General features: G+C 46.1%; 4 protein-coding genes and 2 long non-coding RNA genes across 15 annotated transcripts; 1 reads left to right on the forward strand and 5 right to left on the reverse strand.

Annotated features, from left to right (window-relative positions):
* Nucleotides 1-7,896: 7,896 nt before the first annotated feature.
* LOC128785699 (uncharacterized) lies at nucleotides 7,897-22,829 on the reverse strand. 2 transcript variants are annotated; one of them, XR_008429995.1, is made up of 3 exons: nucleotides 22,742-22,829; nucleotides 13,778-13,891; nucleotides 7,897-8,623 (listed from the first exon to the last, which is right to left on the reverse strand). It is a non-coding gene; the product is annotated as an uncharacterized LOC128785699 (long non-coding RNA). The 2 variants fall into 2 exon arrangements; XR_008429994.1 differs by lacking the exon at nucleotides 22,742-22,829 and having other exon boundaries at nucleotides 13,778-13,957.
* Nucleotides 22,830-24,679: 1,850 nt separating this feature from the next.
* Nucleotides 24,680-26,672, forward strand: LOC128786193 (uncharacterized). The gene is made up of 4 exons (XR_008430202.1): nucleotides 24,680-24,732; nucleotides 25,327-25,423; nucleotides 25,645-25,739; nucleotides 26,334-26,672. It is a non-coding gene; the product is annotated as an uncharacterized LOC128786193 (long non-coding RNA).
* A 12,831-nt stretch (nucleotides 26,673-39,503) lies between these two features.
* On the reverse strand, nucleotides 39,504-43,838 carry HLX (H2.0 like homeobox). 2 transcript variants are annotated; one of them, XM_053938380.1, is made up of 4 exons: nucleotides 43,024-43,838; nucleotides 42,252-42,431; nucleotides 41,595-41,779; nucleotides 39,504-40,794 (listed from the first exon to the last, which is right to left on the reverse strand). In XM_053938380.1, the coding sequence occupies exons 1-4, from the start codon at nucleotides 43,589-43,591 to the stop codon at nucleotides 40,453-40,455; spliced, it is 1,275 nt and encodes a 424-aa protein (XP_053794355.1). In that variant the 5' UTR covers nucleotides 43,592-43,838; the 3' UTR covers nucleotides 39,504-40,452. The 2 variants fall into 2 exon arrangements, with proteins under 2 accessions (XP_053794355.1, XP_053794356.1); XM_053938381.1 differs by lacking the exon at nucleotides 42,252-42,431.
* Nucleotides 43,839-80,772: 36,934 nt separating this feature from the next.
* On the reverse strand, nucleotides 80,773-90,097 carry MTARC2 (mitochondrial amidoxime reducing component 2). Its single transcript, XM_053937878.1, has 7 exons — nucleotides 89,835-90,097; nucleotides 89,511-89,684; nucleotides 86,294-86,456; nucleotides 84,763-84,903; nucleotides 84,035-84,096; nucleotides 83,875-83,946; nucleotides 80,773-83,338 (listed from the first exon to the last, which is right to left on the reverse strand). Exons 1-7 carry the CDS (start codon nucleotides 90,080-90,082, stop codon nucleotides 83,209-83,211), a joined length of 990 nt encoding a protein of 329 aa, XP_053793853.1. The 5' UTR covers nucleotides 90,083-90,097; the 3' UTR covers nucleotides 80,773-83,208.
* Nucleotides 90,098-95,289: 5,192 nt separating this feature from the next.
* Nucleotides 95,290-99,367, reverse strand: LOC128785583 (uncharacterized). 8 transcript variants are annotated; one of them, XR_008429936.1, is made up of 6 exons: nucleotides 98,072-99,367; nucleotides 97,922-97,942; nucleotides 96,941-97,833; nucleotides 96,688-96,844; nucleotides 96,055-96,225; nucleotides 95,290-95,901 (listed from the first exon to the last, which is right to left on the reverse strand). XR_008429936.1 is itself a non-coding variant. In XM_053938307.1 (4 exons), exons 2-4 carry the CDS (start codon nucleotides 96,799-96,801, stop codon nucleotides 95,298-95,300), a joined length of 762 nt encoding a protein of 253 aa, XP_053794282.1. In that variant the 5' UTR covers nucleotides 96,802-96,844; nucleotides 98,072-99,363; the 3' UTR covers nucleotides 95,290-95,297. The 8 variants fall into 8 exon arrangements, 1 of the variants encoding a protein (XP_053794282.1); XR_008429934.1 differs by having other exon boundaries at nucleotides 96,941-97,652; nucleotides 97,739-97,942; XR_008429937.1 differs by having other exon boundaries at nucleotides 96,941-97,652; nucleotides 97,874-97,942; nucleotides 98,072-99,366.
* An 81-nt stretch (nucleotides 99,368-99,448) lies between these two features.
* C3H1orf115 (chromosome 3 C1orf115 homolog) lies at nucleotides 99,449-104,108 on the reverse strand. The gene is made up of 2 exons (XM_053938370.1): nucleotides 103,347-104,108; nucleotides 99,449-100,962 (listed from the first exon to the last, which is right to left on the reverse strand). Exons 1-2 carry the CDS (start codon nucleotides 103,989-103,991, stop codon nucleotides 100,843-100,845), a joined length of 765 nt encoding a protein of 254 aa, XP_053794345.1. The 5' UTR covers nucleotides 103,992-104,108; the 3' UTR covers nucleotides 99,449-100,842.
* Nucleotides 104,109-106,222: the final 2,114 nt, after the last annotated feature.

Here is a 106,222-nt window from a genome sequence, read left to right on the forward strand (position 1 = left end):
ATTAGAAAAAGGGAAGGGACCTTTGTCTGCAGTAAATTGTATAAAAAATCAGGACATTCAGTTCCCAAGGAGCTGCGCACAATGAAGAGGAATCAGGCTACTGTGGCCTGTGCAGGTCATAAAACACTAATCACGGGTGATTCAGGGCATACCTCTGGTTTCACCGCCTGGCAGAGGCACACATCACCCCCAAACACAGATCCCCTGTGGTCAGGCTGATCCCCAGGACCTGGGTGCAGGTAGATCACACAGCTGTGGCAGTGGTCTGTGTGTGCACCCAGACTAAGGCACCACAGACACCCTTGGAGGCAGTGTGGGAGCAGGCAGGGACCCAGACATGCCAAACTTCTGTGCTGATCCCTGTGTTTTACCTGCAGAGATCTCTGTAAGGTTACTGTGAGCTCCCCAAAATCTCCAAAGCACCTGTGTCCATTAGAGGGGATAAGACCTCTCCAGTCGTCTTCTAGCAGTGTGCCTTTAGAGACTGCTCACCTCCCAGTCCCTTCAGAGAGGGTTGAGAAAAACAGGCCCTTTTTGTCAAGCTCACGAAGAAAACAGCTGTCCAACAATGCAAGAAACCCCATGTCTGGTGCAGGGTTGATCTGGAAAAGGAAAACTTTCCATTTGAAGCACACTCCAACAGGTGCATTCCTCAAAACAATACCACTGTGCCCTCACCAGGAGCTCTGGGGTTAGAACAGTGGAGTGGAGGAATTAAGCTGCTAACACCTTGTCCTGCAAGGATTCTCATTTATGGCTTGATTAGCCCCATTAACTAGGAGAAAGCACCTCTGTGTGATGAACACGTCCGCTGGTATCTCCCTACTTCTCTAAAGATCCCACATACAGCTCACCACCAGCCACTTCCCCTCAGCTATGCACGCTGAATGCAGGCAGGGAAGTTGCAAAAGCCCTTGCTCACTCTTCCATGTAATCATGTGCACTGTTCTTAGAAAGTAGAGAGTGGTGTGCTCTAAAACTCTGCAGCACGCAAAGAGGTGCCAGCGGCCCCCGTGTCCCCTCATCGCGCCATGGAGGGCAGTCAGGGCACGCCACATGAGGAACTGGGAGCAGAGCAAGGACCCAGTGCAGGTGTCAGGCTGCAGAGGGGTCACCCTCCCCCTGCCTTGGTCCCAGAAATATGAAACAAACATTAGCTGGGCTGAGATGTTTGTGGCTGATGGGTGTAGCTGGAAAATAGCTGAAAGGCCAGTTTGCCCAGAGAGAGAAGCAAAATCTGCTCTTTCAGCTCGCTGGCAAAACTAAAAAACAAGAGAGAAGCACAAGGGGGTACTTGAAGTGAACCTGAAATAGCTATTGGTTTGGGATTGGGCATTTTTTCACAAAACTGAAAGTTTGGAGGAAAAATACTTGAGTTTCAGGATGTATTTTAGTTCCTTCATGAGCTTTTAATGTCATTCTCAAGCAGTTTCAATAAAACTGAAGTAAATCTGAAACAAACATTGGCTTTGAATAATCCTATTGAAGGGCTGTCTTTAAAATGTCAGCATTAAATGTTAAAATGTTTTCAGATTTGTTTTAACTACAGCAATTCATTTCCCTCTACGGCAATTTTGTATTTATCCTAAATACATGCTCACCAGTGGGAAAAAAAAATGTGGCTGGAAATTGTTACCCTGCATTATAGTACAAATTTTCACATTAAAAAAATCTTACCAAAAATAAATGTCATCCAGCAAATAATTGATGTGATTGGATGCTGCCTATAAGGATAGACAGGAGACAGAAAGTACCATGACATCCCTGAGTTCAACAGTTGGCAAGAGTGAATGGAAATCTCCTCCTAAACTGGGAGAAAGGATGTTTTGGATTTGCTTTGGCCTGCAATTCAATGAGTAAGATAAGGAGCCCCCCTGACAACACAAAACCAGGTCAGTCAGCTGATCCAATTAAAAAATAGCAATTGTTGGTCAAGAGGTTTCAACATTTTTGATAGAATTTTCCAGTAACCATTTCCCTAATCAACAGCAAATAAGGAGGAGTAAGGGAATGAATTTTGCCTTTTTCTGAGTGTTTTGAATGTTTGACTTTGTAACTCTAAGAGCTGCCTCTGAGTACATTTGTTTACATGAAACAAGTACCTTCATGCACAGTGAAAGAGTCATTAATCAAACAGTTTGTTTCCAATTTGGTTTTTTGCTGTAGAGCTGAGATGCCCCTTGTCATCCAGTGCAGGCTCAGGGCACCACCTTTGTCCCCAGTGGCAGGGTACCTCCTCTGGGCTGGAGGAAGCAGCCAGCAATGCCAGCAATGGCCCAAACATCAAATCACCCTCCGGCCACTTCATCTGCCGGCCTGCAAGGAGCTTTGGCCACAGGGACAATGTCCGTGAGCGAGCCCAAAGAGCAGGGACAGAGCAGGACGGAGCAGCGCTGCCTCTCTGCTGATCAGTCTGAGCTCTGGCGCACCCACCACCCCCTCAGCCCCTGCTGACCCTCCATGTCCCCCCTCACCAGCCCTGGCTGCTCCCGGCCTCCCGCAGAGGCCTCCCACCGTGCTGGGTGTCCGCTGCGGCCCCGGGAGAGACGGGCTGGGAGCAGCCGCCGGTCTCGCTGAAGATAAATGGGGCTGCGCAGATCAGCAGCGTCCATCACGTACCACTCGATGAGCTGTGACCAGCTCTGGAGGAGTTGTGCTGCTTCATTTGTTGGACTGCTCGGGCTTGGAGGCCACAGAGGAGGTAGCAGGAGCAAGGCAGAGCATACCTAGCAAATCTATGGAGATAGCAGCTGCCAATTAACCCTGAGTGTTTATTTGGAAGGAGAGCCATGCAGAGAAAGGGGTTTAGCCCCTGTGATCTTGCACATTCGGTTTCCTGCCTCATCCCAGCAAAGCAACTTTTTAGACACATTTCTAGAACAGCTGTCACCTTTCCTCATTTCCATTTAAATCCTGCCCCTCGCCCTTTTGGCAAGCAGCAGCTCTGACTGGTTTTCCCTCTCAGAGGTTGCCATACACTCAGCAATGGAGATTGCCAGCCTGATCCTGCAGCACAGCAGCCTGGGCAGCACAGCAGTCCTGAAACACTTTCTGAAGCAGCTCTTGGTAGCAGCAGTTAACCACAAACTATCTCAAACATCCCCAGACCAGAGCAGCACACTGTGGGGATACACTGAGAATTAGACCCAAGAGGAATTCCAGTGCACAGATACGCAGAACAGAGCAAATCTATCCCATCGCATCTGGCATGTGGACAGCACAGGCGAGCTTATCTCTTGCATTTTATAATGAGAAAGTGGTGGGCCAGATCTCCAAAGGTATTTAGGTGCTTCGACATTTAACCTCCCACAAGGAAATTAAGTGTGTAATTATGCTTGGAGGTCTGGCCCTAGAGCTCTGCTATCCCACATTGTTTATTTCTGCATCATTTATTGCTGCCCGTGGAGGCAGTACATATCATCCTCTCTGCATTTGGCCGTCTAGGTAACATGAGTTAGTGCTGTGAGACTGATCCTGGTGTCTCCACCCACCTTCAGCTCAAAGCTGTCTGCATGGCCTTGTTCAATTCTTGTTCATCGAGCCCCTTGGCACTGCTTTATTGCATTTTGGGTGTGCACACAGAGGTGTGAGCATGGGAGGGAAGGACAAGGGCCACAGGACTGAAGATGGCAGCTCAGCAATAGGCTGGATGTCACTACAGTAGAAAGTGTTGGGCTTCAGCATGAGCCACACCCATGAACAGGAGATGCCATAGAAGTCTGAGACTTCATGTTCACATTCCTGCTTTGCAAGGTATCTCCAGTAAAGCTGATGGCAAAAGGTGAACAGCAATGGCTGTGCACAAGTGGGACAGTCACTCCAGAGCCTTCATGTCCAGGAAAGAGGCGGGAGACAGAAGATCTCCCCAAGCAGCTGGGAAAAGCATGCAGTCATGAGGAGATGCCAGAAGGCATTTCCTACCCTTGGTTGCTTTCATTGAAGAACCACATATGGACTTTACCCAAAGTCCTTCCTGCACCCCAGAAACCATGTGCCCAGGGAAGTACAAGCATCACTTCTGTGCCTTCAACAGCACTGTCCTTTCCCAGTTACAGCCTGCGAGCACTCCTGCATTGTTTAACCATTACTGGCACACCTGTCTGGTGATCTGGTGGTCCCTTGACTTGCACAAGCCCATTGCCACCACTCTTTACGGCTGTCATGCAACACCTGTGCTGTGCCACCTGACATGGCCTTGGTGGGTGGTGAATCTCCCAGACTGAACCATGGCTATCACAGGAGAGGGGTTGTCTCCCAAGGCATGATGATCCCCTTTCTGATTTTTTCATTTCAGAGCCCCAGACAGGCAAAAAAGACTGCCCTCTTGCACGGGCCAGCACTGCACAGGAATTGGCTTCAAATTGTTTCCAAATTCTTCACAAGTACTTAGAAATTAACAAAGTCTGGCAGCAAACTTTGACTGACACTGCCCTGTGTGGTGTGTGGGCATTGGTGGTTTCAGAGAGATGGTGGGACTAAGGGACAGGCTTTGCTGTGAACAGGGTTTAAGTATTTCCTACAGCAGAGCTTGTAGCTGGGGCCTGTTTCTGATCACATCACTGGTCCATACAGTTGGATGCTTTCCTGCATCCAGCAGTGGCCAAGAAGTGTTCATGTCCACAAAAAAAAAAAAATTAAAAAGAACATTAGAGAATAAATTTAGTCCTTGTGAAACAGAGGTCAGTAGAGTTACACCAGGGAGGAATTTGGACCAAGATACCCGACTTTGATACAACCTTTTAAATTGTAAAAATATTTTCAGTGGACAGGGAACTGTAAGAGGTTTATAAATGCAAAAGAGAAGAAAAAAAAATTGTGCTGCTCCCCCGCAGTCTCCTAAAAATAGCAAATTACACACCTAATAAATGTATCAGCAGCCCATGAAATTGACAGCCTGAAATTGAAGAACAGACCCGTTTTGTTTGGAGAAATAGTCTTTAAGAGTGTGGAGGTGAATTAGAAAAATAGCAACTGACATTAAGGGTGCAAGATTAATTCGCCTGAGCTTTAATTGAGACAGCCTGAATGAGCCAGAAAAAGAGAAAAAAGGGAGAGGATCCCAGCTCTGTCTGGCTCCATAGAAACTCCACCTACCATTTCTTTTCAGCTGGAGCTCAAGTTACAGCATTACATCACCCCAAAAACGTCCCTTTGGCTGATAATTCCCTGGGAGCTGGGCATGGATGCTGGGCTCAGGGTTACGGATGCAGCCGGTGGGTGCAAATTCACCCATCCGGGTTCATCAGTGTGGGGACAGGCCAAGGGCCACCCTTGGACAACCTTCCAAACCCCTCCCTCTCTGAAGGACAGGGAACATTAGGGCCATCATCTCTTGGGGCAATATCCCCACTGTCCCATTCCTGGCTGCAACTTTTCCTTGTGGCCAGAGTAGATGGATCTGGCTGGTGCTGGCAGGGCAGAGGAGAAGATGTTATTTATATTTCAGAAGAGAACTGCGTGTTCGACAAACCCTGAAATCCCCAGGCCTGTAAAAGCATTAAGCGGGCCATCCTGACCATGAGCCTCGCTCGGGTTTCCTGGCTTAAACAAGAAAGTCCTTCTCCTAAGCAAGGAATAAGCTCTTGCACAGACAATATTTCAAAAGCCTCGCTGCTACTGAGTAAATAAATGTGCGTAGCAGATACAATAAACATTTTCTTCTGTTCTGAAATCAGATCTGCAGATCCCAAATCCCCCTGTGCTGTGCAGACTGTAATTACAGGATATGTTAAATTTTCTTTATAGCCAGTCCTGATGGTTGTTAAGTGACCGCACCGCCCAGTACAGCACCCCTCTCTGGTCTGCTACCATTTGTAATGAAAACCAGATGTTTGTTTAAAGTTAATAATCAATACAGCACTCATCCTGAGTCAAGTAGGGCTAAACATTTGCTTAGAGAAGCCATGTCAGAGCCGTGATAAGCAGGGGCTCGGAGCAGCATGCTGCTTCGGACCCTGCTGGGGCGTGAGATAAACCATTCAAATTCCAGAGAGCGAGCGCCGGGGCCAAGGGGTTGAGCTGAGCCTCCATGAGCAACTGAAGCAACTCAAATAAATGCAGGCCCAGCTTCATCCAGAGCAGCCCAGATCCCCGACAGGCACCGGAGCCCTGCTCTCAGCCCACTCTTGGCGAGACCAGAGTCTTGCTTCGCACTGGCTTCTCTCCTGTATATGAACTGAAGAAGAACATGTGCAAGGGGAAGAGCAGGATGCAGTCGAAAGCCACAGCACTGATAGGTGGTGAGTGCTTCCAAATTCCTGCGAAGGCAGTGGGAGCTGGCAGAGGAGAACCTAGCCAATATCTTACCGCAGCTGACTGTGGTCAAGGCTGGAGTTTGCTGATCTTTTTAAATCCCAGGTTAGACAGTAAATTGTGTAATTGACTGCTGGGTTGGGCACTGGGATGGAGGAACTGTTAGGGCAAACTTTTCACGTGGCCTGCACGCCTTCTCACAGATGGCAATATTTGAGCCTTCATCTCAGTAAATAGATGATGAGGAGGAGCGTTGGGAATCTGGTGAGAACTCCACTTGGAAGGAACTCCAACTGATTTGCTTTGCCCAGATCTTTCCTGACTCGGTCAGGGCTCTTTCCTCATCAAATGAGCTCTACACCCAGCCCAAGAGCTGAGACAATGTACTCAGCTGCCTGCCTGCACCCTTCCCTTTCCCACCTCACCTCCCAGCCTGAGAACAGAGAGGCAAGGGGCCACCTTGTAAGCTAACCTGGAATACCCACTACACCTTACTTTTGAATGGCTCTACCATGGTGAACACCAAGTCAATTACAGAGAATCCTGATCCTAGCATCTTGCCTGATAGCAGAAAAAGAAAATTCTCTTGATTGAGCCTCTTCCCTTCTGACAGTATTTAGCAGCAGAAACTGAATGCTTGTCCACAGGCTAACCCAATGATGGAAGTCACTGTTCAAAAATTCTGGTGTAACAGAGACTGAAGTTTGAATTTCTAGGCCTTCCCTAGGAAAACTAGCAAATCAAATGACAAGAAGAAATGATGAGGAAATGTGTATGACTATGGAATCATAGAAATTTTGGTTAGAAGGGACCTCTAGAGGTCATCTAGTCCGACTTCCCACTTGAAGCAGGATTATCATCAGCAGTGCTTTACTGGGGCTCTATTTCAGAGTATATGATCTGTGTGTTTCTTTAACCTCATTTTCTCTCTTCTTTTTTCCCCTCTCCAACATTTGTATGGAACATCCTTTTCAAAAGCTTTAGTTGCATGTAATATCTTCCTCTTTACTCAACTCACACGATTAGACCAAACATTTTCCATGCAAATATTTGCGTAAAGTGGCCAATCCCTAAACTCTTTAAAGCTTTTCTGCCCTACATAAAAGGCTTTTTCTGCCCTAAGCAGGGCATCTGCTGAACTGAGGTGCCATGCCCACTGGCTCTGGCAATACAGTCATGCATCAGAGCTGAAACTAGAGGAAAGACAAGAGGATCACAATTCATAAAGTGCAGGTCAACCTACTCCAGCTTCACTTTTCACTGTGTTTTTAGGGAAAGGGAGACACACAACAACAGAAACACTCACATGCCAGTTCTTCTTCTGTGCTGTGCTGAGTTGTTAACTTCCCTGCTTCCTCAGTACAGAAATCCCCATGTTAAAGTACTCATTTAGAGTTACCCAGAAAAGCTGAAGATAGATTTGGATCCTGTTGAAAGCCGCTGTTTTGTAACAAGCCAGAACCAACCCTTTTGGCTTCAAATAAAACCACCCTCCATTCCACTTAAAACAGGTTCAGTAAATGACCTGTGACCAAAAACAAAACCAAGTACTAAAAGCTGGATAAAACTGCCTACCTCACCTCCAAATTAAATGAATCTGACCTGCATACCATGCACAACAAAGCATTCCTAGAGCTCCACAACTCATGAACGTATCAAAAAAAGGCATTTATTAAAAAACAGTCCATTTGAAACCACTCTAATGGTGAGTTTTTCCTGAAGAGGATTCGTCTTCGTTCCCAGGTCATGCCATGCCCATGGAACTACAGCATCTTCCTCATATACCGTGTTGTCTCTCCACAGTGCAGTCAGACTCCAGCATGAAAAACACCTCACCCCATAGCTCTGGGGAGTGCTAAAAGGAAAGCAACTCCCCCAGAAGCAATGGGTCTGCCTCCTCAGGACTGGTCTGTGAGGCAGAAACTCCCCGCAGCAAGCTCCTGGAGTTGACTCTGGGATCCCTCATTGGGGTGGCGCTGGTCCAGAGAGGGCAGAGCTGTCCCTCGGCTGCCCTTCCCCGTGAGCCGAGTCAGGTGGCCCAGCTGCTGCGCTGCCCCCGCTCTCAACACATGTTGTCTACAGATGCCTAAAAGAAAGCTGGGCTGTGCTATGCCTAATTCCCAGGCCTTGCCTCAAGCAGCCAAGGCAGCCACACCACAACACTTTCAAAATAGCAGTCTGGTGTCAGCCTTTGTGCTGAAAAAACACCTTTGCCTGGGACAAAAAGCCTCCAGGGTTCCACCAGCCTCCACCTTTGGGTGTTCCTGGTTCAGCACGGTGCTCCCATCATACTCAGGAAAAGACACAGGATTTGGCTGGCCACTGGTGCAACTGGATCCAGCAGTGTCTTCTCATCTAAAATCTTCTTTTCCTGGAAAAGATACTGCCTTTTTAAAAAGTTTTTTTTCCTTCCCCTGGCTTTGTAAGTAATCATGTTCTTCACTCTCTGCTATCTTGGCACCTTCCAAGCAAAATCCAACACTGAGGAACAGATCTCTTTTTTTCAAATAACAAATGGAAATACATTTTTTGCTGCAGCCTTCCAATCCACACAGGCGACACTGTCAAAATGCTCTGAACTTTTTTTGGAAGCAGCAGATGACTACAGCTGGTTAGCACAATTATAGCCGTTGTGTAATGCTTGGATCCTCTGTCGTTTCATTCATTCTATTCATCAAACTCTGCATCAGGCTGTGGGGGAAGATCTGCCTGATGGTAAATTTACATTTTTTCCTATGTTGCTGTTATTTCTCATAGTTAAAGGGACACTGGCAAGTGACACATCACTTTTTAAATGTCATTTCAGAAGTTGTTTATCCTGTAATCTACAATATCCTCTTAGAAGCCAGAAGAACAGAGAACTTGAGAAAGTTGGCATTTCCTCACTCTTGTATATTGATTTTTTTTTTTTTTTTTTTTTTACTGTGGGCTGGAAGAAGCTCAGACACATTCTACTTACAGTGGTTCACAGTGGACTTAAGGACAGAGGCCACCAATTTTCACAGCGCTCCCAGAGGTACGTAAGTATTATCTGAAAACTATCCCACTTTCACAGACAGGAGGGAAAGAGTCCTGGCAGAAATGGGGTGGGAGCTGTGCCAAGTTTTGTATAGCAGCACCTCTGACCCAACCAGGGAGCTTGGAGAATAAAGAACCTTCCCTAAAAAAAAAAGCTTCCAAAATGACTGTCCACCCTGGACAATGAGCAAGCCCTCCTTGTCCTGCCATCACAGTCACAGCCACCATGGCCCTGCAGAGGAGCAACCAGGATGGCCCCTGTCCCTGCAGGGTGTCCAAGTCCCACCAACAATGGGAAAAAGGAGTACAAAGCTGACCTCTCTCCCTCATTTTATCCATTATTATAGCAGGCCAAGGTGCTGAATTTTAGTACTTGCATACATAAATTTTTTTAATAGTTTGCAATATGATCCACATTATATCAATATGGGATCAAAATAACAAAATGGGTACTGATGTTGATATAGATTTTTTATTCGATAAAACCTCCATTGTGTTTGAGCTTTCATGTTTATTCTTCAAGCTAGAAAACCAAACTCTGTTGAAAACTTTTTGTTTACCATTCTCAAAATGAAGGGTTCAGGGAAATTTTGCGGACTTTTTTGTCTCTCAAGACTTTTACAGGAAAACTGGAGAACTATATGAAAAAAGTGGATTTCTAAAAGGATTTTTATACTTATATAACAAATGAAGTAGAAAAAAAAATAATAATGGGAAGGCATTGAAGGAAGAAAAAGGGAAGGAATATAGTTTTCAGATGCTGTTCCCTACGTTTCTTCCTCTTTTTGGTCTTCCTATATTAAAAATAAACAAGTAACCAAAAATAAAATAGAAACGTTTGAGCTTTTGTAGCTCCCCTCTGCATGATTTTCATTTATTGTTCCTTTTCTTCCCCTCCATTGTTCAATTCGTAGGACCATATACTTAAATTCATTTGGTCAATTAAATTAGTGAGAACAGCAGAGTTTCATTAGGCTGGGTCAGAACATGAGTGTCAGGGCTCCCACACATCCTGGGAAGGGACAGAAGGACAGTGTCACCCAGCAGCAGCCTCTAAGGGACCCACTAGCCCCAGATGCCCCTGCAGACCCAAGATTCATCTTGTGCCATGTGAAGCAGCCATACCAAGCAGTGACAAGCTGTCGCCAGCAGTGTCCCTGGGTTCCACTGCAATAAAGATTATTTATGCACCATGGCTGCTAAGTGCTACTAAACACAAAAACAAATGACACTATAGTCTCAGACCACTAAATTTGTCTCTCCGCTGTACATAGCCTTTGCTTTCCCTTTGGCTGCCTTCTCACTAGCTGTAAATTGCATAATTCATTCTCCCCGTTGTTTTATAGTTTTGTGGTGAAATTCAGATTTATCATCATTAAATATTGTTATCACTGTTTACACAATGACGCAAACTGTCTGAAATGTGTCTCAGACTCAACACTGACATCTAACCTCAGGAGAAGATGGGACTCTCCAGATCAACACAGACCCAGCCTACAAGCCAAGTAATTGGGATGAAATTGGAGAAAGCTATTGTAATCCAGGACATTGGGAGTGAGGGTCATTACATGTTTAATTCTGCTTCCCCAAAGTGCAATGCACAGCTTGTCAAGAAACAAGCCACTTACGGCTTTTAATATTAGTTAGCAAGGATTATTTTTTTTCCCTTGAAACACATATAAACTGAAGATATTGTACAATAAGATGGGACTGTGTCCAACAGGGGGGCAAAAGACTCATTTCTCCTCTGCTTTCTATCTTTTTCTCAAACTCTGGTAGAATTCCAAACTAGAAACCTTTCCATTTTGCATGGTTATTTCATGGCCTGGGTGCTGGGGATCTGCTCTCTGTGCTCCAGGACCTGCCATCCCCCAGATTCAAAACCTAAGAAAGCCACTGGTGTGGGGCCACATGCTGGTAACCCCCAGGCCAAAGACCACAACACGCTGGGGTGATGGGACACTGGTTTGCAGGGTGAGAGGAACACACTGCTCCCTCTGACATTCACTGCATGTCTTGCTGGACTGGGGTGACCTGCAGGACACTGCATTTAGCCCCACTTAAGTCACAGCACAGATTAGCAGGTCACCAGGAAAGCTGTGAAGTGCTGGGCCGTCAATCTCTCAGGACTGGCCCTGCCTTGGCTGGTTCATAATAATGTCATCATGAAAGATTAAGATGTTGCAGCTCGGCGAAAAGCAGCGATAGTGCAATAAATCCCTCTGCTGGGGCATTTCCTCTGGCTGGTTGTCTGTGCTGCCATTTCAGGCTGCTCTGAAATTAATTTCAACATTCTTGTAGGCACTTATCTCACCAAAGTGAGATTTCCTGGGAATCATCAGGGAAGGAACGAAGACAGAAGAAATACAGCTAAACCCCGGCACTTAAGACCTGAGCCCTCTCTTGTTAATGCTCTTCGTGTAAATCAGGAGGAATTCCACTTTCATCGAGGGAATTATGCCAGTGATATACTGTTAGTGAGAAGAGACTCAGGTGTGAGTCCTTTTAGTTGGGCTTCCTCTATTCATTTTTACAAAAGGAGCTCCTGATTCTGTAGATGGCTGTGCTCAGCTTTTGGGTATCAGAAATCTCGGGGGTAGAGACATGGGATAAGAAGCACAATTGCTGCATCCTTAGATTTTATCCTGTATACTAAAGTTTCAGAATCCAACATTAGTCAATTCAGAGGGAAATTACAGTCAGAGTCACAGGCAAGTACTAGCTCAAAAATGCTTTAAAAACACGTTCTTTGATGCAATTAACTGCAGATTGGATCTCCTTTCTGTTGAGGGAAGTTATTTTTTTCCTCACTTTCCAACAAGTAAAGTTGAGGCCTGAAGTCTAATGCAGCTTAAAAAAAAATGATGGTTTGCTGTATCTAGCAAAAAAAAATTGATGAGGTCTGAATTTGGGGGAAGGAATAGTGCAGGGCAACAGATACAGAACAAAATGCCATGGTGGAGACAGCCATCCCACAGGGCAACAAATAGGGAACAAAATGCCATGGCAGAGGAAGCCATCCCACAGTGAATACAACCAGCTGGGTGTCTGGATGCTTTGTAAAATTTTATTGTGAAATGCACAGATGATGAGCACAGCTGCAAAACATCAGGAGTGTTTATCATGATCTCCCAGAGTGTTCTGGGTGTGTTCCCCTTTGACACTATTTATGTAGGCTTAACCTAAGCCGATTTCAATGGAGACATCAAAATTGTTTCAAGGTGCATCCTATTATACACAGGATAAGCTTGTGGCTCAAGGTTTCTCTCCCCTGTCTTATGTGGTGTTTATCAGCATGCAAAGGACAACTGAATGAAGAAGTAGCTGATAGCATCTGACTAACTGGCTGCTGTTGCTGAAGCAAATAAAAGATGTTTCTGGCACTCACACAAGCATTAAAAAGGGGATTAAGCAGATTTTTGGGATGGAATTCAGGCTGAAAAAAAAGGCTGTAATCCATCCTTCTAAGCCTAAACATTACAACAATCTTAAAGCAAAGGGCCTGACTCTTCCCAGCATTATTTGTTTTACCTGAATTTGCGTCCTTCCCAGTGACATGCTGGTGTGCTGTGAGAATAGCACAGCCAAGAATCAGATTCCTCCCCATGATGTGCTTCACCTGCTTTTGTTCCCAAAGGTTTATCATGACCACCTGCATCCCATAACATACAATAATCCTCTAATTTTTTCAGACAGTTCACAGGCATAAATGTTGTCACAACTGGGGCATAAACCCGTTATACTATAGAGGAGGAGACAATGTAGAAGCCTGTTCCAAATTTCCTCAGATATCTTGCTTAAAAAAAAAAAATTGTGTGGTTTATACTTCCTGATTTTGACAAGCAGTGAAAGCATCAAAACACTCCAAAGGAAGCTGATTTTGTAAGTTCCAGGTCATGGCAGGGAGAGATAGGTAGCAAGAATATTGGGCGAGAATAGGTACAGACAGCTACCTACCCAAAGAGCGGTTTCACAGCAACACTTCAAGAAGTAACTTAGGAAATGTTGTTGTTAGAAAATGAAATTACACAATTATTAACTTTGTTATACTTCAGTAAAATCTCTGGAAGGAAAATAAAAGTAATTATACCACAATATTAATCTTATCAGCAATCCCTCCTCTCCCACACTAAGACCTCGTGACAGATTTACTTAGTCTTCATTAAGCATTTTCAAACAGTTCATTGCTAACAGTGTCTGCTATAACTGTGAAATCCCTGTAGCACTCTCACAGCAGCAGTGCCAGATTTTAAGAGTGAGGGAGTACTGGGACAGACACTGTTTGTAATCTCCAACCCAGGTCTCAAAGCTCTTCAGATTGAGCTGTTTACATTGTATTCAGGCAGATTTTTTTCCCCTCTGAGATTCACAAATTTCTTAACAGAAGTCACAACACCTGGGTTATTTTTTTAGGAGCTAAAGTACAGAGTACAAAAAAAGATTTACTAAAATCTCTTTGTTAGAAAGCTGGGGTTAGAAACTGAAACTTCTAAACGCAGTCTCCTACCTATTCAGCAGAGAAAACAACTTCCTGGACCTATAAAATGAAGCTTCTATCTCATTCTTCCAGGGTTGCCCAGAGAAGGAATTTCAGCTCTTCTGGTCCTGAGAATCGTCTTTTCTGCAGGAAAAAAACATATTCCCTTCAAACCATCTCAGCTCAGGAAGTTGCCATAGGTACGACAGCGTTGGGTTACAGGCCAGCCCTTTGTGAGGCAGGTGCTTTGTGCAAATTCCATTGATGACAATGGACTTCAGGTGAGAGAAATCTTTGCCTCTCCTTGCTGTCAGCTTGCAGTGCTGATCACAGACCAGTAAAGAGCTAAAGGCATTCCCTGGGTTTGTGTCAAAACCTCTTAATAACCAGGCTGTAAAAGTTGCAGTGGAGGAGGCTTGTTTTTTGTAACCTCACTACTAATATTTTATCTTTCTGTCTTTGCAAAGTTGTTTTTACAAAGCCAGGTATTGGCTGGATTCCAGCAGGACTTATCACAAATCAAATTTTGCATTTATTTGTGCTTTTGTTGTTGGAAAGGAGGAGGTTTTATTAATAGCAGTGCTAATGTTCATATCTGGAATTCACTTCTGGATAGAGAAACTCCTGTGCCAGCGTTCAGCCAGGAGTGAACTTTATGGTCATGTTATCAACTCTGAAAACAGGAGATTAAGCAACAGCCACTGAAGTGGTAACAGATTTTTAACTCTATCAGAATCAGCTGCCCACCCCTCTGTATTGTTTCCCTGTTGTATCAATCTCTCATACTTGAAGGTTTCCCCAATGAAAGAGAACCACCGTGTAGCATTATTTGTAAAACAGCTCTGTCATGAAACCTGATAGTGCATGAACCCAACCTGATAATTTATGAACTCACAGCTAAGCAAGAAACAGTTCCCCTGCAGCCCAGAGAAAATATACTGTAACATGTTAAATCTCCTTTTTAAATGTAAAATCATATTGCCATTCAGGTTTGTGGCTTTTTAAAATGTGGTTGTGCTCAGAGAAGTGACTAGAAAAACAGCACACTTTTAATCAATGGATCTGCTGTCTTCTGCAGGAAATTTGAATCAGATATGTTTCATTTACAGACAAAAATAATACCTTGTTTTTGTATTTTCTACTGTGCTGGCAGCATAGAAACTATACAGCCCTGGGAAAAGTAGCCAACTCTCCTCTGGTTCATGCACCATCACCAGCACAGACAATTAATTTTAACCACTGAGTTTTGATTGCCTGTGCAAAGAGATTATGTTGATTTTCATATCTAGGGCTGGATTTACCAAGCTACTGGCTAGAAATACTGGGCCACTTTTTCCAGCAGTAGTCAGGTCCCTCAACTGCAGCTGGAAATGTGACCCTTCATTTTCTCCTTGCTTGCCCATTTTGAGCAGGGACCTCTTCTCAGTGGTGACCACACCACACAACACACAGATTTGGAACTGGCACGTGTCTCTGCACAGGAGGAGGAATAACACCCCTGGACCAGCAGTGTACCCACCCTGGCCTCACTGCCACTAGCTGTGTGAGAAAATGTCATGCCTGGGATCTCAGGTACCCAACAGGGTATGAACCCCTGGCTCACCTCAGCTGCAAAATGAAATATGTCCTCGTGCACCACCAAGACATCTCGCTGGTAGATCATGTAGGTGGCAAATACTGAGTTAAAATATGTCTCCAGCCACCAGCAACTTGCACCTGGCTCACCTCAGCTGCAAAATGAAATATGTCCTCGTGCACCACCAAGACATCTCGCTGGTAGATCATGTAGGTGGCAAATACTGAGTTAAAATATGTCTCCAGCCACCAGCAACTTCACAAAGTGACCACTAGTCCAATTCATTCTGTGTGGACATGGAATCAGTACTAAGCAGAGCTGGGTAACCCTCTCAACCCATGCCATCCCTCCTGCTGACACAGCCTTGCCATCACACCTCGGCTGTGATACATCTGTCACACATCCAGCTATTCTCAGAAGGATTTAGCCAACAGGTGGGCTGAACTGCCAGTGTGTTTCATCTGGTCCTGGCTCATTTTTTTTTACAGTTCCAAAGCAACTCAAAATGAAATTATCCTTTCAAAGCAGTTTCCAGATTAAAAGATCTTCTAGCTGCAAATGAAAGCCACACTGTCACCCAACAAGCCAGCTGTTTGTTTGCAGCACTGGAAATAAGCGTGCTGGAAGACAACAAGAAAGCTTTCAAGTCAGTCTATTGTTGACTGCAAGAGATGATGAAGCTCCAATTGCATCACATTTTCCAGCTAAACCAAAGCAGGAAGCTCCCATCCTGATGGCCTCAGTTACAGGAAGAGCAGTTCTGCATAAAAAATTCACATTTGCCACAAGCAAATACTCTCTACTCATGGTATTTTGCATGGAGAACATGAGTTCTCCATGAGTTGGCTCTGCAAAGCTGAACATTAGCTTTCACCCTTCCAGTGAGGCTGAAGAATGGTGTCAGTGCTTGCCAAACACCTTTGCCAACCAGAAGAGTTTCTTCAATTACTGTGTAAGGTAAATATCTGTGTGGATTCACTCTCATGGACTGTGATTGATCACTAAATTAAGATCCTTTACAAAACATTAAACCTGTAACTGAATTTTCCCTTTCTGATTTCATGCAGAGTTTGACATTAAACACAACTCTCTTAGGTAGCTAACTCCACTTGTCCCTGATATTTCATTATGACAAATAGGGTGTATTTCCATCACTTATCATAAGAGCAACACTGCAGCCAAGCAAGTGTTAGCTTATTTATTGTCAGCCAGGGGATAGATGGTCTTAAGTGCCTCCTTAATCAAAGGGACAATTCTTCAACAAAGTCTCGTCTCACAGATGAAGTGTACATCTTCAGTCTTTGTCCATCACTCTATCAAATTTTGTCAATCAATCACATTGATTGTGGTCATGTGCAAAATGAGTTTGTTCTGGCTGATCCAAATACAGCAACAAAACAATATCAATCTTTAGTTTTCTCTCTTGAGAGCATTGTTGGTGTGATTTTCCTCCATTGATCTGATAGGCCCAGAAGTGACCAGGTGGTCCATCCTCCCTCTTACTGCACGGCCCTTCCTCATGGATCTGCTCTGTTTGCAGGGAGAAGGTGGGCTCAGTGGGGCAATCACACATGAGAAACCTGGACCAGACTAGACTGACAGAGCTGGGTCTGTGAGCTGGGTTCTCCCCCACCTCTCCTCCATCCGCACCCTGCTATCCTGGAACTGGCTTTGAAACAGCAATGGAATTGCATCTTCACACTACAGAATTTTGACCAAACTCAAGGGATACACTTCTCTAGTAAAGGGCTTTCCCAATATTTCCTGCAATAAGGAGCCCACAGGCAGCCCTGGCTGGCCAGGGGAGCTGCATTAGCAGCGCTGCCACCAGCACCCCGATAAGGCCCGACCTGGTGTTGTTTGTACTTCTTAGTCACCTTTATTTGTTTAAGAGGCCAGACAAGGCCAACATTTGTGATGCCTTGTTTATTCTGTGGCTTTCACTGGAGCATATTAAACTCATCATTACTTCATATAAGCCCAAGATAGGCATTTTTTTGCTGGCAAGTGTTGACAGTAAGTAACAGACACACTGCCACAAGGTAACATGTTTATATACTGGTGCGAATGCCTGCTGGATTTTATTCCTGTAAAACTATCACAGATAAAGAAGCTACTATCAGATAAGTGACTATAATAAATGGCCACAATTAGTGCTCTGCTGATGAGACTACTCGGTGGTCTCTCTCTGCTCTGTTTTAGACAAACCCCAGGCCCAGCTTGCTTAGTATAAATGGAGACAAGAACCATGTAAAATAACATCAGCCTCTTTTGATTTCTGGGGGTGTTTTCCAAAAATACCACTGCTAACTGAATTGAAATCTCCTTGTATTTATCTTCAGAGAACATAAAAATGGGAAAATCAAGTCAGAAATAAAATGAAGATGTTCATTTATGTACACAAACAGACATGTACACTGTCTCCTTGCATGTTTCCCTTTCTTTTAGGACTTTGGGTTGCACTGTGGGATTTGGTCCCAGCTGGCATTAGTGCTCATAGCCTTTCTGTTTGATGCCACTGGAAATAACTTTAAGAGTCAGGGGGTTGGAGAGGCACCAACCTGAATCTGCTTGCACCCCACCGGACCCTGCTGCTGCCACACCCAAGTGTGGAGTGAGAGATGCCCAGGACATTTCCATTCTCCAGCAACATGTCCTCTCAGGACATGGGAGGGACCAGGGTCTTCCCTGCTCTCCTCATGCTCCTGGGAGCTCGCTGAACCAGCACAGGCACTGCAGGGGAGGCAGTGCCACCACAGTGCAAATCTGGATGCAGCCATCTCCACCCCTGGGGACAGATGCTGTCTGCTCTCAGACTTGTTTCAAGCCTTGGTAGCAGTCCAGAGGGCCTGATACACCTGAAGAGGTCTGCTTGTGGTCTGTGTATATTTGTGTTCATGCAGCACTTAGTGCCTCTCTAAGTCAGTGGATCAAGTCCCACCATGAGACATTTCTCCAGATGCAATCCTTTCCATTGAACAGCCAAAGTCCTCCACAAAACACCCACTATCACATACAAGATACCAATCCTCTTCTCACCTTTGCCAACAAGAGAATGCAAGAATTGCAATAAAAGAAGCAGTGCCACCCCAGAGCTGCACAGAGCCAAGCCCCAGCCAGAACCAAGGTCCACATCTTTCCTGTACCTCACTGGTAAAAAACACTCACTCCTGAGCCATTCTCAAGGGCTGTAGTAGTGATAAGGAGCTGTTGTATCAGCTTCAGTCCAACCCTAATTCTCTTCCCTCGCCTGTAGATTAAGCTCATGCTGCTTCATGAAGTCTTCTTACAGTCACAGTTCTAAAGACACCTCCGTGGTCATCTCATTGCAGCCAGTTCTCAAAAATTAGAGCCTATAAGTTAGGAACTTTTGATACTTAAAATGCATTTATACTCCTGCACAGTCTCATCATGTATTTACAATTGACTGCTTCTCCATATAGACAGGTATGTGTTTATGTACGTACATGTCCAAACTCCAACACACACATGGATATCTGCATGAATGTGCTGAAAGAGATTTCCCACATACTTTTGCTGTCATTAAAATAATGCTGATAATAGAAAAGCTCAAAGGGATTGCTTGTGAAACACAGACTGTCATCCTCTTGAGTTATTTTTCATCTGTAACTACACATTTTGTTCATGTAGTATCAAAATGGCACCATCCAGCACAGCCTCCTGAGGATGTCTCTGGATCTATCTTCAACCCCCTCCTGAAATGTGGTGACTTCTTCAAAACCAAATAGTGGGAAAGGCTCTTCCATGAAATCATGCTCCTACTGAGTCTTATACTTCTACTGGATTTAATATTTCTTAGTAAGAGATCTTGCATTGAATGGTAGAGGAACCCACAGGCACTGCATCCCAGGAATTAAGTGCTTGTGCACAGTAGGATTTATGGTAGTTCTTTGTATTCCTGTTGCCAGAATATCTCATCAACTCACAAACATTATGCAGGCATCAGTGTGTTTACCTTTTCATGAGCTTAAAGCTGATTTATTTGACCTCTGAAAAGCAGGATAATAGTCCTTGTGGAAAACTCCATGAAGTCCAGATTAAAGGAAGACTGTCGAGTAGTTTAAGCCCCAAATTTGAACTACCTTTGACTATCATAATTTGACTACAGTGTTCACTTAATTCTCTTGAAACCAGTACATGGTTTGTGCCCATCTTTCCAATTTATATATGTGTGTTCCTGTAGATTTTTGCATGCATAAAGCCCTGAGAATTCCCAGTGAAGTGACTCAGGTGAGACAGCACATTACAATAAGTTGCTACAGAGTAAACACTGCTCTAAGACACCACAAAAAACCCACGTGGGGCTTTGTACCTCAAAGGCAATGATTCCTAGTAAATTGGTATTACAATGGTAATAATTTCCTTAGAGAATGCACGGTCTTAGGGCAGAGGAAATAATTTCTCTCCGTGATTTGTCTTTATAGGTTGTTTTGCATTTGTGAGTGGGCTGTGGGCATGAGACAGAAATCTCCTCTGCATTAGCTGTTTATGTTAATTTACAATCTTCACATCAAAAACAAAACAAATGGGGAAAATCAACTGGAAAAATTAATTAATTTTCCCCCATCCTGGCCCAGGCCTGGATTGCATGCCAATAGACATGGAAAGTTAACAGGCCCATTTATTTCCCAGTATCAATTTCACCCGTGACAAATGAGCCACAGTTACTGACATGCGACCCTAAATCTACTTATCTGCAGCACCAAATCTCATTCAAAGTACCCAGAGGTATTTACCAGCCTCCAGGTGCTTAAATAGATCATCTCCAACCACCAATTCCATTGAATGCACTTTTAAAGACTGAGGACTTGGATCCATAAATGAGTGATGTACTGAGGGAAGGGAAGGAGGGTCCCCTGGCAAGTGAAGACACAGGTAGCCAGTTGTGCTAAATGAGCACTTCACACAAAACCCCTCGAGGCTGTCCTGCCTGCTGTGTGCCTCTGTGGAGTACTGTCAAGGTTACAAGCTCACAACAGGAGTTTCATACATGTGTGCCTCATGCCAAGCCCTCCTATTTCCATGGAGAAAGAAGATGACTTCTGTAATCAGAAGAAGACCTCATTCTTAGATGAAATCTTTCCTGAAATTACCTGCACTGTTTAGATCCTAAAAATCTTCCTTCAGTCACAAAAAGAAAATGGTTTGACTTAATCAGGAAAGTGCCTGATATTTCGCACTCACTATTTTACTGGCATTATTAGTCCCCATAATTATATAGGAATTATCAGGTATACTAATCCTTTCAAAAATATCTGGAACTACTGGAAAAGTGGATATTTTTATGGAATCGAGTAGGACAGATATGCAAGATGATGGGGGAGGAGGGGAAGATATTTCCAAGTAATAGAGCAAAAAAGCTTTACTTTTCACTTCTCCTTTCCCTGTTGTGGTCATTCCAGTTTTTAAATCTCGTACATAAGTATTTCTGAGTCAGCATTCTGCAAAGCCATGTTTTTGTAAATTAAACAGCTATCAAATATAGCTCCAGAAATTAAAATAGCTATTGAGTTCCTCTAAAAATGCTTCCTTAAATGACAGTTCAGGAAAACATCATTCACCTTAATGGAGAACCACTGCAATGGAGCAAGAAGCAACTTGGAAGCAGAAGCAGCGAAGACGGGAAGACGGGTTCAAGTTCCCCCTCATATTTTCTTAGGAAGAAAAACTATCTTTTCATAAGTAGCTCACACACAATCCCAGCCAGGTCCACATAGGTTTAGACAGGACTTGGTTCAACCTCTCCCCTCTTCTCTTGTATTTATGTTCAAAAAAAGCCCTAGGAAAAAAGTGTGTTTGGCAAAGGTGTACACATATATATCTTAAGACACAGAGAGAACTGTATTAATGCTGGTGGCTGGGTTGATTTGTGCGTGCAGGGGCTGGGAAAGGATCCCTACACTCATATCTGTTTCCTGACTCTTCACTGTAACTTACTGAAGGTTGCAGCCCTGTTTGAACCCAGAGCTAATTCACAATACACCACAAAATGTAATGATATATTCCATTGCACGGGTACAGTAAAGTCACTGTTTAATACCCTGCCCTAATTTCAGGATTTTAAAAAGGATGGCCAGAGAGGTGAAAAAGAGGTGTCTTTTTCATGCACATGCCAGGTCAACCAGGGGAGGTGAAGTGCCTGTTTCTCAGCACCAGCCTGGGGTAAACTGTTCTGTTGGCTTTGATTCTTGGCCTGGATTTACACCAAGAAGTGTTTCAAGTCAGTCAAATGTCCACACAGATTGCAAATATGACTGGGTTTAAACAATAAAAATGTGTCTACAATATTTGTTTGTGCCCCAGAAACTCCACACATTAAAAAAAAAAAAAAAAAAACACCCAAAAAAAAAAGACAGCCTTTTACAGTCTGGACCTTGGTGGCTGATTTATTCACTTTCCTGTTTTCATCAACATGTTCAAGTTGCTAAAAACCCACCCTGCTAAGCCTAATGTGTCTGGCATTCATCTTCACCCCAGTACCATCTGCAATAACATGCACCAGATTCCTGATCTACAACTGTAATACCTCTCCAGGAGTATCTGCTAGTAAAAAAATAATATAAAACAAAAAGAAAAGGAAAGGATGAGGAGGATGAGCCTGCCTCCAGCTTGGGACAATTCCTTGGTCCTATTTTCCTTGATAATCACAGTAAGCTGTTGTACTTTCATTTTCTTTTGGGGAGGGTGAAGGGGTTTCTGTTTTAATGAGCTCATAACCTGGCAAATTACAGGCAAATGCCAGGTTTTTCCAGTTCCTGTGGGAAGTATCTGTTCTTTTTATTTCTGCAATAGTGAAATTAAGCTGTGAGAATTGGGCAAACAGATAGAAAAGTGTTCTATGATCACTTGCCCCAGTGAAGTTCTTATGTTCAGTGATATTTCCTTTCTACAGCTTCTTCTCCATTCCAGTCCTGGTGGAAGTACCATTTTGCTGGCAGTAACAGGAGGGAAAAGGGCAATTTTGGTTTGTATGCCTGTGAATGAGCAGCTGAAGTACCATTCACCCTATAACATTCACACTCAAAAATCTTCTTAGAGCTTTCTTAAGAGGACCAAAACCCTGACCCAGAGTCATGTCTTCCAGAGGAACTGCTGCAGGCTGCCAAGGAGGGGGGTAGAAAAGCAGGGTGAGTTATTAAACAACCCCTCCCTTATACTATCCTGCCTCTAATAACTTCTAAGCCTTCCCATGCCTGATGTGTTCACATCCTTGGTGTCCTTGAGTGAATTTCTGACATAAATTTCTTGTCTCCTCTTGAGTTTCGTTATCTTCTAGCATCCTTGGAAAGGCTTCCCCTTTTTCTGGCCTTCGCCCTGGTTCCTTTTAGTTCCATTTGAAGGCCCCTTGGTTGTGCACAGAAATGTGTGTCTGTCTCTGTCCTTTCTCATTCCTGTACCTGAGTGGTAGCACTGAAGTGTAGCTTTAGTCAGGCTCAGATGATCTTCAAGCCTTCCCAGAGGCACAAATCACAAGGGAGAGGATGGCAGCTGCACCATGGGAGACAAGTGAACCCTGTTTGTGTGCCCCACAGGCTGTGAGCTCACAGCTGGCTGTAGAATCACTTCTAAGTAAGAAAATTGCAGGCATTTGGCCTCATGCACAGATATCCTGCAAACAGAAGAAGGAACTGCAATCTCTGAAAGTATTATGCTGCGAGTAGTTCTGTATGCAGGTCCATTAGCAACAAACATGTTGAAGGAAGTTATTATTGTGGTAATTTTATTGACAGAGCTGGAAAATCCCTTTGTATCACTTCTCTCATTCTCTTCACTTTTTGCTTTGTTCTGCATACACACAGAAGTACCTCTCCTAATTTGGGCTCTCCAGGCTAAGGCAAGCAATATAAGAACTGCAATGACTAAAACAGTGCAAAAGAGTTGACAACCAAAAAATCCCTCAGGAGCAATTACTTTCATACCTTTACTAAAAAAAAAAAAAAAGGCAAGCATTCTTGGAAGGAAAGGTGTGAAAAAATATTTAATAGGTGACAGGAGAGCTTCAGTTGTAAAATATCAAGAGCTCATCTCAGTGGAGCTTGCTGACATCTTAAGGGACATTATTGCATGGGAAAGAAAGAGTGGGAATCCATTTTAGCCAAATTTGAAAGGGAGCATCAGTACCATTTACTCTCATTTCTGACTTTATCATCATGAAAGCTACCTGCTGAGATGTGGTTAGATTCCCTTTGGGACATTTGTAGCAAATATGAGTCTAAATATAGGTGGTGATTGGGATATTCAGTGCCTTGGCATATACCCGGGAGTGTGTGTTGCAGCAGAGGTTTTGGCCACACCGAAAAGCTGACAAAGTCCAGGACCAAAGAATCACATTTTTTAGGTGGAGAGTTCCTTACTGTTCCTCTAACAGTATAGGAGTAGACTGGAACTAGATAGGTAGAAAACTGCTCTACAAAATCAAAGATACTGATTTGGAATAGAAGCATTTCACACAGAAAGTGCCAGGGGCATCTGGTAAACAGCCTGAAACTGGATAGCTGAACTTGGACTGGAACACTTGGGGATAAAGTTGGTGACAATGAGTTTTTTAACAGAATTGAGAACAATTTGGATTTTTGAGCATTATGAGATCTGATGAAAAGCACCAGGAGGGAGCCGAGTGTACAATTATTGTTATTATTAAAAGCAATATTACAATACTGATATTATGAACAAATCAGCAGATGGCAAATGCTTTTCAGTGAAGGCAAAGGCAAAGTAATGTGTCTGGTAGCAAGGAGGGAAGCTAATGATTATGTGCTAAATGAAACAGCCATTCAGCATGCTGGTCAGGAAAAAACATTTGGGAGTCATTGTGGAAAAAACATGGAAGCCATTAGCGTGGTTCAGAATAGCAGAAAAGGTAAAAGCAAGAGAGGCTATGTTGTTCCTGCATGATGCTCTGGCTGGGTTCCCTATTTCTGAGCTCTCCTTGTGTTGTGGATGTAGTCACATTGACCACAAAAGCAGGGGTCCCATTCAGCTAGGCAAGGTGTCCCTGTACCCAGAAAGAGAGTCCCTGCTCTAAGGCATTTAGGATCAAAATCTCAAAATGCCAGAAGTACTGAAGGGAGAATCCCTGGTTGTCCCCCTGGGGGCACAGGGCCCTCTTGGCTATCCAAAGCCAGAGGAGGAAAGCCCTTCTGTCTCCAGCATTCTGGGAAAGGCAAACCAGCCAAGGCAGCCAGCAGGACCAGGCAGAGGTCACAGCTCAGCACCTCCAGGCTCTCCCTGCCCACGGGGTGAGAGGGCAGGATGCTGTCTCACACCACCCCAGCCAGCAGGTTGAGGTCACAGTTGCCATGACCTGGGCTCGCACTCTCCCAGAGCCACGTGGAGCTGCTTTGCCTGGGATGGATACTTCATTTCTGAGCCAAGCCTGTGGAAAGGGGTGAGTGAAGCTCCTCTCCTTATCCTCAGTGGAAAGCAGGACACAGGGCTGAAGCTGGACAGGAAGGAGGTAACAGTGAGAGAATCCAAAAGTTGATTTTAGCTGTGTGATGGGGATTATCTGCACAGCATTCAAAGGATACAAAACAGGGCTTCATTTGTTATAAGATGACACAACTGCTCCAGCTCTAGCTGCCCACAGCTTCCCCCACTTCAGCAGCAATTTCTGTCAAGCCTTTCTGACTGTCAGGGCCAGACCCAAGCCATTAGCACAGAAGTAGATGATGGCTTTTGTTTGCTTTTCTCCTGATCCTTTTTTTTTTTTTTCCTAGTGTGCTCTACTGCTAAACTCCAAGAGTTTAAGCTTTGCTCATTTAAAAACAGAAAGGTCTGAGTCCAGTCATCTTTTAGTGATTTGCTTGCAGCCAGTTTTCCCACAAAAATAAGCAAACTGGAGAAAGGAGTCAGAGCCTAAGCCCTTTATGGGAGATTGATTGTAAAGCTGGTGGCAACATGACAAGCTGATTTGTGGTGGCTCCTCAGAGCTTGTTTGAACTGTAAACCTCAGTCACATTTATTTATTGTATCAATACAGGTTTGTCACAACCAGCCTGAACATAAATGCTGCTATCTCATGCCCTGACCATGGAATGCCAGGCACGGGGAGGGCACAAGAATGTGTCTGTGTGTGGGTATGTGTGCATTCATATCTCTGAGACACACTGTGCATAGCCTCTTGGCCCCAGTTTTCCTCTCCCCTGTTCCAGTGCACGCTGGATCGGGAGCTTGGCTTGCTGCCACATTTGGTGATGCCAAAACTTTCCATGAAACACCAGCCTGAGGCTTCGTGGCTCCTTCACAGAGACCTGGACCCCTTTGTGAGGCTTAATTCGCTCACTGTCATCTTTTCCAGTGATAGCTGCAGCAGCTGTTTCTTCTTCCTCCATAGCATGTGGGTTGCCAGAAAGCCTGAGGGGCCCACCAGCCAATTTCCATACTTGGATCTAGGTCTGTATCTGCATTATATTTTCTTGAAATAGTAGTCACATAGTGGGTCTCTCTACCTTCTACACAAATGTGATTTAATGTCTTCCTCAGCAGCACTGAGCTCATCTGCTATAACATGGAATTATAAGAAGGATTGGCTCTTCACTCATTAATGTAATCACTTTAGAGTAGTTGATATGTCCTATACACAGCTTATGGTGTAGAGTTTTATGATGTATTCCTTCACTTCCATATAAGTCTAAACTGGTCATAAAAGATTGCCACTTACTGAAGAAAATTATATTAATATTGCTGAAACTAGGACACAAATTGATTTTCATAGCAATGAATAAATAAATGCCTTGGCACAAGTCCTACTTTTCTTGCGCAGAAAAATGCAGATAAAAGGGAAATTCTATACCCTTCCACCACCTCTTTCTTATCTTTTACTCTGACCTTTTACTCTTTCCTTCCTTCCCTCATCAGCTGTGATCAGAACCGTAATATTAATAATGCTAAAAGCATTGCAAGCCTCTTGCTGGTACCTAGATTCACTGGCTAAACGTTCTGTGAGTCCAGTGACAGTTTTGGAAATGTTTTTGCCATATTTTTCAGAGACATCAGCCCACTAGGAAAATTAATAACGTTGAGAAGCAGGACTGTGCTGTACCTACCTCGAGTACCAGAGAGCACCACTGAGGCAGACTCTGGCGCTGAGTAAAGCTTGTCTAGACACAAAATTAGATTGGGTTAAAAAGACTTCTGTATTCCTGCTCTCTTCTGTTTATATGGCTCATATCAACACAGTATTTTAGTATGTGATGTCTATTTATATATTTAAGAGTTGTTAAACTTCTGTGCAAAGCACTGTCTGGATATTTTTATTTTAGTTTAAAAGTGAGTCAAAATACAGTTATATGTGTAGCATGATTTAAGACTACCAGGGCTTTCCAGTGCAAAAGACAAAATCCAAAACTGCTTGTTGAGAAATTGTGGATGTCCTTCTTCTGGAAGTGTTCAAGGCCAGGTTTGGTGAGGCTTTGGGCCACCTGGTCTAGTGGGAGGTGTTCTTATTCATGTCAGAAAGGTTGGAACTAGGGAGCCTCTCTCTTTAAGGGCCCTTCCAACCCAAACCATTTTATAATACTTACATAGACCCACCTTGCCCATAGCCACGAGGTCCTCCCTTCATCTGAATTATGCATCCCACAAGGAGTCCTTCACAGTAGGACAGGATTATAAACACTTGCAGGGTAATTTCCAGCAAGGCTACAGTAGGAACAAATTTGCCAGAGCTGGAAAAATGAATCTGTCATCACAAGATCAGTACTTGCAAGTAAAAGTGTTCAAGTTTAGCTTACGAAATTGTTTGCCTTGGCTTCAAGTCTGTCACTTTTAATGGATATTTTGTATTTCAGAAGCATAGAAGTGAAGGAGTATGTACTTCCATCAATATTTCAACAACCTCTGGCTTTGGAAATATCTCAAACAGCCCATCTCTCCACTTTTTTTGCTGTGCATATGTAAAAAATGGCATGATGTCTGCTATTTCAACAGGTGGCTTCTCACTGTAATGTGCTCCATGTGCTGCACAGGTCTGCGTTGTGCTCCTGCAGTCGGGCACCTACGTGAGCAAAGCAAGCTCAGCTCTCACACAATAATGTTGACAATGCAACGCAAAAGTCAAAGTTTTGAAAAAACAGTGCCAAGCAAACAGATCCACACTGGAAATAAAAAACAAATACAGCAGCTGAAAGCCAGATTCGTTACACATGCCTGAGTAAGAACAAACTGAATCTGTTAGTCAGCAAAGGGCAGTTACAAGGAATTGTCTCTCAGGAACTCCGCACTCTGCCATGGATGAGAACATTTTACCTCAGTCAAGCACGGGATGCCCATCCATTTCCATATAGCATTCCCAGGTAGTAAGAGAAAATTAAATCAATCACGAGATTCATAATAAAAAGTAAGCATGTATCACTTCATTATCACTACCTCTCTCAGGTAACAGTGTCTCATTGAGGATTACAGGGACAGGGTTATTGCCTCAGATGAACCTTCTTCAGAATCCTCTGAGGCATTTCAGATCTCACTCTTCAAGGGACAAAACAAACTTGAGAGGGAAAAAAACTGCTCCCAGAAATACTCGTTTACAGAAGGTGCCTCCTGCCTTTTAGCAAGGCTGTTTTGAGGGGAGCAGTTCAGCCTTCTGTCAGAAGCAGTCTCCAATTCATGTTTGAAGGCATTAACTCTGCCCTAGCTGAATCCAAGACAAGAACTTTGGGCACCAAACACCTCTGAATCACTTCTTGCGCACAGCTGGTTAGTACCAAGGCAAAAACTTTCACTGCACTAGAGATGAGCTTAGAAAAGCCAAAGCTGAAAATAATTCAACATTCCAGTGCAACAGCAGATTAAATAATTGCTCAAGAAAATGCATGCAAGGCCCATTATTGGTACACAGGAACATTTTAGGAATACTTTAGTTAACTGCCTTTAAAAAAAGACAACTATGGATGAAAAATACCCACTTAGCATTTCTTTCCTACAAGGAGCAACCTAGGCTTTCATTTGACTCATTTTTCTGATTACTATTCCACACCACCCTTTTTAAACAATGTCATTCAAGGGATCTTACCTGCTGTGCTTTGTGTAAACTGCCTTTAAAATATTACATCATGCTAAAATTTCTTTTTGAAAAGTCTAAAATTTATTAAAATAACCTAGTATTTTTTACTACCAGCAGGCTTAGTGCTATCGCTTTTTCTTTTTGCTCTGATTATTTTTCTGCCTCATGGTTATAGAGATAGTAGAACTGGCAAAAAAATGGGGACAAATTTAAGCCCAAGTAAACCTTGTTAATGATGCATCAGATCAGTGAAATTTAGGCCTGGAATTGAGACTTCCCCAGCAGAAAAGCCCTAATTTTAATCACTGCCTTTCACAGCACAGATCTTGACATAGGCTTCCATCACTGCCAGCTCCTGGGTTGCTGGTATGGGTAAGTCTCACCACAGGGGCAGAGGTCCACACAAAGCACAGATCTCCACAGTAGGTTTGCCTCAACCTTTACAAAGGGAAGCAAAGAGCTCTCGGTGTTTCTTAGGACCAGTCTTGATGTGCCCAGTTTGAACAATGGGATCTTTGTGAGGTTGCACTGCTGGCTGGGTCAGTTCCCATCCAACCACATTGTGCTGTCAACCACCGCCAGTACTGGACTAAAAAGAACAGGGGCTGTACTGAAATTTGGTCCAGGAGGGACAGTGAGGGTTTAGTTTGAAGGGGCACTGACCAAAGGAGAGCTAGACAGCACTCAAGGCTTCAGCAGCCCATCAGCTCCTGGCATGGAGAGCACTCCAATCACACCTACCCTATTGTTCATGGGGATGGAGAGCCACCATGCTGCGATCCATGCACTGCCAGGGTCTTCTGGCCTGCATCTGCGCCAACATCAGCCAAAGGGACCCTAAAATAGCACCTTGCAAATTTGAGTGGGAAGAGGGGAAGGGAAAGTCTGATTACCTTTGAGATAAATGTCCCTTTGATATCAAATTCCCTACCTCATGGCAGCAGCCTGCTGGTCTCTGGGGTTCAGTATGACCCCAGAGTGAGTGGGCAGTGGGTCACTAAATGGTGCATAGTAACCCTGCCAGTGGGTGCATGGGCTGGAGAACAGTTCCTTTCCAATGACAAGGCTGTGGGCCAGGCCTGGGGCTCATCCATGGAAGCGTGGAGTGCTCCAGTGACACGGGCCAGCTTAGGAGCTCATGCATTTCAGAAACACACTAAATAAATAAGCGGACCCATGATCAGTAACCACTGCTTCTGTAGGAAATCTATGCAATGAAAAAGTCATCAGCCCTACCTTTTTTTATCCATTCCTCTCATTCCTCAACTTGAATTTCTTTCCAAGTTGTGCTTTCCCACTCCTCAGCCCCCCGCCTTCAAATGTCTCTTTCCTTCAGAGTTGCAACCATGGCCACCAGCAAGGAAGAAAAAGCTGATACACAACTCTCACTATTCCACAGTTTTCTCTAGGGAGATTTAGAAAGGTCCCTAATGCAAAGAAAAATTAAATCAGCAGGTAGGAAGACAGATGCAAAGTGAAATTCAAGATGCTGAAAAGCTGCTTTTCTCCAGAGGTCCTACTCTTCCCTCTGTCCAGAAGACAGGAAAGAGCAGACTGTTCATGACAGAGGAGAGAAAACTTCTGGGGGTCTTTAGGGGGAACTCAGTCAAAGAAATTATTTTCCCACAGACCATAGCTGAACAAACCTTAATGGCTTTTTCCTGATTGAAGAATAAACCAACTATTAATTTATGACTTGAAGTGTATATAACAGCCTTCCAAATGTTTTCCAGTTCTGCCCATACTGATGCCCATGTCTTTTCTGTTTTGGTTTGGTTCTCGCCAGCTAATTTAGCTAATGGGCTAAATATACCTCATGAAGCTGCATCTTAAAAAAAAAAAAATTAAAATGGCTAATTAAAAACAAGGGCCAGCATAATGTTATATGTGTGTGCATAGAGAAGCACCCGTATTAGAGATGAAGCATAAGCACGCGGTGGGCTGGAGGGAAGGTGTTTGCACGGGGAAGGCAAGGGCCCCTGAACAGGTCGCTAGTGAGGGCACAATCCTGCTCGGCATGAGCAGTAACAGTGCAGAGGAGCTGCTGGGTGACGCGAGCCCACACGGCATCGCTGCCGGGACATCCTGCTCGCTGGACTTCTGCGGAACTGATAAACGGCTCTGGATAGCTTTGTTTGTTTAAACAAAAGCCGACGTTTTAACAGCAATAAAGGGCAGGCTAAATAATTCACTGGGCCGACGAGTGTGACCCCTGAGATTACGGGCTGCGTTTCAGAAACTGAACCCCACGGCACCTTGGTTTGTAAACATTCCCTGTTTGGGTAGACGGGATAAATTGTAAAATTAGATGGCAATATTAGCATCTTTCCTTCGCTTCCCCTCGCCGAAGGAAAACTGCAGAGGGAACACTGCTCAAGCATTTCCTTTATGCTCGTAAGTAAATCGTGAAACATCAGGGAATGAGACAGGTTTATGGCTTTCCAGTAAAATGCGATACAACTCATAGACACTGAGTGATTTCACAGTTACCTTCCCAAGTGCGGCAAAGAGAACAACAAGAAGGGGGAAAAAAACTCAACACCGTTTGCCTCTTGCTGTTGAAGGCTGGCAATGAGGTTGCAGGGAAAAATAACGTTTGTGATTTTCGAGCCGACCGCCTATGGACAGAAATACCAGCAGTAATGAAGCCACGGGACATTTTAAGCAATTTATTAGAGGATTGGGCTCAAAAGACTGAGCACCGCCACCAAATTTTTAAAAAAAAAAATTATGGGATCATTGCTGTTTCAAAGTCAGGGCTGTGGGTGAGGCTTATGTTTTCGTGATGCCTTTGGCAGCCCCCGCCCGTCCCGTGTGCTACTGCAGTGTGTTAGGGAACAATTAAACTGTTTTCTCCGAAGCAGTCCGTGCCCTCGGCGGGGGCGGGAAGAGAGGTGCAGAGCCCGGGGGAGAGCGAAGCCACCACGGGTAGATCTCTACCTTGTCCCTGGGCAGAGCCCGGCTGCCTGATGCCGGACCTCCCCCTCCCCGCCCGCCCCAATATCATCCCTCTTCCAGGCGGAGACTTCAACGCCCCTTACACCTCTGAGGCTATAAAGAAGACTCTCGGAATACAATAAAATACATAAATTCACCTCTTTTCTCGCACCTCCCCCACCCGGGCCTGTGGGAAGAGGGGGAAGGTGGAGCAACCTTCCACGATCATCCACTTTAAAATGCAAATGGACTCGCCCGCATGCTCCCTTCGGGGTACGCCCGGGCGAGAACTCTCACGGGTCCCACTCCAAACGCCGCTGTGAGGTGCCTTTCCATCTTTCCCGGCTCAACATCTCCGGTGCTGCGCCCAGCGCTCCCTGTTTTCAGGTTTGGGAGAGGTTCCCGACGCCTTCAACAAGGGAGAAGAGAGAGGGACCCAAGGGGAGTCCTGAAGGTCAGCGGGCACCCTGTGGGTTGGCAGCCCGGTGGCACCTCCGAGCCCGGCTCCCCTCGGCGAGCATCTCGCTTTTAATCTGCCTCCCGCCCGCTCCAACCTTTACGGCTAAACAAGTTCACAGTTTACACGCAGTAAAACGTCGATATTGCGCTTAATGGTTGCGGGGGAAAGGGTCTTCGCAGGGATCCTCATAAAAACCCTTTATTTAGTTTCGAGCATTTTCTTGTAATCAATAAAAGTTGTCTGTTATCTCCCGACGCATTTAGCGGAGAAGTTTATTGCCTGCCGGACGGATTAAGGGCGAGACAGGAGTGCACCATACATGGAAGGGACTCCCGAGTCCCTAGATCCGAGCCTCGGATTCATAAAATATAACCATCCATTACGTTGCCGATATCTGGAGCCAGCAAATATACACAGACCATAAATTGTCGCCGGCGGGGTGCGGGCCGGCCGCGGGCGCGGGGGCTCCGCCCGCCCGCATTCCTGCCCGCGCCGGGGGGGCGCCGGGGGGGTCCCCGGCCCATCCATCACCTCCGTTATGACTCTGCGATGCAGCAAATGGGTTGTGTAAAGAGGCAGCGTTTGACAAGGTGGCATGGTTATCCTGTCCAAATGATGCATAATATTAGTATTAGGGCTTAGATCATCGCATGCTTTTAAAATCATCACCGCTAACTAGGGATGCGGGGGGGGGGGGGGGGGGGGAAGATTCCTGGGGGCTGCAGGGGGCAAAAGTTTCCATGTAGATAATGATTATAGATGGTGGGATTTATGGGGAGGGGTGCGCGCACAAATAAACAGGTCTACTGTAGCGGAGAGAGGAGCCCGATCCCGCCGGGGCCGCGGGGCCGCCCCCCAGCCCGCTCCGCCCCCGGTGGGTTGCGGGGGCGAGGGATGGCGGGGGTCCGAGCAATCCACAGCTCTGGAGAGGGCGTCAGGACCTTTCCCACCTCCACCCCATCCCAGACAACATTCCCAAAGGTTTGAGGATAAAGTAGAGGACTTCTCACCCGCCGGCAGCTAACTCTCCACGGCTGCAGTCACTGACAGTGGTGGGTGCGGGCGGGAGGGGACTCTCCCGGGATGGGGAAGGGGCCACTTGAGGCGGACGATCCCCATTAAGATTTGTCCTTGAAAATACAATGCTGTGAAGCGAACGGTACTGGATGTATTATGTTCTAGAGAACTGAAGAACTACAGTAAAAAGGGAAGCCGTACAGAGCAAAGCCCGAGGCAGAACCAAGCTTCATATCATCCCTGTTACACCACTGGTAAAAATACCATGTCCCGAGCTGTGCTGAAAAGCTGTAGCCATAAGAAGGGGATGTTGTATCAGCTGCAGTCTAACCCCTTTTCTCCTCATCAACAGCCCATTTTTGTAGACTAAGCTCACACTGCTTCATCAAGTCATCTTACAGTCACTGTCCTGGGCATCTCTGTTAGGATCCAGACAGGAATCGTTATGGCCAGGAATTAAACATGCCTGTAATATAGGCACTTTTGCCAAAAAGGTCTTTTAAAGACATTGATACCTTCGCACAGTCTAGTCATTTACACAGACAGGTATTTGCAGTGAACTGCTTTTACATATAAATATGCGTGTATGTATGGACATGTCCATACTCCAATACATACGTACGGATTTCTGTATGAATGCGCTGAAAAAGAGAATCCCGACGTACTTCTATTGTCCTTAAAATAATAATGATAATAGAAAAGCTCAAATGGATTGCTTGTAAAACACAGGTTGTAATTCCCTCGAGTTATTTTTCATCTGCAACTACACGTTTTGTTTATGTGGTGTCAAAGGACAATGACAAGGCTTAGGGTCAGGTCTTGGGCTCGTCCATGGAAGCGTGGAGCGCTCTAGCGACGCGGGCCAGCTTGGGAGCTCATGCATTTTAGAATCATACTGGGATGTTTTCGAGGAGATGGACCGGCTCCATGCCGCGTCCCATCCTGCTTCTTCTTGCTTTCCATGGCTACGTTCAGGCACGATCTCGGGGGTCAGGTGGAGCTGGGGTCTGTCCCGGTCCCGCACGGGTCAGAGCCCTTTGTAGCCGGGCTTAAATGGGCCAAGGCCGGGCGGGCTCCGGGTTAGGGGGTGAGGGGAGGACCGGAGTGCATCTTCATTTCGTATCGATTCTGACCCTTCGCCTCAGGGCCGGCACCAGGGCACAGCCCGTGGAGTGGTTCGGCAAAGCCCGGTGACAACGGTGCCGTGAGGAGGATAAAATGCTCGCTCGACGTGATTTATCAGCCGTGTCTGACCCCTGAATACTTGACTTACACGGCTGGTGACACATTACCCAGGAAATGAAGCTGGGGTGATTTGTGTGTGTGTGTCTGTGAGAGCGTGTCACTTCCCCACCGACCCCTCTTTTAGGCTGCTGGGCAAGAAACCCTCCAACCTCTCTGTTCTCTTCACCATCCCCATCCTTTCATCACCCCCATGCTGCCATGCAGGTGACAGACCAAGCAGACAGGGCTGCTCCCGAGCAGCCATCTCTTTTCGTGGCCGAGGAAAGGAACTGGTCATCGCGAGGAGGCGGGAAGAACAGGCGATGGCACGAAGGCCGGGAGAGATGGCCTGGGACGAGGAATAACTGGAGGGGTGTGATGGCTAGAAACCTTTGATTTGGGGTTTGCCCGGAGAACGGGGGTGGAGGAGGGTGGCCCGGGTTTTTTAAGGCAAGCAGAAATTTGATTATAGCGTACGACAGAGCTCTGTGATTTGCGGTGAACGGATTTCATTAGCTACGGCCGCTTGAGTCTCGGAAAAGCTGCTTAGAACCGCGGGGCCGGGAATGAAGCTGACCCCGAGGGCGGGTGGCGAAAGGGGTTCGGTCGTGGCGCCGGTTCTCTGGGCCGGGGAGAACCGCGGCGGCTCCGGGCTGCTGCGGGAGCGGGGCTGGCACGGCCGGTCACTAACCCTGCCGCTCCCCTTTTCTCCGCGATCGGCCCCGTGGTCGACAGGGACTGCCCCGGCGGACAGGGACAGCCCTGGCCCCCGTGCTTGCTTTCCGCAGGGGGTGTGTGGGTCACAGGGCTCCTTTCGCCCCACCTGCCCTCCTGTCACCTGCCGCAGCCGTCATCGCGGCGAGAGGAGAGGGTTTGGCTCTGCTCGCTCCGTGTTCAGCTGCGGCGTTACCACTTTTGCTGAAGATGACGATGGTGGGTGGTGATGGTGGAGGCAGCAGCGGGCAGGAGGTGCCCGGAGCGGCCGCGCAGCCCGGCCCGGCCCGTCGGAGGCTGTCGGGCTGCCTGGCGGGCCGCCGGCGCTGCAGTGGGATCGGCTCTGATTGCCGTCAACGAATGTCACCGGCAGAAGGAAAAACAAAAGCTGCCTCCAAAGATCGCGGAGCAGAATTTGGCAAGGCTCCTAAAGACACCAATTAGCAAAGGCTAAACCCATTAATGAAGTGGCGGCTCTCTGGTTTCAGCCAGGTGGTGCAGATCAGAGTGCCTGTATCTGCAGCAGAGCCCCGCTTCCCTCCAGCCGGGACCTCACAGCAAACCTCCACATCAATAATACACTTAATGGATCTCATTAGGGCTGGGGCCGCGAGTCCCGGCCTGGGAGCGGCGGAGATGAGGGGAGCAGGAGGGCAGTGCTCCCCGCGCCGCGCCGGGACGGACCCGGTTCCCTCGAGGGACGATGGACGGCGGGGCCGCCGCTCCCTCCGCGGGTCCTGAGCTCGGGGCTCTGCACGAAACGCATTTATAGGCGGCTCTTTTCAAGATAAGCGAGACCTTGGCATCGCCTCACCGGGCTCGCCAACCCACACACCTCCCCTTATAATCAGAGCCACCTCTGCCCGCCCAGCCACGAAATCCGCCGCGGCCGGGCGGGCTGCGGAGGGCGGCGGTGCTCCCGCAGCGCGTACCCGAGCCAGGGCTGTGAAAGGGGAGGGGAAGGGGCTTCTGCAAATTGATTTAAAAAGAAAAGCGCCCGGACCACACCTCTGTTAAAAGGGACCCGGGAAAAGGGAGGAAATATTTCTGCTTCATCTGGGGAAAAACCTAAAAAGAGGGGGGAAAAAGGAAAACCGAAGTAGTATAAACCTGGCCGAGGTGAGCTAGCATATTTAGCTAATGGAGGTGGACTATGAAAAGAGACCTCATATTTCTCTCCGAGGAGTCTCTCCAGGTCCGCAGCCGAGAATACACACAGCAAACGTTGTGCTTGAATTATAGCTGAGGCTTTGCTTTATTTGAATTCACTGGTGTTTATTTAAGAAAGTGAATAAAGGTTTTGTGTAAACAGCCATTATTTCTGATGAGCGCTCAACAGTAATAAGAAGGGGGTGGTTTTTTTAGTCGAGATTGTGGCAAAAGTTGACATTTTGGAGATTGCAGTTTGTCTTGCCGACGCCAGTCAGTCCCGAGGCATGAACTGCAGGGAAAGCTGTGTGTGCTTGCGAGTGTGAAACGGCGATGCCGAGCGAACTGGGATCTGAAAACAATTATTTTTTAAGACATCAGCTTAAGCCCGACATTAAAATAAAATAAAAATATTTTCCTAAGGAGCGGGGCTGGTCTCGCTCTGCTAACGAGGGAGGCGAACTCAGGTTTCGCCGCCGCCGGCTCCGCGCCCACGGGGCTCTGGGGGGAGCAGCACCGAGGCGGGGGGACCGCGGCGGACACCCCATCCTCGCCGGGCAGGACAGCGGCGGATCCCCGATGCCAGTTCCTCACCCGGCCCTTTTGCACCGTGTATCTCTTAATTAAATTATTGCTTCTGTTTTGTTGTATTATTGTTTTGGGTTTTTTTTTTTTTTTTTTTTTCTTCTAACGTGGCTGTTATTTCTGAGGCTGACTTGGATCTCTGGAGATGGGAGGTCTCTGGTAAGAAATCGGGCGAAAAGAAAAGTATCTCATTGGGCTTCCTAACACAGTGCCCAGGAAAGGTGGGGTTATTGGTAAGCTGCTCCCCGGGAAGAAGGCCGGCCGGACCTGGCTCTGATCAGCCCGGCTGCGCATCTCTGCGAGTGTGGATGCCCCCAGACAGGGCTGGGATATTGGAGCGGCACGGCGAGGCCTCCCGCTTCTGTATTAATCCGATTTCCCATACATGCCAGGCAGGAGGAGGCAGGAAAACCTCTGCCTCCGCGCGGCAGCGTGTATCGCTCCCGCTTCTTGGTCTCTGGTACTACTTTTCATTTAAAATCAGCGCGAAAAATCTCTGTGGGGCATCCGGGTGGGGAAGAGAAGCAACGAAGAGAATTTGTGCGGAGAGCCTGCCCTTGCCGGGACCGCGGGGACCAGGGCAACGCCGGGGAAGCTCCTGCCAGCCCCTCCGCAGGGACCCCGGCCCCGCCGCGACACCTCGCTGTCACCCGGCTGCGCTGTGGCGGGCGGGGACAGCCCGAGGGGCTTGAGGTGCCCGGCACAGACCTGGAAAGAGTCACAGCGGATTTAGAGGAGGTGAAGAGACCGCCTGGAAAGCTGCTGCCCACGATTGAAACACCGTCGGGATTTTCGGGTCGGCAGTAAACAGTGAGCTCGGGCGTCTCTCGTTCAGAGACAACCAGCATCAAAAGCCTTTCGTGTTACCAGGCCATAACAAGCAAACAAAATAGAGGTTCCCCCAAGCTTTCTTTGACTTGTTCTGGGAGCGGGGGTGTTGCATTGCACTACGGACATGTCGCCTTCGCCAGCCAACGGCGTGGGAGCTGCCTGCGGTCACGACATTGTCCCGATTTTATCCCGCAGAAATCGAGCAGTAACTACAGCCTCGCGGGACGGGGAAAACTCCCTTCTCTGTAGAGAGGGACACAAATCCCTCCATGGGCACATCTTTCCCCAAACTCGTTTTCGTGGCTTTGCTGTACCTGCACGTGCACAGCAGGAGCAAACTGGAGAGAGATATAATTCATTTTCCCTGTAACCGGGGGAGAGGAAGAAACCCATCCTCCCGCTCCGCCACTTGGCCCCTCGGCCCGAAAAGCACAAAAAGCGGGCGCAGGACGAAGTTTCCATTCAGACCTGAGTATCTTTATCCAAACCTCGAGTCCCAACAGCATTATTCCCCCCCCTTTTTTTTTTCTTTTTTTTTCTTTTTTTTTTCTTTTTTTTTTTTCCGTGTTATCTTAAAATGATGCCATAAAGACATTGCCTCGCTCTCTCCCTGACCCCAAGTCCAGGCGGGCATTGCTCCCGTTATTTGGGGAGGCCGAGGTGGAGAGAGCCTGGCCCCGCGCAGCCAGCCCTGCGCTGGAGGAGACGCAGATTCCTTTAACCCAAGGGAAGAGAAACTCTTTCCCGACGCACTTTTCCTTTCTCATCTGACAAGAGCCACTCCAAAACCCTCTCTCCTGCATGGGCTAGTCTTCAGGAAGCAAACTCAAGAGGCAAACAAATTCCTGCGGCTCCGTGAGCCGCACCACGGTTGTTTATCGGAGGAGAAACAATTGGGCATCTGTCCCGCATCTTCCCTCGCATTTAGGGGAGTTCCAACATCATGGCAAATCCCGCGCTGATGGGCGCAGCCGCTTTCTGGGGCTGAAAGCGAACTGAGGGGCCCACACCGTGCCCCGATAAGCCGTGACATCCCTTCGTTGCCGCCCTGGCAAGGTCTTAAAGGCAGAATATTCATTTACAAGGCCCTTCCAGGTAATTTCTTCCCCCGTCCCACTTTCTGTCCCAAGAGGGGTCGATCAGGGACGGCACCCCGGGAGCGCTACCCCGCGCGGGCGCCGCGGGCACCCAGGAATGCATCAGAATTTTGTGCGCGCCCCCCTTGGAGATCACCCTGCCTGTGGTGGCTCTGACGGAGCCTCTGCCCTCCCGGTTACATGTTTTTTACCAATTCACCCGTCCCTTCGTCCCGCAAGATGTCTCTTGGCCTGCTGTACGCCCCAGCTCCTTCTCCCAGGGCTTCTGGTGGGGGCGTTCTGTGGGTGTTTCCCTTTCCTCTGGGCTTTGCTCTCGCTAACAAGGAGGAGGCCCCGAGGAGATTGTCCTCCCGGGAAAACCCCCCCCCGGCCTCGAAGGATTTCTCGCCTGAGCCTTCAGAGAAGCAGCGGACGAAGGCCAGACGTGCACCCGCCTCCACATCGGTGGAGGACACCGGCATTTCTCCGGTCTTTGGCTTTATTCCTCTGTCTCCCCTTTCTTTCTAGTGATGTCCCAAGTTCAGTGCCCATCGGCCGAGCTTGTGGGACAGAGGGAGGGCGGCTCGGCCTCTCCTGCCCTTCCCCTGCCTCAGTGAGCAGCATCCCGCCCCCCGCAGATTTCTGTGGCGAGGCAAAAAACTGTTCCCAGAGTGAAGCACGGGGGGCAGCTCACCGCCGCGGCTTTCGCTCTAATCCGTGCTGCTTGGCAAGGAAGGAGGGGGAAGCAGGCTGTCTCAGAAGCGGCCCCCGTCCTCCCTCGTGGCCCAGGAGGAACGGAGCACGGAGTAGCGCGGCGCTTTATATTTTTCCGAGGGCGAAGCTAACTATGAATCCGAGTGGAGCCGTCGGATCCCTGCCTGGATCCCCGGAGAGTCCCGGTGGAGCCGCCAGGCCGCACGCACCGAGGGGGGCACCCAGCGCCAGCGGCACCCACCGGGATAGGGGGAGAATCCGCCGTGTGTCCCCCTCCCACCCCGGTGCTCACCCTACCCCCATGTCACCATCCTCCTCTTCGCCGCGCGCAGCGCCTGTATGACGTCACAGCGCGCCCCCCGAAGCCGCACAGCCGCGCTGTGACGTCACCGGGGCTTGCGGAGAAGCGCGCGGCGAACGGGAGCGACAGCAAAGCACGGCAAAGCAAAGCGAAGCGAAGTGAAGCAAATCAAACACGTCGTGTCCCCCCTGCGCCCCAAAACTGCCCCGCCGGCTCCTGGCAGCGGCGCCGGGAGCCGCGGGCGGTTGGATAGCCCAGCCCTGCCTGGCATCCCTAAATCCACCTCACACGGCACCGGCACATGCGGGGCTACGAGTGCCACTGGTAACTTTCTCATCGGGGGCACGACTTTGCTTCATCAAATCCAGTCCTTGTCACTGCCTTCGTTAGAAAAAAAAAAAGAAAAAAAAAAAAAAAAAAAAAAAAAAAAGAGACGGCTGCCTGGGGAGGTTCCGAGGCGAGGAGAGGCAGCTGCTGCCTTCGAGCAGGGTGAAGGAAACTGGGGCAGCCACGCCAGCCCTCGCCCCTGGTCAAAAGACTGACGTGGCTACAAACCATAGCAAACATTTTATTTACAGGAGTTATATATATATATATATATTTATATATTTTGTCAGTGCAGTATTTCTTGGCCGGATTATTCGAAGCAACGAGTTGCAACCAATGAGGACGTTGGCAAAATACTTCACATTGTAAATTGTTTGGGGGGTGGGGCGGGGAAAGGTGGGGATTTCGGAGAGCATTCTCGCAGTCCCTCGCTCGGATTTTCCTGGAGAGAACGAGGGGCGGGAAACGGAGAATTAAAATTAAAAAAAAAAAAAAAAGGAAAAAAAAAAAAAAAAAGGAAAAAAAAAAGGAAAAATCCCCCGGTCTCCTGCAAGCAGCTCTGAGGGAAAGGCGGCCGCCTCACGCTCTGCCGCCCCGGGGCTGGGGCTCCCCGCTCCTCCTGCGTCCTCGGCCCCTCGCCCCGGGCCGGGCCGGGCGCTGGCCACAGGCGGGAGCGGGCCGGGGCCGGGGCCGGTGCTGGGCCGGCCTTGCCGCGCTCCCGGGGCGGGGGAAGGGAGATAAATTAGCGCACAGGTCCCGGGCCGCCCCGACTATAGACCGCTCCGCGGCTCGGGGCTGGCGGCGGCGGGCGGCGGGGATGGCAGGCCGGTGCTGCCGGAGGACTTGCCCAGCCCGGCGGCGGGCAGGCTCCGCTCGGCGCCCTCAGTCCGTTCCGTGTCGCTGGGGGCCATGTCGAGGGACTCAGCGTCGCTGCTGTCGCTGTCGCCTTCGGAGCGGCTGGGGCTGCGCTCGGGCTCCCCGGGGTCGGCGGGCGGTGCGCCGGCTCGCTGGGCCGCCGGCTCCGGCTCCGGCGGCGGCTCTTTGTCCTTCTGGGCCTGCGCTTCCTTGGAGTGCCGCCACTTCATCCGCCGGTTCTGGAACCACACCTTCACCTGCGGCCGCACCGCCCTTAGACGGGCGGCACGGCCCCACCGCGCCCCGCACCGCGCCCGGCCCCGACCCCTTCCACCAGCACCGGCAACGCGGGGAGATGAGGAGGCGCCGTCCTCCCCTCCCGCTGCCCACATCCTTACTCGACTGAAGGGTTGTTTTTTTTTTTTTCCTCCTTCTAGTTTGTGTATTTAAATACCGCACATACCCCACCCCGTGTTTGTTTGTTTGTTTGGATGGGGTTTTTTCCTCTCTCCTTCTACTTCTTCTTCCAGGAAACCAAATCTTGCTCAAGAAACCACAGCGTTATACAATTCTGTGCGCTGTGGGCCCTCAATAGTGGAATCATTACAGAGTGGCGTTTAATGCTTCCGTTTGAAGAAGTTTTTTCACTTCCTCAGAACGAAGGATTTCACAACGCAAGGAAAGATTTAGAACAAAAAAAAATTTAAAACAGAAAAAAAAAAGGGATATTAAGAACAGTGTTTTCGCTTCTACTTCCTTTGCCCTAAACTGTCTCCTACAGCAAATTTCACTCCAGTAAAGCGCACACTGATGGCCTGCCCTGGCCCCGCTCATCTCTCCGCCCGGCCTGCTCCTCGGTGGCCAAAACAAAGGCGAAAACTCCGCGCTGGGCCGCGGTACGCCGCGGAACCTGGGCGCAAGGGATGCTCGGGGTGAGGTGCAGCTCCTCAGACAGCCCCACTCATAAAGGAAAGGAAATCACTTTGAAGCCTCACTGCCCTCTGGTATTCATCTAAACTGGAAGTAAGGTTTGAAATAAAACCGAAGCCATTCTTACTTGAGCATCTGTCAGCCCCAGCATCGCCGCCAGCTGCTTCCTGTCCGGTTTGGTGACATACTTCTGGATTTCGAACCGTTTTTCTAAACCTTTCCTCTGCAGGTTAGAAAAAACAGCCCTGGACCAGGAGCGTTTCCTCTTGTACGTCTGGGGCAGCGTGTCCTTGGTTAGAACTGCATACGGACCTGGGGACGGGAAGAGAAAAGCAGGGGAAGAGAGGAGGAGATGGCGTTATTAATATCACAGGCTGAAAGGGAGCCTTAAATCGATCTGAATAAGAGTCGGAGTGCGATGTGCAGGGAGGGCCAGAGCCAGCGTGGCCCTGCCTGCCCGATGGGTACGTGTCCTGTCAGCTTGTGCTGCTTCGGGTGCGGGTGGAGCTGTGTGGAACCCGAATTTCTTCCTCTCCCACCTCCCCGCTTCTTCTCTCTCAGCCCAGGTTATTACTCCTGTACTCGATGGGATGGTCCTCTAGATTAGGCCCTAGGCAGCTCTTCCTCCCCCCCCCCCGCAGCCCGGCTTTTGCCCAAAATCTGAACCTCGCTATGTACACCCCGGCCTTGCAAAATTGCCTGGCGAGTCCCTCCGGGGGGAAGGGGGCTGCTCCAGGATGGAGGGCCCTGCGCCACAGGAGGGTCGAGGAGGGACGAGATGTACCTGGAAAAGTGTCTTGAAACTGGTGCTGCACTGAGCTCCTTGGGTTTGTGTTTAAGGGACCCAGGATAGCAGAGGCCTCGTTAATGGGGTCTAGAGACGCGAAGAACTGGCCGGCGGAAGGCTGCAAGGTGGGGACATGAACCCCAGTTTGGCGGCTCGTAGTTAATAAGGAGGTCAGATCTGCGAGCACAGGAACAAGGAGAGCTCTGTTATACCGCGGTCGAGACCGACAATCCGGCATGATTCGGAGCGGGTGCCCGGTCGGAGGGGCTCGGGGGGCCACTAAGCAGCCGTCTCCCGCCCCCAGGGGCTCTCCTCGGGAGAGGCAGCCATGCCCCGGCAGTGAGACGTCCTCCGACATATTTAGTCCCTTGGTCAGGATGTTTACAGGCTGCGAGGGGAGATGGACTGCCGCGAAAGCCTTTAACACGGGCAGTGCCCTGGGAGGCAGAAATCCCCGGCCGCTCCGGGAAGTGTGGAGAGCTTCGCTCGCTATTTACACGCTATTGATATTTTCCCAGGGGCGCAAGCCCCGCGCCCCCCGGCTCTGCCGTGCGGAGGCCGGGGCGGGGAGGGGGGGTTGGGGGGAGGCTCAGTGAGAGCTGTTAGAAACTCTGATTTATAACTCTTTTTTTTTTTTTTTTTCCCCAAATAATTATTTTCTCGCCTAGATCGAAAAGTTTTCAAATCGCGGGTGTAGTCGCTAATCACAGTACAAGTAACAGAGCACCGAGAGCGCTAGCAGGGAAAGCGGACAAGCCAATTTCTCTACCTCTCAGCGTGTTGCCTTCCTTGACTTTGGGGTCAAACTCCGCCGATAAAATGCGGTCGATGCCGAATTTCAGGTCCTTGCTGGCGGGCGCCGGCGCCGAGCCGTGCGTGTGGCCGCCGGGCAGCCGGGCGGGGGCCGGGGCGCCTCCGCCGCCCGCCGCCGCCGCTGCGGGGGACCGGTGCTGCGGGGGGCGGTGGTGGTGGGAGTGGTAGGCGGCGGAGAGCGGCGAGAGGCGCGGCGGGAAGGCGGCGGCGGCGGGGGCGTCGGGGGCCACAACGGGCGTGGGCCGGAGCGGAGAGGCCGTGGCGTGGAAGGGACCACCGTGGTGCACGGCTCCCAGCGCGGCCGGCATCCCGGTGCCGGGCCCTCCGGGCAGGCTGTCGGCGGCTCCTGCCGCCGCCTCGCCGCCGGCGTGGAGGATGTCGGCGATGCAGAAGGACGGCTTCTTCGCCGCCGCGGCGTCCAGCGGGAAGCAGCCGCCGGCCGCCGGCCCCGAAGCAGAGCAATACGCCGCTGACCACAAGCTGAAGTTGGAGGCGTAGAAAGGAGCCAGCCCGGCCGTGTACATCCTGACCGAGGAGGGGACGCGCCGCTCCGCAGCTCAGCTCCCGGGTGCGCGCCGCGGAGCTGCCCGCGGCCCCGGGCGCATGGGGAGGGATGGCGGGGCGAGAGGCGGTTGGTGGAGCACTTCCCGAAGGGGCAAGGACAGAGAGCCAACCACCAAAAAATGACGAAAAGAAAAAGAAAAAATTAACCCCGAAAATTAAAAACTCCCCAGAACCCACAGCCAGACGAAGAAAGCGAGCGGGCGAGGAGCGGAGCGGCGCAAACAAAACAAACCCAAACCAAACCCCCTTTCCTCGCACTGGGGGAAGAAAAAAACATCCACCCCTCCCCAAAACTTTCTCTGGCAGCGAGCAGCCCTCGCTCCCTCCCCACGCCCAATCCGCGATCCGCGGGGCCGGGCAGCACCGCCCGCCGACACGCCCACGCAGGGCCGGGGCCGGGTTCGGCCACCGCGCCCACAGCGCCAGCTGCGTGGCCCCGGACCCGCGATTCGGAGCGGTTTGCCGCAAAAAGGACACCCCAACACACACCTATACCCCCTTAAATTGCGCCCTTGACCTTGAACAACCACTTTCTCCCTACCCCTCCACTCAAAAAAAAAAAAAAAAAAAAAAAATACAGCGCAAGATCGCCGCGCTTGCTGCCGCCGCGATTTCCAAACGTTTGAAAGAAACGCGCGGGGAAATTTTTGGCTATTGGAAGCAGATCTGTCCTCTTGGAAACGATTCTCAAGGAAATGTGTTTCCTTCCCGGATAAATGAGCCTGGGATAGTCTGGAAGAGAAGGAGTCCATGCTGATGCACGCAATATATGTATTTATGAGAGCTCCCAGATATTCTGGGCCCAGGAAACGTTTCATCCTGCATTAGCAGCGATTAATTACCTGGTATTATTTTGACGACAGTGTAATTTTGCGGTAGATTTTTGTCAGGTTCTCCATCCCGGTGGCTGCTTGCACACTAATTACACCTTTAAAACTACTTTATAATTTCCAAAACCTTTGACGACAGAACTATCCCCATTTTTTTCCAGTACACCAGAATCATATGCTATATTCACTGCAATGATTTAGGGACAAATTTATGAAAGCATCTTTGGCGCATTTTTTTCCTCTGCTCTAACATCACATTTGTCCTGATCTGACTCTGAAAATCAAATATTTATTTATTTTTAGTTTTCGGACAAGTAAAGCAGGCACTGTCGTTTTGAGCAGCCTGCCGGGTCGGACGATTGCAAGTTTGCTTTGATTTTGTTACAGAAATATAATATTATTTTTTCCAAAGCGTTTCCCAGATTCTGACGGTTTTGGGGGAACCGCGAGAAAGGCGAACTATTTTTCTTTCTCCTGGTATGAAGATGTAGCTACTGTGGGAATATTGAAACCACCTGCGAGCAAGAGTGAACACGTTCCTTAGCCATAACCGTGTGCTATAAAGGGTGAAGGTGTGGCTGGCTCCCCGGGAAAAGCCAGGCACCTCTTTGGTTTGGTTTGGTTCTTATTAATGAGGCAAAACCGAAAAATGAAGACGGGTTGGCTTGCCAAGATATGTCGGAAACCCGAAGGCGGCGAAAGAAAAGGTTGATTATCTCTCAACTTTTCCTGCCTCGACATCGGAAAGCCCCTTTTTCTTGCATCTCTCCCCAATTCTCCCTCACGGCAGCTGACCCCACCGCCATCCTCTTGCTCTCAAACCGAATCGAACGACTCCGGTTCCACTCGTGTTCCCACCGCCGGGCAGAGCCACCCCGCAGCCCGCCCGAGGGACGGGTAACGAAGTGTGCCTTGGGTGCTGCATCCCGGCGGCAAACCGCCTCGTTAAATTATTGCTGCAATTACACTGCTACCCCGGAGCCTTGGACCAGCCCGTGGCTGCTCACCAGGCAGTCAAGGCAAAAAAAAAAAAAAAAACAAACAAAAAAAAAAAACAAACCAAACTCGGTTGGTTTTTTTTTTTGTGTGTGTGTGTGTTTTTTTTTTTTTTTTTTTTTTTCTTTCTTTTTTTTTTTTTTTTTTCCTTTCTTTTAGGAGCTGATTTCAAAAATTATCTCGCCTCGCTTCCGTGCAGCACGGGAGGGACAGGACCGTTTGCGGGCACGCCGGGCAGACCCGACCCGGGCACGGCCGCGGCTCCGCTGCCTCGGTGCCGCCGGTGCCTCGGTGCCGCCGGTGGCCGGGACCCCGCTGTCATCCCGCGGGGACTAAAATAACTCAAAAGGAAACGCTGAACGACTCACACTAAAGCCCTTCACCCTCGGACTGGGCCTCGGGAGGGCGAGGGAACCAGGGAGTCCGGGCCGCGGGGGCAGGTGCTTTCCCGGGGCTCGGCTGCGCTGCGCATTCGCGCATCCTTCGCGGTCGAAACCAGGAGCACTTGCCTCACCCCCCGGCCTCTCCCTCTTCCTGGGGACAAGGGTGTCCTTTCTCCCAAAGGCCTCCGCAGGCCTCCCTGCCTGCCCGGGGACGCGCAGGGCTGCGCGGCCGCACTGCCGGGGGAGGCAGCGGCCCCTCCTCCCAGCGCAAGAAGGGAGAAGGCTGCAGGAAACCTGGGGCTTGCTGCAGTCCAGGTCATCTCCTGTTTTTTGAGAGGTTCCAACTCGGACTAAATGAGCGGATGTGCCTGCGAGATTTGTCCCAAAATAGAAGCGGCTTTAGTATTTTAGGATACAGCAGAAATCCTTATTTCTTCCGGAGAAAAACTTCATAATGAGCGCGAGCACTTCCCTTTTCAATATTTGTGCAACTTTATCTCGACCAGCAAGTTGCTTTGGTGACGCAAATCCGCCCTTGTGTATTGCAACTACAAAAATAAATGCAAGGAAATCAATTCCCTTCTAGCAATGAAAACATAAATATACAGCTGCGACTTTCCCCTTTAATCTTGCTTTCCGAGGGACTCGAGAAGGAGGCGAATGAACTGCGCGGCAGAAGCGATGCTGCTGCTTTTTTTTTTCGAGTGGAGTCTCGAAGGATTTTTTTTTCTTCTTCCTCGAGGCCGACAAAGGAGTTGGAAAAAAATTATTCGAGTTCTTAATAGGGGAAAATAGAAGGACTGAGCCCGAGGCTCTGCAGCTCCCCCGTCCCTACTCGAGGGCACGGGACCGGGAGCATCCCTGAAAGGGCCGGGCGCTGCCTGCCAGCGCCCCGAGGGGAAGGGCGGACAGCCCTTTCGGCCAAATGGTTGCCCCGTCCAGTTCCCCGGCGAACTGCGGGCAGGTCGGCCCCACGGATCCCGCCGTGATGCTGGCAGCCCGAGCCCCCGGCCGCCTCTCCCGAGCCCCGAACGGTGCCCGAGCCCGACGCAGCCTGTTCACCCCACTGGGGGCTCGGGGCCCCCCGTCATCGCAGGCAGCACTCGGCGGCCCAGCCGTGGGGGATGCGGAACCAGGTTTGCCCCTCCGAGTCGGCCCAGGATGTTGGCGGAGCGGCCTCCTTCTCCGTCGCCCGCGGCCTACCCCTTGCCTGTTGGATTTTAGGCTTCTGTATGTGCTCTGATTATTCCTATGTTTGTATATATAAAGGTATATGTGCGAGATACACAAAATTATAAAGCTAAGATACCGTTATATCTCTCTGAAAGAATACTTGTAAAAATAAATATTTAATCCTCACGGGAAGCTCTCCAGGAAGAAGGTTCGCTCGGGTGGCGTTAGCGGGACCTCTGCACCCCTGCCCCGGGCGTCCCGCGGAGCCGCCCCCCCCCGCCCCGCCCGCGCTCCGCAGCGCCGGGCACCCCGCAAAGCCCGTTCTCTGTCGCCACCTGCCGAGTCCCTGGGACGGGGCTTACCCACCCTCCCAAAATCTCCCATTTCCAAAAAACCCACTCCAGGGGCCGCGCGAGCAGCGGGCGACCATGTTTGGAGATCCCCTCCCGCCGCAGCCGCCCGGGGCTGGGGCTGCAGGGTGGGCAGGGGCGCAATGCGGGAGCCGGGGGGCTCCCGGCGGCTGCCGCCCGTTCTTCTCCGGCACCGCCGCGGGATGCCGGGAGTGCTGCAGCGGGGCCGCCCCCCTGACCGCGGGCCGGGCCGAGACCCCCGGCCGGGATCCGCCGCTGGAAGCGGCCGCGGCCGCTGCCGCGGGGCTGGAGGGGTTTCTCCCAGCTGAGCACAGCTCGTTATCTGAAAGGCTCAACAGCAGCGCAGGCAGGAACTGCCCAGAACCGCAAGCGAACCCAGAGACTGAGCTGGTCAAACTTTTGGCGTTTCCTTTCCATTGTTTCACGCGTTATTTAGTTGAATACCTGTGTCAGTAAGTCACGACTAATGTTATGTCATCTGCTGAGCAGCCGTGGAAGGCTCGGAAAGCAGGCGGGATCTGGGTTTCCGTGCAGTAGGGCAGGATTTCAAGCTGCCTGCGGGTGTATTTTAACTGCTGTTTGAATTCGAATCAGAGTGTACTTTTTGGACGGTAGCGCCTGATCCTCCTCACCTGCAGCTTTGTAACAAGGAGGGGTGTTGGGGTGCACACCCAGGAATCCTAGACGGGAATTGCGTCCACAGGTCATGCTAAAATTGCTCTGAAACAAGATTCCTCTGAAATGTCTACATTATAGTTGTCTGAAAACTCCGCGGGGTTTTCTGCATGTGAACAGTCCCGAGAACTGTCCATATGTTCCAGCAGAGTAGGTCCCATTGAACGGGTCCATATGTGAGAGAGGATCAAAGCCTAAAGGTCCGAGCTCCAGGGACAACACACCAGCCACTGAGCCGGAGACTTGTTCTCACACTTGCACGTTTGCATGCTGTGGCTTTCAGCTGCTGAAGCTGCTGTTTTCTGAGGAAACACATTAGAGCATGGGAAGCTGAGGGGTTTCACGTAGTACCCCAAAGGCTGTATAATCCCTCAAGTCCCTTCAGAGAGAGAGGGGACCTAGAAACACAGATTTATCTATACTCTTGAGTGCCTGGCTCAGAGATCTGGGATGTGGGAGGGCACTGTATCTTTCTGCAGCCATGCATAAGAAAAGGAAAAAGAAAAGGCAAAAGAAAGGAACGATCTTTTTTTTTTTTTTTTTTTTTTTTGTGTGTGTGTGTGTGTGTGTGTGTGTGTGTGAAAAGCTGCAGATTCATAAATCTTACAGAAGGGTCAGGGTAAGAAGTAAGAAATATAATCTGGAGAGAAGTGCCTCTTCACAGCCCCGAGGAAACAAGGCAGCATTCTGAGGACGAGCAGGATCAGAACGTCCCTTCCCTGGGGTTTCCTATCGGCTGGAGCAGGCAGGTTCTGCTCACTGTGCTGACTTTTGTGAATCCCATTTTTAGGCACCTGATGCTGTGCTGGGAGATGGGCACTATGATCCTGCAATGCTGTGATGGTTTAAGCTGCTTGAAGCTACAAGTGCCAGTCTGACATTCTCCCTGCATTCCAGCCTGCTTGTTCCTACCCCTGGGGATGTTAAATTAACTCTTTCAGTAAGAAAAGTTTTACACTGCCATAGTACCCCAAACTAGCTTCTTTATCATGCAACCAGCCGGGGGGGTTGCTGAGGGAAAAATGCACTCAGGGGACAGGCTGGCAGGACTGCTGTGATCATCTTCTAGTCTGCTCTAACTTCTCATCAGGTTACCCATTAATTTAAGCGCTGCTTCTTGTAACTGCTTTCTGCAATCTAAAATGGGTCCTTCACACATGGAGAGCCCCTGAGTTTGTTTTCTTTTCTATCAGCATCATATCATACATACCATCCAATCATCCTGATTTCATAGCTTACTCCACCTTCACGCTGCAGTCAGACCATAATCTGCTTGCAGGAGGACTTACCATGGGCTGGCCTCACCAACAGAGAGGTTTGCAGAGAGCTGGTGTGCAATTAACCCTCTGGTGGCTGATTAAAGGTGACAGGACGTGCAGAAGTGCTGACCCCCTGCTCTCATGGGCAACCGCCCAGCAGGGAAGCATTTGCTTGCACACACTGGATTGAGTTGGCACAGTGCACAGCAACTGAAAACAAGCACCACTGCGTAAAAGGAAGGTGATTTGACTCTCAATGAGAAAAGACCATCCACAAGTATTTCCTAAATCTGACAGGAGAGTGTAACTACACCTGTTCTCAGCTGGGACCCAAATGGGCAGCTCCTTAACTGAGGCCAACTACTGCTGTTGAGGACAGGCTCAGGCCACCTCAGCTCAAACTGGATATTTAGATGCAAGTACAGATGAAAACTAAATGGGTTTTTCTTAAATTCCCATAGTGGATCATCATCTCTATGATTTTACCAGAACAATCTCAGTCTATTTCCACAAAACCTGGCTGATGCCTTTGGCCCTTTGCTTCTCCAGCAGCAGTATATTAAAGTTACTGCACAGAAAAGCCGTTCAGTATTTAAGAAGGAAATACTAATAACTGCCTAATAAAAGTCTTAGTAAGAAACAGTTTCCTACTTCTTGCCAACAGCGGTCAAAAATGTGGGGAAGCTGGAAATAAAGATATCAGAATGCAGACGCATAAAAGGCAAAATCAACCCCATAAGGAAGTCAAGTATCTAGAAGAAAATTACTCTGTAAAACTCATCTGGATTTGAGAATAGTTCTTGTTTTTCTTCTACCCCTCCTTTCATGTTCAAAGTGGATTTAAATGCAGTAAATACATATCAGCCCAACTTTAAAACCAGCTCCTTCCTTGCTATTAGCATATATAAAACACCTGGAAAATAATGTCATCAAGGCCCTTACAAAAAGTCCCGTTTTAACCTTTTCTAGCCCAAGGGAGATGCTTCCTGGTGGATGCCAAATGAGAGTGCCAGCCAGAGGAGTTTTATGAGCCCATAAACAAGCGTGCCAGACTATAGAGCGTGTATATAGCACCCTCCAGAGCTGCTTCCCTTACTGGAACTGAATCTGCTCTAAGTAAAGTCCAGCCATCACTTGGACAGCTCACAGATTCCCTATATCAGGCTCCACCAGGTCTTGGAAGATCCAGGTCACCTCCCTGTGAGACACCCAGGAGGGTAGGCAGATCCTCTGGGAGCTGAGCAGGGTGGTGTAAGGTATCTCCTTCCAGCTGTGGGTCTGGGATGCTGCCTACAGCAATAGCTGCTCCTCCACGCCTTCAGCAAATGGAAACAAAAACAGAGGAGGCGCAGTCAACACAGCAATGCAGCACACAGGGGAAGTAATTTCCTACTGATACCTCTAACACATCATTTTGTATCTCAGTGCCTGGGATCTGGTTACCTTTATCTTAGCCAAATTACTGTAGCAGTCATAAAAGGTATTTTGCTTTTATTTCTTCTAAAAAATTTTATAATGAGATTTTGATTATCTGTCCTGTAGCAGTGAATTCCAAAGTCTCATTATCTCCCATGTCTGCCTTCACTGTCCTGTCCTTAATTTTTTTTCCTAGTTTCTCACTTCCTTGAGGCATCCATTCATCTCAGAATTGTGAAATGGAGAGAGAAAAGGCAAGGCTGACCAGTTTTTCCTTTCATTTGTCACAGTGTCTAACACAAATGTTTACTCTTGCCCCCCAGATGTATAAACTCCTTTCCAAGCCAAGACATTCTAATTTTCCCAGCTAGGCAATCCATTTCATTCTGGGGCCACGCTGAATGGTAATATGAATCCCAACACGTATCAGGTCTCAGCCTAACTTTGCAAGGAATAAAGACATAGGAGGCGGTCCCATTACTGCAATCTTTCCCAAAGCCTAACGAAGCAGCACCCTCTAGTGCAAGCTGACAATAAAATTCCTAATCACAACAACCATCCTGGGTCACATTCTGTCTGGGTGAATGGCCGCTGGAACTGCTGGGAGTGAGCTCAGCCACAAGGCTTTACTCTTCTGTCTGAAACTTCCTCAGATTTCCTCCCTAGGACCCAAGGATGCTTTGGGCACCCTTTGGATGTTGAACGTTCTCCAGGGCTCTGGCATACCCACATGGCAGCATTGCCTGCAGCCAGGAGGCAAGGATGGCTATCGTGCCAAGCTGCTTTCATTTCTGTGGGATACTGCTACCCACCAAAGTCTGGAAGTAGAGAAATATTCCTAGTGAGGAATCTGTCTCCCATCTTGGGTGTTTTGAGACATGTAAGAGGTGTCCTAGCTGATTTTAAAGGACCAGAGACCAAAGGGAAGTTGAAAAGGGGTCGGCTGATGCAGGGAAGGGGCTGAGCTGAGGGCTGGGCTGCAGGAAGCAGGGCTGGGTGTGGAGGAGGAACTGGGACTTTCACATGGAGAAAGGCACTGGTTTCTGGGAGCTCTGGGGACTAACCAGGTGTGAAAGCTGAGGCTGAGGGCAACATGGTGTTGTATTACTTCTAGTGCAATTTGCTTTCATTACTAGCAATTTCCATACGTTTCATCAGTTTTATTGTTGTTAGGAGGAAGGAGAACAAGAAAATGACACAATTTTGGCAGACCCTGAGCAGGGGGTGACCTGTGGGGTGAGCGAGGGGGAGTGGGGTCACTCCTGGATGCCATCGGCCACAATACAGAGCCAAGTTAACTGTGTCATGTCCCGCACAAAATCCCACTGCCCCAGCACATATCTGGGGGTTTTATGAAAACACAGACCTCCCCTCTCATGCTCTAAAAATAACACAGAGTAAATGGCTTCTTGAGATTTTGTAAAAATTAAAAGAAACTATACCTGCTTAACCAGAGGTGAGAATTTTGTCCAACATTTCAAGGCTATACTTTCCTTTCATTAGGAGCTAGAAGGAAGCTGCAGTGTTTAAGGCAGGGAAGGAGAGTAAATCCCTCAGTGTCAAAGCAAGGTGATGCTGAGGTTTGGGAACCACTGTGTGCCCGCACAAACACAGGGGTTGGCATTCACCCTGGGCACATGCAGTCCCTACAGAGCAAATACCAGAGCCAGAGCCCTGGGGAAAGAGGCGAGGCACCAGAGCTAATGACTTGTGTGGTGGTTTCACCCAGTTCTAATGTACCAGGCACACTGTGAGACCAGCTGTGGCTTCAGTGTTAAAGGGAAATGTAGGAACTGCTGCTTTTTCTCAAGACGTGAGAAATAATGTCCAGAGTGGTGATTTGGTTTTGGGGAGGGCTATTTTTAGGCTGACAACAAGGAGTTCCACAGGGTGAGGTTGGGTAAGGGGGTGGAGGTGGCCTGAAGCCATCTCAGCTCTCTCCAAATGTGAGGCTGCCCTGGGGATGAAGGAGGGATGGAGGGAAGAAGGGAAGCATGGGTGGAGGGAGGGAGGCTGGACCTTTTCTCTCACCCAGCCTGGGTGGGGGCCTGTGGGAAACAGGACAGCAGTGCTTCAACCCTGGGCCATAGCACTGGTCCAGTTTTCTGGAGGAGCTCTTCCCCTCATCACCATTCCCTACCACCTCTGGGGACTTCTGCACAGAGGCTGGATACAGTTCTGCTAGGCTGGGAAGGGGATATCTTACAGCAGACACAAAAACCCATCACACTGGAAGGAAGAAATGCTTCTCTACCTTCTCCATCTCCACACTGTATTTTACTATTCTTTCCAAATGAAGCAAACATTATTTCCCGTTAGGTGTTCCTGGTGCAAGAGTATTTCATTGAAAAATTGTTCTTTAATGCTAATGGGAATTATACTCCTAGAGTGATTTATATTAATAAGGCATGTGCAGTTCCTTAGTACATTCAGACCCAGATGGGAAATGGATTTTTTTCACCATTCCACACAGCATCTGATGAAGTGCTCCAAGCATACAATTTAACAAGCTATTCTCCTCTGGCCCTACAGATGAAAAATAGTCCGTTGTGTCAACTCCTCAGATGCCTATTTTTACACCTTCTGTTTGTTCTTAGTTTGACGTTGTTAATCACGGTCCCACCAAAGCCCCATTGTTCAGCTCTTCAAGAAGAATGTTGTTATATTGACTGTTTGTGCGTCAGCCCAGCTCTCTCTGGAGCTGCACTTGGATGAAATTAGATAATTTCCATTAGGAGAACAGGCATTATTAGTCCCCAATGCCAAATTGAAAAGAGAGCCAAGATTACTATTTCTGGCCGTGTTCACCTCAGGAAGGAACCTTCTCAGCTTTAATGGGATTTTGCTATTGTTGGTTGCCTTCTGTTTGACACTGGGCCAGCAGGGTTGAAAATTGTTTAGAAAGCTGCATGAAATATAATAGAGCCCAAGCCATTTGCTGCAGCACATTCCAGCATGATGTTTATTTTGAAAAAGAAAAAAAAAAAGAGAGGAAAAAAATTATTGTCCTTGGCAGTGAAAAAAAATCCAACTAACTTGACTTGCAGAACATATGCTTCTTGTTGCTGTTGTGCTTTCACAACGTGCTGCCAGGATTGGCATGTTACACAGAGAAGTGATAAATCTAATATTATTTGTAATGATCTCCAGCACTTGTAGAAGCAGATCACAGGCACAGGCGGCAACTTTATGACAAGAAAACAAGGTGAGGGATGATACCAGGTCAGGCCCAAAGGAAGAAGTCAAGTCCCACATTAGGCAAGAAAATGTGTGTCCTTGTGTTCTGCTGCTCGGTTTTCCCATCTGTAAAACGGGGTCAACATCTCTCCCATAGGAAGAAATTAGGAGGACATGTGCTCCCTGAATGTTGCCTTAGTGGGTGCTGGAGGTCATCTGAGCCAGGCTCAGCTCCTCCCCAGCCTCAGGGGCACAGCTCTGCCCATCCCACTGCCTGCCTCTCCCCAGCAGTGGCTGGGCTCTGCTGTTGCTGCTATTGCTTGAAGGGTGGCTCTTTTTTCTCCCCTGTGCCAAACCCCTCACCACCACCTCGTGTGAACACCTCTCCTGCATCTCAGGATGCCGATCCTTAACACCCAGTGTGACAGTGGGGATGGGGGCTGAACTCTCACTCAGCCCCGAATTCCTCATGGGCTTCTTTCTGCTCCCCATAGTACAGTTTTGTTCTCTCAGTGCTGTCTTAAAATAATTATTAATGAAAGCAGAGTTGACTTTGGAGTGAAGGTTTCCAATTCCTTGGCATTTCCAATGTGTAAGCTATCTAAAGGTATTCAAATGGAAGACATTTCTGGGATGAGATCAGAATCCAAAAACACATTTTCCCTCCAGGCCCCTTCAGAGCCAGACCCACCTTTGCCGCACTTTACCCCTCGTCTATTCAAGCCCTTACGAAGCTGTGCAAATAGAACAAAGCTATCCATCTTTAGAAAAATAAATAGAGCAAGCAATCTTCAAAGCCTTCAGATGAGGATCCACGCAACAATGCCGGCGTTATCCCTGGGCAATAAACCAGAGCACTCCTTTGTTTATATAACCTAGTGTTTACTTCTATTTTAACCAACAAACATTGACTGATTGCATAGTCTTGGCTTGAAACCATCTGACAAATAATTAAAAATACAATTAGGCTAAAAGGAAAAAAAAAAAAAACCCAGCAGACGCCAGCCAACACATTTCCTCCACACAGAGCTGCCACTCGCCTGCGTGGAGCTGCTTGGACTCAGCCAGAGCACAGCAGTGATGGTCCCCAGCAGAACCGACTCCCAGGCCCCTGCCTTGACCCGGGGCATTGGCCACCCACAGGACCTGCCCCCATGGAGGCTCTTGTGGAGCTGAGCTGACAGGTGCTGTTCAGATTTGGCAGATGCTGGGCTAGGATGGTCCATTTCTGTGCTTGCTCATCTCCCACACCAGCTGTCCAGTGGCACTGGCATTTTTAGGAGAGGTCTGAAGCTGACCCCAGGTTGTCCCTGCCCAGAGCATCCTTTGGCATTGATCTGACACAGCAGAGGTTTTGGGCAGGCTGTGGGAGATGTCACCCCTTCCCCACAAGGCTTGGCAGCTGGGCTCCTGCAGGAGGTTTGTCTCCCTGTAGCTCCAAGTGCCTCCACACAGGTCAGCCAATGGTTTTGTAGCCCAGTAGGGAACAAACTGGTCCCAGTGTGACCTGTTGAGGAAAGCCACCCCTGGTAGCTTGCAGAGATACCTCTCCCTGTCAGATCCCTTCATAATTGCCACCCCTGGCAACTACTGGCAGTGAGGTTCTTGGTATTTGGGTACACAAGTGTGAAGTTCATGGGTTCCAAATGGAAGTGTCCAGACATCGTTCAGGTCCCCATTTTCACCCCTCAATTAACAATGGAAGAGACTCAATGAGTGAAATGTCCAGAAACTGTGGGTCAGACTGAAAATAATCTGTGTTTACTAGGCTGGGGTATCTCATCTTCACCTTGGCTATCTCTTCACTTAGTGCATTTGTCTTCTCACCAACTTTTTTATTTTTTTTTCTCTTCATGCTGTGAAATGTTCATTGTCTCCCGCTAAGGAAAGTTTGATAAGGATCTTGCTGAGAGCGGCTTTTAGGAAAACCCATTGCTCCAAAAAGGAACCAACCATTGTAGAACCCAGCACTTCAAAGTTACAGCAGTATCTTGTTTTTTTGCACCAAATAAATAAATAAAATGAAGATGAACAATGTGTTTCCATTTAAGGAAGAGTGTGGGAAAATTCAGGTCTCATCAGACTGGGAAGCGGAGTGGTATATGCTGACTAAGAGACTGGAAATAGCACGGCTGTCAATTGAAGGAATTCAGGCTTGAATAATCACATCAGGCAGGCAATATCAGATGGGAACCATGGCCCCAAACCTGTCCATTTGAACCCCTTGGAATTCACATGAGGAATCACACATTGGTTCCACATGCTGCTTGTTCTTCCTGGGGAACCCAGTGCTGGGCTTTCCCTGCGCCAAGCTGACAGGAACACAGATCCACACAGACACCCACCACAAATCTATGATTCCAGCACGGGAGAGCATGCAGATCATCTGTGCCACATTCTTTTGCAACCAAAGCTGATGCCAGCCCATCCAAAACCTCTTTCCTTGCCTTCAGAGAGCTTTGAGTGGGAGCTCACTGCCTTATTGTTCAACCTAATCATGCGCCCAGCACTTTTGTTTGCACCAGACCCTGGGTGACAGAGGTCACTACCTTTGCCCTCACAAAGGCCTTTTCTGCTCTTCACCTGGTGTTGGTTGATGCGTGCCCAGGCTCAGCTGGATGCCTCAGGTCTAAGAAAAGTGCAGGTTTTTTGCAGCATGATCCATTGTCAGGATGGCAGCTGTTTCCTCTTCTCTCGTTTGCACCCCAGGGTGCTGCAACTTGTGCCATGTCTCCATCCTGCACTGCCAGTGCCCCCAGCTCAGCCCAGCCATCAAGGATGGTCCAAGCATCCCTCAGTGTTTTCTTTATTGTCTAATTAACCTTTTTTTTTTTTGAATTAGCTGTTGAGGAAGGGAGAAAAGAGCAAGAGAGATCCCATCCTTTGGTGCAGTGGGACTTGGTGCTGTTTTAATAACAACAAAATACTGCAAAGGAAAAAAAAAAATTGCAGTATATCAGCATGTTTTTAAGGTTGGTGGGAAAAAAAAGACCTCTAGTCCCAGCGGTATCAGCGAGGAAAATGTCCACTGGATTCTAGTTCTTAAAAAAAAATATCTGAGTCATGCAGAAAGCACTGGGCTTGGGTAATGTGTGGTTACTGGAGCGCTCAGTGAGGGGGAAGGGAAACACACGGCCAGCCCAGAGCCTCATCACAGCCTCATGAAAATTAACACGTCTGTGTTCTCTAAGGAGGAGGGTGCTGCCTGCCCAGGGGAAAAGGGAAAAAGAGGGGGAGGAGAAGGATGGATGTTTCACTTCCATCTCACTCCAAGCTTGCTAAATTCAGCCCTTCATTTGCTGAAAAGAAGAACTGGAAATCCCACTCCACCTGGCAGGACAATTTTCCCCTTAGTCATCAGTCTGGAAAATGGGTGTCTGCACTGCAGGAATTTTTATGAATAGTGAATGACAGTTAAAACTTTATTCCCTTTCCCGCTATTTTATGGACACTTACATGAGTCCTACAATCTGTACCCACAAGGGAACCTGTTTTCCAATGGTGGGATCAGGCAGAGGCCTTCCATAGCTGCAGAGAGAGGGTGCTAAGTACATACACATGCACATACTTGAGCATGAGTAAAAGGCAGCACCACAACAGAGAGCTCAGAGCACCACACAATCACTTTGCTCGGAGGATGGATTCAGATATTTCACTCTTTTCTGGAAAGAGGCTTCTTTTAAGGTAGGAAAACCACAGAACGAATCATAGAATCACAGAATCACAACCCACAGCCCCATCCCAGAGAACCAAGGGAAAGCAGCCTGAGCTCAGGGCAGCCTGTTGGTCCTTACAGACTTTCCAGATGGCATCTGGTTCTTCCTATGGTTTAGGGTCCACCATAGCATAGCTTTTGGTTTGAGGGTTACATCAAAATATGGATTCCCCTGAAGTTGTATGATTTAGGAGCTCATTCCTAAGGTTCAGACTTACTGCTGGTGTCTTAATCCACTCTCCACTACAAGTGAGCTTCTTTATCAAAACCATCCAATTTTTCAGGTTTTCAGTAAAAAAAAAAAAAAGGCTTTGTTAAATGTTGTCAAAAGGAAAACCTTTTCTTTTTTATCAACAGTTCCCAAGGACATGCATTTTCTCAACAGCTTCACAGGCAAGACATGCCAGTGGGAAAGATATGGGTTTTAATCACTGTCCCTCAGCCATGTCAGGTGGAAGGAGGATGTGTTTTCTGTGGCTTAAACAAATGTCTTATTTCCAAAAGGAGTTGGTGATCGTGGCTGCTTAGCTAAAGGCAACCCAAAGGGATCTCTCATCAAGGGACTGGGTCCTCCAACTTTCTGAAAAATCAGAGCTTCAGGGCATGACAAAAATAACTACCCCAAAATGAACCACACAGAATCACAATCCCCTTAAAAAACCAACCAACCAACCAGAACTAAATAAATGAGTAAGCTTTAGCCTGTCACCCGCATGCAGGCTGAAGAAGGAGTCCTCTGAGATCCAGATCAGCTTTACAACTCCCAGAATGAGCACAACTAGAATATCACGCTGGAAGCATCTCTCTAAACACAAATCCCTTCACTAAGAGAAACACTTTGTAATCCCTCTATTCATGACTGTCCCTCCAAATTTAAACATGCATTTAAAAAATAAATAGGGCAAGGGTGATGTAGAGGAACAGCTTGCTACATTGCTTTTTTTTTTTTTAATCAATAAAACAGCCTTAAAGAGGCCCCCTTGAAAGAGTTCAGTTCATTTATTTTTCTTGGAAACTTCCAGTCTCCTTAACTCCTTTTAGACACATAAGAGGTGAATGATTAAGCTGAAACTATTATCTTTGCAAAGAACATCTCTGCTGGCTGCCGGCCAAGAGGAGAGGAAAAGTGAAATGAAATAAACAGGCTGGAGCTATTATGTCCCTGACTGGTCCCTGTGGTGAGGTGCTGGGAAGCTTGGAAAAGTTGAAAGGAGGTCCCTGGGTGGGGACTGCTAATGAGGCAGGGCACATTTTGGAAGAGTTTTCTCTGGCCAGAAATATGAGTGTGTGAATAACTTAACGTGAGACAGAGTCAGCCCTTGCATTAACAGGTGCCACTCGGAGCTGCAGCCTGCTGGTGGCCACTCCTGCCAGCTGTGGCTGCCAACTTCCCTTCCTCAGCCACCACTACAGAACATGAAAGCAAAACCTTTGCCAGTGAAGGGTATAGAGTGAATTCAGCTTTACAGTGCCCTACTTCATGAGCAGGCCTAATGTCCACCACTACTTGTGCTGTCTCTGCCCAGCTGCAGCGCTGTAGGCAGGGAGAGGGGCCCCTGCAGTGCTGGGCAGCAGCAAGGCGAGCAGCAGACATGTCCTTTGCCCCCAGATGTGTACCCACTGAACCATATGTGTACCAGATGTGTGCGTGGCTCTGCCACCAGTCAGTAACAGCCTGTGTGACCAGTTTCCAGCTGACACGTGAGCTTTGGGCAGGCAATAGTAGGTGAGTTTGAGAAGAATGAAGGTCCTGTGCATAAAGGGATGAACAATCTCGGGGTCTGTCTCCCGGGGCTCCAGTAGTTACCACTCCCTTTGGGACTCCAAGGCTGGCATGTAGCTCAAGGACAGCACCAAGGCACTGCTGCGCTGGCATCAAGGAAGCTCAAGGACACATCCAGCTTTTGCTGCAGGGAGACACAAGCTCCTGGGCTGCAGCTGTCTGGGGGGAAAATTTGCAGCCCTAGGATTACTTGGACACCAGGCTGCTCAGGGAAGGGGCTTGTGCCAAAGGACCAGTGTGCCAAGGGCCAGATTGCTGGCCTCACCATGGACCCAGAGGGAGATCAAACTTGATGGTCCACTGAGCTTATCCTCATAAAACACCCAGACAAGTGATCATCTAGAAAGGTTACAAACACTTTGTAACAGCTCCAACTGATACAGCAGAAATTGTCTGATGTCCTTAAAAATGAGGTGATTTAAAAGACCTAAATAGTTAAAACCAGCTTTATTTCCAGACTTCAGGCCATGGATTTAACTTGTCTTGAGAAGAAATATGAGCTGGAAAACAAAGATTTATTACTATAAAGGGATTACAAGCAACATTTCAATACCTTGCTCACAACAGAGACATCAGTCAGTGGACAGAGCAGTGGGATTCATGAAGTCAATTACACAGGATACACATATTGAAGTTGCTCCAAAAATTCCTCTTACTTGCTAATTTTATTTTTAAAACTGGTTGCTAAGGTATTGCAAATTGCCCCTAGATCTGACTGACCTAAGGAAAAGCTTGAAATGACCACCATAGGCCCATATGTCTCACATACCAGCTGACTTGCTTTGGAATCACCCTATAGGATTAGCAAAAAAAAAAAAAAAAAAAAAAAAAAGGCACAAAAGGGCCAGAAGTAACATTTACGTCACAAGTCACATCTGCTCCTGTAATTGCTTTCCTGTCGTCTGTTTTCAGTGGAGAAGAAAACCCGACTGAACCGGTATCCAACAATGGATTACAATTCCCTTCCTTGAAATCTCCAAGTTTTCTTGAGGAAAACCATGGTGCACAGCTGACCCTCAGCGTGCTGCCGTGAGGACAACAGAAAAGTCAAATGCGTGGCTTTGACAGAACGTTTACAGATCCCTCGGCAGGAAAGGAAAACGCAGAAAATCTCCCCTGTGAACTTCCTACGTGCGTACGTAGCCCCACACGGCACAACAATGGCAAAGTCACCTGCCAGGCTGAGCTGCTGGAGGAGAGGAAAACCCATGAGAAAGTAACTGGGCTCATTGAGGCTTAATCTTCCAGCCACATGCAATCAAAAGACAAACAGCCCAGCAGCAATAGCGGCGATAGCACATGTGCGCGGAACAATAGCACAGCAGCCAGGACAAGCTGTTAAGAGTGTGGGTCATTTAGAAAAGAACAGAAAACCTGGCAGACTACAGAGAAAGGGAATAGAAGTTTACCTTAGTGCAAGCCATTTCCAAAGAAAACTTGAAATGTGCACAAATTGTCTCATAGGTGAGAAAGGGTGGGTTCTCTGCAAGAACAAAAGGGGGGCATGATGCAAAGACTCTTACTATGCAGCTTAGCTCAGATAAGCTAATAGATAACTTTCTTTGCCTCTTCCATACCAGAAAGAATAAGAGGGAGCATCTATTTAGTGCTTCACCAGAGCCAGGATTTTCTTTGTTTGGATTTCAGAGCTTGATAGGTAAATCCTGAAGCATTTCAGCACTAAGGCACAGAAAATCCTTATTCCACTACTGCTGCAGCATATGCTAGCAGTGGTATAATCTTTCCAGACTGGATGCCCTCCTGCTGCTACAGCAGCATGTCTGGATACCAGGTGCTCTGCAGAGACGTCCTGAGCAGGACCGAGCTCACACTGGATTTGCTCAGCCTGTCACCTCACTGCCACCACAGCAGTGATGTACCTCTGCACACTGGAAAAAGCAGTGTTTTCCTTCCCTGTACAGTGAGCATCACACAAGTCTTCAATATTCAATTTTTTTTATAGCATTTGGACCTGATAGTGGTGGGCACCCACACCCCTTGCTGGCTCAGCCTGCCAGTAAGAAGTTTGGCTGCATCTCCATGTCAGCTGTTGGGAGAGAGCGGCCGTGACTTTCCCAAGCAGATGGAAAAATGATCTGCCATGAGCACTGGATCCGGACATTCAGTATGACTGTTAACACCAAATCTGTAGGGACTGATTTCTGTGCTATGCCTGTCAAGCCCAGAGCATCAGTCCCATTTAATTCGTTTTCTTTCTTTTCTAAAAGAAAATCTAAAAATTATTCCAAAACTATTGTTTTAGCAGACATCTGATAAATCAGACATCATAAGAGGAGATCACCACTGTTCCCTGAACCAAACACATTCCCATATTTCCTGGCTGAGGATGGTGACTATCAGGACAAGCATTATGTTTCAGCTTTGCTTGAGCCTGAAGTCAGTGAACAGCAAGAGGGTCTCCATCTGGAGTCATTTTATAGCACTAGAGCAGTCCTCCTCCAGCAGCAGACACTGCCTGCTAATATAAAAATACTTGGGAGAAAAAGCAATACATTTTATTAGGTCGGTAGGAGGGGAAAAAAAGCTATATTCAAGACTTCTATTAACTTTTATGAATATCTCTAAAGACATTTATTTTTACAACAGCATTGAAGCAGAGGAATAAAACCCAAGTTTCTTGACACTCACAATTTCTCACTAGAGACAAGTCCATAGTGTCTGTGTCCAAGCCCTGCTCACATGAGGAGAAGCTCTGAAAGCCTGAGCCTGTGAAAGGAAAGGTGGCCCTGTGGCATATTCTTTGCTCATATTCTTGTGCTGCTGCAGGCTCCCTGATTGAGCTTCTCTGCATCACTGTTTTGTGCTGGGGATGTTCAGGTCTGCTCCTGGAGTCCCACCGAGCACTGAAATAACCTGTTCCCCTGCAGACCCCAGCTTGTGATAAACAGAGGTCATTTTTCACCTGAAAGCTTAGTATTTCTACCCAATTAACACCACGTACCCTCTCTTGACTTCGGTAACTCTCAGCAGTTGCCCATCTTGCCGCCCATCCAAATTTCAGCCCTTTCTAAACCCACCACACTGCTGGCCTTTGCTATCTCTGGAGGCAATGAGATCCTCAGCCTGGAACCACCTCATATAAAAAAAAAACTTCCTCTGATCTGAATTTACCACCTTCTAACTTCATTGAATGCCCCTTTGTTCCAGTGTCCTAAGACACTGCCCCATTAATCTATTTTCTCTAGACTATTTATTATTTTCCTTCCCCTCTTAAAACCTAAAGTTACGTTACGGAAGGAGAAAAACAAAAAGAAAAGAAAAGAAAAGCAAGAAAAAAGCTTCCCAGGAAATTGTTCTGATAAAAGCTGGTCATATTTTATGGTGTGGCCTTGCTGCTCTCTACAGCTGTTGCAAACAAAGCCGGTGTGACATTGGGCTGCCGGGACAGAGGCACAGGTGTGGTGCACTGGCATGGGAAGGGCAGGAGCCAGGGAACAGAGAAATGGAGGCATTGTGCTCATGGGCACCAGCACCAGCAGCATCCCCAGCACTGCCAGCATCACAGCTGGGAATTTGCTTGGATTTGAGGCCGTGATAGGCAAACCCTGAGGCATTTCACCATTGCAGCTTCCACCCAGACACTGCTCCCAGAGAGGGGAAGGTCCCTCACTGCCCAAGCATGTTCTGATTCTCATGAGTTGTGCTTTCATCAACCCAATGGAAAATGATAAAAAAATCCCTTGGATGAGTAAAAGCTCCTCAGCAGGGAGCACTTTCCTAAAGAGACTTCCAACACCAGTTGGGAAGCAGCCAACTGGTCGGGGTGTCTGCAAGGCTACTGTGGCAGGTGGCTCCTGCCCTGTGCAGCTCTGGGGATGTGCTTTACAGTGCAGCCACTGCAAGATGTGAAGCAGAAGACCCTCAGCCCCCTCTGCAGACACAATTCCATCCTGCATCCTTTATGCTTTCAACTGCATTCTTAAAGCAGGTTCTGATTTGTCTGTGATGCACTGCCCAGCAGCTGTGCAGGTTCTACTGGGAAGGTCTGAGAAGCCCACAGAAGCTGAGTGACATGGGACCAGATTTAATTCTGGTGCAAGCAAAGTGGTCCCACTTGTCCCCTGCTGGGCTTTTACAGTCCAGGAGGATGAATGAACACTGCATGCTCAGCCTTGGCAGCAGACATTTGCCCCTGGGTTGGCTTTTGTCTTCTGCCTTCCTTTGAACCAGTTGAACAACAAAAGCTCTGATTCTGCCATGCAGCTTCTGGAGTCATTTCCCAAGAGACCCTTTCCAGTAACTCAAGTAGCTGCATCCTCCCATCACCCAGAGGCTCTCAAATACCTGAGCAAGAAGAAGACCTGATACCACAGGGGCTTATTATTCCCTGTGGAACAGCCCAGCTCTTGTGCCCAGTCTAGGGCCACAAAATACTGGGACAATGCAATAATCACAGCCCCTCTGACTGCTTCACCCAGCAAATCACCAAGCAGCTCTTGGAGAGCAAGGCTGGGGCACAAGGGGCAGAAACAGCAGCTTCTTACCCATCCCTGGCTAGAACAAGGAGCAGGGCTGGCTTTTCTTCAGGGCTCAAACCCAGAAACTTCAGCTCACCCTTTACTTGCTGGCACAAGGGGAGTCCAGCTTTGGCTTCTTATCCAGGCTGACATAATTTAGACCTTCCAAAGGTTCTAAGCAGCTCTGAAGGGTTCATAGTGCAACCACACTGTTCAGGTACGTGTAATTTAGATGGAAAAAACCTCACAAATGCCTGAGGACATCATCCCCTAAAGTGAGATAAACCTCCTTTTGCTGGAATGGCAGGCCCTCATGTTTTCCAGGGAAAGAGGCTCTGCCTCCTTGCTTTGCTTCCAGTGATCAATGTCCCAGGGGCAGGACACACTGTGCATGAGAACAGCACACTCTGCTCAGTGCACTGGGACTGTCCCTCATGGCAGGGAGGAAAACAGCTCAAGGCAGGCTCCATTTTAAACTTAAGAAAATTCCTATTTCAGCCAGGATAGTTTTCCAACTGGTTGCTGCATGTCTCTGCAGCTTCTGCTCCCAGTGCAGAGAAGCTCCATGTACTGTCAGCAAATTGTCCTGCTCCAGAGCAATATCAGAGTCTGGGTACAATGAATCCATCTCTCTTTTTCTCCACCTCAGGGAAGTTTATCTGGGGATAGGGGATGCTCTCCATCCCCAGGCCGGAGCAGCAGGCTCAGGCCAGAGCTGGGCTCCCAGCCCCGTGTGCAGTACCCGACTGCCCTCTACCCGAAAGCGTGGGATGCACAGCGTGCAGCTCCTCAGCAGCCGGCCCCTTCCCACCCCGCACAAAGCAACGCTGTTAGCTATAAAAAATTAGAATAAATGCATCCAGTCCTCAGGACATACCCTCTTTAATTTCTCAAGACTCATGCCACAGTGCCCCGAGTAAGGAAAATGTGCCATTGCAAATGTTTATAACATCTGATTTAATGTTACACAGTTTCTCCCAGCCATAAACCAGAACAAATATTCCTAAGATTTATTACATCCTTTCCTCTAGGGCCTTAAGCAATTGTACTTGATTAATTCAGCAGTTAAACAGCACTGAGCAGAAGCATGATAATTTTGCATCCAGGATTCCTAAGACACACTGTTTTCCACAAGGATTTAGGTCTAAAACCAGAGAGATTAATCTTTACATATGTACTTATCCATATGCATGGGATAATATGCAATGGATGTTTCCATCTTGAAGAGAGATGCTATGCTAAGTCTCTTCTTGCTCCCTGACATCAAGAGTTCACTTTTGGTAGCACTTTCTGTAGAAGCCACTTTTTGTAGCACTAAATACCTATTCCTCAGCTTACAATGTGAATAGGACAGATAGTTGCAAACTTGCCTTAGTGCAGTGTCATTTTGAGTGGAAGAAACATTTCTCCATTAACAGGAGTTAACAGGAGTTAACAAGGGGGAAGAACTTCTGGTGCATTTCTCCTGTAAACTCAAGCAGTGTGGAGAAACTTCCCTTTACCTGAACCCACACATAACCAAATTTGACTCAATTCTGCTTCCTTGCAAATCTATGAGTTTTGAAAGTTCACTGCTTCCTTTCTCTGCACGAAAGCCTGACAGCAAAGTCTCCACGAGGGAAGATTCCATTATGTTGGTAACACGCTGGTGTCAGAGTACAGTGACAGGTGGTTCTCCTCCATAAAGGCATTGGAAAAACAAAGGCCAAGAGTTTCTTATACGTTTCCTTGGGACCTCTCAGGGCAGGTCTGTGCAGGTAACAGCTCTTCAAACACCAGCTAGGAAATATGAAAGGGAGCTAGAAGAAAGCAGAAAGCCTTTCTGCTTTGCAGCTTCTTCTAGAGTACCATTCTGCCCTGAGAGACCCAAGAAAGGGTGTAAGTGAAGGAACAAAGCCAACTTTTTGCATACAGTTAATTAATTTATGGAAGCAAAACCAGAACAGAGCACTTGTGGTCACTATATTAGCCTCGAAGTTCTAGAGCAATTGAGAATAACAAACCTACTTTATATCATCACTGCAGTGGGTACTGGATAGGGTGTAATTCAGTTAACTATAATGTACAGAATTTGTTATAAATGAAACTCTTTACTGTACAAGGCAATTTGCAAATACTGTCAGACTCCAAGGTTTTTTTACAGCTGATTTTTCAAGTATTGAAAAAACATTAAAACAATATTAATCGAATGCTCCCTATGCCCTTCCATATCCTCAAAGACATTTACACATCTTCAAATAATCAAGAAAAAACAGCCTAGATTGTTTGCATCTGATGGGCCATTACTGCTCTACAATACCCCCTGGAAAACCATGTTAACAGTGCTTTGACAATAATGTATTTGAAGCTACACAAAAAAAAATCATGGAGTGCATAGACTAGTGCTTCAAATTCATTTGAAATATAGCCTAGCATTTGTCTTGGCTGCATTAACAAGGTCTGTTTTACCAATACATTTGTATTTATGATGACTAAGGGCAGATTATAGCTGTTAAAATTTGTCCTCCTGACATGAAAACACTACTTTGTCATTAATACATTTTGTAGCATAAACTATGATGTCAGGTCAATGTAAAGGGTAAAAACTTTCCTAAAGTATGCACACATCATTTTTTTAAAGCTATTGAGCCTAATGGAATAACAAAGGTCATAATAACAAACCATTACAGCTTTGGTCTTGGCAACTATGTCCAGAGAAGAATCCTCCAAGAAACAATCATCATTTCTCCAATGTTATGGCATTAGGACGACAGGAATGGTTCACAAATGAGTCATGTGAGCCCAGAAACGCAGTAGCTATGTGAAAGCTGAGCAATCAATTATTCATTTGTTTACTGAGAGCTTTCTCAGCTGACATTAACCAGAACTTCTTAAAAAAGAAGAATTTTACAGCTGTCCTTGGCTGTCCCACAAGGCTATGCTCAGAGGTTGGAAATTGCTTAATTTCTTTGTAAGTAATCTGGTATTTTTATTGAAATAAACAACAACATATGGGTTAATTAACTGGGTTCAACCCAAGACCCAGCAGGTGTCAAAATATCAGAGACCCACGGCTGGGTGGATGACAATATGGAAGAGCAGGGCAGGGAAGAGGACCTTCAAGCAACCAAAATTGAGCCCTTGCTCCAAATTCAGTACATGAAATCCCAAGTAAGTTTTCCTGTGTATGACATAGTGAGGATACATATACACATCTTTGTGGTAATAATGCATGCAATTAATCTGCTCTGATTGAATTAATTTTTTCTCATTTCTTGTTTACCCTAGACCCTAACAAAGCTGTTAGACTGAAAAAATTTCAACAACAAATTGTTATGATTTAAAGAAGTTTAAATATCACACCTTCAACTCTCTTTAATCTATGTTCTCTTTGCCTTTTTTGGTATGAAAGACCCATCCCATCCAAACCAGGGAAAATTGCCACACAAAAGGAACTGAGAAAATTTGGACATAAACACAGTGCAATGAAATTCAAAGCAAGCTTATAAAAAGAGCTAATTTGAGAGGAACTAAAAAGTTGTTTGGGTTTGTTCATTTGTTTTTTTTTTTTTTTTCAGTTTCCTCTACATGTAAAACTGACGAGGAACAGTAAAGATTAGGATAAATGCAGACTGCATTTCTGCAGACAGCAGAAAAATGTTTATACATGGGACTCCACCAAATTACATCTTAACTCTGTGAATATTTTAGATTAAGCCAAACTGATAAAGACCTGAAATAGTAATATCTTTCATGCTGACATTCCCGTTATGTTCAGGCTGAATTCTCAAGACACTTGCTATCTGTGATACCAAAAAAAAAACAACTATGGAATTGGAGATTTTGTATTTTTCAAAATTGCCAATTAAAAAAAAAATCCTACCGTGACCTTTTGGTATTTACCTCGATTAGTCAGCCTCGGTTTAATTCAGTGTTCTTTTCCAGAGAAAATGCAAAATATGTGTGCATATTTTAGGAGACATATCACCCTTTACATTGGCCTGCATCTACTTCTAGAAACAAGGGCAGTAAAAATGACACTGTTTTAACAATTTAACTTATGGCTGGACTCGATGATCTTAAAGACCTTTTTCCAAGCTAAATGATCCTATGATTCTTTAAAAAGCCTGTAATATTTCTGGGGTTTGTAGAAATAATTCAGATTTTGGCAAGAAGAGAGTCCATCAGGATTTAAGAGGTGATGTGGCACTGCTTTGAGATCCACTTGCAGAAGAAAGAAGGGTCTCACTTTTCATATGTTTTTTTAGCATTTCTAGAGACTTTACCTACCCATCCCATGCATTTTTCCTCCATGGTTTATAAAAACAACTGAGTAAAACTGGCACTTACAGAAGAACAGCTGGGATCGCTGGAGTGCCTTGCCAGCCAGGGAAAGCTTGGAGGAGACCCAGGAGTCCTGTTTTTACTTCTTCCCCTGATCATGCCTAATGATGCTGACACTTCAGACAGATAATTACTAAGCACAGTTCCATCTTCCTACTTTATGAGGAAAGCAAGTATCAGTCCACCCATGTCAGAGATAAAATACAGGAGGCTCAGAAAGGTTGCGCAGGGTCACGTTAGGCAGAGCTAGGAACAGAATCCCTGTCTAAACAAAAGTCTCATCCATTTCACTCCACTACTCTCCTCTAAGTGATTATGCCAGTCCCGTGAGCTATAGGTGTCTGCACATAAAATACTCCCTGTCTACTTTCACTAACAGATAAATGAAGAGATAACCATTACCAAAACAAAGAGCAAATGAGAGAATTGGCTTTTCTGCATTAGACACTGCAAAGAGGAAATTCAGAAGAATTTAGGGAAATCCTAATTCCCATCATGCAGCTACAGCAAGAAAAGAGATAAAATGTGCACTACCACCCTTCCAATACAATTATCTCTATTATCACAGGCTTTTCAAGATACTTAATGATCTAATATAGAAACCTGCATAGAAGGAATCTGGTAATTGTTGCATTTGATAGACATACCTTTAATCATCTTTTAAGTGTGTTACTCTTGTCTCAGGATTGTTTTGCTTTGTCTGGGGTTCTTTTGTGGCTGCACACATGAATTGGAGGATGGAGTTATACAGAAAACGTACAACATAAAGACCAGGAGCTGACCAAAATGAAAGCCCATAACCTTAAGTAATGTATAACTAGACATCATAAAAAAAAATCTGATTTAAACAAAATTCTCAGCATTTCAGTTGGTTGGAGCTCTTATACATGAAATACATTGTAAATACAAACACTTAGTGGAAACACTATTCATTTGCACAAGGTCTGAGCTGCTTATTCAGATCAAAGAATGCAGCTGTCATTACAAAGTCTAAAAAGTATAAAAAGTGAGACCATGAAAAATGAGAATTTGAATATCTGAGTTACAGTCCTATTTTCAAATAGTATACCATTTTATGAAGTTATTTGGAAAACTGATCCCATATAGTAATTATTTTTCAATGGTAAAAATGACAGGACAATATTATTTATATACAATTCTAGGTTAAGAAAGCAAATAATGAGTGTTATTAGGAAAGAGAGCCAGGGCAAGGAACCATGAACCTCATGAACACTTCTAAGTAAAGACAAAGTAAACTCACAAGGACAGATTAGCAAAGGGAGAGCAAACAGGTGGTGAAGAAAGCAAATTAATAAAGACTACTCCAATACAGATAATGGTGCTCATGGCTAAGTGACTTGCAACAGCTGTTTTACAGCATTCCTTCTGCTTGATAAGTTTTTCAGGTCACTGTCCAAGCTATAATTGCATAGAGAATAAAGCAAAACCATCTCATCCCTCTCATCTAACCTAAGTGCATTCTAGTTACATTGGTCTGTCAGAGAAAGTACAGTAAACAAGAACTGCCTTCCCTGTCACATTCCTTCTGTTTCCTTACTCTGCCAACCAGATAAAACGTATGGTCTAAAATATAATTCTATTAATTTCAGGACTGTTGTTCTATTAGATGGAGTAAGCACACATTGTAAAGAAAACCTGAAGATCAAACATCAGTATATCACTTCGTGGCATGAGAGGAAAGAATAAATAAAGTTTGGCCAGTCACAGGATCTGTGTAATATTTTTCCAGAGGTCAATATGATGCAAAACACAACTCAGAAGGGATATGGGAGTGAGAGAGACAGAGAGAGAGAGAGAGAGAAAGAATCTTTCTTAAGCTCCCAGCCAAAAGAGTTGCATTTTCCAATATTACCAAACCACCTAAACAGCTAGAGGAGCAAAGTTCCCTGAAACATTCAACCAGGGGTGATCTGACCTCCAGTAATAGCAACAGAGCCCTGACAGGTGAGCAACAGAAACTCTATTCAAATATGAGTTTAAAGAGTATTTATACTTAATCTATGATTTAAGATCCTAACTTCTGTATTTATTTAAAAAGCAGCAGCATTATCAAACAGCTGACAGTAAGAGTAAAATACAGCTTTACTTCTTGAACATCTGGAAAAGGATAGGAGTAGGAGAAGAGTTTGCTGACAACTGTAGAGCTAGCACAGATTTAGGACACCGTGTTGCTAAATGCGAAGCTCCTTCAGGCATGAGTGAAGGATCCTCAGCTGGATCTGTTCTTCGGGATGCAAAGGATATCAGTCTCTCAAATTAATGATTCCCTTTCCTGGAAACCTACAGTTTGTTGTAACTATGGAAGCCTAAAGTTCATGCACAGTCCTAAGACAGGCTAGAGAGGTCATGCTGAATTCTTTTATCTGGAAGAAGTTTATGAGTTTTGTAAGATGAGCAAAAATGGAGAGTTCGGTTTAGTTGCATTGAGGCCCGTTATAGACAGAGTTCTCATTTAGCCTTACAGACATCGTAGTGAGCAGGTACATGGCAGCAGAACACATCAGGACCTTTTGGACATAGACTTCAGCTGGAACAGGTCTCACAGAGGAAGTGCTGTTTCCAGTGCTGCATTTTTGTATATAAATAACATGGTAACACAAACAGGGATGCTCCAGTGTGATGAATTTATCAGGCTCATCAGCTCAGACAAAAAAAGCAAAAAAACAGAGCTCTGAAGGATGCAAGACAAACCTTTGCAGTTCCACAAAAACATCTTGAAGGAAGGGAAAGACAAAGATCACCTGTAGCACACTGAGATCTCAAGTCAAATCCTACTCACCTTACTCAGGTGAAATGATTTTTCAGTTTCAGCTCTAGGTCTTGAAGATGCTGGATATATGGATTTTTAGGGCTTACAAACCCATACCTTTCACAGTTTAAAGGAGATAAGTAAAAAAAAAAAAAGCCAGTGATTAAGGCTATGTGTATTCAAACAAGAGATACTGAAATGTGAAACATGTCAGTAATCAAAAAAGGAACGAATAAGTCACCCTAAAAGCAATTTTCAGTGGAAATTGAGGGTAAAAAGATACCATATTGCACTGTGAGCTTTGACAAGTATATATAATAACTGAAGAGAAGCCACACAGGTTTGCTGTGCTCACTGGATAAGTGAGGCCAATTCAGCTTGTCAATGTGCCCACAGATTGCATACAATCTAGATTTTGTTTACTTTGTTTTGTTTTTCCCAGAAGGTGCAGGAAGAGTTAAGAGCAATCAAAATTTCTTTTAGCCTGCCTATTTTTTCTATCCAAAGTTATCTATTGCACAATAGGCAGGAATTAGCATTTCTTTTTAATGATTTAAAATGCCATATCTATTTTGCAAGTGCTTGAACACATGGGCTAAAATGTTTTGAACACCTTTCTGCACTTTGACTTCTAGAAAGAATTTACAGAGTAAAGTAGCAATTAAAAAAAAAAACAGCAAAAAACTACCAAAAAACCCAATCAACCAACAAAAACACAAAAACAACACAACAAGGTGGTGGAAAAGACTGTGACTAACCATTCAATTTTAATCCCTGCTCTAAGGCAGGATCCACTACTCTATTACACAAGGTTTGTCCAACTAGTCCTTAAAAATCTCCACCAGCAAAGTCTCTCCTGATGCCTGCACAGCCTTGTCCACCTTCTCTTTCTCTTGAAAAGGAGGCTCAGGGACAACCTCATTGCTCTCTACAACTCCCTGAAAGGAGGTTGTATCCAAGTGGGGGCTGGTCTCTTCTCCCAGGTAACAAAAGACAAGACACGAGGAAATGACCTCAAGCTGTGCCAAGGGAGATTCAGTTTGGAAATTAGGAAGGATTTCTTCACAGAAAGGGTTGTTAAACACTGGAATGGATTATCCAGGGAAGTGGTGGAGTCATTGTCCCTGGAGACATTAAAGAAACAACTGGACATGGCACTCGATACCATGGTCTACTTGACAAGGTAGTGTTTGGTCACAGCTTGGACTCAATCTCAGAGATTTTTTTCTAACATAAATGATTTTATCATTCCCCCGTTATCACTCCAGAAGGTTTTCCTAATGCCTAACCTGGACAAGCCCGCTGCTCAGCTATACACAAACTGAGGGCTACCATACATTCATGTCTCTTAAATCCTATCTGTTTATGAGAGCAGACTGTTTGGGCTGCTGTAAAGTTAAGGATACAGAATGCCCTGCAGAGAAACCATTCTGGTTTCTGTTTCAGCAGGAAACATTAAATCCTGAATGAGCCTTTTGCCCTTCCCCACATAGAAATGAAATGCACTTTTGCTACCACTGCAGCTGTGGATCAACACTGACCATCTGTGGTAGTAATACATGATTATCACCAGGCTTTGCTTCAGAAAGGGAGACAACCACAACCTGTACTGCAAGGGAAGAGGAGCTAAAAAGGCTCTGTACCCAAAAAGCCAAGGACAAGACAAATAGTCGCCCCTGTAAGCACCAACCCAAGCTCCTCACAGCACAGTGGAGCAGCAAGCAGAGATAGCCCTCAAGCATAAGTTACCTCCATTCTGGATTCAACCTGGCAAAGCCCTGCTGGCTAGCTCATAGTTCCTTGGCCTGCACCACCATGGGCTTCCAGACCCAGCTAATGTGCAGACTGCCTGCTGGCATACCAAAGTCTCCTGGATGCTGCCAGCTCACTGCAACTGCCCTGCACAGCACACACAGGCGCCTGCCTGTCTTTGAAAAATGCCTGGCACCCCTCCAGGAGCCACCACTTTCTGACTGCAAAATGCTGGCAGGGTCTGACTGTCATTATCAAAGCATTTTACCTCTCATGTTTCATTCTGCTGTTCTCCAAGAAAGAGAAGAGGATTATCCATTCCCCTTGGGGTTTGTAAGGAATCAGGTGAATTAACACACCTGAAGTGCTGCAAACCCTTCACGAGGTAAACAAAGAAGTATTTCACAAGTGACTCCTGGCTCTAATTCAGATATGGTTTCCTGCTCCTCCTGTTGGCTGCAGAAGCAATATTCAACCATGTTTTCACAAGCTTGAGAAAGAGGGTTTGGAGATTCTCGGTGCCCTCCACCACACATGGGTGCCACCTCCTTTGCATGGAGCTGATGCAGCACTGTTGAGCAGCAATGTGAAGAAGATTCCTGGGGCTGAATCACAGCATTCCAGTGCTCAGAGAAGGGATATCCCCAGTGCTCTTCCAAAATATAGTGGAAATGCACCTGTTTTTTTTGCAATACATGAAAAGTGTTTTCTTCCATTTGTTCTGATCCATCAAAATGACATTAAAAGAATGTTGTTAAAATACCTTATTTTGGCCAAAATGAAAGGGAAAATGGGAGAGTGAGAGAGAGCAGTGTGTGGTTTAGGGGAGGGGGCACTGAATTGAGGAGTACCATTCCTAAACCACAACACCACCTCAAAAGCTTCCCAGAGATTTCCTTTCCAGGTGATTGTTTTCCCACTTGTTTAGTCCCTGTTGCAGAATTTGCCAGAGCATCTTAAAGCAGAGAAGAGCAGCTTGCATGGTTTAGCTTAGCATAGTTATTCCTTCTCAGTGACTAACAGTATACACAGCATTTTCAAGAAGCTGATCTATGTCGAAACTTCATGTCACCCATGTGTCCCTGCCTGGCATGAGCTTGTTCCATGCAATTTGTGGAAGGCTCCCTGCTATTCAGCCATACCGCTGGCAGGGACTGGCCAGTCACATATGCAAATGAAACAAAAAAATATGCACAAAGTTTCACTTGGGACAAGTCTGAAGAGAGAATCTTGGTCAGTTATTTATTTCTTGGCAATGATGAGTGCCAAGACTTTTAATTTCCTTATGGGGTGAAGATTGAAAGCAGAACTTCTGACACCAATGGGATTAGACATAAATAAATTCACTCTAACCAAATCAGCCTGGGACGTCCTATATCCCAAATTGATTTTGCATATTTCTTTCTTTCTCAGTATATCATCTTCAAGAGGTAGGTATTTGGCATGCAGGTGATGCATTAATCAAAAGCTTCTGTGACAGTACAGGCACAACCAAATGGAAAACCCCACACGTCCCAGCACAGTGCAAAAGACAGCAAAAGATTTACTGGAGTTTCAAAACCAAAATAAGTAACATTATTTTCCAGAGAAGGCCAGCAGCCTGCCCTCAGCAGAAGGGTCACAGCAAAAGCTAAAGCAGGCTGCAGCTGGTCACTGGCACACACAGGGCTGCTCTCCAGTTCCACTGGGTACCTCTGGGGATGCCACCCAGCACCATCCAGTATGTGGAGGCCTCCTTTACCAGGCTGTGAGATGTGCATACATCGGAGTAGGGGGAGGCTGCTGGGTCACCTCGTCACCTCTGTGCACAGTGTCCCCCCAAGTGCCACTGGGACACCTCAAAGGTGCATAGCTCACCAGGCACCAGGGGTTGGCATTTTCAAGAGGGGACCCCATTTATGACCATACACTCTCCAGAAACCTGCCTGCCATACTGGGGTAAAACAGAACCCCAGGAGGAACAGTGAGGTTTCTATGTTGCCAGTAGAAGTTGCCCTTATCCAGTAGAAACTCATTTTTCATTGGGCTTTGGCAAACAAAAAACCCAAACTATTTTGCATTTTAATGAATTATGATAGTTGTTCTGCCTTTCCTTTCCCTGACCTCACCACAAGTTAAGGTGAGCAGAGAGTCCCAATGCAATCCTGACAGCCCCTTTCCATCTGGCTGCACTACACCCTGAATGGCTACATGGGCAAATGGACTAAGAGCCACTGTAGGTCTAGGAAAGATGTTCAACCTGCAGAAAAGGAGACTGAGCACTCAAAGGCACTAAGAGATGTATGACAGTGAGGGACTTAAAGTGCAGCAGGAAGCACTGAGGCTGGACATTTAGAAGAAACTTCCTTTAAGGTGCCTTACACCAGCTCATTTACCAGTCACTAAACACAGATGAGGAAAGGAGAAAGAAAACTAAGCCAAGAAAAATAATGGAAAGAAAAAAGACAAAAAAACCCTCCAAAACCCAACAACAAATCAATCAACTTTTAAAGCTTCAAAAGCTAATTATCACAACTTCATCTAGGGCTGGGACACTGTGTACCTTCCTGCTTTATTTCACTGATGCCAGGAGACTTTTAGTCCAGAGGATGTACCAAAAGCAATGCCTTTTTAGTGGAAACCTGCCAGGAAAGAAAACAGAAAAAAATCCATGCATGCATCTATAATAGGTTGTGGTGAGCATGAAACAAGAATAGCAAGTCAGGGAACCTTCACATTTTGCAGGAATGGAGCTTCCATTCCCTTCCACAAGTTAAACATGCTATCCCAAAAATATTTTCTCATGGGAAAAAATAAGCAATCAGGAATGGAAACAAACTGGTTAGAACTGATTATGTTGCTAACTCTGAGATGATTTCAGACATTTGTTTAGGGCAACCCTGGGGAACCTGACAAAACAAAGTATTTGAGTATAAATGCAAAGCACACCATTTTGAAACCAAGGTTGATTTCTTAGATGTTTAACAATAAATATATATGCATGCATATATACACACAGGCACATACACCACAAACAGCTGACTACATTACGGGTTTAAGATGGAAAGAAAAAGATCCATATTGAATTACCTAATAAAAAAAAGTGAGAGAGGACAGAAGGAATTGGTTTGCTTTTCAAAACCACATTTGTGTTGTATGATTTTTTTTGCGGTGAATTTCAAGATTTTGCAGTTTTTGGAAGAACATGCAGACTAAACATTGACTGTCCACAAGTAAACCCTAAATAAAACCAAAAGCATTATATGAAGTCTATTTTAAATAATGGACAATCACATTTTATTTTTTAAGAAGAATAAATAAGGTTGGTGTAAATGTGGTTGCTTTCAGACTCACCTGCAGGCATGCATGCACCAAATTTACAAATTTAAAATGGCCTTTAAATCCAGCTCCAAATCCACTTTGACAGCTTCACCTAGATGAACAGATAAAATACACTGACCTCTCCTTTAATTAACAGAGGATATGTTAAATAGCATCTGGGGAGGAGGCCCCTTCAGAACAGGCATGCAAGAGACACATACTCTATCCAAACCTACTCCATTTAAAAAGGGCAAACAATCCCAGGGGTATGGGGGAGGGCAGGAACTATCTGTGATACTGACTAATAGATTTAAATATAGTTTATTTTCTTCAAATGTATCTGATATCAAATGTCTTTCTGTACATAGGAGGTTCAGTGGGGTAGGAACAGCTATTTTAGGGTTGAAGGAAGGTCAGCAGAACACAAGACAAACATTGGTGTTCCACGGTTCTCGTAAGGATGCTAAACTTGACAGGGCTTTTTAGGAGAATGCATTTTTTCTAAAGATATGCTGGTAGAGGACTTCATAATTATTAAATGCATTAAATGAAGGACTCCCTTTTTAATCAGCAACATGACTTTTCTACTGCTTGGAGCTGTGCTATCAGGAATCTTTTTCATAATAAGCAGCAGAAGAAAGGGATTTTTAGTTTTAGGGTTTGGAGGTTCTTCTTTCGGGGAGGGAGTATTTTTGGGTTTGTTTTGATTAAATGAAATAATATTTTAACATATTTTGCAAATAAGGTGATAATTTTCTTTTGAAAAGCAGACAAAAAAAAAAGCTTTAAATGCAGTGATTTTTGTAGTCAAGCAAACTAACTAAGGGTTCAGACACACTCTAAATTCCATAGGTGCAGGAGCTAATCTCTTCTGCTCCCCATGCAAGGAGACTATCCAGCCATGCCATCCATAGCTCCAGTTTCTCTACATCTGGTTAGTGCACTACTTACTGTGAAGGTGGTGAGGCCCTGGAACAGGATGCTCAGAGAAGCTGTGGATGTCCCATCCCTGGAAGTGTTCAAGGCCAGGTTGGATGGAGCTGTGAGCAACCTGATCTAGTGGAAGGTGTCCCTGCCCATGGAAGGGGGTTGGAACTATATCATCTTTTAAGTCCCTTCCAACCCAAATCATTCTGTGTTCCATACAGAATAAAAAAGGGGAAAAGCATACTATTTTTAAAAAATTATTTTAGCAGCTTTCCATTGTCTGCTGCACTGCCTGACTTCCCTCAGCTCCAGCTGCATATTCAAACTAAAGAAATCAGATAGATTTTGCTCTTGGCAATCTTAAAATAAGTATGTATGTCACTTACCCCTTCACGGCTGCACACCAGTGATGCCAGCACTGCTGTCACTGCTTTCCAAGAGAGGTTCCACAAGACCAACCTGAGTCCAGGTGATAAACTAAGCCAGGTTGTCAGCAGTGCCACAGAACTCCCAGCAAATTTAAATTTAATCTGCTCTCAGCATCCTCCCAGGGGCTCATAAGGCCCAGCAGCTTCCTGGAGCACAGTTGCTCCCATAATTGGTCCTCTGAAAGCACACAGCCAACACTGCCACTCTACTTAAAAAAGAAGAGTCTTGGTCTTGATCCCAGCTGACCACTTGGACAGGTGTTTGGGTAGCACAGCTCAGTAGAGTTTCTCCAACTAGAGAGCACTAACACACAGCGCTGTCTGCAAGCAAGGTGCAGCACAGACCTTCTGCTCCATCAGACCCAGTGCCCAAGAGCTGCTCTTATTTCAATTGGCTTTTGAAGGGACTCTAGTGTGCACCTTTCCATGTCAAGTAAACTCGACCTTTTCTTAAAGCCACTTCCAGGGCTGAGAAGATACTTTCAGAATTCCATGAAAAACATGAGTTATTTTTCCAGACTTTTCACAAACAAACCCAAAAATAAACTTAGATTGATGGATTTGTCTTGCTGGTTCTCTTCAAGGATTAATTACACAGTAACCTGCAACCCTAATTAGGTTTGTGACTCACATTCTGAGCACATGTACATGAATTGGAAGAGATTTTGTTCTGCTAAAAGTCACATAGCCCAGGATGTGGAAAACTATCATTGGACAGCTGTATTAAACAGAAATAAAGGACAACTGAGGGAAATTAAACTTCATGTTACCTGTTCCTTGAGGTAACGGCAAAGACAATATTCTGCTTTACCTTAAATAAACCCAAGAAATGGAGAGTGAATATGGACCATCAAACTGCACAACTGTAAACACAGTGGAACATAGTTTTTCAGTGAGTGAAGTCTTTATGTTTGAAAGAACCTAGGACATTGCTGGTACTCTTGATCTCTACCATGATATTCGTGCAGTCCAACTATCACCATGGCTTTTGATCTTTTACCAAAAATCTCAAGTTTTCAAAGGATGCAGGAAGTTGGCCCAGTGGTCCATGCTATGTGAAGAGACGATTCAAGTATTTTCCAAGTTGAATTTGATGTCTATTGCTTTGCTTTCTGCAGCCAGAGAAGACTGCATTCTTACCCATGTGTTTTAATTTTTTTAGTCATACATGTCTATGCATGAAATCTTGAAAAAATTAAGAGATTTAGCTGCCACTTTTAACTTATGCCAAAGGGCTTTAGATAGGTCTGCTAAAAATAACTGTCCATGACTTAGTAAAAGTAATTGTGGCTGCTATGACTGAGAAATTGTCATTCTACATAACCTCTCAAAGACACACTTCAATTAAGAGTGAATGAAGCTGGTTTTTGGAACTCAACAGTAAAGAGGCTATGAGGGTTAGCACATCAGTGAAGCACAATAATTGTTTCACTGTGCTTATTATCTAGTGCCTAAAGAAAGTCAGAACACTCAGCTGTTAAAACAAGCAGTGATAAGCTGTTAGAGCAATTTTGTACACTAGAGAAGATACAATTCTCTACAATACTGCCCCCGGAGGAAAGGCAAATTTCAACCAGCCTAGATGTCTCATGTGTAACAATCCAAGGGCAAAGGGCAAAAATGAGTGGCTCCCACTCAAACTCTTCACTGTGATGTACCACAGGTTGCTCCACATCCTTGTTCTGCACAGGTGGAAGATAGTCTCTACCTGATGTTTAGCTCAAGCTACAATTACCTGTGGTTTGATTTTATCAGTGTCCATAAGTACCCAAAGTGGGTATCAAGAGGAAGGATCCAGGCTCTTTTTGGTGGTGCCAAGCAATAGGACAAGAGGCAATAGGCAGCAACTGATGCACAGAAGTTCCATCTGAATATGAAGAACTTTTTTAGTGTGCAGGTGACCATGCACTGGAATAGATTTCCTAGTGAGGCTGTGGAGTCTCCCTCACTGAGGATATTCATGAACCATCTGGACACAATCCTGTGCCCTGTGCCCCAGGGTGACCCTGCTTGAGCTGGGAGGTTGGACAAGATGACACTGTGGTCTCTTCCAGCCACTCTGTGATTTCCAGAAGTTGATGTGATGAGCTGCGGCCCACTGGGGAGAGTGGCATTCCTCAGGCCAGGTTATTGTTGAATACTGGGAATTGATGCTATTCCTCAACCAGGGCTAATTCTCAGTCCATCTGCACAGAAAAACCTGGAGAACATGGAAGCACCCCGCATCTTGCCTTTGTTGACAGTCCCATCTCGTGCAGCTCCAGCCCTAACACACACCCTCTACACACCTAACCCTTGCTCATCTTCTTTCCCCATCCAACCATTCCCGCTCCCTGGTAATGATGAGTAAGCAGATTTGTTACCAAAAAGGCCCAGTGTGTGAAACCCTTACTGAGTTTACCAATTTCTTCATATAAAATGCAAAGAATTACTAGTAACAGTGATATTCCAAGTTGAGACTGTTAACATTAACACAATAAAGATTAGATACAACATAAACATTTATGAGGTATGAATACTGCCTCTCTTCCAGCTTAAGACTGATACACATGTAGGCTTTATCCCTGCATCACTTTTTAGAATCTTCTGCCCAAAAGAAACAAAGATTTTGAATGTGTAATCCTCAGTCCTGTAGCTACCTAGCACAGGGAATTTCTTATGGATCTTGAATGACAAAAAGGCAATTTAAGTTGCTAGTATAGACCAAAAATCAACACCCTGTGGCAGCCCTTTTTGAAACTTTTGCCATTTGTAGAGGCAAGATCTGTGAATCTCTTGTCTTTTTACAGACCAGCAGAGTGATGCCTTTGGAAGGCTGTTTTTCTCCTTAGGATGCAGAAGCAGATCTTTTTCAGGTTTTCTTGGATGAAAATGTACCCACCACAAATCTTAAGCAACCCATACATTTCTGCTTTTAACAACTGTCATTCTCATACATAGTCTTCTGCAATAACTATTGGTACAATAAATGCTGTAAAAAATGTTTTGGTATTATACTCTATGATGTGGATTGACTACAGTAAACTCTCCTATTTTTAAACCCATATTCCCCTATTTTCATATATCTCTGGGGGAAAAAAGTTAAGTCTGTAAACGTCTTCTTTTCTTCCTCCCTCCTCACCAAATATCAATTAATGCAAAACCAGCACATTTATCTAGATCATAAAGGCTGCAAAACTGAGTCTGATGACCACTTATATCTGATGGTTCTGCTGTCTTACACATATCCTGGTTAACTGCATATATTTCTGAATTCAGAGGTAGGATTAAAAAAGACAATCATCAGTATTAACTATATATGAGATCTTGCTAACAGTAGTCAAAATTAAATGCTGAAACAGAAAACAAAAAAAAATTCACAAATAAATGTTACACCTTAAGAAAGTTGGATTCATTAGAAGTTTCTTCTTCTAGAGTTTAAAAAAATAACAATTGTTTAAGTACACAATTTAAAAAACAGTGGCTTATGAGTGACACGTTTTCAGTCAATTGCCTAAATTGCTTAAACAAAATCAAATGCACTTCCTATAGTTACAGCAAATCAACAGTCATAAGAAGATATTTACAGTGCAATGTTCTAACTCATGTTCTCTAACTCATGCTTCACAAAATGGCCACATAATTGATTTAAGTGTCATCTGTGAACCATGTTGTACTCAGATTCAGACCTGGTTTAGGATTCCAGCCATATTCTGCTAAGAGGCTTAACAGGAGTAAATAGGGGGTTTAGATCTATGGCCTCTTCCAAACAGGGATGCAGATGGCAGTTTCTCCTTGCAAAGACAGCCCCATTTCCAAATCAGCCCAATTGACAGCAGCCTAATGAGAGGCAATGGGATCTATACCACACAATTTGTGTTATGTAAATGCTGATATGCTGCTAAAACAACAGTGGAAAAAAATGTTTGGCCAGAAGCAAAAAAAATCAGCTCTTTTCCCTTCCAGTTCTGTGACTTAATGAAGAGACACACTCTTAACTAATTGCTTTGGCAGGCCAGCAGGCTGCCTGTGCTTAATGACACCATTAGGAATTCCACAAGCTTTCAGCTTCTAACACTAAGAACTTTCAACATGTGCTTTTTAAGAGTGAACCTTGGAAATATTTTTCTTTATAAAATATGCTTTTTCTCTCATTTCTTCCCATTAGCTGCTGCATCAGGCATAACAATACACAAATATGCAACATGCACTTCAAACTGGGCACTTGTATGTCCCAGGAAAACTTAATACTTACAGAACAACCTGCTGACAAAATGGCATTCAGAGCAACTCTGAGTTCACAAATAATAGAAAACTACCTCCCAACATGATCGCTTCAGGCTTGCTACATACACCCACCTGCACTTCCTCAAAGCTCAACGGCTCTTCATTTTACAGATCTGAGCTGTGAACATGCACCAAAACTCCCTTTTCATATTTACAACAGAAAATGAAGAATCTAAACATCAGATAGGATCATATTTGTCCTTCTTCACACTTAATTTGATTCCTTTTTTAAACTAGGGCAACAATCTTTTCAAACTTAGAAATCCATAAAAAAGAACCAAGCAGACAAGCATTCAAAAGATGGCTGGCTTTTGTCCTGGAGGCTACTCTTTTTTAAAATAAAAATAATGTAACATTTAAAGAAAAGATAACATTGCGGTAATTCAATTAGTTTTCTCCCTTATTTGTTTTATGCAGTACAAGATATAATTATCAGCTTCCTACAAACAGCTGACATTTTGGTTAGATTGGAGCAGGACTGGGGGACAACCAGAGATTTAAATGCAGATCCAGTAAGGATGCTAACATGCTCAAACTGCAGCTTCCCAAATATCTGCTTAGCAGCCTGTCTACACAAAGGGATTCACTGATCCAGAGAGGAGCTGTGCACAAGCCCTGCAATATTGGCCAGAACAGCAGCTTGAACAGGGCAGGCTCAACATCAGATCACCCCCTACAGCTTTTCTTTCCCTCCAGTGTCCACGAAGTCTGACACAGTGAACATCCAGTTCTTTCAGTCAAAATGGAAATTCTACTGCTATGTTAGCAAATGCACCACTACTCTACAACCTCAGTGTTATGGTATTGTTCACAGGATAAAAAATTGACAGTTCAAACTGTCAAGCAGAGGTCACAAACTAAACAAGCCCACAGCCTTATACATCATTACCTGGCACCCCTACCTCTAGACCTGACTATTTAGTCAGCTCACAGTCCTCCTTCTGATAATGCTCCAATCTCAAGAGACAGTACACAATAATGGAATTATTTCCAGACAGTCTTCAGGAAACAACTGCAAGGAAAGAAACACCACTAAAAGCTACCTCTGGAAATAGACAGGACAAGATGATTAGGACCAAAGGAGGGAAGCAGAGCCCTGCCATCTGCACTCCATAATCACTTATAAAGGCAGCTCTGTGACAAATATGCTTTGTGCTTGACATGACTGTTTTTGTGATTCTTTATAGGCACTAAATGTATCTAACACATGATGCAAACTCTTGTACACAAATTTGGATTCCAATGTTGCAGCTGACATGAAATTTTATGAGGTGTGATGCTCACAGTAGTGCTGTGAAGTCCATCATGGATCAGTTTGTTCTACCACAGCATCCTAAACCACCACAGGACAACTAAAGATGTGGTTATTACAGGTATGACAGTAGATTCCGTGATCTGAAATGACTGGCACTTCACAGCGTCAAAGAACCTCCTGCACCTTAAAAAGCACAAAAAAATATTGCAAGGAAGAAGAAAAAGTTATGCTGGTGACTGTGTAAATGGAAAAACAATCTGCATATCAAAGTGAAAAAGCATCTTCTGATCAAAGTCTCCTTCATTCCCAGACCATCTTGTACACAGGATCTCCAACTTGAATTGTTCCAGTTTTGTCAACAGCAAAGTATTTCCCAAAGAGAGGGCTGGTTTTGTAAATGTGTTTCTCAGATGGGTCACATAAGCGGTAACTGCAAAGAGAAAGCCCTTCTTTAGAATAAGTGGTAGCAAAACCTACACATCAAAATATCAGTGATGAAAGAGAAGACATGTAAATAATGATGCCTTGTTTTGGTCATGATACTAGGCTAAAAACGAAATAAATATTTTAGTTAAAAGACCCAAGCAGTTAAAATGGAGGGAAAAAAGCCTGACTGTATTCACATTATCATGTTTAATATATTAAAAAAAAAATTTATAAAGAAAAGTCAAAGAACCAAAGTTAGACCTTTAGATACCTTAAATACCTGCTACCCCAAGCTTTCACTGTGGCAGATATGACAGAGACAGGGAATGCGGAGTTTGTAATAAAGAAGAGAACTTCCTGAATTTTCTTACCACATAGAATTGCAAGAAGTAGACTCAAAGCCAATATACACAGACCTTCACATTGCATTATTATGTCCCGCACACACTTCAAACCACTTTTAAAACACTAGTCTAACATCTGTTGGAGTCTAGCCTAAATCCTCTCCCACAGTCTAAGAAACAGTGGTATTTTTATAACCTTTTCAATGTTTCCAAGGGCTCCTTCCTGTCGATGACCCCAGTGTCTGGATTAACGGTTGTTAAAATACACCTGCAATGACACACAGTGCCAAATCAGTCAGGGCTTCCTATCACAAACCTCTTTGTTCCTATGTAAAATAAAGGTCTCCAGTGTTTACCTGCCACAACACACGGTCCCTTTCATCTCCACATCACCAATAAGAATTTCCTCCCAGGTGTCCTGAGGGAAGTAAACATTAGGCACGTATTAGACACAAGCACATGTAATTACTTTTCCAGAAGTGGCACAGTCATTCACAAAAAGGTGCACCATTCCAAATGATCACCTTTAGTAGCACCTTAAAAATATGCATAGTTACACTACAGTACTGTAATGAAAACCCTACTGTCACTGCATTTATCCAGTTCAGGACACACTAATAATTCTATCTAAAAGGAGAGACACACAAGTAATGAATCCTCTTCTGCAACATACACTTGTCTGAAGCACTGAACCTAAAGCAATTTGTTCTTGCTGTATGGGTGATAATCTGATCTGTGGCCTCTGGTAAATCTACAGTTTTGCAAAAAGGAAATTTTTAGGGGAAGTAAGTTTTTGCTTCTCATCTACACGAGCTTTCTATTGCAAATCCTCCTGGGAGATAAAAATCTATTCCTGCTTTAGGAGCTTCTTCAATTTGAGAAATAATCATCCATAGACCTGTGACCTCCATCAATGTTTCACATGCATTGATGTGAGCTGAAGCTTTATCTCTCTGGAACTGAGCTGTAAAAATCACAGAATAGCAGCTTTCCTTACCCTTGTTGGCACCATCACACAGGGCAACTGAGATATAAATAAACGTAACAAAGCCTTCAAAAAGACATTTTAAGACAGTTATTTTACCTCCTCAAAAGCACTGCAGTCTGTTACAAAAATATTTGGCCTGAAGTTCTGTATCTTAGCTTTCTTTTCCAGCCTGGTATTTAAATCGTCCATTGAAGCTTCGGAGATGATCAAGACTGGGCTGCAGTCAGGATAGGCAACCTACAGAAACAAGCACCACCAAATCCTAAGATTGCTGTAAGAGCATGGGAGGAAAGTCATTGCATGGCAAAAGACAGATATTGGAATCAGTGGCCTTTTAGGCTGCTCCATTCAAGTTTTGATTTTCCTGAAAGTAGGTTAATAAGGAAAACAACATGCTTTTTCCTATTTCAGTCACCATGGCAATTTTTGTGTGCTCAAATTGCCTTATCACAACACAAGAGGGAGTTCTACATCCAGAGCCCATACTCAATTACAGCTGTCCATTCATCAGTCTGGGATGCCTGGGCAGTGGGAGGGCCATATTAGCAAATAAGGCAAATGAACAGTATTTAAAAACCTCTAAACCTCCATGAAGTGGAGTTCCACAAAGGTGAGGGGAGAAAAAAAAGAAAGAGACATTTTGGTAAAAATTTTAGTATATAACCCTCCTGCCTTTCTCTTATATTATTCTTACTCCATTCTTGTACATGCCTTTCAACCACAAGATGATCAGTATCCAAGAAATTCTGCCTTTTCTTTCTTGTTACGATTCCAGAACATCACCCTCCTTATCTGAGTGTCTTCTGCTGAAACATTGTGTTTGTATTGGTCTCAGTGCCCTTACATAAAAAATGCATATCTATAGAAGTCTATAATTGAGTATACCTTCTTCTCTTTGTGCAACAACAAGCAAAACACTGAGGCCCTAGAGATAATAACATCACTAAACCAAGGCACTCGTACTTTTAATTTGTTTAGAAACCTTACGTTTGAAACAAGTCAAAGGATCTTCTTCACTTGAGAGAATTCTTCAGAAAAAAAGAAGGGAAGCAGTGGCTAAAATGATATAAGGATGTCTAAGCACAGCATCTCCTTTCCATGACACTTCTCTAATATCATACGTTCAAGCCTCTTCCACAGAAAGAGATAAAACGTCTGAAACTTCCTTGGAATTTTAATTCCTAGGCCCACAACTGTAACCAGCCCGTTTAAACATCATTCCTTTGAACAAAATACAAAGTAACACAACGTGTATCAGTATACTCCCAGACCTAACAAGGATAGGGAGTGGAATCTTTCTGTGCAACACAGATTACACTAACAAAACATTATTAAAGATGTTTCTATTCACTGAGACACAAAAGGGTAGTGTATTCTGCATTGTAAAAGTTCCTCTTCAAGTATCAGTTTCAGACTCTTTAGCTGTGAATGGTCAATAGTTTAAAACCAATTTGAAGTAAAAATTAAGCAAGTTGCCTCTTTATGGAAATAATACTCAAGTGGTTTTAGCACACAACTACACACCTTGCTAAACTGGGCTCAATCACCAAAGATGGAAGAGGCGGGTTCTGGTGGGTGGGTGGAAATGGTTAAAAGGACATACTTCTGAGAAAAAGCGTGCATTTACCTCATCTGTGTTTCGGAAAAGGGCTATTGTGTCCTTTGACTTTCTTGGCACCATGGAGGGCTCAAAATGCACCAGTCGACAGGGCTCTGAGTTCAAGAAGGTGGTGATCCACTGAGCCACTTCATCACCACAGTCTCTGCCTTGGATATCCTGTCCAAACACCCTGGAGAGTCACAACACATCAGCAAGTTAGCTGGAAACATGAAGGTTCAATGAAACTTCTTATTCAAAGGTAAAAAACATGTTTTAATAGTGGTAGCAATATACAGAAAACTAATAATTCCCAAAGGGCAATCTCTTTGTGGCCACTGTGTTTTGAAAGCTAAGGAACACAGACATGACCAGACAATACCAACTGGTGAAAGAATGAGCTCTGAAAGAGTGTTAATGTGCCCAGAGCTGAATGCCCCATCAGTGACAGTAACAAACCTACCTGCTCGCCCTACTTTGAGGGAAAAAGGGGGTGCTCCTACATTTGCACATGACTGCTACACCAACGACTTCTACTGAGAAATCAGCTGAAAGGTAACTAATTTCAGAAAATGAATGATAGTTTGGAATGATGTGATTAGTTACCACGACTGATATGTACAAATGTTATTAATTAAAAGTGTCCCTAACTGTTAAGGAAACTTTCCTTCAGATACTAGTGCTGTCAAACTTTAGCCAGAGATGAGCGAGACTCTTCAGTTCAGACTTCACATACAAAATAGCTCAGTATTTTAAAGGAGGTTAAAGAGTTGTACTGGAAACAAAGTCCATGGGGCACAAAAAACCACTGCCAATAGAATACAAACAAGTTGTGCAAGGAACATTTTCCTGGCAAGAAAAGCTAAACCTTGACTCAACTTTTCAATAAACTTTGACACCAGTCATGAGTAGTTTTGTTACACTTTTCGAAGTAGCCATTTTGACCCAAATGCACTGCAGTTTCCTATCTGCAATCAAATCCTGGGCAGATTGAAGCATCGAGATGCCCATGCAGTTCATCTAGAGTGAGCCCAGCTTCTAGGAGCCCTTCTTTACTCATCTGGGGGAGTGATGATTAGGGTGCTGGCATCAATATCCCTGCTCCATTTGCTGGGATTCCTGTGCCTACCCTGTGACACAGTCTGGAATTAAATGTCATTGCTCCAGACAGCATTCAACTGCCTTTCTCCTCCCTCCATCCCGCAGTTCCTGCATGCCTTCTGACTGGCAGGACAACAGAGGCAAGGCTCTTACAGCTTCCAGCATTACTGCTTTCTATTCAGGAAGCAGGTCTATCCTAAGCACTCAGTGCTGCAGGGATCCATGGGAATAGATCACACAATTTAAACGTTACAACACACACTGACAAAGGGCACAGATGAACAGCAGGAGGTTTCTTAGCCACAGGGAAACACTCTAGCATTTGCAGAAGCAGAAAATGTACCTATACAATGGCTTTGGTCCTATATTTGACTCTCCCAAGCACAAGATTTTTAAATACCTATATAAAATTTGCAAGTGGACTTAGCAGTTTTCAAGATCAGCACATGCACAGCCCCATGCAGTCAGAGGGCTCTAAGGCATTGCTTTAGCTCCAGCTTATGGGGCATGAGCTCCCATGAGCACTCATCTGAAGGCAAATTTATTAAGAAAGGAAAAAAACCACCAAGCCAGAAGAACATATCCCTGAGCTCTAAAACTGGAAAATCCAAGAAATCCAAACTAACTTTTCATTACTGCAATGTATTAGGCTATTTGAATATTCTTCTAGTGACACAACTAATTTTAGAAAAATGACATCTCGCAAACTGCATGGTTTTGCAGTGCATGTGCCATTGGCCAACATACAGGCATTATGCACAGGTTTGTAAAAGCCTGTTCTACTTCTCCAGGAGAAATGCTACCATTTGGAACTTGCACCTGCCTTGTATAAACAGAGATACTGAGCTGTGCTGATCAAGGCTTTCCACAGCAAGAGACTTATGCTAAAAGCAAGCAAATGCAGTTCCTTGCCAGCACTCTTTTAGTTACTATTACAGCAGCTGTGCATTAACTATCTCTGCTATCCAAAGAACAAACACTTACAGTATCTTTGTAGGGCCTTATGCCACTTACAGTTTCTAAACACTTACATATTAATTGACATTTTAGCAGAGAAAAGGTTTTCCTCTTCCTGCTGGCAGTTTTCCAGCACGGATTTCTATATATAGATAAAATAACTAGGCCTGCAGTCACACAACAAAACTCTAAGCACACAGCTAAATCATTGTTTGTAACCCATCCACCTGAAACTCCTTTGGGGCAGCACCTACAGGGAATGCCCTAAGTCCCTGGGATGCCAGTCTTTCCCCTGTGACCTCAGGGTGAGCCTTGGACTACTAAGTTTTTAACTGAGGCACCTCAGTTAAATGGCTAAAGACAGGGGCCAGTGAGTCTAAACTCCAACATCTCACCAGCTCTGAATGGCCAGCATGCATGCAAAAATACTGATGCACATAGTGATCAAGAAATACTCAAGTGCATGACTGAGGCTCCAAGATGCAGCTGCTCACCCAAGCAAGAACACAAACACTAGAAGTAAAAGCAAATAAGCAAACATGACATTCTATAAAGACAGAAGATCACAGTTCATTTGGCAGACGTGTAATGCACATCTTTGATACTGTGTCATCTTTTCCTGAGACATGTTTTCACCAGTGTTTAGCAGATTAAAAGTAGAGCTTTCGTTATGACAACTATTCCTGGCCTCCTGTGTAACACATGGCAGAGAATTTCACAGAATTACAGAACAATCTGGATTAGAAGCAATCTTAAAAGACCACCTAGCACAGCTCCCCTAGCACAAGCTGAGGCACCTTCCACTAGACCAAGGTGCTCAGAGCCTCATTCAAACTGACCTTGAATACTTTTAGGGATGGGGCACCCACATCTCCTCTGCACAACCTGTGCCAGTGCCTCACCACCCACACTGTGAAGAATTTCTTCTTAATAGCTAATCTAAACCTACTGACACACTGTGCCTTGTCTTGTCAGTACAGGCTCTGGTTTGAAGTCTATCTCCCTTAAGCAGACAGCGAGAAATACCCACACAGAAAAGACATAGAGGTACTGAACTTTTACACTCCAATTTCTGTATAAGAAAATGCGAAGCATTTCATATTACATACACAATCCTGAAAAGAAAAGCACATGAGAAAGACAGCACTGAGAGAGAGGGAAGGGGGAAAGAAAAATCCTTCTTCAGTACCTGCAGTTGTGGACGGGATTTTTTTGGGGGAGCTTTACAGGCACGCTTATCTTCTCCATGTCCCCGGCCTCCAAGATCAAGTGCCCGTTTTCACAGTTGGCAGAAATAAGGACGAGCCGCGGCTCCTGGCGAGCTGTCACCATGTGCCCGTCCTCCCTGATCACGAGCCAGAACCTGCGGCGGGACGGGGCACAAAGGCGCCCAACAGCGTTAATGCCGGGCTCGGCAGCACCCGCACGGCAGGTGCTCCTCCCCAGGCCCTCAGGAAAACAAACACCCGTCAGCCGCGGAGCCAGCGGAGGCCCCAGGGCCCGGCCGGCCTACCTGTCCCGCATCTCCCCGCTGCGCAGGCCCATCGGCGTCACCTGCGCCCGCCGCACCGACACCCCCCGGCACGACTTCACCGGGTACACGAAGAGCCTGAGCACCGTCCCGACCCGCTGCAGGCGGCGGCGGCGGCGCGGGCCGGCCCAGCGCCAAGCCCCGAGCAGGGCGCCCAGCGCCAGCAGCGCCGCCGCCCCCCAGAGCCAGCCCTGCCGCGCCGGGCCCGCCGCGCCCCACGGGCCGCTCATGGCGGCTGGGCCCCGCTGCGCGCTCGGAGCGGCCGCGGGTGGGTGCGGCCCGGCCCGGCCCCCTCACACCGCCCCTCACACCGCCCCTCACACCGCCCCGGCCCCGTCCGGCCTTCCGGGCCCGCAACCTGCCCGGCGCTGCTGCGGGCCCGGAGCCGCGACCTTCGGTGCGAGAAAGGGGGCGGCGCAGCGGGGCAAATACACGGCTGAGCGTCCGGCTTGGCAAGCACCGGTGAATGATGTGTTCCGTCTGATATCCGTGCTTTTAGTGGAAGCAGCGCTACAGGAAGTGTGGGCCGTGTGGGAATACACAAGTGCGTCAAATTCATGCGTTGGGTTTGGCTCGGTGGATGGAGGCATGGAGGGCAGCAAATGGGGTGTCCAGTGCTGTTCGGCCGCCTTGTGACATCTGCACACCCCAGCTGCCTGGTACCAAACTCCTGAGACCCTTTCCGAGAGCTTCCTGTTTGTTGGCAGGGTCCCAGGGAAGTTGCTTTGTGGGATACCCAGTTGCAAGGCAAATGTGGCATCAAATAAAGGCTGGAGTGGCAAATGTCACTGTTGCCACAGGTCTGTTCTCACAGGCAAAGCAAGAGCTTTGGGATTTGATGGCCAAACTCACAAACTGAAATTTTTATTATAAGTGTGCTGAGAGCAAAGTCCCAGAATGCAGAAGATGGGGAAGCTCAGTGTTGGGCATTTCTGGGAGATTCAGAAAGCCCAGCCTCAATGGATTGCTGGAAGTACTCCATCAGCAGCATCCTGGTGGATAGGGACATTGAAGATGAGGCTGTTGTGAACCTTTTTGATAATGGGTACGTACAGGCCAGGAGAGTTCCTCACGTTGACCTCAAGAATCACTTGATCACAGACCAGGATCGGAAAATATTCCTGTAGTGGGACTCACCGTAAATTGTAAAAAGTATGGTGGGATTTGTGAAAATCTGGTGGATGAAGACAATGTGATGGATGTCGGAAGCAAAGGCAGTGACAGCAGATTTATCCCTACTGGCATGACCCCAAAACCTGATCTTCCTCATGGGCAAGAAGGGAGTTCACAGAGAAGTCCTTAATTGAAAGGACCAGGATATGACCGTGAGCAGGAAATCAAGACACAAATAGTGCCAAAGAGACAGACAGCTGCCTGAGCACAGAGAAGGGAATTAAACCTGATTTTGTTGCAAATATCTTTGCCTGCTTCTTTCAGATGAGGGGTACTGGGCAGGCAGCAGTGCTGGGACACCAACAGTCCACCTGAGTAGGTGTGGTACAGAAGGGAGTAATGTGTACATTCCTCATCAGGATGCTCTGAATTACTTTTGTGGTTTCCCAGCCACTAGTTGCTCCTTGTTATTCACATTTTACCAGTTGATATTGGGGTAAAGGTCCCTGGTAACATTAGCTTTGTGAAAGTACAAGAAGGAGGGAAGTGCCTTTGCCTTCTGGTTCACCCCTTTGCTGTTTAAACCATGCTCTGATTCCAGTCATGGGTTTGGGACCTTTCCCCTTCTACAAGTACACCACAACATGAAAGATAAACAGAACTTGTGTTTATTTTGAATCTGCCCCCTGAACAAACCCAGAACAGTTCTGGAGATTAACTATTGATCAGTAGAGCCTTATGCTGCTGTTGGATTGTGTGGGGGACATGCAGAGACAGCCTGCTGCCTGCTCACCTTCCATGTCACTTGAAACCCCTTCTTATGCTACTTTACTGGGACACCCTGTCCTCCATATCCCTGGGATCCCCACATTGCTCCAGGTAAATCATAGGTGTGAAACTGCTTAGTCTGGTAAAACCAGACCTGCCCCACCACCTTCAAATCATTGACCCACTGAGTCAAAAATGATTACTTGTGATTGCCTTTATGACTCCTCCACAAACACAAGATGGGAGCTGACCCCGCTGAGTGGACTGAGAGCCCTTGCACTCTTTGGTAACCATTAATTTTCTGATTTAACATGGAGTCTATATTTTGTTGAATTTAATTGAATTCACACAGAGATCTTTAATCTGCACCTGCACCCACATGAGCAGAAAAATGCTATAAGGGGAACCAGGCATCTTATGTGTTAGCAAATGTTCAACAGAACTGCAGCAACTGTCTCATGTCTGCTAAGCAATGCTTGCAAGCAGGAACCAAAATATACTAACATAAGTACTAAAGAGATAAAAACACTAACTGGTTTTAGAATTTAACTAGGAAAGCAATGCATCACGTGAAATAAGTGAAAAAACCAAACAAACTACTATATATGCTGGCCACTCCTGACAAACATTAATGCTTATTTTCACGAGCTTAAGGCAAAAATGAGTAACTAACTCCTGTGGTTTCTTGAGCACAGTATTCTCCACTGTGCAAACTGCAAAGTGCAGAACAAATTTACTCTCTGAATTTCTGCCTATGAGGCATCAAAATAACAGAATTTAACAGAATTTTGAGATAATTTTTTTCTGGAAAAAAAAATAAAGGGTGATTTACTGCTTGCTAGCTTCTTCTGGGTGCCAGAGAAAATAGGTCTGAAGCACATATGTACTCTACCAGCATGAGAATTTGGAGAAGTAGAGACCTTGATGGTTGTGAAAACCTACAGCTCCTTCCTAGCTGCACATTACAGGCAGCACAGTGATGTACAGAACCAGATTCTTTTAGTTGGTATTACTTTTTAACTGAATTCAGAAATAGCTCACATTAGCTAACAATTGGGTATTAATTTAGAGAAAAAATATTTTTAAATCGAAGAAGGACCTTAAGCTTTCATTCCCTAGATCTACTGACCCAAGGAGCCTAAGGAGATTTTATTTAGACCAGCCCTTCTGTTACATTCAGCCCTAACTTTTCTTGAAGAGTATGGTGAGAAGGAGCTTAAAGAAATAACAGAAGGCAGCAGCATCTGTATTACCTCTCTTCTCCTGCTATGAAACAAGGGACACAAAATCAGAAATAGCTGCAGACAGCACAATTGTGGCTAAATGTTTCAGGTCTGAGTCTGCAGGCTTTGAGGAAAGCCCTCTTCACCCACGCACCAGGTATCTCCCAAACAGCCTCCAGTAAACAGCCTGACCAGCAGGTTTGTTTCATCCTCCATCCTGGGCACACTGGTGCTTACCTAGGAGCCATCAGCTTCTTGTACTCTTAAGCAATGTGAATAGAGCCACTCAGACAAAATAGGTACTGGTTTTGTTGCAATCCAAACACAGCTTCTTGTGTGACAGAGCTGTTTGTTGTAGCCAGAGCAGGCACAGTATTCCTGCCCTTAAAAGCAAATAACCATGTTTTCAATTGCTGATAACATCATCAAAGTTCGGGACAGTTGTGCTGACATTCTCTGCACCAGGGTCTTCCCTTGTTTCAGGCTTCCTTAAAATGTGTCTGATCACATGAAAAATTCACAGTGTCAGTCTTGCAGCAAACTGGGGCTGGGCTCCCTCAGTCATGAAAGTGGATGATGCTGACATATCTTTAAAAAGCATGGTGTTAACTCAGTAGCACAAGACAAATTTTCAGGTAAGAAAAAAACTTATGGAGAACATAAAAGGCATATCTGCCTTCAAATGTAGTGGGATATTTGAGATAATTCGAGAGACAAACCTAGATACTCTTGTAGCAGCAGCTCAATCAGAGGCCCAAGATGAATGATGAGGAAAGAGTTGAACAATTTTACTTGTTTCTTGTTTCTTTACTTGTTACCAAACAGCTGGGGATCTTCTAGGTCTTCAATATGTACACAGTGCTGTACTTTGGAAAGATATATATTACCACATTGAGGGGAGAGGTTTGAATGGACATTATGAAAAAAAACAGTGACAAAGACAGCAAAATGCTGGCCTCAGTTAGGTGTCATTGTGTTAGGTTGGAACTAAATGTAGCCTGGGCTTGTCTCAGTAAAGGAATTAAATGCACACACCAGGGATATGGCAATTATTTTTTCAGTGACTTTCTGATAATTCAGCAAAAGGCAGGGATGAGGGGATAACATGGCCAAGTATTGATTTCAACAATCAGCCAAGTGCTGATTTCAACAAGATGTGATAAAAATCACATTATACTCACACACACAAAAAATATATCCTTTTTCCAAAGTTAGAACAAACAATAATTTCAAAAAATCCTTTCACAGAGAGGAGGAGAGCATTGCTGTTTTCTCTTAAAATCTTGAAAGAAATCAGAGTTCAGTGAGTCATGCACTAGAAATGAGCTCATTGAAATTCATGTGTGGAAAAATCTCAGACAAGAAATTGGCAATGATAGAGTCATAAATAGAGTCATTAATGATAGATGCCTTTTAATTAAGCCAGAGCAAAGAAATAAAAGGATCTCTCTTTTTTGATGAGGTTTTTCCTGTACAGAGAATTATTTATACCCAAAACCTGGGCTGGTTGATCGGCTACTTTGGTAACTATCAGCTGTCATTCCAGACATATAGGAAGATTAATTAAAAAGTATCTTTTTCTTCCAGTCAAAAGCTAAACTTCAGTCTCTCTAAATGCATCAGGACAACACAGAAATTGTTTTTCCTGGCAAATGTTTGGCCCAGTATTAACTAACAGAGGCTGTAAACATTATGAGTTCTCCTAGTGTTCTGTAAATGTTATTTTCCATCTGAATATAACATCCATCGGCAGCTTCAGGAGTCTTCAGGGTAGAGCTCTGTGTCACCTGGGAGAGCAGGTAAGGACCAAAGGAGAGGCTTTGAGGGGAGCAGGGCATTTGTTCTGCAGCACAAACATTAACACTTCTGCAGCTCTGGTTTGTCAGCCATCACAGGGCAGGATGGGATTCACCAAGGACAGGAAAGTCCCCACCCTAATTCAGGCACAGCTGAAAAAACAATCTGATGCTAGTTCAGTGTCCCAGGAAAGAAAGGAGCAAAGAATCCTTTAAGGGCAGCAGAAACAGGGGAATACAGAAAGCATGAGGAGGCAACTACGTGTGGTTTGCTGGAGCTGGGGTCCAAGGCACTCCTGGGGGGGGGGGTCTCATTCCAGTCTGCCAACCTCCTGTTCAAAATTACACATCCTCTTGTAGGCAGCTGTCATCTCTCCAGAAAAAGATGAGATTTAGAAACAAGAAGTGGCCATGGCTCATCCCCTCACCTCCAGTGAATCTTCCTTAAGGAATGTTTTTGAGATGCAGCAAGAACTTCAAGGCAAAGTGCAATGCATTTTTAGGTGTTGAAGGAAAAAAAAAAACCCGACACAAAAACAATGTTCCTATGGCTTTACATTTGAAACACTTGGACAGAGGAGGCTCAGGATTCCACTGGGTAGGAAACACCGGTGTACAGAGATGCACATTACACTGCTGAGACCCCACATCCTGAGGATGGCTCTGGACAAACACGGAAGCCAGCCTAGGGAAAGGCAGGAAATCCCTGCAGGAGATGAGGCAGAACAACAGGGCAGGCTGGAAATCTGTGGGTTTTTTCCCAGGAGATGGCAGTAAAGGACAATCGCCTTTCAGCCAGCGGAACGCAGGGAAGTGGAAGCAGTGGTGGAAGCTGAGCTGCTCCTCAGCTGCGCTGCCACCCTCAGCAGCCGCTCCTTGTTACCAGGAGCAAAGCTTTATTCTTCGCGTCAGTGCTTCTAGCAAGGGTGAGGAGCTCAGCCTTCTACATTTCCATACAGTAGGTAAATTAAAAGCTTTCTGCTTACCATGGCAGGATCCCACTCTCAGCCTCATCCAGACTGGAAGAAGCCCAGGAGGTCTCTCCTCCAGCCTCCCGCTCACAGCAGGGTGAATGCTGCATTCGCACTGGGCTGCTTCCCACTTCTTACAGTCGTGCCTTGAGACACTCCACAGACAGATTTCAGCCTCCTGAAGTAACCTCTTCTTATGCTTAATGATCATATTACTGCTTTCCCTGACTTGGCTTAAAACTCCCCAGTTTGGATTTATGACCATGACCTCTTGCTGTCTGGCTCCTTCAGTAAGGAGCCCAGCCCCATCTTGTTGGAAACCCTTTCTTACGTATTGAAAAGTTGTTGTCAAGTTTCTCCTAAGTCTTCCCTCCTCCAGCTGAATGTCCAGAGCCCTGTGTCTCTCCTCATGCACCTTGCAGGATTCAGGAAAGTGCACCATCCTCTCTGAGCCCAGTCTAGACTTCACCCCAAAACAGGCCTGGCAGCTTAATACTACTTTCTGAAAGAAGAAGAAAAGGAAGGATTTTATTCCTTTACTTTCTCTTAATTTAATTATCTCCATTAATCTACAAGTTCTTCAGGCTCTCTGCTTTTCCTTGTGTTATAAATGAAAAATGATCCAGCCGAATTAAAAAAAATAAAAAGAATTTATTTTAGCAATAGAGATCTAACTTAGCCAGCCACAAGGAAAAGGACAGTGCTGAGCCCGGGATCGGCGCTGGGTGCAAGACACAGAGATCAGCCTCAGCAGAGGTTTCACTCTATGCTCCCACACCACCATCCTGGTACAAGCGATTTTTATAGGGAAAATTTTGCCTGAAGCCAGGATTACGGCATTCAGTCCTTTGTTTCATTCAGTCCCATAAGTTGATAAGATTTCCTTCTCGGGGACAAGGCAGAACAATTCGAAGTCTGGAGTTGTTGAAACCCTTGATGAAATTTATGGGAACACGGTATTCACCTGTATCAGCCCGGGGGATGTTCCTGATGTCCATCTCGGGTCGTTCACGCGATGATCAGCACCTGGGTGTCTCCATATCGCTTCAGATAAGGCCCATGTCCTGGCGAGCCACATCCTTTTGCTTGTAAATCGGGTTTCAACCTACACCTGGTTTTGCCTGAGAAAGGGGGGAGGGCTTCTAATGCAAAAGGGTATATTCTAACAACTATTTAATATTATATATATATCATGCTAAAAATGGCGCGAATTATACCTGTTACATATAACACTTGAAGAAAAAGGGATTTCCAAAGCACACTCTGTACAGGTAACTGCAGCAACTTTGTGCATATTTTAGGATCAGTTTTGTCTCAGAAGAGGCCAGTGTTCAGCTAACAAGGGACTCGGGATACAGAAAAAGAGACAACTGGTTTTACTGCCCCCCAAAACAAAACCTGCCCCTTTCCCAGTCTTACAGACAGGCAGAGGTCAGAAAGGACATTCATTCCTGAAGTGATCTGTGACCTGGGAGGGGCAAAGATCTGGAATTGCCAAAGTGCTGTGGCATGGTACAACTCCCCTCAGTCGCTGCACTTCCAAAGCAAGCTGTGCAAGAGTGCTTCTTTACAGGACAAAGGACAATAGCTCTGAGTCCTCTGCCATTTCCTCAGAGCGTATGGTAAGCCAGAGGAGTAATTACTCTGGCAAAACCAGCAGAAATATGCTTTATTCTGCTCTGTGACTCATTGGACAGTCGCCAGGAATAGCTAGGAATTTAAAGTAAAAGTGACTTGCCAAGCTGTCTGGTTAGTGGAGTTTGTTTCTGAGAAAAGCATGGACAAGTTCACTATGTACTTCTTGCCATTCTTACATGTATTCAGCTTCCTGAACGTATTTATCCTGCCATTTGTTATAAAGCACAGTGAAAGGTGTATGGAAAGCTGAAGGTAACCAGATAGGCCAGCATCACACCACTGAAGACAAACCTGGCAAATGAAACAACGGGTAGAGGTTTCATGCAAGGGGCTGAAGAGAGGAACATATTTTGTCCAGCTCAAACATCAAATCAAACCTTCTCTGTGTATTCATCATGGTATCTACTGCATCCCACATTGTTACGAGCGAGTCAAACATCTGTTTTGTTCCTCAGAGGCACTAGGAATTCAGCTGCAGACAAGCCTATTTTAATAAAAAAGCCTGTGTGCACCTGTGGGTTGAAAGCTGTCCCTGCTGGGGTGGCTCCTCCAAGGATCACCTTGCCAAGAATACGCAACATCTGTGCAGAAGCCAAGATTCAGTCCCAGACTGCCCTCATGGCTTGGCACCTGCCAGGGCTGGGAACCCAGGCTCTTCCCCAGTCCCAGCCTCCTCCCCATCACCAACGTCTTGCTCTCCCTCATCTCACGTGCAGGCTTCCAGCATGGCAGTTCTGCTTCCGATGGAGGCTGCCCATTTTGTTGGCTGAGCAGATGACCTGCCAACCTGCGCTGAGAGGGTCAGGGAACATTTCCTCATCTCTCATGTCACCAAGACAACACTTAGCAACAGAGCTGCAGGACCTGCCCTGTTCCACCTGCTTGCATCACAGCTAAGCCAGACCTGGCCCAACAGAGATGCTGCCATGACTGACAGGAAGTACAGCCCTCTGTCATCCACCCAGCTGAGAAATGAACCTCACCCTCTGGATTCAGATTTTCTAAGCACTGCTTCCTGAGCTGGGCTAATGAAGAGAGTAGCAAACCCTGAGGCCAAGGCTTGGCCTCACAAGTTCCCTTCAGGAGCTGAGGAGTGAATCACTGCTCAAGGAGAACTGATAAGCAGCACTAATTGGTAACCTCAGTGAGAACCATCAGTTCATTTTGCAGAAGGAAAATGAATCATTAGCTGGCTTAGTGCAGCAGCACAGGTTACTGCTTTCTTTCTCTCTCCTCTTTGTTTTTGGTCTATTTTAGAAACATTGGCCAGCCAAAGTTGACTCACCAATATGCCTGAGGCTTTTCTTTTCTCAGACTCACACAGAAGCACCATGTACATGTCATTCAGGTTCTGTATGGATAGTAACCAGGTAATCCCTTAAAGTTGCACCAGGCTGGATGTCAGCAGGCAAAAGTCCATTGTGCTGAGCAGTTCAGGAGCTAAGGTTCATGTTTACCTGTGTAGAAGGTCTGAATGGGTTGGACTCTGTGTGTTGCAATGAGGGAGCAGCCTTACTAGTCAGGGGACATACAGACAAATAGATGGGACACTCACTCCACACAGAAAAATGGAGACACAAATCTCTTCCTGCACGGCTTTAGTAATTTGAAAAAAAGTCTAATGGTTTATACTGTAAGAGCACTGTGAAACAGGGAATCATGTAACAAAATCTGAAGTTAATCCCAAACTCCACAGGCTGGTGTGGCATGTGGGTGTTAGGACAGCCCTGTTCTTACTGCATTATCAACAGCCCTATGGCATGTTGGTGGGGCAAATAGGAGGGACAGGTCTGTCCCCACAAAAAAGCTCAAGAGAAACAACTGAAGGTATGAAATCAATGAGCAAAATCCCTTTGTGGCTATTCCAGCTTTTGCAACCTTAGATCCTCTGCAGCCTCATCTCCACACCTTGCTGTTCCTGAGCATTTCTACATGGTCTGGGCTACAATCATGTCCTACCAGGGCCAGGAGGCCACAGGCAAAACAACGTGGGGAAGTTTACACTGCAGCTTCCCCTCACTGGCTGGGCTGCTGCTGAGAAACTCCTCCTCTGTGCGCTTACTTATGTGTGTAGGTAAAAACAGACATGGATCTCGTGGCTTTTATTTACAGTCCAGTTAGAAAAGAGCATAACACCCTGCCCCACCCCCACATCTGATTCATTTGCTGCATTTAAAAGAAATACAGTGTGGTTTGCCAAGACATACAAACTCCTTTGTTCAGAAAAGGCAAAGAAAGCAAGTGAACAGCATTTTTTTTTTCAGTTAAGTCAACTCCTTAATTACAAAAACACCATCAAAACTAGAAAGATATATAATACCGAGAAAGTGCTAGCAGGGAAGTAATTTATGACTACCACAAAAGACTGACAGAAACAAACAAACCCCACAAAATTTTTAAGGCCCATCGACCACCTTGTCCTTGTGTCATCAATATACAATTTATGTCCCTGGAGGTGTGGCATAGAAGCTGCTGCATCTGCAGCACTGAGCTATCTGATATTGACATCCTCTGTTTACAGCTTCCAGGTGCAGAAATGATGATGGAGCTGGCAGGTTATTTGGCCCTGTTCTCATACATCACACTTGTACATTCTTATACCAAACACTGTATGTATATTTTTTTCCTCAGATGCAGCTGGCAATTAATTGTTTTTCCCCTGGTGAACACCACAGAATTAGGCGTAAAATGGCCCAGCTTCCAGAATCAGGTATATCATACATAAACTCTGTTCCTAGTAAAAAAATATATGCAGATTTCACAGTAGCAGAGGAAAAGTTTAAAATGTTAATCATAGTGAGCCTTTAATCCCCCAAAATCACAAATACACACCTCATTTTGTTTCTGTATTTTTACATCTTTCTCATGATTATTTAAAGGCTCATTATGTCCAGGGTTTGAAATGAACAACTGTGATGCAGCAAAGCTCTCCATGTCTCAGGCCACATTCCATTTATGTCCAAGTATATTTTTAAGTACACTCATAAACTTAACCCTCTCAGGTAAAAAAATACACCAAACTCAGAATCTCAGAAAACCAAAGACTTTCCTAATCCTCTGTCATCTGTTTCCTCCACTTCTTTGACATTTCCTCTCACTACCCAAACTCATCTCCATCTCCCCAGCTGCTCTCCCATCCTCTGTTTTCCTTCATTTCTCTCTCCCTCAACTACTTGCTTTTCCATCCATCCTTGGCTTCCTTCCACACAGCAGGAAGCTCTGGAAAACCAACTCATGCCCGAAAACAAACTTCAGTTCAATTATTCAAAGATGATTTTCTCATTCTTACACTTCTTTGACCCGATCTGATTTTACAAAGCACTGGAATTTTTTTTCAGAGAAGAGCACTCAGTTTTGGAAAGGGTTTGGTGCAGGGGCTCAGGGCTTGGTCCAAGAGGTTTTTCAGATCCAGGTCTCAAATTTAATCCTGAGAAAACAGCAATGGCCTCATGTCCTCTCCCATGGGGCACAGGGAGCTGTGCTAGCGGACGAAGGATGCCACATGTGCTGACACTCCAAAGGGAGCAGAATAGGCTGCTGCTAATCCTTGCAGGCCGACCACCAAGTAGTGACAACCCTTCTGCAGAACCTTCCCGACATTCTGGGGAGAGAGATGAGAAAAAGGGATTAAAAAAAAACAAGGTGAAAGAAAATACCTTCACATAAAATCATTCCGACAGCCAGTGTCACAGCCCCAGAAAATGAAATTCTCCCACAGCTAACAAGGGCTGCAGAGTGGAAAAACATTTTACCATCTATTTTTATATAGGCATACACACCCACAGGGTATAGTTAAACTGAACGGATGCAGCCTCCACAGGAAGCCAGGCTTTTACATGTGATTCTATTCAAGAATAAAATTAGTTTAAATTCATCCTTGTTTGTAGAAGTACGTAATTCCCACATTACATGTTCTAACTATGTTAGCAATTCCTAGAAGTTCATAACGTGCTAAAACTGGAGCTGAACAAGAAGGCAGTAATCACTGAGAATACTTTTATGGAAAGGTCACTGCTTTTTGTCAAAATACGATTTCTTTTGTCAAAATAAGAAAGTTTTGGTCCACATCAGTACACATTCAGGAACTCATCTATGTACTGTACTAGAGATAAACTTGCCATGGATTATTTAACTGAAAACCTTAATTTAATTTTAATTTCACTTTCGATAGTTTTTGCTCATGTGGCCGCTCTCAGCTGGGGAATTAATACAATGTAGTCAGATTTGGAGGAATATCAGAATTAATTGTTAGTAACTCCTAATGGTTGTGCAGGACTAAATTAAAGTGACCTCTTATAACATGGAAAAAAAGGAATCTGAGTAAGTATTTTTAAATCATGAAATCCAGTCAATATCTATTATATTCTTATGATTTCTTAAAGCTGAATTACAGAGGTTGTGGCACATAAAAACCTTCAGTTGTCACGATGCTACTACACAGTTGAACTTTGCTGGTTTTACTCCCATGAAAACTTACTCAAAAGGACTTAAGATGCCAAAATAAAAAGGTGGCTCAAGCCTGGGGACAGACCCTGAGGCTGGAGAAGGAGATGCAGGGCCTTCCCTTCCCACATCCACCCCTGACTCACTATGTCACACTGCAGTCTTCTTTCCCCCTTCCTGCCCTTCACTTACACAGACCTCACCTGTTCTTTCATGAGTTGTTCTTTATGCCAGAGCCAAACTGGCAACGCTTCCCTGTGGGAATGTCATCTGACCAACACAAAAGGGAATACACAGTGCCCAAGAACTGGCCTGTGCTCTAAAGACCATTAAAGGCATCTTTATACCAACAGCACCACCAGCCAAGTGATGACCTGCTGCAACTATTCTCACAAAACTGCACCGTACAGATTAGGCCTACAGGCTTGAGACAGCTTCCTACAGCATGGGACCTGGAAAACACACACCTGGAAATGCAAAGAATCAAATTCTTTCAAATCAAATTCATCACAAAATAATGAAATATTCTGTTCAATTCTTTTTGAAACAATAGGATTTGAGAGGCAGCTCCTGACAATGTTGACATCTGTAAATTGAATTTCAAAAGTAACTTTGCCAGGCTAATGGCATTTTCTGCGTGTCAGACATAGCAAGCATATCTTTACCAAAATCATGATTTTTCATAGAATGCAGTAGAAAGTCAAGTCTCATGCTGACATCTGTAATCTCAGCAGCAGGAAAGGATTCCTGACAGCAGACAGGTTTCTCCTGCTAACACAGAAACTAGTTTTTGCTATGAACATCCAAGACATACCTGAGATGTACTTAAGTGACATGAACAAGAGAAAAAACAATAGAATTCTTCCACATGGCAGTTTTGTAACCAAAGGCACCCATCTTCCGGTGGGAGGAAAACCAAACCACCAGACTGTAGGACTTGTGACTTCCCACACAGGAAAGCAAAAGGACAATTTTGACCCAAAATTGTTGTTACAGATGAAGAACAAGCTGCTTTTTTTTCCCCCTGTAACTCACAGCAGTGATTTCTAAGGGTCACCTTAGCCAAGGAATGTCCTGCAGTGTTGTTTACCGTTTCTTTCAGGCACTTCAGTGGAAGGGAGAAAAATGCAGGCCAATTAACTGGAAGTTTTAAGGAATAGTTTTTAAATTATGACGCCGAGGGAAACGCAGAACCAAGCGAGGCAAAGCACCCGTCACATGGATCAGCTCAGTGTCATTTTCACTTTGAACAGACAGATTTTGTGCTCTTTGATCCAGGCGACGGTCGGTGTCCGGCCCTCCCCAGCAGCACCAGCTCCTTCCCGGGCAGGTCCAGAGCAAGCCCTGACCCCACCTCGAAGCCGGGCGCTGGTCCTGAAATGCCTGCGGGATAAGGGGCATTCCAAGAGCCCCTCGGAACTCTCGGAGCCGCGGCCCCGCTGCCCTCTCGGCACCGCAGACCCCATACCGGGGGTCCCCATGCCGAGGGTCCCCGTGTCGAGGGTCCCCGCTCCGGCCGTCCCGGGCGCGCTGTGCCCTCACCTTTCCATACTTCTTCAGGCGCTTCCCGTAGGGCCGCTTGCCGGGAGCCCGCGGCGGGCGCAGCGGTTCGTAGGAGCCGGGCAGGACGGCGAAGCGCACCTTCCTGCAGCCGGCGCCCTCCTCCTCCTCCTCCTCCTGCAGCGCCGCCGGCCGCGGGGCCCCCGCGCTGCCCCCGGCCCCCGCCGCCTCCTCCTCCTCGCCGGGCAGGATGGAGACCTGGTCGTCGCCGGGCCCGCGGCGGGAGAACCTGCCCCTCACCTTGGCGCCCAGCCGCGCACCCACCGTCATGGTGCCTTCAAGGCGCCAACCCGTCTGCGCCGACCTCGGGCGCTTCCTCCACCGCAGCGCCACAGGTGTGGCCGGAGGCGGCCGCTGCCCCCTCCCCTGGGCGGGACGGCCACGGGAAAAGGCGCCCCGGCCCGGGGCAGGCGGGTGAGGGCTGGCGGTGCCCTCGGCTGCGGACCCTGGCCTCGCCGCCGCTCTGGTGCGGGAAGCCGGGAGCTGCTGTGGGAGCCCGCGACTGGAGCCCATCAGCTCAGCGGGGACAGGTGAGCGCGTATGGGGTGGCACAGCCCCGCACCGCGCCCGGGCTGCTTCGGCCTCGGCGCCGCGAGCGCCGGCGAGACCTTTGGAAGATCCTTCCATGGCACCGCACGCACTGCCCCGGCCCACGGCAGCACCGCTGCAGGAGGTCACGCTCTTTCCCCTTCAGAGAAAAACGCCAAGCTCCTCGGACATCCCTCAGTTATAAGTGTTCCTACTAAAGCCACGGGTGAACGGCCTCTTCTGCGTCCTGGGCTGCGTTCGGCTACCTCTGGCCAAGGGGAAAGTGGCGAAGGTTCTCAGTGGCTTTTGCCCAGATGCTGGGGGAGGCTGATAGCCCCACCTCCGCGCTGGAGTGCTGCAGTGTAACAGCTGCCTCTCCTAAGCGGCGTTCCTCAGCTGGGGCACATCAAGAAACCCAAAATTGTACAGGGAGGATAGATACAATTTCTTAAACCACTTGCTGTATTTATCAACATTTGAATCCTCTGGACACGGAGATGCAACACGGGGACAGACTAATCCTTTCCCCTGGATTTTTCTTACCGAGGAACAACCTGCATCTCCCCAAGATGTGTGTGTGATATTTGGAAAGTAAAGTGATTCACCACCTTCATAGCTTCAGAAAGCTGTGTAAAGAACAGTGGGGCCATGGAGGCCTGAAGGGTGGAAAGTGTGAGCTAAGTCTCAGGACTGTCTCTACAGGAGAAGTGCTCTATCCCAATAAATGAGAAGCTCTGAGGTAGATAATTTTTCCCAATCTTCCCAAGAGAGGCAGACCTTTCCCCATGGACTTGGTTTGTACCTCACAAGTTTGCTTCCTTTTCCAGAACTCAACTACCAAAAACCTCACAGAATACATCTCTCAGCTGAAATTTAGTGTCTCCATTTGCATAGTGGCAGGGGAATCACAACACGTTCTGAGATAAATAGGTCCAAGATACCCTCAGGTGTATAACACCAGATACCAAAACCTCATGTCTGAACAGTTCATGGAATTTTAGCATCATCCATTACCATGGCATAATGACCCCACTTGGTTCCCCAGCAGTGTCATTCATTCAGTGGACCAGGAATGACTGTTTATTGTATTTTCAGTGATTTATATACATTTTGATGTTTTTAAACTGGACTGTGTGAAAAGGGATGCACTAGTTTTGGAAATACTGGTATACCTCAAAGCAAGAAATAATGCAAAAAAAAACCCAACCCTGACAGCTGAACCATGCAGTAAATAACCCCACTCTCACCCTCCACCCATCCCAAACACCCCCTAGAGATGCTGCCAACAATTACATGAGTTCAACAAATTACATGAATTTATGAAGCCTCTGAAGATTTGAGGCATCCTGTCTTTACCTTGAGCTGGGAAGTTTCATGTGGCATTTAAAACTTTTCTAAAGTTAAAGCTGTGCTGATAAAACGCCACACCAGTCCCCTCCCACATGGAAGTTGGGAACATTTGGATCTGAAATGCAGCTTATCCCACTCTTACCTAAAGGGCAACCGGTACATAACAGGTCCAGCACAAGGCAGCTGTTGAGGGTGCCCAGAACCAGGCACTGAGGTTGGGTAGGCACTGTCTCACTGATCCCAGACTAAGAAGACTCTGCTTGCCAATAAAACCAGAGACATTTTCAGAACTGCTTCCTTCGATCTTCCTGTCTTTCTCCTGCTGGGGCAGCAGATTTGGAAAGCCAAATGCTGCACTTGTGTGCACTTACACCTTTTGCACTCAAACTGTGTCCTTGAGGAAGCTCCAGGTGTATTTGCTATGGAGAGCATGAGATGGGTCACAGCTCATCTTCCAGAAAGGCAAAAGGAGGAGGGCACAGGGTTTAGGAATCAGGGCAATTTCACAGTGCTGGCAGCCAGTGGACAGTACACCATCTGCAAGCTGCCCTGATATATAAACATTAAATTAGCAGTGCCATGTGTCATGGGAAAGCTGAAGTACAATTTGTCAGCTCTGTCCTCTGGAAAAGCTGTGTGTTTTATGGAACATTGCTACATCTCTGGTTATATGGAGCAGTGAAAACCAGCGGCAATCTAGGGCAAAGTTAGCCATGGAAAAACAGTGCCTATAAAGCGGGAAGCTCTCCTAAGTACTTAATCTACTGTCTCACAGCATGACCTATATTTTTTTCCATTGAACCTTCTGAAATGGCAAAGGGTTTTGTTTCATGACCAAGTTCATACATGACCTTAGATTAGCATCACGGTTACATTACAGTTGTGTATTTTTAAGAAAAATTGACCATTTATGGACATTTATGGGCAAATTGAGCAGACACACAACCCCCTCCTCCCCAGACTGAGTTATGGTGAATTCC

This window comes from Vidua chalybeata, chromosome 3, assembly GCF_026979565.1.
Source record: "Vidua chalybeata isolate OUT-0048 chromosome 3, bVidCha1 merged haplotype, whole genome shotgun sequence".
NCBI classification, from domain to species: Eukaryota; Metazoa; Chordata; class Aves; order Passeriformes; family Viduidae; genus Vidua; species Vidua chalybeata.

Bases quoted from the DNA above. Each gene is read 5' to 3' on its own strand.
- MTARC2 (XM_053937878.1), bottom strand. From the start codon at position 90,082: ATGAGCGGCCCGTGGGGCGCGGCGGGCCCGGCGCGGCAGGGCTGGCTC. The intron at 89,685-89,834 runs GTAGGCCGGCCG...GTCCCGCCGCAG, and splicing joins AGCGGGGAGATGCGGGACAG to GTTCTGGCTCGTGATCAGGG. The intron at 83,339-83,874 runs GTTATAAAAATA...TTCTCTTTGCAG, and splicing joins CCCTTGGAAACATTGAAAAG to TTACCGCTTATGTGACCCAT.
- C3H1orf115 (XM_053938370.1), bottom strand. From the start codon at position 103,991: ATGGAAGGATCTTCCAAAGGTCTCGCCGGCGCTCGCGGCGCCGAGGCC. The intron at 100,963-103,346 runs GTGAGGGCACAG...CTCTCTCCCCAG, and splicing joins GCCTGAAGAAGTATGGAAAG to AATGTCGGGAAGGTTCTGCA.
- HLX (XM_053938380.1), bottom strand. From the start codon at position 43,591: ATGTACACGGCCGGGCTGGCTCCTTTCTACGCCTCCAACTTCAGCTTG. The intron at 41,780-42,251 runs GTACATCTCGTC...TCCCGTCCCCAG, and splicing joins GTTTCAAGACACTTTTCCAG to GTCCGTATGCAGTTCTAACC. The intron at 40,795-41,594 runs GTAAGAATGGCT...GTGCGGCCGCAG, and splicing joins TGGGGCTGACAGATGCTCAA to GTGAAGGTGTGGTTCCAGAA.
- LOC128785583 (XM_053938307.1), bottom strand. From the start codon at position 96,801: ATGTGGCTCGCCAGGACATGGGCCTTATCTGAAGCGATATGGAGACAC. The intron at 96,226-96,687 runs GTGAATACCGTG...TTCTTCTTTCAG, and splicing joins CATCCCCCGGGCTGATACAG to AAAGTAGTATTAAGCTGCCA. The intron at 95,459-95,738 runs GTAAGCAGAAAG...CATCTCCTGCAG, and splicing joins GAGAGTGGGATCCTGCCATG to GGATTTCCTGCCTTTCCCTA.